This window comes from Mya arenaria, chromosome 12 (genome assembly GCF_026914265.1).
Source record: "Mya arenaria isolate MELC-2E11 chromosome 12, ASM2691426v1".
In the NCBI taxonomy this organism is placed as follows: domain Eukaryota; kingdom Metazoa; phylum Mollusca; class Bivalvia; order Myida; family Myidae; genus Mya; species Mya arenaria.
In genome coordinates this window covers 32,958,086-33,102,264 of record NC_069133.1, presented here as the reverse complement: position 1 = coordinate 33,102,264, position 144,179 = coordinate 32,958,086, and the positions used below count along the sequence as shown (strand labels likewise).

The window sequence follows — 144,179 nt, the reverse complement described above, 5'->3', positions numbered from 1 at the left end:
GGTCCACTGCACAACATGGCAGCCAGAGCTATTAAAGTAAAAAAATTTTTTAAATAACTTCTCCTCAAAAATTGATGATTGTATTTCTATGAAACTTGACGAAAATGTTCGTTAGGTGGTCTTTGCTTGAACCTTTTGGCCAGTGGAGCACAGGCACTGATGTGCCTCTTGTTTTATTTATAAAAGGAAATTTCAATCAAAATAGTCATCCTCCTACTCAGTCATCAGCACATGGCAGATCAAAAGCCTTACTGAATAGCTTCAAGCAGTCATTGTAACAGAAAATTGGGTCTTAAAGAAGAATTTCAACACAGTCAAAAATAATCATATCCGAAATATGTGTAGATCTTGCAATCACATTTTTAAAGCCATAATTACGCCGTTTTTGAGTTGCCATAAATAGAACTGATTATTCATATTACCTACCTAGAGACAAAGAACGATTCAAGTTTTCTTTGTTTACCGTCGTCTTTTGGCAGTGTTGGAAATTTGTGGTAGCCCGATATTTCAGCTGGGGCTGCCGATTATCCCCAGAAACTAGCCCGACCGGAATACTGTTTTTTCCTGATGCGATTTAAAAAAAAACCATGCCAATAAAACGTGTAAATCGTCGTGTTTTTATATGCTTATTATTCAAGAATGCGTCCTACCTTGTGAATTGATCAATTAGTCGCCTTGGCAACGGGGAAAGATCAAAGCGATTCGCCGTAATTTACGATGGTCAAAAAGATTATTGCTCTGCGATTCAGAACTGCAAGCCATGTGCTGAACGGTTGCTAATTCATTTAATGTATATAAACACATGCCAAAAGTAATTAACGCCCGAAGTGACAAGTGATTATCCATCGTATCCATTTGTCTTTTAGCAGCAGTCAAACTCAATGATGTCAATAGCTCCGCCCATTATGTAAATTAATTTACTGATAACCTCGGCAGTTTTCGCTTACTTAATACTTACAATGGCTGTGAAAAACAACAATGCTAAAATATCAATATCAAAATTGATATTTTATTTATTTGATCTTTATTGTATTTGATTTATTAGCTTAATTTAAAAGAAGTTTTTAATGCATAAACAGAAAATCAACATTTTACATCGTCTTAAATGCGTGAGAAACAGGTGCCCGTTTACTTACTGACATATTTAATCAAAGTGGAAGGAGAATTGTTGGATATAGAGTAAAACTGCGGTCGTTCGAACAAGCGGTCGTTCGAACAAGCGGTCGTTCGAGAACCGGCGTTCCCTCGAGGTCGGAGCTTGGTCCCGAACTTTTTTCCTTCTATTTTCATATAAAATATACCTACGCTGCATCGAAACCTAATTATGTCGAGGAGTCGAGCAATATTCTCGGTCCCAAGTACACAAATCATGCACAAAATCTTATGGCTCCCTCGAGGTCATAATTTCACACTTTTTCCCGAACGCGTGTTCCAAAATAAACAAACAACTGCTAAGTATCAAAATTTTCGCCAGTTGTCAAAATTGCAATGACAGTTGAAAGGCAACATGACCGATATTAGTTGATATGGGCATTTTAGAAGATAATTAATAGAAGTAAATGACGAGAAGTTAATTGTGAGAAATGTAAATGGGTAATAAAAAAATGAATAAACACTACCATATCGATCCAACATCGGAATCTCTGAAAAGAATTCCTTTTTGTCACTTTGCTTTGCAATATGGCCATTTTGTAAAAAAACAATCGATTTATTGATATTTCTTTTACATTTTATATTTAGTGTGCATATAGTAAATGACAGCCTTTGAACATTTGAGGGACACATAATTGCTGTCTTAGTAAACATACTACTTCATACTTGAAATACACTGAAATATATTTCATAACAGACTGGAGAATTGAAAATCGGGTCGTTCGAAACATCGGTTCCCTCAAGGTTTAGGCTCAGTCCCCTGCGACCTCGAGCGATCGCAGTTTTACTGTAATTAAATCATTGTCAGTTTACAGCACAGTAAGGTTTTATTACCTTTGAATTGCTTTGCCATTTATTTTAAAGAACAATTATAGGAATATTGGCAATGAAAAATCAGGTAGTTTTGTTCATACATCCGAAACTTGAAAGTGAAACTGAAAGAAGAAAGAGAAAAATCACTAAAGGTGATTGCACCATCACAGTTGAACGTATCAAAAATCAAACTGATCGTATTTTTTCATTTCAATTTAAAACATATTGAACATATTTTTTGTATGATAAGGGACATTTTAACAACAAAATCATGAAATCCTAATTTAGAAGGCAGCTGTAAACCTGAGAATAGTGGCGGGTCATATGGCCATAATTGCCAGGGGATATCCCCGGCCCCGGGTCTTATTGAGAGCCCTGATGGCAGACTCGAGATGTCCACCATCCCAGCACAAAGTAGCGAATGGTCCTTGTGCAGGGAATCCTTGCGGCCACAATTTTGAAATTATCTCTGTTACAAATTAAAATTTCTAAGAAATAGTACTGCCTACAATTAAACACATATTTATTTATGTCATTATGCCATAAAACATGTTCAAATATAATAAAACAATAGCATGTGGCGATTGTTTACCAAGTATCCGGATATCTGTCAATCTGGGACGAATATGACAGGTTGTGTACATGTATAAAACGGTATTTGTGACCAAGAATATATTTAAATAAAATAACAACTCTGTTGACAAATAAAATCCAGCTTAGATCACTTTCAGGTATATATTGAACAATTTTGTCATTATTGTTTAACATTGATGCATAATATTACCATATATTCTTTCGCCCAGTGGTAATTGATAGAGAGTTGTAGCGTTACAGGGATACATAAGAAATGTCAAAATAATAAAAAAGTATCCCTGATCGCTCATTGTTGTAGCTACCCTTCATGTATATATTGTTATGTTTTGACAGTTTGAAATGAAAAAAACACATCAAACTCATAATAATTTGTTGGATATTTAATTTTTTGTGTACAGAACTATAAATATAAAATAACATAATCTGGTAATATTTCTTGTTTTTATGATATTTTATAAATATGCTTTAACCGGGAATCCTTATCGGAATAACTACCCACTTTTGGTAAAAAACAATTAGCATGTGAAGGATTTGCCATATCAAAAATCATAAAAAAAATCTGTCAAAGTACAATTGTTTGGAGGATATAGGAATGCCAAATCTATGAAAAAAACATTTTATCAAAAATTATTTTATAGTATTCCTACTATGACATTCAGACACGCATTTCATTTAATGATCTATACCAGGGGGCAAGAATCTTAAGGGACTGGTAGATGTTCACCAGTAAGGTTCTAGCTGTGTTTATGGCTTCTACATGCTATGGTGGGTTAACCAGAAACCATGACTTCATCACAATCCAATTCCACCACATTTTTAATAAAGTATTATTGTTTTGTAAGATTTTGTGTATAATGCCTAAAGAATACATTTGGTTTTGGGTTACTCGACACTACATTCAAAATAAGATCTTTTTAACCTTTTTTATAGTCTGCTGGTATAAAAGATAACTGTGTTTCAAGCTTTATACAGAAGATTACTTTAACAACATTCTCCAATGACGACGAAAAGGTTATTAGATAAAGCTTAATAAAAAAATAATAATAATAATAATGAAAAGTCTACCTTTCCTGTTTTTGAACAGGATGTAACCCTAACCAAGCCATTCATTTCTTTGAACAATTTTGAAAAAGCACCTATGAACTTTGATTGTTTAAAATCTGAAATGTCTATCATCTTCATTTTCAGACAACCATAGGAGAGAAGGAGACAATGAAGATCTTTGGAAGATTTTCTATACCAAGGGAGTATGTTGAGAGCATTGTTAGCGTGATCCTGAGGGTGCCAGCACTTTTCATCCTTGAGGCATGGTACAAATCTGACCCTGACACAGCAGTGCAAAACACTCCAGAGGATGTCAGGTTCCTTGCCCAGGCTGCATATTACAGTAGTATGTATCTGTTCACAACTACACACATCCTTAGTTCTAATGCATCCATTTCTAAATAGGATTTTTTTTTCATTTATTTAATTTAAAATTATGACAATTCTGATATCTTGTCACATTATTCTTTCAAAAATGGTTCCGAATTTTTAAACTGATGATTAAATGCAGCCATGCGGTAAAAATGTTCTATTCTTGACTTGCTGCCTTTATTCAGTCCTATTAATCTTTCTAATGATTTTTTTTACATGTCATAAGTTTTGAGTACAAAAGGCTCAAATCTGAAGCGGCTTAGGAAATTGAAGATTATTTTTTTCTGTTGAAAAATGAAGCTGAAATTGAATTTGCTTTAGAACTAAAATAGATTGCTTCTGGGAGAATACTTAATGATAATGAAATAAAAAAAATTGTGAGCTTGTTACACAAGATTTCCACATAATTCCAAGAGGACGTTTTATATTTAATAGACTTAATCACAATCTTCAGAAGTTGTATAACAAGACTATCTACAAGAATTGGAGACATGTATGACTAGAACAACGTGAATAAAGGGGGTGGGGGGGAGGGGGGGGGGGAGAGGTCACACCATAATCCAACACAAAAGTTTATTGTAAAAATATTACTGTTAAATAAATACAATATGGACATAATATTCTGTTAAATTTCAGATTCATGTAAACTAGTGTTTTTTCCATTTTGGTTGATACATGTAACTCAGGATAGCTGATATCTTTCCTAAAAAAATTTTATAGTCAACAATATTTTCTTTTTTTTTCAAAGTATTAAGTTGATATCTTTCATTAATAAAAAGAATAAAAAGGGCAACCCCTCACGCATCTTTGGGCATTCAATTAAATCTTAGTGATGCATTAGATCTTGGGTTAAGTGTATTTTATCAGTCTTGCTTATAAAATTCTGTAGTACTACACTGGTCACATCATGTGTTATGGTAAAAAATATAAGAATTCAGTTTTCAACATTTTTCTATTGTCTGCCATAATTATGTTACTACTGTTAACAAGCAATATCAAGACCAGGAATTGCTGAACCATGCCTTAAAAAAATATTTCATAATTAAGAAATTAAGTTATAAATGACAAAAGTGATTTGAAACTATTTATGTTGACTTGGCTAATTTCATTGTATTGAATGCTCTATAGTGTTTGTGTTATGTATTTCAGTTCTGGTCGTTGTTGCTGTTTTGGCCACCATTCCCCTGGTGAAGCTGGTTACACTGTATATGTACATGATCAGTGTAGGCCTCGTGTCGGGTGCCTACCATCTCTCCAATCTATACACAATTGTCGAGGAAGAATCGGGAAAAGACGTTGATAACTCCTTACTCGCTGTCTTTAAGGATTATGAAATTACAAAGAGACTGTTTTTATACCTTCTTGCACAGTGCCTTATTGGAACGTTGGCAGCATATTTGCTGGACATGAAAGACTGGACAAAATATTCTCTTCTGGTTTTTACAACTCCTATAATGGCTCGGTTATCAGGTTTGCCAGTCAGGGATTTGTCAGCTGTACACAACTTTGCTACACTGTTTATCCTACTGATGGTGCTATTTTATACATTCAACAAACTAACACATGGAATAGGAGTTCTGAAGGATGGTTTGCAACAAATCAGAGAAGCGGTGACAGAGTTTGGCTACATTCCTGTGATAATAACATACTGGCATGCAATGATGATGCCTGTGCAACTCCTTATTTTCTGGACGAGCTTATTTCTGTCCCAGCTGTTTGTATTTTATCAATCAAAGGGCATACCAGCAGATGGTCAATTGTTAGTTCTTTTAGCTGGAATGGGAGAATGCTGTGCGACTCCTATAAGTCTGTTTGCCTTATGCATTGCGATTTCCTACTTTTCATACTACATTTTGACTCTGACAAAAGTCTTCCTGCTGGGATGGGAAGGGCTTTATCACGATAATGACCTGCTCCGCGGATGGACTGAAGGATTAACTATGATGCTTGTGGCGTTACAGACTGGCCTTTTGGATTTAAAACCACTTGAACGAGCATTTCTAATGAGCATCTTATTGTTTATCGTTGTTTCATCATTGGTGCAATCAATGTATGAAATCACAGACCCAATTTTGCTAGTGCTCAGTGCCTCTCATAGTAGAAGTTTAAGTAAGCATTTAAGAGTGCTGGCCCTTTGCACAGTGCTATGGGTTTTGCCGCTGTACATGACTCATCAAATATGTCAATATTTTGACCTTGACTTTTGGCTAATGATCATTATCTCAAGTTGTATTTTGACCTCTGTGCAAGTCATAGGGTCTTTACTCGTGTACTGGCTGTTTTTATATGATACATTCAGAACGGAAACCTGGGAAAGATTAGATGATGTCGTGTATTACATCAGGTCATCTGTGAGAATTCTGGAATTTATAGTGGCAGTGTTTGTTGTATGTTTCGGAATTAAAGAATCTCTGTTTTCCGAATGGAGTTGGATAAACTCTGGAATATTAATCATTCATTGTTACTTCAATGTGTGGCAACGTTTACAGACTGGTTGGAAGACATTTTTGTTGAGACGAGAGGCAGTGCATAAGATTGAGTCGCTCCCTGAAGCAACTAGCGATCAACTTGAAGCTCATAACGATGTTTGTGCAATTTGTTTCCAAGCTTTGAACTCTGCAAGAATAACTATGTGTGGACATTTCTTTCATGGTTGCTGTCTGAGAAAATGGTTGTATGTGAAAGACACTTGTCCATTGTGTCATCAACAAATTAATGCTAATATGCCAGTTGACACCAACTCAAGACACTTGAACAATTTGCTGAATGTTGATAATGTCAATGATCTTGTAGAAGGCGATATGGAAGATTATGTTTCTGACAGTGATTCAAGTGACGAGGAGGATTCAGAAGAATGTTCTGATGATGAAGAAGTTCTTATTGCAAACTGAAATGAAAATCAAACAGATTAATGTTTAACTTCCAGCTTAATGGATAGTGATAACTTATATGCTTCGAATGAAATAGTCAAACCAACATTACCCATCATATAATTATTATTAAATTCATAAGATTATTTTTGGTGTAAGAACACTTTGATTGTGGCTACTTTCATCTTTAGATTCCAGACTTTCGACACTCATTTATTGTACTGAAATTCTCCCGCATCACTTGAATGTTGTAATGAGAACTTCAGAAGTATGGCCCAAGTGCATAATCATAGTTGGGTTTCGCTGAATGTGATACTGTTGTTTTTTTGGAATCGGCTATATGAATGTTTAGTTTTTGTCCTGATTAAAACAAAATCTAGTCATGTACAAAAGTCATTTTGTTCTTTGAAGTAACAGGTTATATGACAAGTTATTCATGCTTTTACGGATACACTACTTGGAAACAGTCTATCATTAATTTGTCAAGAAATTGTGTTCTTGAATTATGGAGATTTTCTTAAAAAATACATAAAAACACTGTCATCGAGAATGCAATCGTCTGTATTCACTATTTTTTGCATTTAAAAAAATATAATTGCATATATTGATTTTCAAAGCCATCAAAGTACTGTTCTACCCTTTTTCTGTAAGTTTGGCATTTCTATGTAATACATTGGAGTTATTCCCAGACCAAATACTATATTTTCAAATTTTATTAAAATGCACTGTATATGTTGTGTACTATCTGGGGTTTAGCCAGGTTTTCAAATGGGCAGGTGACAGGGTGCTAAGGGTGAAAAAAGCTTTAATATTAGATTAAGCTGGGAATTACTCAAATATTATAAATTTGACCAAGAATATTTGAAATGTGTTTAATTGTCAGATATATTAAGTTTGTATGTGTTTACAATCCTGAATAGCTTTTAAAACATATCTGATCTAAAACATTCAATTCTTAAAAGGCAGAAGGCTGCATATGCTGGTCTACATGAGGGCAGATGGGTGATACCCCAAAACGGAAAGGTGCAGCCCCCCTCCTTTAACTCTAGCTGAACCCTAATACTATGATACATCTTTTATTGATTCATGTAAACTTATTTCATTTCCATTCTTCTCATGATTTCAATCCAAATCAAGCGAGGAAACTGCTATGCTGATGTAAAAGTTGTTGACAATAGCCAACTCTGTACATACATTTTTTTTTGTAAAGATGTGATAACATATGAATTTCACCCAGACCCTGTACGATGAAAAATTATGATTTGTTATAAATAAATTGGTGAATTGCATATTGTAATTTTTAATGTCCTTCATTTTTTTTAGCTCTACTGGCCAAAGGCCAGAAGAGCTTATGTGATGCAGTGTTCGTCGTCTGTTTGTACAAGCAGTAACTTGTTGATATCTATGAGAGCTCAGTTTTTTTACGAAAACCAGCCAGATCTGCACATGCATGACTGGATTATGGCCTTTGAATTACAAAAAAATGCTCTTTTTAGAGAAGGAATACAAAAGTTTTGAAAACAAATATGAAGCTTAGATATTTGGTGTGTAGCATTGTCTAATAGTTTTCTACCAATTTTTTTCCAAATCAGGACCCTGGGTTCAAAATTGGCCCCACCCTGAGTTACATAAATATATAAAGGAAAAATGTCATATAAGATAACTCACAATAGGACAGTTTACAATTGTTTGGTAAACTGCGGAAAAATTCATTTAGTTACACTTTTAGTCTGAAACATCAATTTTCAAATGCAAATATGAAAACTGCAATCTGCGATTTTGCAGACTAATATCATTGGTTTTCAGACATTTATGCAAAAATTGGCCCATTTCAAGACAAAAAAATAAATAAAAAAAAGTTGTCAAAACAATCAATCTGTGAGAGTGCAGCTTTAAACCCATTCACTCATGGTTTGTAAATGCACTTTTTAAGAAAAAAAATGTATTAAGAAATCAAGTGTGGCAAAACATAAGGATTGTTAAAACTAAGATACTGACAGTTGGAACCCTTCAACTATTGTTGATATTTGTTCAAATATTGTTTTTGAAGACCACAAATTTAGATGTTGTTACTAACAGGATTGACACTATCACCTGATGTAATCATTGTATTCTTTAAAGGTCCATGAACTGTTGTGTATGTCCTTGTGGCCTAGTGGTTTAGGTGTCGGTTACAATTTTTTCCTGACCTTACTGGCAAGGGTAAGCAGCCCACTAAATCCAAAGTATCTTTTTTCTGCAACTGTGGTATCATAGAATAAAATAATGATAAACTAAGTGTTTTCAGATGCATTACCAGGAAAACTTACTTTAAGTCTTAAAACATTAACGAGTCCCTTTTAAACACATGTATGTACCTGCTTTGGATATGAACTACTGTCACTTGCACATATATCAAAAATTCATCCAACTGATCTGCTTACTACAATTTCTGTCCTCACATGTTTAACACCCATCGTTTTCAACAAAACGAAACACGAAACTATCCAAGTGAACTATAAGAATGTTGCCTTTACCCATATACATATATACTCTGGATTGAAAGTGAAAAAGAGCCATGCCTGAAGACCTAGGTCCTTATGGGCCTCTTGTTGTTTTAAATGAAGGTCGATTATATGATACCAATTTATACCAAAACCACATTTAAAAAATACCCTCAATAACTTTTGGTAACAATTTCAATTATGTTGAAAATAAAATAGTATGCCAGTTAAGCCGATAACTTGGTCAAGCGGTATAAATGTCGGCCTGCCCTCTGACCATTTTTTTTTTCAAAGGAATAAAATAGGTTCTTGTTGGGGATACCAGCAAATCCTGATGCACACAAGTGCAGTCCTTGTTTTGATAAACTCTGCTTACTCAAAAACGGATTTTAAGTTAAAAGTCATAAAAATATAAACAAAATGGTTTAAAGATGCTGTGACCATCTCATGCTTTATTGATATCAGTATTACTTTGAAGGGACATTCTGAATCAGATTATCTTCATCTCGCTCCGAATCAGATTTGGTACTTCAAAGATATGCAAATAAACTCAATAAATTTTAATAGAAAACAAGAATTTGTTTTATGATAATACGCCAATATAAAAGATGTTCAAAACTTATACTGTCTTGGAAGTTTTGGTGAGAGTTAGTGGTGTGTAACCCTCAGTACAGCTTGATTTTGGTATAGTGTTATGTAACCTATTTTGCAGTTTTTACAACGGAAACTATCACTCCACTGTCAGAATGTCATCCAAAACATTGAGGGTGAATTTACTTTTTGTCGCTGTATTTGTTCACGATTCGTTGTCAGTTATCGAAAAACATATTCTATTCTCCAATAAGTGTCGCTCTTAAGTTTTTTCTTACTCTCTTCGCGTAGATATAAATTTTAATCATATTTCAATGAGATAATTTTGTTTACATAACAGTGTTAAATGATACATATATATGTTTTTTTGGCTGCATTAATGGTCTAAGATAACGTTTTTTCAGTCACTATGGCGCAGCAGAAGCTTTTTGAGGTCAGCTCTAAATAATAGACATGTCCGAACTGCAAATATTCGATGTCTTGGCTCAGCTGCGGCAGATCTACACATCGGCCACCCTCAGTTGTTACAGCCTCCAGTTGACTTATTGTCAGAGGATGAACAGATGATGAAAGACTCTGGTAGGGATGTGCTTTTACTCCCTTAGAGTCATGGGTTTAATAACCAGCCATGAAACGGAAGATGTGATAAATGGTACCTTATCTCCCTAGTCCAAATAATTGTACATTGACGGATTTTTTTTAGATTTTTGATATGGCAAATCTTTCATGTACATAAAAACAAGAAATATTACCAGATAATGTTATTTTATATTAGTTCTGTACACAAGAAATAAATATCCAACTTATAATTATGAGTTTGACGGCTTTTCTTCATTTCATTCTGTCAAAACATAACGATATATACATGAAGGGCACCTGCAAGGCTTCAGGGCACGGTTTTAAAAGCGCTCGGAACATTTCGGCCATGGCCGAGTTGTTACAATTGTATAACGAGTTCTATCTCGAAGCTTTGTCGGAGGAGGCCGAGTTATTACGATTGTATCGAGTTGTTCCCCTTCGCATAATTGTTTTCTGTGTCAGTCAACTTTCGTTTTATTGGAAAGGTAAACAACTTGTTTTAATGCATTTAATGCAAAATATCATTTCACTTACATGGTAAAATATGAATATAACTCTTTATGATCAATTTCAACCATAAAATAGTTCACTTAAAACAATTTCAATATTTTTAAAACACCCCCGTTTTTTGCACATTCCCGTTTAGACGTTAGGGATTGGAAGAATCCCGTATAACACGTCTAATATTTTAGACTACTTATCTCCCATGCGACATTTGATGGTGGTACTAAGCATAGTTAAAACCCAGAATATTTTTTCCTGGGCTGTGTATCATGCTTTACACCAGTCTGAGTCAGTTAAAAGAACCAAGGGGCTCCAAGTGTTGAATAAAGATATGCCTATATTTCTACTTTTTGTTTCTCTATTACAATGTTTAATTGAAAGAAGGTTCAGTTGGAGTTCTCTTCAGGTTGGATAAGCTAAGGGAGAAGGGGTTATTGGGCTTAAAGCATAAAGATCCATAGGAGACTCATTCAAACAACATGGAGAGTGTCTTTTCCATTTAATTCACCAAAATCTTTGTCATGTAATAAGGTATTGAAACTACCATATATGTATTTGTGGGTGATGAAATGTACATCTTTTTAATGCATTACACAAGATCTGAAAATGGACGTTGCATGTTCTCATTATGCAGACTATCCAATTTGTTAAAAACTATTTTTATGCAGGATTCAGATATAATTTATTCATTAAATTAAAGAAGTATGCAGTATGCAAAGGGAGTGGAGGCTAGCTCTGACATATATATTTACATGTATATACATATAAATTGTTATGATGATCTTAACTCTTTCATACTACATGTATTTCAGTGGCAAAACTGGCTGTCGAGAAGATTCTTCCCCTTGTTAGACAGATGGACGCAGAGAGCAAAATGGATCAGTCTGTTATTGATGTGTTGTTTGAAAATGGGGTACAGTAATTTGTCTGAGCACATTCAGGGCTCAGCCCTTTACATGCCGCTTAGCAATACTAAGATCAGGGCCTTTTAACCAGTAATGGGGAAGACACCCAAGCCCTATTATGTGGTAAATTAACATGTATTTTTTTTATTTTTTTGGGGGGGGGGAATCCAAAATTTACTTTTTCAAACTTTTTTTGGTATGAATCCTGGGATTCTGGGATTTTTCTGAGATTTCCTTAGAAAATGGGAAAAAACAGGGTCTTACCCGTGGGAAAGAAGCCAGTTATTGGCTACAGCAAAAAAGGGTAAAAAGGCCCTGAAAATAGTAACTGTAATATATTTTCTGCTGATTTATTGAATTTCAATTTTATGATTTCTTCTCTTGAATGATGTTAAATAAATCAATCAAGTGTTTTGGGCAAAGCTGACGTTACTCTATTACAAAAAGGATAATTATAATACAAATATTAAATAAATAATAATATATTAATAAATATTAATAATAATAATGATGATAATAATTCTAACTATATTTATTGAGCTGTGTAATGTAACTTTTTTACAATATGGTCTTCATTAAAAAAACACAATAGCAATCCAAACAAGCAGACATAATTACAAAACACAGATGCACACACAAACACGCTGGCTCACAAAAATCAGAAAAAGATCTGTCTGTTTCAGTACTGAGCACTCATTTTTTAGCCATTGTAACAAATTGACGGTCCGCAGTACTACTCCTGTTAAAGAAATCAATGCTATTCATAAAATCGGAATGGTACAAAATGCTTTATTATATTAAAATGAGCTTAATTGCTTTCCATTTTGAGACATTTGTAATTTTTCTATTTCAGCTTTTTGGAATTGAGATTGAATCAGAATACGGAGGGTCGAATTCCACTTTCTTTGTTGCAAACTTGGTTATAGAAGAGCTGGCGAAAGTAGATCCTTCAGTGAGCGTGATGATTGATGTACACAATACACTGCTTGTTACTCTGATGAGGAAATTGGGAACACAGGAACAGAAAAATAAATATCTGCCACGGATGGCTACGGATATGGTTTGTAATAGAATTGACATAACATTGAACCATCCTGATATAAGTATTCATATTGGTTAAACCAATGGAGAGGATTGCAAGTCACATGATAACCCAATACAAACAAATGCACATGGACTTGGATTCAATATATTCTTTTCTGAACAACCTAGGTAATGAGAAGGTGGTTTTACTCCAATTCATGGTTTGTAATAGAATTTAATTTTTAGCTCGACTATTCGAAGAATAAGGAGAGCTATCCTACTCACCCGAGCGTCGGCGTAGGTGTAACCACTTATGTTAAAGTTTGTGTACCACCTCAAATATATTCAAAGTCCATTGACCTATGGCTTTGAAACTTTTCACACTTGTTCACCATCATGCTCCCACCCTATACAGAGGAGGAGGTAACTCTATCAAGCATTTTGACAAAATTATATCCCTTTTTCGACTTAGAATTTACGTTAAAGTTTGCGTACCACCTCAAATATTTTCAAAGTCCATTGACATCTGGCTTTGAAACTTTGCACGCTTGTTCACCAATATGCCCCCAACCTGTACACAGGAGGAGGTAACTCTATCAAGCATTTTGACAAAATTATGCCCCTTTTTCTACTTACAATTTATGTTAAAGTTTGCATACCACCTCAAATATTTTCAAAGTTCATTGACATCTGGCTTTGAAACATTTGCACACTTGTTCACCATCATGCCCCCACCCTATACAGAGGAGGAGGTAACTCTATCAAGCATTTTGACAAAATTATACCCCTTTTTCGACTTAGAATTTACGTTAAAGTTTGCATACCACCTCAAATATTTTCAAAGTCCATTGACATCTGGCTTTGAAACTTTGCACACTTGTTCACCAACATGCCCCCAACCTGTACACAGGAGGAGGTAACTCTATCAAGCATTTTGACAAAATTATGTCCCTTTTTCTACTTACAATTTATGTTAAAGTTTGCATACCACCTCAAATATTTTCAAAGTTCATTGACATCTGGCTTTGAAACTTTGCACACTTGTTCACCATCATTCCCCCACCCTATACAGAGGAGGAGGTAACTCTATCAAGCATTTTGACCAAATTATACCCCTTTTTCGACTTAGAATTTACGTTAAAGTTTGCGTACCACCTCAACTATATTCAAAGTCCATTGACATCTGGCTTTGACACTTTGCACGCTTGTTCACCATCATGCCCCCAACCTGTGCACAGTGTGCACTGAAGGAGGTAACTCTGTCAATCATTTTGACAAAACTATGCCCCTTTTTAACTTACAATTAATCTTAAAAGTTTGCATACCACCTCAAATACTCCCAAAGTTCATTGACATCTGGCTTTGAAACTTTGCACACTTGTTCACCATCATACCCCCAGCCTGTACACAGGAGGAGGTAACTCTATCAAGCATTTTGACAAAATTATGCCCCTTTTTCTACTCAGAATTTACGTTAAAGTTTGCAAACCACCTCCAATATTTTCGAAGTCCAATGGCATCTGGCTTTGAAACATTTGCACGCTTGTCCATCATTATGCCCCCAACCTGTGCACAGGAGGAGGTAACTATATCAAGCATTTTGACAAAACTATGCCCCTTTTTCAACTTACAATTTATGTTAAAGTTTGCGTACCACCTCAAATACTTTCAAAGTCCATTGACATCTGGCTTTGAAACTTTGCACACTTGTTCACCATCATGCCCCCAGTCTGTACACAGGAGGAGGTAACTCTATCAAGCATTTTGACAAAATTATGCCCCTGTTTCTACTCAGAATTTACATTATAGTTTGCAAACCACCTCAAATATTTTGAAGTCCATTGACATCTGGCTTTGAAACATTTGCACGCTTGTCCACCAATATGCCCCCAACCTGTACACAGGAGGAGGTAACTCTGTCAAGCATTTTGACAAAATTATGCCCGTTTTTCGACTTAGAATTTATGTTAAAGTTTGCGTACCACCTCTAATATTTTCCATTCAATTTATGTAAATATCTCAGCACATCATGTATTGTATTGAAATCTAATCTAACAGTGATCCATGCATGTTTCGCCAAAACTTTTCAATCCATACACTGAAAAGCGGCGGAATAGTCGAGCGCGCTGTCTCTGTACATCTGTACAATAAAGCCCATAACTGTTTTTGTGATAATTACAGAGTGCTGCCCCTATTTTGACCACAAAAAAATTGAGTTTGTTTTCCCTCCTTGCCGTTCTTGTTTCATAAGTGGTAACCACATTGGGTCACTCTTATCAACAAAATGATGCATGATATATTTCATGTACCCACGTTTTGGCCTGCAAGCAGGAAACAAATAATTCTGCAAGCTGATGTTTAAGTAATGCTAAGATTAACTGAATATCCTACATTGTTGTTTATGCACGCTGTGTCTCTTGCTGAAGGGTCAACAAAAAGATAACTTTGTTTAAAAGCATATTTGCTTAACCCGTAAAGTATTAATATTTGAATGTTGACACTTTTCGCTGCAATGTTGTCAAATTTGAATAAGATCAAGAAATGTGTTTGAAGTGAACCATAACGGTTGTTATATATTGTTGCCTCTGTGGTCCAGCAGTTAAGACCTCATTTTGCAATGAAATCATCTGAGATCGAACCCTAATGCCAATTTTACCTCCTTCTTTAATTTATTTTTAGGAACTATTGGTAAATAACTTTGAAATTGTGAAAACATTTGATTACTACAATAATGCAGCTAATGTGGTTTTATTTGGGGAAGTTTGATAAAAGTACAGGTATGTAGTCGAAATGACAATTGAAAATTGATTTCAGTTTCTACAGTTTGTCTTTGAAGTATACATCAATATTTCCAGATGACCAGTTTCTGCCTGTCTGAGGCAGATTCAGGTACAGATGCCTTTGCCATGAAGACATCAGCTGTCAAACAGGGCGACCACTATATCCTGAATGGCACGAAACTCTGGATCACAAACGCTGAACACGCCGGGGCATTCTTTGTGTTTGCAAATGCCCAGCCTACTGCAGTAAGTAAGGAAGTGATGCAGAAAATTATAAAATATGAAATCAGTTTTATTTAGAAAACATTTTAATTTTTTATTTCATTAAAACCAAGCTTAAATTGATCTAAAACTTCTAACAGTATCTAAATTTGTATCAATCATGTCTTTCATTACAAAGTTTGTGATATGGTATTATTGAGGTGAGATCAAATTATTTAGTAAGTCAATTTCGAAAAAATGTGTTTTTTCCATCAATAGTATCAGCTGCAGGTTTTAAAACAACAAAGCAGATTTGATGCATATGTATAATTCTAAACTGTGCTTCTTCAATGAGACTTTTGGCCAATAATCTTCTTGAGTCTATGAATTTAATCATTATTTATTACTGGTCAATTGTATAAAACTGAATTTGTCAATTTGTAACACAAATTTTATGTTTTGTCAAGCTTTGATTGGTTAATTTTAATTATGGGATAAGTATTGACCACTCAACAAACATGCTGGATAAGTTTGACCAGACCAAACCTAAGAGTTGACCAGTTCTGAACAATTGGCTGCTCATGCCAATTAAATTTTTGATGCAAGCAGATAATGGATATTTAAAAATTGCTGTATCGGGTACATACCCAATTTTACCAATTCAATTCAAATTCAAGTCATTTATTTGACAAAGGCCACCGGCCAAAAAGAACCATTATGGACAAACATATAGAAATAAGACAATTACAGGTAATTATACCACAGTTAAATGCTCGGATAGATATTCTGTTGAATAAAGTAAAAAAATCAGGTAAAATCTCTTAATATACTGTGTTTAGTATACAGGGAAAGAAATGATACAGATACATGTACAAATAACTGAAATTAATAAGTATGCAGGCAATCAATTTATGGAAAATAGCTGTTGTAAAAATCTTTGCAGGGCTACAAGGGTATCACTTGTTTCATTGTTGACCGTGACACAGAGGGCCTTACAGTTGGGAAAAAAGAGGATAAACTCGGTATACGGGCCTCAAGCACATGTCCCATTCACCTCGAGAATGTGCGGGTACCAGAAACAAACATCCTCGGAGAGTTTGGCAAGGGATATAAATACTGTATTGAAGTGCTGAACGAGGGCAGGATCGGCATTGGTGCACAGGTATTGTGCACAACTGTATTAATTTCAATAAAGTTTGATCATATGAATGAGAATGCTTTCACCAATTTTTTACTTAACTGAGTACTCTATTTCAAGAGACTCGCTTATGTTTTTGGACCAAAAATTGGTTTTCCTGATAAAGCATCTGGAAGTACTAATTTTATCATGACTTAACTCTATTGTGTCGAAATTGAAGAAAAAATACAATTATAGTATAAAGAAGTATGTTGGTTTTAGTGGGGAGCGAACCCACCTAATATTAATTTTAAAACAAACTACACGGGGTCTTCCACCATAAACATAATTTTTTTCAAACATAAACTGTCATTAATTTTTGACAGGACAAGTTTCAATAGCATCGGCAATATATGAATGACATTTGCAAGAAATAGCGCTTTTTGCAAGATAATGATTGACATCAGGTATATTCGATTTTTTTTATAAATCCATATCTACCCAACATAGTCATTTTGGGGATGTTACCCTGAACTACCATTTTTTAGGCCTTGTTTATAATAGCGTCATTAACATGCAATACAACAGTTGAGTCAATTATCTTTTCTTTTTTATGTATATCTATATCAATATTTATGAGAGGAATATGATTCTAACAGAGTAAAAACATTTCATGTTTTGAACCATGCTGGGGCTGTAAAGTGGTAAAATGAGTTGTGTTAGTTATTGAGTAATTGCTTAGGTATTTTCACAAAACTGGGGCTAGATCATCATTCCACTATAAGGTACATGTAGCAAGCAATATTGTGCCATTTTCTAGCTTGAACAAAACAAGTATATTGTGTATCATGTTTATAAACAGTTTGAAGTCTCAAGTCAGACTCAAGTGGAAATTTAACTGCATAATTTCATTTTAATTTCATTTTATTATTACTTTCTTTCTGGATTTGATTTAATGATGAAATGTTATTGTGTAATTGTAAAATTATTCATATTTATTTTTGTACAACAAATGGAATAAAGATGATTCTTAATTTAATAAAAGTGCTTTTCTGAATCTGACTCTATAGACTTGGACTTGAGACTGTCAGTTATCATGGCTTCTGGTCCCATTCACCAGATGGTGATAAAAACACTGACTTTTAATTATTATTTGCAGATGCTTGGACTTGCAGAGGGTTGTTTCAATGCCACTGTTCCATACACGAGAGAGAGGAAACAGTTTGGGAAAAGAATTTGTGATTTCCAGGTATTGTTGAGCAGTAGTCTAAGTACTTATAGCTAAAGTCTGTAAGCCTTGCACTGGGCTTACTCAAATTCTTGATTTTATAAAGCAGGGCTTGTTGAAGAAGTTGATGCCAAGCCTTAGTGTTACAATAAAGCTTGTTCATCAAAAAAACTAGTTTTGATGACTGATTTTGTGTAAAAACTGATGTTTTTGAAATTAACCATCTATTTTTTAAGCATTTTAGGTTTAAAAACATATTTACACACATAGAAGATTTAAAAAAAATATGTAATCACTAGGGATGGAAACCGGATACCAAATCGGTATCCGGATATTCGTATCAAGTATTCGAATACTATCCGGATACTCGTATCATATTGTTTTCATAGTAAGTAAATTTCCTATTATATGTCACCCACCTTCTGTTATTTGACATAATTGTCCACTTAATTTATAATTCGTCATATGGCAATTTCACTTTTTCATTCATTCTTTCTCCGTCTTAATAATTTATAATGTTATAATCAACTCATTTTACGTCATAAAACTCATGATGAATACCACATAAACACCTCGCGAATTTGATAGTCACTTCGGCCGAGGTGGTTACTGCCACGTGCTTTTGATAGTCGGTTGTAATTTTATTTCATTACATTGTTTGATTTAATGCAATACCTACAATTTCTGCGGTGTTTTGTTATGAAGGATATATTTGCGGAAAAGATAAGACGACAAAAAAGTACACGCATGTAAATAAAGAAAAATCAGATCGTATCTGATTTTTCTTTATTTACATGCGTGTACTTTTTTAATTTATCAATAAACTAAACATGTTTACATATGGTATGAAAAATAAAATACATTACACAAAATAAAACGTGAATAAACACTTAATAGGAAATCAATCATTTATATGTTTGTTGATTTAATCAAACACTGTACACACACTACTTTCAAGTCCGAAATGTTCGAATACTTCACAACAGTTTTCATTCGATGTCGCACTTAATCGAACGCATGTTCTTGTTCAGAAACAATTCTTTAAATCCCTTATCTTGTGATTGGACGATCAATTCCTACGGATTAATATCAACGGTATCAATTAGTGTCAATTAGGCACATCTGAGATCATAAAACAACACTTGTCATTGTAAACAAGGTCATAGAACTTCACAGGGTGCTGCACAAGGACACAATATCACGCCTTGTGCAAACACCCAATTAGCAGACCATTTGTGACACATACCAGCTTTGCGACAGACACTGTTGATCACCTGAAATATTTCATCTGAAAAGTTTTATAACAATTGCTATGTCTCTGCTAAGCTATTTCATTGAAATTTTAATTCTTAACGAATATTCTAATACCCATTTTGGTATCCGAATACTTGCGTGATATCCGGATATCCGGATACTCCCTTCCATCCCTAGTAATCACTATTGTATTCACATTTTGGTTAACTTTGACCGATCATGACTAATTATGGTAACATTGCTGAAAAAAATGAACAGTAAAAGCTAATAGACCAATGAAGTGAATATTTTCAAAATGTTATATCATATGTATTTATATGGTATTTTTTATGTAATTTGATTCTCCGCAGACAATGTAATGTTAGATAGCATTACGTGACAACAAAGATTGAACCATCTAGAATGCTTGTGTTCATCACTTGGCCATATCACTCAGGGCCAATTATTTCAAGCACTCCATTTTGGTTATTGGTATACCTTACTGAGTCTATCAATATATTTGGCTGTGATGTCACTACTTATGATATACTCACCTCAGTTTTAACAATAAACTATAAGCTGATCATTTGTTCACATATTACAAATTAAATAAACTATCACTTCCTTGGAATTTTTTTATTAAATTTGAAATACATGAACTATTTTATATACCGTACACATAATACACTGTCTTAATTATATTAACGTTCAAACTTGTGTCATCTTATACTCGACCAGGTCCTTACCCAGGCCATTTTAGCCCCCCAGTACCAGAGCGCCTGTTTTTCAAAATCTGTCTCCAGAGCCCTTGAAAATTGTATTGCGTTAAGATCAAGCTCCCGGGGCCATGTTTTTTTTCGAACATGAAAAATTCTGCTGTGATCAGTCTCCAGGGGCACTTGCGTTTTACCTTTTGAATTATTGCCTACTACTGCTTTCATGCCCTGTAATTTGTTTTATTTAATGAAACGAGCATAATTTTGTTGAAAAAGGTGATTATGAAATACAAAAATTGCAAATGTTTATTGATTGGTAAATATTTATTTAATAGAAACTACTTGTCAATCAAATCATTTTATTGAGTCATTTGGCCAAAAGTTTACCTGTGGACAACTTAAAAAGTCATATACAATTGGCTGCATAATGCTTATTTTCTCGACCAGATCGAAGCAGATAGAAAATGGGAGCCTGTTTAAATTATTAACATTAATGTTATCTTTAACATTACAGTCCATGCAACATCAGATCGCATATGTTGCCACCCAGATTGAAGCCGCTAGACTGCTTGTGTACAACGCAGCTCGGAAAAAGGAGGCTGGCCTGTCAGTAATCAAGGAAGGATCGATGGCTAAATATTTTGCTTCTGAGGTTCGAATATGGCTGTCTTAACATCTAAAATGTCAAAATTATCAAATCCTTGTGCAAATATATTCCAGTATATTTAAGTGTAAACAGTAAATGGGTTTATCTTTGGAGACATATCATGAATTGTTTATTTGCAATATTAAAGTATCATTTATAATATTAGTCATATATCATAAAGGTCAGGTACATGTATTATCCTATAGTGCAAATGGGCTAAATTGTCACTTTTTTGAGGACTTTTTAAAAAGTGTTATAAGCAAATTTTTGTCACATAATCATTTCTCAACGAAGCACAAGTCTTATTTATTATATTCATTTAAAGCTTAACATGAATTTAATGTGTAAACATTATCCACAGGTTGCTGCGCTAACTACCACTAAATGCATCGAATGGATGGGCGGAGTAGGTTTTACTAAGGATTACCCAATTGAAAAATTCTACAGGGACTGTAAAATTGGTAAATAATACTTTAATAAACATCAGATACATATTAAACTGTTAAGTGTCAAACTAGTTCAAGGAATGGAAAATGCATGGAAAATGCATGGAAAAGCACTTTTTTTCTCACTTAAAAACAAGCTGTTAAAGTATGCTTTACTTGTTTACCAATATTATTGACAGAGCAAAACAGCCATGTCTTTTCAGTTTTATATATTCAAAACTTAAAATGTACAATCTTATGTCATATTTTATTGATCTTTTAAACATATTTGATACTTGTGTCTGCTTATCACAAAACAAGATGAGGCCACAAATGCTTTAGGTCTCCATCTTAGTTTATACCAATTCCTTTTAGCTTGATTGTGACAAAAGCTGATAGCTTATAGAATCACTCTAGAGTCTGTTTTCTGAGTGGAAATCATTACTGGTGTCCATTTCGAAATTCAGTGAGAAAGTACCCCAAGTGGGGATCGAACCCACAACCTCTTGGGCGAGAGGCAAACACCCATATCACTAGACCTTTCTCACACTATGGTCTCAAATGATCAAATCAAATAAGTCATTTTTATGAACCATTTGTTTGATTTCAGGAGCAATTTACGAAGGAACTTCCAACATTCAAATGAGCACCATATTTAAATGCCTGGAGCAAGAGGCCCACAGGTCCTGAGCTGGGGTTTCTTGGGAGATGTTCTGGGCCCAAAGGTCTTGAGCTGGAGTTCTTCAGGAGATATTCTGACACATACTCATTGTTAACTAGTCTGTTTTTTAAGTAAAAAAGATGAAGTTTTTATCATAGATTTAATGTCATCATTGTAGTGCAAAATCTTTGACTTTGGCCATAACAACTTTTTTTTACAGATGTTGAAATGAAACTTGGAACACAAGTTGCCACAGACAATACACATGTATATAGCACCCGTAGTGCTCTTGATTTATTGTAATGTAAGAGGGGGTAATTTCTGCTTGTCAATTAACTTATTAGTTTTGGATTAACATCTAGCAGGGGGCTGCATGAATAAACTAAATTGCAATGAAAATGGTGTCAGAATAATGCATAAAGATACTTTTTTTACCAGTAAATATCATGTGTTTGCAGTGTTTTGCCTTCATTTAATGACTGGCAATAAGTTCAAGGATTTTTAAAAGAAAACCCAGATATACAAAACAAAAATGTTATTTTTTAAGAGTAGAAATATATTCTAATCATGTGTTGAAATAAGCAACTTGTATACTTCAAAGTAGAACTTTTTGTTTTGCTGTAGTTCATTCATATGTGGAAACTGACATAACTATTGAAGTGAAAGTTATTGTCTCATAATTTAAATTTAATTTAAATTGTTTTGCGTTGATTCATTCAAAAGTTAGTTCCTTTATTATTGAAATCATGATTGTTTTGTAATCTTCTCTTTTTATTTTCATTATTACCAGAGTATGGAATTTAGTTTTAAATAATGTACTGTATTTCAATTTGCTCGAGTAAAACTGGTCACATGTGTTTTCCATTTGAGAAAATCATAACAAATAAAGGGCATTGTTGTTGATGAGACAATGTTTACGGCATTTAATTAACTATTTATATTTTAAATAATTTTATGAAATGACACATGTGAATCTCTTACATGTTTTTACTTTTACCAATGTGTTGTTACATAAAACATGAACAAATAAAATCATATAAAGTACTTCATGACGTTTATTTGCGAAACATCTCATAAACAAAGATATAAGTATACATGTGATAAGCAGTAAGAGAAACACCAAATAAAAACGATTAATCCCATTTGGATGTTTTCACCCTTCTTGTCATTGAACCATCATCATTCATGGTTGTATAAGTAGGCACACCTCTAAACTCGTCTGTCAGTCTTTCATACGCGATATATCCGCAGCAAAACAAGAAGACGGCAGTTCCAAGCCCCATAACTCTCTTGTTCTGAAATATTAAAAGGATACAATACTTTTAGCTTGTGTTTTTGAAGAAACAGAGATGTCACTGGAATGTGACAAATGCCTCCAGTTAGGCCTTGTTGTATAGATAGCCATTTAGGTATAGGTAAATGTATATGTATCAACATTTTCGCAAAAAGTTCAATAGAAATCATATCATAACTAAGCTTCAGCTGAAACACAAGTTTATCTAGAAAATATTGTGTTAGGTCAGATGTGCAGAGAGATTTGAGGCAATGTGTTCTAATATGGATTTGCATAAAATACATGTGAGATAGGATGATAATGATATGCACCAGTCAATTGTAACCAGTCGGCCCCCCAGGTCTGGGGATAGCTGGGGAAATGGGCCATGATTTTACCTTCCAGGTGACCCTGCAGAGCCAGGTGAATGAGGTGGTTTTGTCTTCACAAAAATATAGCGGGGAATGGGCCTAACCTAAAGTCCCTGGGGTGCGGGGGGATTTTACCATCTGGCTGGACCGAAAGTCAAAGCTTGCTATTCCCCGGACCTGGGGGGCCGTGGTTACAATTGACTGGTGCAATCGTTTGCTGGAATCACCCTTTTAGAAAAGTGGACATACATGTGTACAAAAGCCTTCATCCAGGCAGTAGGGATAGTTAGTGGTTAGTGGCTTGAAAGAGGACTGAAAGAACATCAGAGATCTCATTTCTCAACTCTGATTATTCCCAAACTGCATGAGCATGAAAAATATTTTACTGAGTAACTGTCAAAAAAATCAAACATAACATGAAGTTATTGAAATTTCAAATTCGTTACAAGCGCTTCTATTTATTAACTTATTAAAAGATGTGATCAATACTTCAAATTTCTTACTGGTTTTGCAAATAATTCAAAGTTAACTATCTTGAAGGCATTTGAGGTTTTAAGACTTCGTAATCCCGTATCTTTTGGCTCGGGAACCGTTTTGGGCTTTTCAGATGGTTCTTTATCAGTCATACTCGTGTGATTTATGCAATAATAGTGACGAAATCATTGAAAGTATTAATGTGACAGTTTGACTCTCATGGGCGCAGCCATGTTTGATAATTTCTTGCTCGTGAATATCGCACATGTGACACACAATACTTTTAAAAGAAATGCCATTTGGCAAATCGTCACTTTTACAAGATATGTACAATTGTGTATAAAGTTAAATTAAAACTAAATGCTCACAATCTACAACAATCTCTTTGCTATTCTTTTACTATACATTTGGTTTGACATCGATGACACATCGGTCATATATAATTAAAGTTATGTATAGAAAGAACCCATGTTTAATAGAGCCGATCCTACTAAAGATCACAGTAATTAATGAAAATAATTTAACACGCACTGAGTCAGGGTCAAACCACTCCAGCAGTCCGAAACATACCATTTTTGGTTAATGGCACAAGGATCAAAGTAAAACAAGAAACGAACGAATACGTCAAGTACACGTGTATATAGCATGGATTTTAATAACAATAAAAGTTTGTGGTACTACGTCACCCAAACCAGAAAAGTTCAGGAAACATAAAACGAGCTCTACCTTTGTGTGCACTCACACTGCCGTACTTATACTTCAAAATTGTTGTCTGCTACCATTTAGCAAAATATCTCAAGACGGGAGGAAGCAAACAGAAAGTTGTTTCGTTTAATGCTAAAAACTGACAATGGCAACGCCCAAGAAAGTGGTTCTTTTAGCGTGCGGCTCATTTAATCCACCAACGAACATGCATCTGCGAATGTTTGGTAAGATTTTTCTTAATTTTCAGAAAATACAAATTAACATTTTATTTTTTTTGGCAATTTTGCAAGTGATTTTGAAATGAATTTGATTGGCAAATCGGTGTGTGTCATTACTACATGTTGTATATTAAAAACAAACAGAAATAAATAACAGATTTTGTTGTCAGTCACAATGTCTTATTAATTCAATACGTAATACATGTAACATGTACAATTTTCTGATTCAGTATCCGGATACACTTTCATTTCACAAGATTTTATTGAGTATGTTTGGAATGTGATTTTTTTACAAAAAGCGTACATTGATTATATCCTACTGAATTTAAGATCAGAGGCACTCGTATAGAGTACTTTTGCATCTTATTCAAGAAGAACCTCCATTTTGGGCAGAAAGGAGTTCTAGTCTAAAATAATAGACGTGTAATACGGGATTTTTTCATTCCCTAACATCTAAACGGGTTAGTGCAAAAACTGGGTGGGTTTGAAAAGTATTGAAATTGTATTTAGTGAAGTATTTTATGTTTGAAATGGATAGTAAAGGTTTATATTCATATTTTACCATGTAAGTACAAAGCCATTTTGCACAAACAAGCATTAAACACATGATCTACCTTTCCAATAAAACGAAACTTGACTGACACAGACAACAATTATGCCAAGCGGAACAACTCGACCCAATCGTAATAACTAGGCCACCTCTGACAAGCTTCGTGATAGACCTCGTAAATACAATCGTAACAACTCGGCCATGACCGAAGTGCTCTGATTGTTGTAAAACTGTGAACTGCAGCCTTGCGTTATGTTTTGACAGAATGAAACGAAGAAAACCCCATCAAACTCATAATTATTCGTTGGATATTTATTGTGTGTGTCTGGAACTAATATAAAATAACATTATCTAGTAATATTTCTTGTTTTTATGATATTTTATGGACGCAATATGCTTTAATCCGGAATCCTAATCATAACAACTACCCACTTTTGGTACAAAACAATTTGTACGTGAAGGATTTGCCATATCAAAAATCGTAAAAAAAAATCTGTCAACGTACAATTATTAAGACTAAAAGGGGTTCCTAACCAGAAGCTGCCATAATTACATATCATCATGATTTTACATATTTAAGCGCTAAAATCGACATGTTCCTGACTAGATTTTAACTAAGGTGCTGTATAACACATGTTTAAAAGAGTTTACAATATGATACTACATCAGATGCGCTCTCACATAGTGGTGACAATTAAAGGGTAAATCAAATGGATTTTTCTACTTTGAAAGGAGGAATTGAATCATTAATAATCCTATACAATGTTTTTAGTGGTTAAAATAAGCACAAGCCTAAAACCCCTGCACTGGTAAAACTCTCAACAGTAATTGTAGCAATAAAGTGACATTCTGAATATTACCATAAGGTTGTTGAATGAAAAGTTTAAAAACAAGTTGAACATTATACAAATCATTTTATTATCAAAAGACCCTGTCACCATTCCCTTAAAAGTGGAAAAAATACTGACATTTTTTAAATGTTTTGATGACAAGCTTTAGCATTACCATTAGGAAAGTAGATCTTAGATTTATTGTGTTTTGAAATTTAACAAGTGCCTGTTAAACTCAATCAGATATTCGTTTTGTTTCATTTGTTCAAAAAGAGTTTTACTTTTGGCTCCTTTTCTGACATTGTCTTGTATATGAAAAAAAACGAGAGATGTGAGACACTTAAAACTTAAAGATGCACTGTTACTCCTAAATAGATTTACCACAATTAATAATATTGTTATAATATTCAGAAAGGATGAATAAATGTCGAAAACAATGGTTCTTATGAAGGATACTGAGTTTAATTTGAAAGAAATGAGCATACAACAGGATATTTCTACCTTATGAGATGTATAGTAGATCACAGTTAATCTTTTAGCATTCACCAATCATTTAAGATGTTTGTGCTTTCTGATATTAAATACGCAGTTACAATCTTGTTATCAGTTATTAATATTTTCCATTAATGCATTATTTAGTACGTTGTAGTTAAAGGTTTATCAGTCAAAATTGATGCTTGTTATGCATGTGTATGTATTGATTTTGAATGAGAGTGTCATTTTAAAGTTAGACCATGGTTATAAAGGAGTTTCATGTTCTTGGGAACAATATTATGGCAATGGAAAGCTATAAATTAATTGTTTGAAATATTATAAAATGAAACAGAACAAATATATTAAATTACATCATTTTCAGAAAACTGCATGGAGCTACTACTGTCATATTAGAATTTATTCTCATTTTCACAGCTATTTTGAAAAATCAAAAAGTGAAGAAATGTTATTTAATTTTCACTTATTTTGTACTTTTATTCAACAAAGAGCAAATAATATACATGTTTTTCTTTGGATACTCTTCAATACATTTCTTATTTTTAACTTATTTTCCTCACACCATTTTCTAGGCATCTCATGAGTAAAATGATATCCTGACCCTTTCCCAATTTTTTGGGGCACAATTCCCTAAATTCATGCAGAATTCCAATATTGACCATAAACTCCTCTAATTTTCATTCCCAAATTGAATGATTTTATCGATAAATTTCACCAAATCTATAGGTGCAAGTTAGTACTTGTTATAGAATATGCAAATAATTCTTATAGTTTTGACTTTTACTAGAATAAGTGTATAACTAAATATTCTGAACCTAATCAAATGCAGTGACTTCAGTACAAAAAGAGGTCTAGAGAGCTGGCTTAACTTTAAATGTCATAAAAGAGTCTCTTAAAATCAATGAATTTATGCCCAAAGATACAAGTGATTATTGATCTTCCAAGAGACCGGTTAGTACCGATATACCGGGTCAAATTGAAAAAAAGCATGTGAGCAGCATTCTGTTTTATTTTGAGGAATTCACATAGTGTGAGCAGCATTCTGTTTTATTTTGAGGAATTCACATAGTGTGAGCAGCATTCTGTTTTATTTTGAGGAATACACATAGTGTGAGCAGCATTCTGTTTTATTTTGAGAAATTCACATAATCTATTTGTCCCAAAGCAAGGGGCGATTTTATAATGGGTCCTGCACTATCTTGAAACTCACCATAATAATAACTTCTGTTGAATAAAATCAGTTGAATTATGAGTGGTAAAATATTAGCAGTTTCAGTGGCACACCAATTGAAAACTCTAGCCCAGAGCAAAAAAAAATACATTTTGAAGTATGGAAGTGCCAACTTTCAAGTTCATAAGATTTCTTATTGTTAAATAAATCCTTTCAGTAAAATACTTATTTACAATTTCAGAGCTAGCCAAGGACCATCTACAGAGATCAGGGAAATACAGTGTGATTGCCGGCATCATGTCGCCTGTAGGGGATTGGTACGGAAAAAAGGTGAGGACCGTCAGTTTTTGTAATTGGCTGTCTTCAGTGTTTTTACCGTGGCAGGCGTTTTCCAGACAAACTATTTGTCAATTGAAGAACAATTGCCTACTGGAGTCTAGTCAAAATCAAGGAATCCTGCTCACAAAGAAAATTTCCTTGTCAAAGATAAAAGAGAAGTTCAACATGTATTTAGACTTGTTGAATGTTTTGAAGTTTTCAGAAGCTCACAGGAAAACTTATATAGCCAAAATAGCATTAATTGTTAATATCTCCTATTGCCTGAACTAGGAGTATGACGGAGTTCCAACCTCTTAAATCTAAAAATAGAACTCCCATTTTTTTTACAATGTACAATGTATGCCATATTAAAGCTAGGTTTGCTATAATCTTATAATGGTCTCTGCTGAAAAGAAATTTGTCAGTCTTTAATTTGTTCAATACAGACATCATGAATTTCAAAGATTTGGCTGAAGGTGATACAGCAATATTGATTGTGATGCAGACATATTTATAACAATATCAGATAGTAAACTGCACCTTAAACACTTTTATATATATCTATAGATTTGCCAGTCTAATCAGGAAGATTAGACTGTCAGTTACTCATATAACCAAATCCATAATTTCTTTATGAATATTTAGTTAAATTAACCTTGTCCATATTTTCCCCATGTAAAATTATAAAAACACTGCTAATCAATTGTACATATAGAAATTTGTTTTCATCAATATCATGAAATGGGCCTCACCCAGATGTGGGTATTAATGAACTTGCCTACACGCTAGTATTGCCACAATGAAAATCATCAGTCAAATTGTTGAACCTTTATTAAATGCAAAATCTGATTAATCTCAACAATTCAACGGATGATTGAGTAGGAAGTGGGAGGCGATGATTGCAGTAAAGGAATCCATGGGCTGTACAATATGGCTTTGGTTTATTCCACAAAAAGGATTAATATCATGCAAAAATAGCTTGACATCTTGACACTTAATTGTCTTATTACAAGAGCGCAGTCAGGAGCAATGACAATGCTCATTTGTATTTTTTTAATTCTAAACAAGGGGTATACAAATGTAACTTGTCATTGTTAAAGGCAGACTTACGGGACTAGCTATACATGTGCATATATAATATCTCTGAAAACATGTATTCAAAGTTTCATTCTAATATCTGGACATTTTGTTAGTTATGGCTAAGCTTGGCTAGACTTACAGATTTTGGAATCCAAAACCAAGGCAATGACAATATATTTGATAATCTCTATTTTGAGATATCCTATGACTTTAAATTTCAAAAGAATGTTGAAAGATAAACAAAATACAGATTATCACTGTAATTTCAGATTGCCTTTAATTGCCTTGTAATGTTTGAGTTACAATCTGGTAAAAACTTGCACCAGACAAGAACACAATTTATGAAATAAAAGGAGTTATTGGTCTAGTAAAAGCTGGATGTCTTTCCCGATGTGTGAAGTTGAAGAGAAAACATCAGTTTGTGGTTTGTTTGCTACTGAAAACAATGAGCTTTAATTTTATAACTTCCTTGAATAAATTGTATATAAATGCAGGAATACGTAATTACCTTTGATTATACATGTAAGTAAGATGGAGTGGGACTTTCTTTAAGAATCCTAGGAGCAACAACATACCTGGGTATATAAGGCTTACCCGGGTATCAAAACCAAATGTTTGTTTTTGGGTTCCCAACCACCTTATTTTATAATGCCATTTGCTTAAAAATTCTTACCCATATTTTTTCTCCTTTTGGTTACATCTTTTTGTAAGTTTCTTGATCAGAAATTTGACATACAAATGTTTTGATTTTATAGAGTGCTCTAAACGTAAATTCATATCATATTTCACAGTTTTGAATAAACCTGACCTAACTTGCAGTTTCATTTTCGGTCAGAGAATACGGAGAAAACAAACATGTTTTGGGGGCCTTTTTTACTGAGGGCTACGATTCTTAGTGAAACTGGTACCAGGTGTTTACATTGTATGAAATAGTGTTTACTAAAAATAAAATCAACGACAAGAAACTTTTTTTATGCAAAGAAAAATATTGTTTAACATTTTGAATTTTGTATTTAAAAAAAATATTTGTGGACCTGTTAAATCTTGTGTAACAAGCTTATTACATCTCAGTAATACAGGAATGGATGTTTACAGGCCATTATTTCACATAGCATGAAATTGATTTTTAACATTATTTCTCTCCTTTGGGATAATAAATGTGTCTTTGAACTTAATTATCTAGAAAACTTAGTTGCCTGAAATAGCTGTTTTGACATTTCTCGCCAGAGAAATCCTTGGAAATTCAGTCTAGTGACTGGCATTAACATTTTATTTGATAGATTGAGCTTGGTACAGCACTTAAAGTTATTATATTTTTCCGCTAAGCTTAGCAGGGGAAGACATTATGTTTTTAGTGTGGATGTCTTTCTGTCTGTCTGTCTGTGTTTCACACTTTTTGTGCTATGTCTCCTAAACCCCTTGATTTTCATGAAACTTGGGTACAATGTTAACCAGATTTCAACAACCAACGTTCCATATGCGCGGGCTCAAGACCAAGGTCACAGTTCAATGTTAAAGATTTGAGTCATAGATTTCAGCCTCAGGTGTGCTTAATATCTCCTAAATCCTTTAAAAGATTTTCATAAATTGTTTATCTCATTGACACAGTAATCACAATCGCCTCTGTATCTCCTAAATACCTGAAAGGATTTTCATGGAACTCAGGTCTAACGCTAACCAAATATAGAAGGCATACAGAACCCACATGACATGCGCGGTGGCTCAAGGTCAAGGTCAAAGTTCAAGGTCAAAGGATCGAGCATCTCAGCCATAGTTTTAATGCTGGCTCCATATCTCCCTAAGCTCTTGAAGGTATTTCATGAAACTTGGGTAAAATATATTTTTTCCAGAAACAATCCTCTTTTTTAGGCTTCTGTGAATTTCCTTTTGAAAATAAAACTCAAACTTTGTAAAAATCACTACTAAGTTAAATTTGACAAAGCTTATTAATATAGCAGCTGTTGATGTCCGTTTTTGGTAAAAGCGTAAAAGTTGTTTTTAATGATCTGACATATATAAAACTGCTTCATCAGCCTGGGAGAAATATTGAAGTGTTTACGGAATCGTTGCCAGTGATTATTCCATTATGGTATTTGTGATTAGAGGGTGGTATGTTATTATCTCAGACAGTGCTGAAGGCACCTCATGCTTTATAGTGGTCAGATATTGATATGAACGTGACGGGATTTATTGATTTGACGCCCATTTTAGACCCTGCTATCTAGTTGATTAGTAATTGGTTCATAAAACCTGTTTTTAAAGCCACTTGGCCTGTGAAACACTATTTATTTTGGGCAACCAATTGATACATGTGAAATGTACCATATGTGTAACTTTAATAAAAAGAAGATTGATATTCATTAGGCCTAAAAAAATACATTGGGTTCGGGTTATCCGATCTTACCTACGAAATAAGAACAGACCCTACCATTTTTGTAGTCAATCTTAAGTTGTTTTTAATGTGTGTTTCAATATGTAGTTTAAACATTTAAAGCTTTATACTGACAATAACTCCAAAGGTTACAATAACGGTGTAACATAAAGCCTAATAAAAAACAAACAACAACAAAAAACACGTGCCTACCTATATGTACCCTACAAATACCTGTTTTTGAAAAGGATGTTACCGTAACCAGACAATTAATTCTTTGGCTTTATCAAAGTGAATGAAATGTGAATATTGCTATTTTGTTCTGAATTTTACCAAATTGTAAATAAATGTAATTTGGGATTGAAGTTCTAAAATTGGAAAACTGGAAACACTAAAAAATGCCAATTTTGAGTAGCTTCCTTTGCTCGAAAAAGCTGGGACAATCCCGCACCTAAAATATGAAGAAGAGAAACTATCACATGTACAGTCAACAGCTGCGGTCACTTTCACTCATGGCTCTCTTCAAAGGGTATGAAATAAGAACAAGTAAGTTTCAGTTGTCTCGGAAATACAAATATTATATAGTGGACCTTATCCATTAAAGTTGTCGTATTCTGCTTCATTATGCTATAATCATTGATGTGACTCTGAACCGATTCACAGGTATTGAATAAAATGTTTTTATTTCCTCTCGGTGTAATGAATGATTTCCATTTCTATCAGCTTTTAATTTGCTTATGATACCTGGCAAAATATTTCCATATTGAATAATGGTTTTGACTTTCAGCATGATTTGTTGTCTTTATGACAAGTTTGATCGTTTCCATGAGAGGTTATGTTTTTGTCATGGAGATTCAATTTCATTAATTAGGAAAACAAAGGGGTTACATTAAATGTGATGTCTATGGGTCTTATATTTGATATTATTTGAATAGTTTTGATCTACATTGTGCTTTCAAATGTCAATGACAACTGAATACAAATTTACTATGTGTTGGTTGTAAATTCCCGCAGTTTTTACCGATAAGGATTATTAGTCTGCGTTCAAAGCAATGAAAATGCTGATCATCCTACATTAAGAACCATGCTTGATTTTAATGAATAACATTTACTGTAATAGATATAAGGTCATATTTTGACGTTCCACCCCTTCTTAAAAGATCTTGTACATCAGTTTAAACTTATTATGTAAGAACACTTATTAAGAACTTGGTGTTTGCTTTTTATGCTCCCGAAGGTGGGCATATTAAAATCGCATCGTACGTCCGTCCGTCCGTCCGTCCGTCCGTCCGTCCGTCCGTCCGTGTCCAGCTCAATAACTCCTGTCCGGGCTGTAACTTTCCCTTGTATGGACAGATTTTAAAATAACTTGCACATGTGTTCCACATACCAAGACGACGTGTCGCATGCAAGACCCATGTTCCTACCTCTAAGGTCAAGGTCACACTTAGTGTTTATTCACAATGGAGTGCTGCATATAAGAACATAAGAGTATAGGTTGTCGTGTCCAGGCTGTAACTTTCCCTTGTATGGACAGATTTTAAAATAACTTGCCACATGTGTTTCACATACCAAGACGACGTGTCGCGTGCAAGACCCGTCGTCCTACCTCTAAGGTCAAGGTCACACTTAGTGTTTATTCACAATGGAGTGCTGCATATAAAAACATAAGAGTATAGGTTGTCGTGTCCGGGCTGTATCTTTCCCTTGTATGGACAGATTTTGAAATAACTTGCCACATTTGTTCCACATACCAAGAAGACGTGTTGCGTGCAAGACCCCTGTCCCTACCTCTAAGGTCAAGGTCACACTTAGTGTTTATTCACATAGGAGTGCTGCATATAAGGACATAGAGCATAGGTTTTCGTGTCCGGGCTGTAACTTTCCCTTGTATGGACAGATTTTAATATAACTTGCCACATGTGTTCCACATACCAAGAAGACGTGTTGCGTGCAAGACCCCTGTCCCTACCTCTAAGGTCATGGTCACACTTAGTGTTTATTCACATAGGAGTGCTGCATATAAGGACATAGAGCATAGGTTTTCGGGTCCGGGCTGTAAATTTCCCTTGTATGGACAGATTTTAAAATAACTTGCCACATGAGTTCCACATACCAAGATGACGTGTCTCGTGCAAGACCCGTGTCCCTACCTCTAAGGTCAAGGTCACACTTAGTGTTTATACACAATGGAGTGCTACATATAAGGACATGGAGTATAGGTTGTCGTGTCCGGGCTGTAACTTACCCTTGTATGGACAGATTTTAAAATAACTTGCTACATGTGTTCCATATACCAAGATGACGTGTTGCATGCAAGACCTGTGTCCCTACCTCTAAGGTCAAGGTCACACTTAGGTGTTAATACACAATGGAGTGCTGCATATAGAGAAATAGAGTATAGGTTGTCGTGTCCGGGCTGTAACTTTCTCTTGTATGGACAGATTTTAATATAACTTGCCACATGTGGTTGACATACCAAGACGACGTGTCACGTGCAAGACCCGTGTCCCTACCCCTAAGGTCAAGGTCACAGCAGTCCAGCTCAGCCTGGGGCCGAGGTTTTATGTAGATCGCCAAAATTGGACTACAACATATACATAGGGCTCTCCCTTCTTCATCAGTAAAAGTTGTTATAATGTTCTCCTACTATTCCATTACAATGAAAGTTGATTCTTCCATAAGATGGCATTCCTGGCCAGTGGGTTTTCCAGGGAATTACAGAGGAATTACAATGTTACAGAGGCACAACACTATTAATCTATGTCCACTTCAATAATCCTGATTAAGAACCTATGGTTTCGATCAATATGTCTAGTTCTGTGAGTTACATTTTGTGTTTGATCATATCAGCATCAAACTATAAACTTCATGGAGGCATAATTCCTTAAAGCAAGTTATAAATTTTACCACTTGTAAAGATCTTCATTGACAGCAGAGGCCCAAATTCTGTATAATGAAGGTAACTGTGTCCATCAAAGTCTTTTATGAATCCTTTAAAGAATGATTTCTGCTTTTTGCTAAACATCCAGTATTTCCCCCAGGAATTTGAATTGGTCATTTATTACGCAAAGAAATTGCCTTGAATGGTCTGGATTAGTAAACATTCTGAGGAAAAAGAGTGGATTACTTCTTCCAATGATGTATGCAAAATTCATGAGCGCTGATAAACCGCATTAGAGAATGTATAGCATCCCCCATTATGCATTGATTATTTCAGTGCAGGAATGTCCAGTAAAATTGGCTATAAGAGGAAAAAAATGTCTTTAGGCTAATTAAATTAGGCCATAACAAATTGATTATTGGAATGTTTACATCAAGTTCCAATTGCAAAATCTACCTACCTGACTGCAAAGTTGACTAAAAAATCAAATTCTTTACTCGCAGATTTCACTTAGGAAAATCGTAAAAAAAAATCTTTTTACATTTGCAGGTCAAAACATCATGAAAATGAAACTAATCTTCCAGTATATAACATATTTCGTTACTCAAATCATTGTTATTTTTATTAGTACCAGTAAATAGTATTTCTTTGAAAATCTAACCTACTGATAATACTTACAGTAGCATACGGTCCTTCGAAACATCAGTTCCCTCGATGTTTCAGCTCGGAACCTGGCGTCCTCGAGCGGCCTCAGTTTTACTGTAGAATCAAATTGGCTAGGCCTTTTAGTTTAGCTCATACATCAAGGCTGCCAGTAGATTTCAGGATCCAGAAACAAGTTTAATGCTATTTGTTCAATTAGGTTTTGTCATGATAATTTTCTAGACACATTTGTGTCAATATTAAGTTGTCATTGAGGTAATATCATATTAAATTGTGATGTGGAGATGGTATCAGAGTGAATAAGACAACTTAGAAAGGTATTTAGATCGAAACCTGGTACATATGTTAAAAATAATAGTACATAATTGCTTTCCTAGAATTTGCAAGCTTGGGCTAGGTCCTATAATTTAGTTTAGGATTAAAGGGACTAGATACCAGATGTTACATCTGCAAGAAATATGAAAATTGTCAAAAACTCGAGCGGCCGGGCGGCGTCAAACTCACCTATGAAACTGAATAACTTTAGTAAGGGTTGACATAGCTTGACCAAACTTGGTCTATAGAAAGAGTTTATGGGTACCTTTCATGGGATTGCCTTTGGGGTCCCTAGGGTCAAGGTCAAGGTCACTGTTACTTAAAATAGAAAAACAGTTGAAACTGAATGACTTTGGTTAGGGATGACATATCTTGACTAAACTTGGTCTATAGGAAGAGTTTATGGATACCTTTCATGGGATTGCGTTTGGGGTCCCTAGGGTCAAGGTCAAGGTCACTGTTACTAAAAATAGAAAAACTGTTGAAACTGAATAACTTTGTTTAGGGATGACATATCTTGACTAAACTTGGTCAATAGGAAGAGTTTATGGAGACCTTTCATGGGATTGCATTTGGGGTCCCTAGGGTCAAGGTCACTGTTACTAAAAATAGAAAAACGATTGAAACTGAATAACTTTAGTTAAGGATGACATATCTTGACTTAGGTCAATAGGAAGAGTTTATGGAGACCTTTCATGGGATTGCGTTTGGGGTCCCTAGGTTCAAGGTCAAGGTCACTGTTACTAAAAATAGAAAAACGATTGAAACTGAATAACTTTAGTTAAGGATGACATATCTTAAATAAACTTGGTGTACAGGAAGGTTTTATGGGTACCTTTCATAGGATTGCGATTGGGGTCCCTAGGGTCAAGGTCAAGGTCACTGTTACTAAAAATAGAAAAACCGTTGAAACTGAATAACTTTAGTAAGGGTTGACATATCTTGGCAAAACTTGGTCTATAGGAAGAGTTTATGGAAACCTTTCATGGGATTGCATTTGGGGTCTCTAGGGTCAAGGTCACTGTTACTAAAAATAGAAAAATGGTTCAAACTGAATATCTTTAGTTAGGGTTGACATATCTTGACCAAACTTGGTCTATAGGAAGAGTTTATGGGTACCTTTCATGGGATTGTGTTTGGGGTCCCTAGATGCAAGGTCAAGGTCACTGTTACTAAAAATAGAAAAACAGTTGAAACTGAATAACTTTAGTCAGGGTCTACATATCTTGACCAAACCAGGTATAAAGGAAGAGTTTATAGATACCTTTCATGGGATTGCGTTTGGGGTCCCTAGATTCAAGGTCAAGATCACTGTTACTAAAAATAGAAAAATGGTTGAAACTGAATAACTGAAGTTAGGGTTGACATATCCTGACACAACTTCATATAAAAGAAGAGTTTATGGATACCTTTCAATGGATTGCATTTGGGGTCCCTAGGGTCAAGGTCGCTGTTACTAAAAATAGAAAAAGAGACACAGGCTGAAGTTCTTCTGTCAATCATTAAAAACTTGGTTTCGTCGCATTGCGGCGTTTCTTGTTATGTCTCCCCCTCTCTGGGGGAGACATATTGTTTTTGCCCTGTCCGTCAGTCCGGTAGTCCGTCAGTCCGTCAGTCCGTCCGTACGTCACACTTCGTTTCCGATCGATAACTGGAAAACCGCATGACCTAGGATCACCAAACTTGGTAGGGAGGTTGGTCGTGAGGTGTAGAGGATCCCTATTGTTTTTGGGGTCACTAGGTCAAAGGTCAAGGTCGCGGCGACCCCCAATATAAAAAACATTTCTGCTCAAAATCTTGAGAACGGTTTGACCTAGGTTCACCAAACTTGGTAGGGAGGTTGGTCATGAGGTGTAGAAGATCCCTATTGTTTTTGGGGTCACTAGGTCAAAGGTCAAGGTCGCGGCGACCCCCAATGTAAAAAACATTTCCGCTCAATATCTTGAGAATGGTTTGACCTAGGTTCACCAAACTTGGTAGGGAGGTTGATCATGAGGTTTAGAAAACTCCTATATTTTGGGGGGTCACAAGGTCAAAGGTCAACGTCGCTGTGACCTCTAATGTAAAAAAATATTTCCGTGCAATATCAGGAGAATGATTTGATCTAGGTTCACCAAACTTTGAAGTGAGGTTGGTCATGATGTCTAGATGATCCCAATTGTTTTGGGGGTAACAAGGTCAATAGTCAAGGTCGTGGTGACCTTCCATGTAAAAATCATTTGCGTGTAATATCTTTATGTCTCCCCCATTCATGGGGAGACATATTGTTTTTGCCCTGTCCGTCAGTCAGTCCATCAGTCTGTCAGTCAGTCAGTCAGTACGTCACACTTCGTTTCCGCTCAATAACTATAGGACTCTTAGACCCAGGAACTTCATACTTGGTATGCTAGTTGGTCATGACTAGTAGATGACCCCTATTGAATTTGGGGTCACTAGGTCAAAGATCAGGGTCAACGTGACCTTGAGGTGAAGAAACGGTTTCCACTCAATAACTAAAGATCCTTTGGGTCCAGGAACTTCATACTTGGTATGCTAGTTGTTCATGACTATTAGATGACTCCTATTGATTTTGAGATCAAAAGGTCAAAGGTCAAGGTTACCTTCAGGTAAAAAATGTTATGTTGGCAGTGACCTTAAGCTTAAAAATGGTTTCTGCTCAATAACTAAAGAAAGCTTGTACCCAGGAACTTCATAGTTGTTCATGACTAGTAGATGACTCCTATTGATTTTGAGATCAGTAGGTCAATGGTCAAGGTCACCGTGACCTTGAGGTGAAGAAACTGTTTCCGCTCAATAACTAGAGAACGCTTGCAACCAGGAATTTCATACTTGGTAAGCTAGTTGTTCATGACTAGAAGATGACCCCTATTGATTTTCAGATCAAAAGGTCAAAGGTCAAGGTTACCTTCAGGTAAAAAATGATACGTTGGCGGTGACCTTAAGCTTAAAAATGGTTTCTGCTCAATAACTTAAGAACGCTTGTACCCAGGAACTTCATTCTTGGTACGCTAGTCGGTCATGACTAGTAGATGACTCCTATTGATTTTGAGATCAGTAGGTCAAAGGTCAAGGTTGCCATGACCTTGAGTTGAAGAAATGGTTACCGCTCAGTAACTAAAGAACACTTGCACCCAAGAACTTAATACTTGGTATGCAAGTTGGTTATGTAGATGATCCCTATTGATGTTGTGATCAGTAGGTAAAAGGTCATGGTCACGATGACTGTGAGCTGAAAAATGGTTTCCGATCAATAATTGAATAACGCTTGCGCCCAGGAACTTCATACAATGCAAACTTCGTTTACATTTTCCATGATTAATCAACAACACTTTCTTCTCTTCACTATTTAATATAATCGAATAAACCAAACTTCACTGTTGGTTTGTCTCCAGTCCAAAGTTACAAATTTCATGTCCATCATTTATTTTTTCTCAGCTACGACCACACAATAGGGGAGACAAGCGCTTTTTCAAAAAAGCAATCTCTAGTTATCATGTAAAATGATGTATTGACAGCCTTAATCTAGCATATATATGGACAATTTCAGTATTTTTTTGAGGAAAAACTATATTCACCAAATTTATAACCATCTGGTGTCTAGTCCCTTTAATGCTGAAGTCAGGATTGAGAGCTTTTAACCTCAGACTATTGTACCTTTTTAAGCATTAAAATAAACATGCGCTTGTTTTGAATTGTGACCCTTGCATGTTAGCATTCTCTTTGGATGCTATTGTGAAACATTATATTTTCTATGGTGTATTTTATTTCCTCAAAAATTGTGCTTTTCAGGATCTCGAGAAATCAAAATACCGATGTGAGATGGTTAGACGAGCCCTTAAGTCTAACAAATGGATCAGGTGAGTGAAAAACACACTTGATTTGGCTACCAACTTGGTGTAGTTTACATAAGTATGCATAATTATATACAGGGCCAGGTCCAGGATTTGATGTTAAAGGTGGCGTAACTTGAGAGTGTAAGCTTTTGACTTGTGCCCCTCCCTCAGAACTGAAATTTATTTGGTTTAAAGTATTGAATGGGAGGGTTGGGGAAAATTTTAACAATTTCTAGCACAAAATAGCGCATTTTGGGCGTATCTGTTTCTTTTTCTCCGATATTGAAATAAAAAGTAAACTAGGTTCATCTTGGGGGTGGGGTGGGGGGGGTGGGGCACCAGGTGCAAAGCCCCTAAATCTGTTAGTGATATAATATATACACCCTTTTAAGAAAATGAATGTCTAAGCTTTCAGATTGCAAAATGGAAACACTCTTTTTCAACCATAATCATATACGAAGAGCGAACAACCACACTGCTGCAGAGAAAACTGGCGTAGGATCACCGAAATGAGATGTTTACCAACCAGACCATTGCCAGTGTGAAATAAAACCATACACCACACAACTTATGTGATGTGTACATGAGAGAACTTACTTTATGTTTGTCATTTAAGGCTTGACACATGGGAATGTGAACAACCAAACTGGTTGAGAACAAAGCTGGTGTTGGACCACCACAAGGAGATGCTATCAAACCAGGCCAATATCAGTGTGAAATGTACACCCAACAAGAAGAGAAGAAAGGATCGAAGGAATGAAGGTGATTTATTTGTTGTCTTGAAAAAGTCTGAGTATTGTGAGCCTTAGCGCCTTAGAGTCGTTTGTCGTTGGTGCCATTTTGCAAAAGATAAAACCTTAGTCATTATTCACTGCCCATCCAAGACTTTCACAACTTGTTACACAATCATGTTCCCATAGACAAAGCACACTAGATCAACAAGGCCAATAACTATTATAATTATTGAGTTATTCCCCTTTTGGGATGAAAAATGACAACAGGCAAGCGTTGGTATGTGCTGCACTCCTGTTTAAATGCAAAGGGGTCTTCTACCACAATAGTGATGGGATGTCTGGAAAATGAGATCATTAAGTAGGGTCATGTGACCAAGATGAAAAACACAGCGTTGTAAAACAGCAACATTGTTTAGTATTTTATATGAATAGTTTTCTGTTAAATTTAGTAAATCATTGGTAGAAATCAAAGTTGTTAATGTTGTGATTAAATTCAAGGCTTTTGATGTTTTTGGCTGTTATCTTAAAAAGACTGTTAAAAAGTACACAGTTGAATTCAGATCTTTCAGAAATTGTTAGTGATGGCTTCATTTTGTTTGATTTAGCCATTTTGATACCATTTCAAAGTTGATGGGCTTGTTATGATTAGGCATGTAGCAAGCTTTGTTAAATTGATAGTTGAAGTCACAATAGTATTAATGAAACTTCCAAAGAACATAAAAGATGTCTTGATAGTGGTCCAACAACCTACAACTGGATATCAATAACACATGTTGAAGCTTCAGGAGTTTCAGTTGAAAATAATGTCAATATCACAATGCATTTGCAAAGTCAAAAAAGCCCTGTCTAAATTTCTAATGACAGCATTTAAGATATTTGTTCTGAACAAAATGTCATTAATACTCAGGAATGAATATCAATTTAAGAAATTGATGCTACGATAAAATTGTTGATACATTAGACAAGATCAACTCTTGTAGAAGTAAGCTATGTATTTCATTCTTGGGATAAACCATTGAATCATATTGAATTTATTGTAAGTCATATACAGCACATCAAAACAAGTATGTCACCAGTGATTTGAACTGAAGCTTCCTTGCTTCCTTGGAGATCTATTAATATATCTAGGTGTTTGCTGTGCTAGCTATTATTCAGTGTTACAGTCTTCAACATAAGTCTTAAATTCTAATTACCCCCCCTCCCCCCCCCCCCCCCCGAATTTTCTTAAATCACTCACCAGACAAGAAAAATGATGCCTGAGTGACAGTGGGGAAAGTGTTTGTGAAATGGATATGTCTGAAGACCCTGTTTTTTCATTGTTTAAACTTTATGTTTATGGAGTACAAAAGAGATAAAAAAAAATATGAGTGAAACAGTTAATTTGTCCAATATGATATAGTTACACAAATAGTGATGTTTTTTTGCCGTAAAAAGTAAACTTGGTTCAGGCTAGTGAAACTTGGTTCAGGCTAGTAAAACTTGGTTCAGGCTGGTAACACTTTGTTCAGGCTGGTAACACTTGGTTCAGGCTGGTAACACTTGGTTCAGGCTAGTAAACCTTGGTTCAGGCTAGTAAAACTTGGTTCAGGCTAGTGAAACTTGGTTCAGGCTGGTAACACTTGGTTCAGGCTGGTAACACTTGGTTCAGGCTGGTAACACTTGGTTCAGGCTGGTAACACATAGTTCAGGCTGGTAACACTTGGTTCAGGCTAGTAAAACTTGGTTCAGACTAGTAAAACTTGGTTCAGACTAGTAAAACTTGGTTCAGGCTAGTGAAACTTGGTTCAGGCTGGTAACACTTGGTTCAGGCTGGTAACACTTGGTTCAGGCTGGTAACACTTGGTTCAGGCTGGTAACACTTGGTTCAGGCTGGTAACACTTGGTTCAGGCTGGTAACACTTGGTTCAGGCTGGTAACACTTGGTTCAGGCTAGTAAAACTTGGTTCAGGCTGGTAACACTTGGTTCAGGCTGGTAACACTTGGTTCAGGCTGGTAACACTTGGTTCAGGCTGGTAACACTTGGTTCAGGTGGTTATTGCAGACTTGACTTAAGTGCTAAAAATCAATGTGAAAACTTTATATGTCTTTAACTACATGAACACTTTAAACTATTTATTACAGATGTAATAGGGGACACAAACTCCCCCATGCACTGTAATCAGACTTGTTTCACATTGTATTATAACAGAGGGCCGAATTTGTTATTGTAAGGAGTCAACTTTTGAACCATTTTGTCTTTGTAATTATGTTATACTTTACATATGTAATAGAGGGCACATATTTCCCCAGCGCACCAGGACAACAATTTGAGTGTTGTTGATTGAAGGTTTAATGTAGTGGAGATCTAAACATATTTATTGATCAAGTGAAACGTTTTGAACAACTTTCTGTACCATACATATCAGATGAAATAGGGGGCACAGATTCCCCCCTGCACCTGATTGAGGCATCTGGTGGTGGAGATCTTGAAGTTTTTATTGATCAATTTAAAACTTTTGAACAACTTTCTGAAACCATACATTTCGGATGTGATAGGAGGCACAGATTCCCCCGCTTAGGACATAAAAGGCTTAGTGATATTTAGTTGAAGCTTCCATGCGGTGGAGATTTTGACGTTTTTATTAATATAGTGAAACCTTTTGAACAACTTCTATAGCATACATTACAGATGTGATAGGAGGCACAGACTCTCCAGTGCACCAGGACAACAAGTATTTGAGTGATGTTGAGTTATTTCAGATCTCATAGGGGACACATATTCCCCAGCTTAGGACATAAAAGGCTTTATTGATATTAAGTTGAAGTGTCCATGTGGTGGAGATCTTGATGTTAAACTTTTTGAATAACTTCTATACCATACATTACAGATGTGATAGGAAGCACAGATTCCTCAGCGCTCCAGGATAACAAAGATTTGAGTGATGTTGAGTTGAAGCTGCTGTGTGGTGGAGATCTTCTCGAGTCATTTGCTGTACCAAACTTATGGGCTGATGAGGATGTACGTAATGCTGAAGATAGTTTTTGTATTATAAGGGTTTATTTTAGCGATTTTCACGAAACAATCATGTCATGAATTTAAAACTTAGGAAAATATTCCAGTTGATTAATTAATAGTATCACTAATTTTAAACCTTGGGAAATTGATGTAAAAAAATTAAAAAAAACAACAACACAAAATTAAAACATTCTCCAGTAGACCAATCATCATTGTCAACCTCAAAAATTGTGTTTAAAAGATAAAAAGTACAAACTTAAAAGTGAAGTAGTCTTGGTTGGATGAACCTGTCTAATTCATTCATATAAAAACCGAAGACAAAACCAGTTTGAATATAATGAGGACAAAGATAAGATTATTTTTTTAGGGTTTAGAGGAAACCCCATACTAAATGGAAGGAGTTTGTCTATCTTGCACTAAGACCCATTAATATTTTGGCACTGGCTGTCGAATCAACAAACGTATCATATGTTACATTTTCAGATTGTTTATTCTTGGTCTGAATGAGATCAATCTTAAAACAAGAAGTAAGGCTGGAAATGTTAGACCAGGTTAATTTGAAATAGCAAGTTAAAATTTAAATTTGTTTTTTGACACGCGCTAAGTATTCAAAGGAATTTCCTGATCTTATAATATTTTGTTATACGCACGTTGCCAAGATGACGCGATTGCAAATGAGGTATCTGATAATTCTAGCGTGTATGTGATGTTCTTGATTGTAACGCGGTATTAAAACTATCGTGACATGATATGATATCAGCATTGTACTACTGAAAGCCATTTAGTGCTAATAACCAACAAATTGCCATATCATAATAAAAATTGAATGCATCTCGTGTTCAAAGTCATTTAATGAAAAATTGATGAAACTAAATAAAACTAGTAAAATTTATCTACTTCAGAACATGAGATCAAATGTAGAAAGCTTGTGTCATAATTTCATTCAATGACCACAAACGACTAAATTAATATCTGATAGTTATGATGACATTTGCAACTTCAGCATAATTAGGTTTAAAAACTGTAAGTGGGGCTATAAATGCAAACCTTTATGAATTTTCATATGTTCCTCCCAAGTTATATGTGGAAACTTCGTGTTTTAGTGCATCCATTTAAGTAATAAAGGTATTGTTCGATGCATGATTGACTGTCATTTTTAGATTGATGATATTATCTAGGGCCGATTGTTCACAACTTTGTAAAAGTTAACATCATCGTTAATGGCATCGTTGTTAACTTTTAAAGGTGAAATATATTATGATGTGCTCATATATTTAAATAAAAAAGTACTGCTGATAACAGGAGAGTGAAATGTCTAGTGTAGTATAGATTTGAAGTTAAATAAAGGGTCCATAGTTGGGAAATTCTGACTCGTGTGTATTATACTAAAAACCCTAGAAAATTAATTTAAGAGCTTATGTGCTTTTTGTTTATTTAGTTCAAATATCTCCTCTTATTTTTTACTTTACCTGTGCTTCGCAAAGGGAAGTTTGAGCTGTATAGGAATCTTGCGTGTCTTCATGTCAGACTTTTTGTCCCATCTGCCCCATCCATCTGTCTCGTTTGTACCGTTTTCGTACCCCACTCATAACTTTGTCATTTATGATGGAAATTTGGAAATTGTCAGAAGTGACAACCATAAGATAATGAAGTGTTGTGCCAAAGACCTGGTAGCTGTCTTCAAGGTCCTTACTAATGATAGTGGTTCATATCTGGTCTGTAACTTTGTCATTCATGGGTGACCACCATAAGATAATGACATGTTGCACCCAAAACCTGGGTTCCTAATTTCAAAGTCAAGGTGATTGTGGGCCTCAAAATGATGTCAGTATTAATATTTTATGATGATAGGGGTGATTTGTGGTGGGATTTCGAATTACAGATTCGATTTCATGCAAAATTCTGTTGCATAAAATCAATTATATTTTATCCAAGCTGTCCAAAATTAACAAAAAGTCAGAAAAAACGGCATTGTTAAATGTCTGAAATCATTTCCTTGCCTTCGACTACCATATTTTCACGCCAATTTTGCCCATGCTCCTTTATAAGACGCGATCGGTTTTTAGAACAAATTGAGCACTTCAATTTCTATAAAACTATGATGATGTTCTAGCGAAACAGTCATTTATCTACTAAAAATGTTAATATGCTTGAGAAATATCGCCGATTTTCTTGTCAACTGTTTAAGCTCTCTTATGTGGAGGTAGGTTAATATTAGAACAAGTAAAAGCTGATATTTATTTTACGTATCTTATTTTATTTATTTATAATTTATCATTATTCTCGTAACCATCAAAGTTTCATTCATATTCGTAGTGAATTCAAACATTTCGGTCATTTCGATCGTATGGTATTTTCTTACCAGCCTAGACGAAATCCTGGCAATCAAATGGTATCATACGGTATCCTACCGACCGTTTTAAATACAAACCGCATAACCTTTGATCTTAATATTACCGCTCGTGCTCTGACGTCACAAATTGTACCGTTTGATCTGCAGCCGACACATTCCTATACATGTGTTGTTATAACTTTCGCAGGTTTTTGTTTGGATTTCAGTTGATGGGACTTAAATTATGTGAAATAAATAAACATTGATAACTGCGGATAAATTAATGTTTTAAACGATTAATGAAATGTGAACCTCGCAGTTAAGCCTGCATGAATTCGCAAAGCCTAATCGTAAGAAGCCTGCATGATATACGCAAAGCCTAATTTAAAAAGTAAGTTCTATTCTGGACGTGTGTAAATAACAACGTGAACTATATCCTAAATATTTTCATTATAAAGACAGCAAAATGTGTCTCCTGTGATCAACCACGTGTTTGGACCATAAACATGCGTTTGCCAATTAGAAGATATCGGACATTTTGTTTCCCTGTTTACAAAGCGTCTCGGTAATACATAATCGGGAATGAAAGTTTATTATCAGGGAACAGAGACAGACAAACAACGAAAATAAGGACGATATATTTAATTTTTGTTTGTTTTTTTACTTTTATGCCTAAAAAAAGATTAGGGTCGACGAGGAAAAAATAGGGTCGAACAGGTATTTTTTTTTTTGGCCTTAGTACAGGTAACCATCATAACATTGTTAAGTCTCACACGCAAGTCCCGGGTCCGTAAGTTCTTTCCTGTGTTTAAGACATGAGCCATTCAATGATTTTATGAATATTTGTGTGCAAGTTAAGCCCTTGATTAGTTTTGGTTTGACAATCTTGTCATTTTCAGATTGAAGACATTGTTGGTAACTATGGACTTGTGTGTATTACAAGAAATGGTTCGGACCCGAGAAAATTCATCTACGAGTCAGATGTGCTTACAAAACACCAGGTTTGTCTTTCCATTGTCTTTAAAAGGAATGAAAGTAAGAAATGACATGACTGTATTCAAACTCCTGTATTTGAAATTAGATTATTATGTTATAGTTTATCTGTTTGAAAAAGTGACATATTAAAAGAAAGTGTTTTTATCTCGTCAGTTTTTAGCCCACCTGATCACGAAGTGCTCAAGGTGAGCTATTGTGATCGCCCTGTGTCTGTCGTCTTCTGTCGTCGTCGTCCGTCATCAACAATTTGACTGTTAACACTCTAGAGGTCACAATTTGGGCACTATCTTAATGAAACTTGGTCAGAATGTTACCCTCAATAAAATCTTGGATGAGTTCGATATTGGGTCATCTGGGGTTAAAAACTAGGTCACCAGGTCAAATTAAAGGAAAAGCTTGTTAACACTATAGAGGTCACATTTATGACTGTATAATCAGGAAACTTGGTCAGAATGTTAATATTAATACTCTCTAGGTCAAGTTTGATTCTGGGTCATGTGCAGTCAAAAACTTGGTCACCAGGTCAAATTGAAGGAAAATCTTGTTAACACTCTAGAGGTCTCATTTATGACTGTATCTTCATGAAAGTTGGTCAGAATGTTTATATTAATAATCTTTAAGTCAAGTTTAAATCTGGGTCATGTGCGGTCAAAAACTAGGTCACCAGGTCAAATCATAGGAAAAGCTTGTTAGCACTCTAGAGGTCACATTTATGACTCTTATGTTCATGAAACTTAGTCAGAATGTTTATATTAATTAGCTCTAGGCCAAGTTCGAATCTGGGTCATGTGCGGTCAAAAACAAGGTCACCAGGTCAAATTAAAGGAAAAGCTTGTTAACACTCTAGAGGTCACATTTATAAAGGTTTCTTCATGAAAGTTGGTCAGAATGTTTTCATTAATTATCTCTAAGTAAAATTTAAAACTGGGTCATGTGCCGTCAAAAACTAGGTCATAAGGTCAAATCATAGGAAAAGCTTGTTAGCACTATAGAGGTGACATTTATGACTGTGGTCAGAATGTTTATATTGATAACCTCTAGGCCAAGTTCGAATCTGGGTCATGTGCAGTCAAAAACTAGGTCACCAGGTCAAATTTAAGAAAAAGCTTGTTAACACTCTAGAGGTCAAATTTATAACTGTATCATAATGACAGTTGGTCAGAATGTTTATATTAGTAATCTCTAAGTCAAGTTTAAATCTAGGTCAATTGTGGTAAAAAACTAGGTCATTAGGTCAAAGCATTGGAAAAGCTTGTAAGCACTCTAGAGATGACTGTATGTTCATGAAACTTTGTCAAAATGTTTATGTTGATTAGCCAAGTTCGAATCTGGATCATATGCGGTCTAAAACTAGGTCACCAGGTCTAATTTAAGGAAAAGCTTGTTAAAACTCTAGAGGTCACATTTATAAATTTTGCTTTATGAAAGTTGGTCAGAATGTTTATATTAATAATCTCTAAGTCAAGTGTAAATCTGGGTCATGTGCTGTCAAAATCTAGGTCATTAGGTCAAATCATAGGAAAAGCTTGTTAGCACTCTAGAGGTCAAATTTATGACTGTATGTCCATGAAACTTAGTCAGAATGTTTATATTGATTAGCTCTAGGCCAAGTTGGAATTTGGGCCATGTGTAGTCAAAAACAAGGTCACCAGGTCAAATAATAGGAACAGTATTTTAACACTCTATAGGCCACATTAATGACCATATAATCATGGAACTTGATCAGAATGTTATTGTTGATGATTTTTATTGGATCAGGTGAGCGATTAAGGGCCTTCACGGCCCTCTTGTTTTAAGAAAGAATCGAGGTATTGTCATAGCCCTAGTGTCATCATTGATGTTATAATACTGCAAACTTTTAGCCTTGGCCTTAACTCAGAACCCTTTCAAGATGTTCAAATGAAAATTAGTACACATGTTGCCAGAGACAATAATGACATGCATAGCAAGACCTATAAGTCGAGCTTTAATAATGGTTGAGTTCTGTCCCTTTTTCAACAGACGACCATTGGCCTTCACTCATTTTACCATTGGGTTTCTTTATTTGTTCAATCATTGCTATACAATGTATTATGATCATATTAAGAAAGACAACCATACTGTTACAGTCAGTAAACTATCATTTTATTTCATTTTATGTAGATGATCTCAGGTGTACAATTACTTTTACATTGTCATGTTTTGGAGCCATTAGTGATAATGTTGAATTTTGATGCCTGTTTACCCATGTAATTTTGGTATGTTTTTAATTAGCATTGCTCATTGCAGATAACTGCTATGTAATTGAAATAACTAAAAATACATCGAGTTTAGTTATTGCTTTTATATTTTTAATCCCCCGCCACGGAGTGGGGAGGGGATTATAGGAATGCACTTCGTCCGTATGTCAGTCTGTCCGTCTGTCTGTCCGTAACATTTTGTGTCGCTTTAACTTACTTATGCATTGATTGATTACCATATTATTTGGTACAAATGTTGATTTCATTGAGATGATGTGCAGTAACCTTGACCCGGGTCCATACATCAAAGGTCAAGGTCACACGAGACATTTAATAGTCAGAGTACACATGCTCGTGTCCGTGCTATAACTTACTTATGCATTGATGGATTACTTGGTACAAATGTTGTCCTCATTGAGACGATGTTCAGTGACCTTGACCCAGATCCATACCTCAAAGGTCAAGGTTACACGAGACATTTAAACGTCAGAGTACACATGCTCGTGTAAGCTCTATAACTTACTTATGCATTGATGGATTACCATATTACTTGGTACAAATGTTGTTCTCATTGAGACAATGTGCAGTGACCTTGACCCGGGTCCATACCTCAAAGGTCAAGGACACACGAGACATTTAAAGGTCAAAGTACACATGCTCGTGTCCGTGCTAAAACTTACTCAACCAGTCAGGTTGCGAGAAAAACAAAATATACTTAAAAACAACGGCGGGGGATATAGCCGTCCTTTGGACTGCCTTGTTTTCATTATTTTAATTGAAATTGGATGTAAAAGGACGTATTTTTGTTATTTTTACATATGGTATCCTTTTTCTACACATAAATCCTAAAAAAAATATCAATAGTTTTATTTAAACTCAATAATCTCAAACATGTTCTAGGACAACATTCATGTAGTCACAGATTGGGTACCACATGATGTTAGCTCTACGAGAATCAGGTTTGGTAGATTCAACCCTTCGATCTCATGTTTACGCACCCCCTCATTAATATCAATCTACTTTCCTCTTTAAGGATTAGAGTGTATGAGTAGTGATGTATCTGACTCTCACCCTGGAAGTCATGGGTTAAAGACCCAGCAGGTTAACATTATCCCGGCCTTTCAAAATGGACACCAGCAGCAAATTGTATAAAACTGGGTAATTCTGGTCAAAATCAGCCAGATAGTTTATTGATTGATCAATATTTATGAGATGAGTTATATGAACCAATAAAATCATTTAAATGTGCAAGATACTGTAATCAAAAGATAACCTGTGGACAAATTATCAATGTTTTATTCAATTGGCTGCAGCACAGGTGTCTATCCAGGAAGTTGATGTGAGGGTTTTTCCTATCAGCTTATAGCTGTCTGCTCAATAGAGCTAAAGAAAATTAGTTTAACCTAACCTTTTTTCCTCTTATCCCTATTTACAGGACAATATTCAGATAGTTACAGAGTGGATTACAAACGATGTCAGTTCCACAAAAATCAGGTTTGGTTAAATTTAATCAAATAGGTCAGAGAAAAGCCATTTTTAGATTCTCGTGATCCCTGCTCACCTCTGTTGGAATCCCCCTATCCAACCATTGTCTATTTGCGTGTCTCTTTTTTTCGAATAATAAAATAGAGATATTTTCATAACCTTGATGACATGAGTCACATGGTAAGGCAAAAGTTTCAACCCTGGCAAAAACTCATAAAATGTCTGTCATATTCAAATGAAACTGAGTACACATGTTGCCAGAGACAATACACAGATCCATAACTTTGGTTTTAATAATTGACTTTTTGTGCCCATTTTTCACAGAAAAACTGAAGAAAAAAATAGGCGAGCATTGGGCTTTTCTCGGCTGTGCTTGACACAAATTTGGCATGGAAAAGAAGTGGTCAAATTTCAAGAAATAATCGCTGCAATTAGATATCAGTATATAAATCTAACAACATGTTCTGACCTCATTGAAAGTTTTTCATGAAGAACCTAATGATACGTTCTCTGACCTTATTGAAAGTTTTTCATGAGAATGCTGATTGTTTGAATAAAACATGACCATCCAGCATACTAGGGCCATTTTATCAAGAATTCTAAATGTAATTTCATTCCTAGGTCAGATTTTCATTAGAAGTACTGCACTGTTGTAAATCTTGACAGAGCAGCTCCCTATTTTATTGGCATAGAAGATTGTGGTACGTTACATGCTAACCGGACAATGTAGCATTTAATATTGTCCCAACTCATCTGAGCACATAATGGACATTATAATATAGCCCATTTTTTTACCATTTATTATCTTAAACCCTATATTCATAAGCACTTACATTCATACCATTTAAAAAAAAATATGATATGGCTTTGTAAGCTTTATTCATTTTTACAATTTTGCTGAAAAAAAGTGATTTTGGAAATTCTAATCAACAGTGTAATATAGAAGAAAATAATTTCAGAACAAAGGACTACAATGTTTTCTTTTGTCTCTTAATTCAGAATTGAGTGATAATAAGTGTGTGAAATCAAAATTCTAGTAATGATACCGTCTTTTACCCGTTATTTATTAATCTTAAGTATTTCTTTCCATGCCACTGTATTTGCAGACGAGCCTTGCGACGAAGCGAAAGTGTGAAATACCTACTACAGGATACGGTGATAGACTATGTCCGAGAACATGGACTTTATGGCGCTGTGTGTGATAAGTAAGCTCAAATCTCATTGGCTGTGTTCATTGAGTAAGCTTAATTCCCATTAGATGTTGCCACAGATTTTTGCTCAAGCAAATGGCAGGATTTCCAAATAAATCTATCTTATGTAGAATGACATGTGGAAAAGTTATCTTGTTCTAAAAAAAGGTTACAAAATGCAAAATCATGGTCTTGGACAGCATCTAAATCAGTTAGAACACACATAGACATCTTCTCCTGAGTACAATTTCTATATGTGTTCTTAACTATATATTTGATTATTGCATGTCATTTTGTGTTGTTATGTGACTGTTGTAATCGTGATAAATTTCATTATGTTGTCATTATATTTTTAGAAGTTTTGTTATTCCTATGCCATAGACATTGTTTATTGCATTTTTTCTCTCTATATATATGGTATTGTATTTCTTAAGTATTGTAAGGCAGAATACATGTCAAATTTGAAACAAGCACAATTGTTAATATTGAGCAATTATAACACACATTATATATTTACTTAAATGCACAAAACAAACACCTTCCTTGGGATTAATTTTAAATTTAATATGAAGGAAACATAATATTTTGTGCCTTATTGTTCCATTGTGTGGAATATACAATGGAAACACGGAGCTTTTACGGGCTATGATTAAAGGACTGTTCCAATATAAGAAAACGGATTATTCCAAGCATTCTTACGCCAGATCATGATAAAGTTATAGTATCATTGACCTAAAAAATGATATAATTACATTCTTCCATTTTTGTAAATTTGAATATCAAAGAAAACATGAAATAATCTTCCAATATAAATATGTCTGATTGTGCAATTTTAGTGTGTGTGTTTTTTTGTAAAGTCCCTTGTCATACAAGTCAGCAGTGTCATTTATTCTGTCTTAATTTTTATTATAATTTCATTATGTTTAATTTTCTTTCTTTGTTTAATGATTACCATAGATCCAAGTTGTAAATCACCAGTACTGTTCAGATATTATCAGGAAAAAGTAAGGCATATTGGCTTTGTCTTAGCAACCGAAAATATCGTTAAGATCAAGATTTACAGTTTAATCATACCTATTCGTTACAAACCCAATCGGAATTGTAAATTCCAAAATCAAATAAATTTTGTCAGAACTTGATATTATTATTGTTATTACTCAGTGTCTCAGAAAAAGATGATTGTACGATAAGATTCGTTGTAAGGATGGTGCCATTATCTTGAATAAACCATATTTATTACCCGTGTTTAAGGGGCGTATCTAAGGCAATCTCGAGTAGCCTGGGCCTATAAAATCATTTTGTTTTACCCTGATATTGCATGTGCTTAAATCTCAAAATAAAAAAAATAAAAAATTGAGGGCTAATGGTGTATATTACATGCAATGATTCATGGGTAAGAGGTTTTTATTTCAATTTTTACTGAATGCTGGCGTTCAAAATGCTTAAGAAGTTTTCTTTAGCAATTCTGTATTCTTTATCATTTTCCCACGGTAGTAAACCCCCCCCCCCCCCCCCCCCCACTCCTACCCCATATAATATGTTCGGACAAACAACTTGAAACATGTCTACTGCTCGCTCGAAAATGCAGGAGTACAATTTTAAATGCTTCAGGTACGCCCCAGCATGTATAAATGACACAATCTAATTGCCCGAATGCGTTCCATACCATTAACTTACATAATACACTTGTAGATTATAGCCTATTCTGATGGTTTGTAAAAATATGATACAATACGTGGGTACAATAATGATGTCAGTGCTCAAAGTTATCAAAGGATCATCTAGTCGTTATGGTTGACATAATTATACATTATTATGCACCCCTTCGAAGAAGAGGGATGCCCCACTTCGAAGAAGAGGGATATATTGCTTTGCACATGTTGGTGGGTCCGTCGGTAGACCAAAGCTTGTCCGAGTGATAACTCAACAATTCCTGGACATATGGTCATCAAACTTGACATGAAGGTTGGGCCTGACCAGTAGATGACCCCTATTGATTTTAGGGGTCAAAGGTCAAGGTCACAGTGACCTTTTATGATAAAATAATTTTAAAGCTTGTCCGAGTGCTAACTCAACAATGCCTAGACCTATGGTCATCAAACATGATATGGAAGTTGGGCCTGACCAGTAGATGACCCCTATTGTGTTTGGGGGTCATCAGGCCAAAGGTCAGGGTCACAGTGACCTTGATTTGTTAAAGGTTGTCTGAGTGATATCTCGACAATGCCTGCACCCATGGCCCTCAAACTTGATATCGAAGATGGGCCTGACCAGTAGATGACCCCTATTGATTTTAGGGGTCAAAGGGCAAGGTTACAGTGACCTTGAATGCGAAAATTTGTTCATGTGATAACTCAACAATGCCTGCACCCATGGCCCTCAAACTTGACTTGGGGTTGTGTCTGACCTGTAGATGACCCCTTATGATTTTAGGAGTCATTGGGTCAATGGCCCTCAAACTTGATATCGAAGTTGGGCCTGACCAGTAGATGACCCCTATTGATTTTAGGGGTCAAAGGGCAAGGTTACAGTGACCTTGAATGCGAAAATTTGTTCATGTGATAACTCAACAATGCCTGCACCCATGGCCCTCAAACTTGACTTGGGGTTGTGTCTGACCTGTAGATGACCCCTTATGATTTTAGGAGTCATTGGGTCAAAGGTCAAGGTGACAGTGACCGTGAACGAAAAAAGCTTGTCTGTGTGATAACTTGACAATGCCTGCACTCATGGCCCTCAAACTTGACATTCAGGTTTTTGGTGACCAGCTGATGACTCCTATGGATTTTGAGGTCATAGCGTCAAAGGTCATGGTCATAACCCACTCTATCCTCACACTTTGAATGGTCATAATCTTAAAACTGCCTCAACGGCATCCAATGTCAGTGACAAATCAGCTGTCATTTCGGTCCATGCATATTTCATTCAATTGTCCATATAATCCTGACAACATGGCGCTCAGAGGGGGCATAATGTTTGACAAACATCTCTTGTTAACACTCATATTTAGGTTCGTTAGATGAACACATTTCCTTTCATTTGTCTTCATAATTGGACGAAACATCTGCAAAATACCTGTATGGTACAAAACGGCACTTGTCATTTGTCAAATGACGTCATATTGCAGTTCGATGTACGTGGCATCAATGAAAAAAGTGTCGTCATTGATGCTACATCTGTTTGAACAGCCAAATTAATACTGTGTCAAATTGTCCAGGAATAACTATTTTTAGCAATTGAGTGAAATTTTTCAAATAATGTTATGAATATTTATGAATTGTGGTTGATCTATGTATAAAAGCATTCTGTCATGGTGAAATTTAAAAATGTTGTTTAAGGTAATTCACTCATGAAGTAGCTGAAGTCATGAACGTTAATTTTGCGTGATTTGATGCAATTATTTTTCACAGGAAAGCATTTTTATTTTGCATTTAGTTATGTTCAAATATGCATTTAATTTGGGTGGATTTTTTTCTCCAAAATTAAATGGTTAAAAATAAGATTTTTCTGTTAAAAAAATGCAATTATCAAAATAAGTGCAGCAATTCCGTTGAACGAAACATCAATTTCATGTAGTAGAACTGTACCTTTAATCTTTGAGATTTTGAGCATTGTACATTTTGTCTGTTTAATACAAAAGTGTTTATTGTTTTAAAATCAAAATTCTATTGTACTTTATAAGTACCTGTATGAGTGTTTGTTCCTGTATTTTATTGTCAGTATTTTTTTACTTTATACCTTCTTACTTAAAAATAAAACTGCTTTATATATATCTGTGTTTGGATTTCTTCCACCATTAATAACTTTTAGGTAGATTTGCATGATACTCATTGTTTTTCAACTAAAGCACACTTTTCATGGCTTTTATAAATTTGTGGCATTATTTTTATTAAGTACTTATTTGAATATTCAAGGGCTACGTATGACTTAACCTTGTAAAATATGATTGGTTTCCATCTCAAACACATTTATAATAGATTTAAAAATATATACCAATTTCATTGACAGAGCCTGGCAGACACACAGGATCACTTTGTCCACCATCATCATCATCATCATCATCATCATCATCATCATCATCATCATCATATCACGGCCATCGATTTTACGATTAGTTGGTCTAGGTCGCATTGATTATTTAATGAAAAACTGTTTCCAATCAGTAACTTTGTATACCAATTGGTCATGGTCAGTATATTGATTTTGAGGTCAAAGGGTGAGGTGTTAATGACCAATAAAAAGACCAATTCTGCTAAATATAACCAATGCTCTTCATAATAGGATTATTGATATGCATGTAGATTAATGTTGTTGAATTTGAGGTCATTAGGTCAAATGTTAAGTCGTAGTTACCTTTACAGCAAAAAAGAAATGGTTTCTGTTTAATCTATTCAGAACACTTGATCCTCCTCAAACGTAGTAGGAATATTGATCGTTAACGATATATATATTATATATTGAGGTCAGTAGATTAAAAGTAAAGGTTATAGTGACCCCTTTTACACTAAAAATGGTTTAAATTGGGTTTGTCATTATGATGGACACCCCTGACAGGAATTTTTAAGTTTTCAATAAGCAATATTAAATGGCTGCAGCATTTTGCAGATTTCGCCATTTACGCATGCTTTTTATTTTGCGATTCTCTAAATATGGTTTTGATACATGTATTTGCATAATGACTTATTGCTCATGGTAAGAAAATATAGTGTTGCACTTTTGAATTGTATAACTGACAATTTCAGCAGCTCCTATGTAAAACCATTAAAATTAAACACACATAATTATTATCTTTATCAATATAAACATTAAATTGTTTAAAGTTACTTAAAATTAACAACTTTGCAAAAATGGTCTGTATTCAAATGTATTTGTTTCAGTAAATGCTTAAAGAAAACCACATAATGTATACATTGTAACAATAAGTAATTGTTTAAATATTCTTCATACTCATAGTTCAATAAGTTGTTCTTTTTTCCATGATTAAACTGTCCTTATTTTCCTTGCTCTACTTGGAATTCAGTAAGTATATGGAGACAAAGTCCATCTCCCCGGCCTCTTCTGACATCATGGATTATCTTGATGAGCCTCAAACACAGAATGAGGTCATCACCATAGTTACAAAGGAAAGCGCATCCAAATCTCCAAGGAGATCATGTGAAAAGCTTGATTCTGTGAGCTTTCCTGGGTCACCCAGACGCTTTGGAAGTCCAAGCAAGCTTCAAAAAGGTGTGTCTCCATCTGCATCACCAAGACGCTTGACGACAGATGAGGATGATCTAGATCCGGAGAGTTCTGGATCTCCTAAATCTCCATTGAATCAGCCATGTTTGACAGATATCGGGACGATCGTTCGGAGAGTAAGGAACGTACGTGTTAGTTTTACGCCTGAGACACGTGTGTTTGCTTATGCTGCCACAGAAACTTGTGTTTAGCTCAGTGTTCGCTTTTGTGTGCTCAGATTTCTTACTTAAGTTTAAAAGGGACTCATTAGCATAAAATAATTTACTACGTAAGCTTTTTGGCAGAATTGTGCGTTTTCTGTTGCATTATTTTTAACAATTGTAAACAATATAGCTTTTTTTTGTTTGATCATTCATTGAACCAAGCATTTTCTCACATTTTTCGGGAAATTATTTTTTCTGATGTCTGACCCCATAAAAACATGTTGGAGTCCCTTTCAATGGGTTTATACATTGATTGGTTTATAGTTGACGCAAGTGAAACATTAGTTTTGTTATGATAATAAAAAAACTAGATTTGTAAAAAAAACTATATTTAAACGCATATCAATCATGAATTATTTTTATGAGTAAAAAAAACGTGCAATATATAAAGTACTTTTAATAATATGGTGCAACAATTTCAAAAGACCAAAGATAATTTATTGTCAAATGGTGCTTAGTATTAATTAATGATATGTACCGGTACTATTTCCCTAAATTATACATATAATTTAGAAGACAAATGTGTCAGTAGAATGCCTTAGATGTTGTCATTTGTTAGGTGCAATATTTTTTTTGAATCTCGGTTTAACCTTCTTTGCAAAGTTTCTTTGGGGAAAAAGACTTTCAAAAACAATTTGGGTTCATTTTAACAATGGATATTTTCTACTGTCACTTTTTCAAACCATTTCTGAGTAGCTATAATATCTTATAAATGATTATCAATAAATTCTATTATAAAATGTATCAGTTATTTGATTTTGCAAGAAGAGCTTTCAGATTAATATGTGACATACACATTATATTTTAATATTCAATTGAAGTAATTGATTCAACAATATTTTGACATACGCTGGTTGATCAGAGCCTAAATGAATACAATATCTATGTAAAAGTGCACCAGTAACAATATTCTGTTTTGTACTATTTCAGCAATATTTGCTTAACAATGTTGTAACTTGTTATTATAATATTTTGTCATGTGATTATAGCTCATTATTGTAGTATCTACATGTGACTTCAGCTAGCCATGCCAAAGACATATACATGTTTGTATCTTTCATATTTTAATATTTATTTATTCATTGTTGTACTTTTTAATCATGAACCTGCATTGGGAGATCCAGTTCTATACATATATAAATAGTCTTAGGCAACAGTTTTTTATTTTGCGTTACTCGGAACTGCTGACTCGATCTTATGCTAATATAAATATATCAATCCCCACTTTTTTGCGAAGCAACGCTGAAAATCAGTCTGATAATGATATCTTCCATTTGATCGTCTGTATTTGCTAGGCTCTTTTGGTATATTTTTAATAACATTTCAACATTGGAGGAACCAGACATTAGTTTGACAAAATCAAATTGAAAAATGATAATAAAAAATACAAAGTTTTCCACTGATGTTAATATATATATACATAAAACACTTTTGCTTTCAACTGGAAGGCATTGAACGTTAACTGGTCATATTGATATAGTATTTTATTTATTTTTCCCTTGAGCGGATTGTCCTTTTGCAACTGTTTGATGATTCACTAAAGACAAAAATAATGGGATGTAGCATTATGACATAATACTCATCAAAATATACTAAGTAATGCATCATGTAATTTGCAAATAAATTTAACTTGTCTTGCATTGCAAGTTTTGAAATTGCATGGAATTTTGCACACTATGACTTGAAATTTCAAAAAGTTGTCGTTTGAAAATGTTGCCGTAAGGTATGTACAGGCTTCTGGTATTTTTTCTTCCATCGTAATCTACCTCAGTCATATCTTGCTGATTTATGAAAACTGTTGAGCTTAATTGTTATTTTATGTATAGTTTAAGCGTTTATTAATTTGCAGACATTGTTTTTTGCTAAATATTTATTGATATGAATATATGTTACGGTAACTTGTTTGTATGTTGCTGACATTTTAAAAATGACATTACTAAAGAGGTTAAGTAGGAAGATAAATATAGATTTTACATAAGCTGTAGGAATGTGATAGTACTGTGTTAGTCAGGGGACAAAGAGATAATGTAAGGAAACAAGATACTAAAAAGGGGGAACAGGATAGTAAGAAAATACATGAGTGGGAGCTGGATTCTAATAATGGGGACAATGGTAAAATAAAAGTATCAATCACGTGTTTTCATTACGGATTGAAAAAACTGACCCGAGGGCACGCATTTAAGCCAGTTACAAGGCTTGCCGAGTTACCGGCCATGCAGTGTGTCCAAGGGTAGGATTTTAATGATCCAGACCGGAAAAACATGATTGATATTTTTTCTTGCATATTTAAAATCATCAATTTTTGAAAAAAATTACGTAGAAAATGCATGTAAGTACATAAGTTCACCAAAATGCGCATGCGACATAGTTTACTGGGCCATGAAGCGAAGTAATTTTAAACACTATTGACTTCAAATAGTACCTCTTAAAATCACATTTTTACAATTATGTTTTCATTTTTAATTTAAAGTCTTGCATACTTATATATTTAATTGCACTTTACTGAAATGGCATAACATACTTTTAATAAACCATACCATAAAAGAAATAAGGAGTGGCGGTGCAACACCCCGACCCATCTCAGGGGGATGTAAAACGGGTTTTTCCAGCACTGGTCACATGACACACGTCTAGTATGCAAGAAAACTTAGTCAGAGGGACAATATAGTGACATTGGACACGGGGAACAAGCTAGTAAGTAAGATACTAAATGGGGTGGGTGGGGGGGGGGGGGGGGTCAAGATACAGAGTAGGGGGAACATGAACATGGTAGGGGAGCAAGATTTAAGGGGAAGTAGATACTAAATCAGGGGAACAAGAAACTAGGTAGGTAATAAGGTAGTAGGTAGGGGAACAATATATTAAGGACATGAAGGTACTAAGTCGGGAACAATGTTCAAGGTCTTTGCCATGATTTGAAATAAAAGTTCTCCTAATTTCACCTATTTGCCAGTGTTAATACACTAGTCTGTGAATGTTTATTTGATATGGTTTTAATTTCATGCTAATGCAAATGCCTTTAAACCATTTAAGGTCTAAAATAGCAGAATATTTCTCATTTGCCAAATAAATATTGGTAATAACTATATGGCTTTTAATTTTCATCATGATCATGTATGCATGCTTTTTATGTAAGCATGATGAGTGTAAGATATAGACCACCATAGGCACCATAACGATCAAGTTTCTGGAGTATATCATGATGTACATGGAGTTTGCGCTTGGCTGTGTCTCTTTGGTTCTAGATCACTCATTTGCTTTGCTGGAGTAAACCTGTTGTAAACACATAGAATGATTCACACTTTTTTTTACTATAAATATGAATGTATAGAAAATTTATTGAGCACAATTCAGAAAATATACTACTAAATATAAAGAACAGAACTAGAAAGTAGAAAAAAGCTATTAATAGTGAATGGTCAAGTAATGGTTTAAATAAAAACAATTCCAATTTAGTGTAAATCAGTCAGAACAATAGTTAAAATTGTTTCTCTTTCTCTTAGAAATCTCTTTGCTGTAAGAAACTGCAAAAGTTCATAATGTGTCTGATGGGGTAGATAGTTATTAGTTGAAAGAAAAAGACAATGATCTTCTTTAACTTTTCTTTGCACTTACTCACATGGCACTGTTGTATTTTACAGTACAATCTGCCGGGGATCTTCCAACCAAAGAAGATTCAGCCAAAGTAAACATAAGCGCCAGAAAGTTATGAAATAAAAAAACTTGGTTGTTCACTGCTAGACTTCATATTATAATGATAAAGCATATGTTATATATGTTGTGTAATTTTTACTTGAGGTATTATGTCATACAGTGTTAGTACACAATATGTTAACAAAGGACATGTACAGTGCATAAAAACATGAGAAAGTTACGTAATTAAGAAATCGAATGTTGTGCACTTTTCTTGTACATCCACTGTTCATATGTTGTATAAAAATATTTGTTATTCCATATAACTGTTCACATGAATGTGGCAATAAAAAAATGATTTTATACATGCACAATAATCTGCATAATTTTTCGTAAGGACCTACAAAAAAATGTACAACTTCTACAAGATTGTGAACATAAAGCTGGCCTATTATGACATAAAAAATAAATTACAAAATGTACTCTTCATGCATTGTATAGAATGTTGTTCAATTTCACTTAAGGTATTATACAACAGTATTGTGCATTTTGACCCGGACTTTCCTCTTCTCTTTGTATTATTTAAAAAAAAACTAAATGAGAAAAGTTACCGAATTAAACAGAGATTTTAAACATTATTCATGAGTACTAAAACTCTGCATAACTAAATACATGAACGTCATCAACCAATGACTATATGATAATTCCATGTTTGGAAAAAAAGGGGAAGAAAGTTCATCAAACTTTAATGTCTGTAAAATTGTTGCATAAAAAAAGTCACAAAACGGCATCTGTTAAACTTTCATAATTATGTATCATATTATGTTTAAGTTTGGCTTAAATATAAAAAAAATGTGCATTACACATTTATACAGTGTGTATTCATCAAAAGTTTTATAACTCTTGATGCACTAAATTGATAAATTAAATACCATTATAAAATGTAATATCACACATGTTTTGTTTTTAACTTTAATCCTTTTTTTAATATAAAATTATATCAGTACTTTATGAGTTAATTTCTGTATTTGTAAATCAAAAATCTGTGTGAATGTACATTTAAATGTATTTTATAATGCTTTTGGTAACTTGGTAAAATCTATTGCTATTAAATGCTTGTTGTTGTTGAAAGTTATATTGTTCTCGTTAAATTATCTTGTATACTTGGTATTTTATTCATTTTCATGGATATTTTCTGCACTCATTCTCGTTGTATGATCATTCATGTATGTGATATTGGTAAATAGAGTGTTCTGTATCTTAAATAACATATATAGTTTAAAGATTATGATATTAAATCACTTCTGTTTATTTTATCACAATATTAGTCTGAAATACAAAATGAATACAAATTCATAAACTGTGTGATTCAGAAAAAACTGTTTCATTTATATCGTAAGTATTCCTTTTATACTTGGATGAATCTGTTTATTTAAAATTATAACCTCAAAAAGATCACTGAGTTCTTAAAATTGTCTCATGCTCTGTGGAAATACCTCTCTTAATAACTGTAACAATTCCTTTATGATTGCAGTAATTGAGGTTAATGACAAGTACTCTTTGAAACGACTTGAAATAAATTCAGACAAATTTGTATTTTGCACAGTATTTTCGTTGGTATATCAAACAACAAACAATTAAGCTTCAATTCATGTCCATTATTGTATAAAAATCACCTGTACAAGTGTTTTATCACATTTTAGGATTCACAGATTTATAACCCTCACTCTCTGTGACTTCACTGTAAACTTTGATGTTATATTTTTGATTATACCCGGTAAATATTATTATCTAAGTAAGAAAATAATGACAGAAAAAAAAAGTACCAGTATAAATTGTATCCTTAATTTTCTTTTGCTTAGCTACTTGTATCATATGTTGACTATTAAAGTTTGTACTTCCAATTTTTGCTTTTACGTTAATAATGAAAAGTTAACAATTATACCAAGATTACTGTTTATCTAGAAAACAAACATTCTACACAATACAATATGTATGTATATCATTTATAGATGTTGCTTGTTATTTTAGTCGTTAATAAAACCATGCTTCTCATTTGTTTTTACTTTAACTATTTATTTTCTTGAAATTCAATGTATAGTCTATAAATATACATGTTATACTATAGTCCATGTATTACCATACAAATTAAATGACCTTAACTCTAAAAATAACATGGAACTTGGTACATATGTTGACAATAAAACGGTAATGGACACAATTATGACTTGCAAGTCTGATAACTGTGGCTAAAATATTTATTACGTTATGCCCCTTGAGGACAAACGACTGGTGTGTAATTGGCCCCTGCTTCCAGTGATTTTGGTTCTTTTGGCTGGCCTGGGGCAGTATTCACAAAACTACTTCAGTCATTTCTTAACACAAGTCAATTACCTCAACTTTTCATAGTCCACTAACAACAGAAGTTGTTTTTAACATAAAAATAAGATTTTTTTATATTAAATCGTTGAACATGATGTATTTCAGATATTAGCTATTATACATGTATCATATGATAAGAGAGATAATTAGAAAAAAATAATCAAGTAAGGAAATGACTGAGGATGTTTTATGAATACCGGTACTGACCCTGGCAACCAGAGTTTTGCATGGAATATGCAACTACATGAGAACTCAAAAAGCTCCCCTCAAATTATCATTGCTTTTGACTGAACACAGTGACGACAGACACAGGTTGTTCTTTTAACACTTTATTTTAACATAAGCAACAGTAACATTTCATATAATTTGAAATCAAAACAAAACAGAGAACTACATAAAATTAATACATACATGTATATACTCGAGCAACTTTTTTGGTATTTTAAAATGATAAATTTTCACAAAAAGTACCCTTGAACATATATTATACAAAGTGAATTTTCATAATATATGTAAATAATGCATAATGTATGTACTAATAATGGGCATTTTAAGAATATTTATCATTTTAAATTTATAATGATTGGTCAATAGCAAAACATAATAAATATACAAATGACCCAATTGCCTCAAATAAATGGAGACCGGTAGGCTACAAACATGAAAACAAACACCTGTATTTGTCTCTTATAATTGGTGAATATTAACATACTTGTTGGCGATACGTTTGTGTTTCTATGAAGATTTATGATGCAATAAGACAACATGACAAATACACTAAATTAATATCACAGTTAACTTATGATTTAGTACCGTGCAAACCTCTTAAAGGATAGTTAAAAGTCAAAAAATGGTAAATGTTTAAACATCTTCTCCATAAAAGTTTTTTAACTGTTTAAGGCATCACATCAAATAAATGTTAAAATAAAAAGAATCAAGTACCAGTACCTTAAATGACCATGGACATTAAAAATAGGTCACAACAATGGGCTCTCTATTCTATTTTAATCACAGGAAACTATGTATTATGCGCTTCAAAATAGGTCACAGCAAGGGCTATTCCATTAGTATGGGCCTTAAATAGGTAACATTATGGGCTCGCCAGTCTATTTTAGTCACAAAAAACTATGTACCATGAATCCTAAAAAGGTCACACCATGGGCTTTCCAACCTATTTTTAGTCACAGGAAACTATGTACCATGAATCTTCAAATAGTCACACCATGGGCTTTCCAGTCTACTTTTAGTCACAGAAGACTATGTACCATGAATCTTAAAAAAGTCACACCATGGGCTATCCAGTCTATTTTTAGTCACAGAAAACTATATACCATGAATCTTAAAATAGTCACACCATGGGCTTTCCAACCTATTTTTAGTCACAGGAAACTATGTACCATGAATCTGAAAATAGTCACACCATGGGCTTTCCAACCTATTTTTAGTCACAGGAAACTATGTACCATGAATCTGAAAATAGTCACACCATGGACTTTCCATCCTATTTTAAGTCACCCGAAACTGTATACCATGAATCTTAAAATTGGTACACTAGGGACGTTCCAGTCTATTTTTAGTCACAGGAAACTATATACCATGAATCTTAAAATAGGTAATACTGTGGGCTTTCCATTCTATTTTTAGTCACAGGAAACTTTGTACCCTGAATCTTAAAATAGGTCACACCATGGGCTTTCCAAAATATCCTGTCAAATTTATTATAATTACCTATTTTTGGTGCTTTTTGTATATATGTTGTCACCTTCACTTATGAATTAAAGTATTGTGTTAAAGTATTGTGCCAAAAACAAAGATGTTTGATTCGTTCCTAACAGCATGGGTGACTCAAGCATTGACTGGTCTGGTAACACTTTAGTAAATGAATTATCATCCTCGATTCTTAAGATCATGGTCATTGTTTATAAGTTTGGTAAGGAAGCATTAAGATTCACTCAAGAAATGGATAGTAATGGTTTATTTAAAGTGCTATTTCAAGTTTCAATATCCTCGCTCTACTGAAGCATATAAGATGTACTAAAGGGACATGATAAAAAAATGGTAACATCAGTAATGGCAGGGACTGAGGCATTGACTTTGAAGTCAATTAATGGCAGTATCATGTAAATGTTTCATCATCCTCACTACTGAAGCACACAAGATTGTGGTCAATACCAAGATGGTTGATAAGTTCCGTTAGGGAGGGGCGGGGCTCAGGCATGGACTGGTGCAGATCCTGTAACGCTTGTTGGGAGACTCCACGCCACTTGGTTATCAGAACTTCAAGCTCAGAGAGGTTGTTCTGAAAAATTTGTAAATGAAAACAGGTATGGTACATATAAATAATTTTGGTTTAATTAATCTTTGAATTTATAATGACTATAATTGTGGTACAGTTATTAGTAGCAAGCATGCTTGGTTTATACTTATTAATTTTAGAACTATTGTGAAGACAACTGAAAGCTGATAAGTATCACTCTGAAATGTTTGTTGCCAGGCAAGAAAATGAGTACTGTGTCCTTTTTGAGGAGTCTAGTGAATGTTCCACTGGTGGGACTTGGAACCTACCACCTCTTGGGTGAGAGCAAAACAACTATACAACTTAACCACTGTCACCACTATCACCACTATTAAAATAGAAAAACAGCTGGAAACAACCTCTCTTACTTGAAGAGCCTTTAGCATGTAATTTCAATAACTATGGGTGGTGTGTGAAGACTATAGTTTAAACAATATACATCATTTACATCGTATCAACATTTTGATATAGAATTTTACTTCTATAAATCTATAATAAATTGAATTACCTTTTCTCTGTACATTTTCACCATCTTCAGTTTTCTGAGCAACTCTTTTCTAGAGGTCAGCTCATTTTCTAAACCATGAACCGAGCAATGCATTTCTTCATTAAAATGTTGATCTACCTCAACATCAGCCACATCTGCCTCAGCTGAATAAGTCAAATGTTCAGTTGATTTACAATGTTCATCTATGTTGTTTCTAAAACTGAGTGTTTTTCTTTTTACAACTTGGTCTCTGTTTTTAATTGGGGTAACAAAAGTTGTATTTCTGGATAATAAATCTGTGTCAGAGTGAGAAAGTCTTGTGCCACCTTCATGGCCACAGCATAAAGATTCAAGCTTATCCTTAACCCTTTCAGATGTATAATCATTTGTGACAGCTTTTAGGGATAAACTATCATCACTACACATGCTGGCATTATCATAAATGTTAGCTTCCTTCCTCAACTCGGAACTTTCATCTGCAATTTGACCATCTTTATTTGCCAATTCACTTTTTTCTTCAGAATTGTTTACACGATGGACACTAAAATTTCCAATTTTTGGGATCGCTGTTCCTTTCTTTAGTGAGATGTTCTGGTTTTGTTTCGCAGGACCAGGTGGTTGGTACGGAGATGAATGGTATCGACCACATCTCTTGAGTCTTTCTTTCAGACTGCTACTGAACTGAAAATATTTTTTATCATCAATTCATACATGTATATACACTTGGATGTATGAAAAAGACAGCCCTAATATATATATAAAAAAAACGAGCATTAAAACCAAGGGTTACGGTTCATCAGCTTTTCACTGTTGATCAAGAGGTACAACTTGACAATTATTTAAGCATCTATATCTAAAGAGCATCAATCATAGAATCGACGAAAGCCTAATGAGGGGCGAAGGGACCAAGAAGCTTGGACCTGAGTCTACAACACAACATAAATGATGTGATATACATTACCCGGTAAAACACTAAATAAATGGGATAGAACAAAACAGAATATATGAAATCACATGCTATTATTGAGAAACCACTTAATTGTTCCTTTATAAATCAGCTGATTGTTTTTTCAGCTATTTAACTTTAAGATTTAGTAAATATTTACCATTTAATTATGAAATGCAATTGAAAACAAAAATATTGTAAGCTATCCATACTTATAACATTGAGCTGTTTAAGCTGTTTAAGTTTTTCTCACCGTACACTTTGAAGAATTAGGAGTACTTGTCATGAGTACACACTTCCAATTTGGTGTCCCTACAAAAAAGACATTGTTTCTATGAAAGAGCCACCAGACCCCTTTACTATAAATACTCACGTTTAAAACAGAAAACAACCACAACAGAGAAATAAAATATTAACCTTTCCAAATGCTTTTGTTTTGATTAATAGTTACTTAATTAGCCACAAATTTTCGAGTTAAAAAATCCCCAAAATATCGCTATTATATGTGCGCCTTTAAAACTTTATGATGTCAGTAATCAAGTGGGAATTAGCAAGAAACTGTATAAACTACTTCTGGATATATGTAAATGTATATATTCATTTTGCAACAGAGTTGTCGATGTATGAAATTCTTTGCCTGACAAAGTTATAAATTCAAGGACATTTATTTGACTCAATATTTTTCAAAATAGGCTGGACAAGTTATCAGGACATTGTTACATTCAGTACAGTGAACTTAGTGGTTGAAATAAGCACAAGGCTGAAAGCCCTGCACTGGTATTATGCTTTAAGGGCGTTCTGATATTGTGGGTTTTAAACAGCACGGCTTATTCAAAAACCTAATGCCAAGCAGTATTATTTCGTCTTGTTCATCAAAAAAAACTAATTTCGATAACTTAGACGTCTTAGTTCAACTTAGAAGTGTAATTTGACACCAACAAATACCAAGAAAAGATTATAAAGAGCCCTCTACTAGAATTCGTAACTTAAGCCTAAGGTTATAAGGAAACAACGAATCATCCTAAACGCTAAAACGCCAACCGACAGTGGTGGTGCGAATCAAATGAGTACAAACTTGCTTCACTTTGGAACAGATTGATTGACAGCACCTAATGTATAAGATTAAGACATTGAAAGATTTCTTGACAAATTGTAAAATAGTTTCTATAAATTCCATACTAAAAACGGATCAGAAGTTCACAGGAAAACATAAAAAAAAATGTGTTTTGCATTTAAAGTAAGCATTGATCTGATTTCAGACAAAACGTCCATTGCACGGATGAAAATGGCCGTGGAAATCCGAATGATTACACGGTCGAAATGTTAATATGCATCGATAATCATACTGTTCTATAAATAGATCATTCTCATTAGTAAACGTATTTATAAATATAAGTATAGTGCATATCGATTTATACCTTGGCTAGATTTTCAATCAGGTAGGGTTTTTTTTTTATTTCAAAATATTAAAGACAGTATTACTGTCTTTAAGTAAGTAAAAATGTAGGCCTACTCTAATTCACAAGATCTTCAACACACACTGAGTGATATGTGTTTACAAGCTGATCATGCCTATGTTCGTTTATGTTTACATAGTTTCCATACATGAATAAATCTCTACATTCATGCAAGATAATTTCATGGTGTAGAAATACATGATATCATATCATTTATGCTTCAATTGAGTATATTTGTTCAGTCTGTAAATAATAGGTTTATGTACATTGTAAAGCCTAGTTCATAATAAATAGTTAGAGCACACTTGTGTTTCTTTTTAATTACTGAGATCACACTTGTGAACTTGAACACTCGAACAGGCATAAGAAAACAAAACAGTTATATTACAATCGAAATAAGGAGCGCCATGTGATGTTAATGTATACACAATAAAAAGAGCTAGATGACTGTTTCATCACATGTCTAATAACTTTTCATCCAATAAATTAAACTTTTCATCCAATAAATCAAACCTTTTCATTTTAATAAGGAGTAATGAAGTTATACAAAAAGTCACATACCTTCGTTTGCCTTAAAGAGCTTTCGAGATACCGAAAACTATAAAGAAATGTTTAAGCATACATTTTAGTTTGTCAAAATGTAGTACAGCCAATCAACGATCGAGGTAGAAGGATGTTTAGATTTGTACCAATCTACTTGCCAATTAAATAATAAATACAGACGTATATTTGCTTGATGATATACATGTACAAAAATAATCTAGGTAGTAATACAGACGTACATTTGCTTGATGATATACAAGAAAAAAATCTAGGTAGTTCGGTATTTCGAATTTTAAGCAAGGGCCACAATAAAGATTGGTGCATTTTTTATTTATTCTAATGCATTATTATGTTTAAATCATTTGACTTTAATGGTAAAAATAATAAAAAAAAGTACGTATGATTTGTGTACAGATAAAAACATACAAGCGATATTTTGGCTCTTTTAAAACCTGGGAATTTATGGCCACTTAGCTACCAATTGATAAAAACCATACATAAAGGCTACTATTTTTTATTTGTACACAAATCATATACCTTTTTATGTTTTGAACAGGATAAAAGTCAAATGAGTTAAACATAATAATGCATCAAATTAAAAAATAATAGTTGCACCAACCTATATTGTGCTCATTTAAGTTGTTCGAATTTGGTTGAAAATGTGTTTACATTCTGATTTTAGAGTTTCTTGTAATCTCCCTGTTGCTATTCTTAAAAAAATGACTTCTGGTTTTGGGCTTCGCTTGGATCTTACAGTCAAATGAAAAAGGTGTAAATACGACTTTTAAAATAACTTAATGATGATGATTATTCCTATTATTATTTTGATGATTTTAGTGGTACTAACAATGGAATATCCACTAGTTGTGTACACGTCTGCCCTTAGGGATGATATTGGTATCAGTCGGAAACATATTTCATCCCTTGGCGCCGATCGAAAATGGGACAGCCTATTGGAAAAGATCAGGTCTGACAGTTCCCTTGTTAACACATGCAGGCTTCCTGAAAATAAAGACTCACCCGTAGACTTAAATACACCACTTCATTGGGCAGCTATAGGCAGTGCTCCTTCGGATGTGTTTGAAAATCTGATAGCACTGAACAGCGCAAGGTCACTGAAGAACGCTGACGGCAAAACACCGTATGATATTGCTAAAGAGAACGGACTCGGTGATAGCATAGAAGATATGTTAGAACTACCACAGAAGGTGAAAGAGAATACGAAATATATGGATAAGATGGAAAAGGGTTTGAAAAAAGCTATCGAAGGTCGAGTCGCAGATCTTATCGAGAAGAATGGACAACAACTGCCACAGTTAGCATTTCTGTATGAGTTTGGTGAATTGTGGTACGCAGTTCCGGGCATGTACGGGGGATTCTCCGTGGAAGAGCATGCAAAAGGCGTGCAAGCGTCTAGCTGGTGTCGCGTGGCTGGTGGGAGTGGCCAACGACACGTGATTGACAGGGATGGAAATGTGGAGCTTGTTGAAGAGGGTTTCGTGTAATGGGAACTCATTTCTGCTTTTGTGGAATATGCGTGACTACACATAAAAAATCGTGTATAATAGGCATGGCTTTTCATATGTATTTTATGTAATGTTAGCATGAGTTTTCGACAATGCATTTTGTGTAATAGCCTTAGGCATGATATTTTGCTAAGCATTTCGTGTTATATAGATATAAATGTTCGCCATGCATTTTATGGAATTAACACGGAAATTCGCTATGCTTTCTTTATGCTGTAATTTTACCTGTTACTATCCTTTCGTGTATCTACCTTTAATATTAAAGCACAGTTTACTAATTCGGTATTATACAAGCCTCTACTTTCATTTATCCCCGATGTCACGAGTTTAACATTATCTTGACTTGTCTATTTATTATGTGTCGCTGTCCACACCATCCAGTGATACGCACAACACTTTCACACACCCTCTATCGTGATGTCTGAAAATAACGTAGTCATCAGTTAAACAAACATTCTCACATATCAGACATGTACAACTTGTGGCAGGCAACGCGATCGTTTGACCGAAGTATATTTCGTATCTCTTCTTATTCTTACTGCTGTCCAACAGTGTGATTTCTTTTCTTTGCTCCAACACATTTTTGACAGCTTAATAATGTGTTCGATTTGCTGACGGATGCCAATGCAATAGCCAGATTCACCCTCAGCCTTTGCAAGGGCATTGCTGGCTTACATTCTACGCTCCCTCCATTCAACTGCATAATGCAGATGTATGTACAAAGTTGGTAGGACGTCTGTTGCCAGCCTCAAATGATGATTTAACTCACCAAAATAATAATGTTAAATATCAGTTTTCTCGGAGAAAGATCCAAAGCGTCTGCATCACCCTGGATCTGCTGGACCTGCATACAGGCTTCCTGTTGCACATCATAGTGAAATAAATGTTTATTTGCATAAATATATATACTAGTAATTATATACTCTATACACTATTCGGTTGGTTCATTGTCATGCAAACGCCGATTGACGCGGTATAAGCGCATTATTGCGCAATGATAGCCCCATTCAAATTGATATTCGGTAACGTCTGATTGTGATTGTGAATTAACTTACAAATCCATGGAGTTAATTTGAACTGTTACAGTTTGCTCAAGACCACATCATTACATGTATAACTCACGTTGGCACGATTTAACAGTTATCTGTCCACAAATCTGGATGTAACTTCACTAAATAGTGCACATGTTTGGGTAATTATTTCTGACTATTTTGACTGAATTAAATGCTCCATATGTAGCATTTTCTGGTGGAAAGGGTCTGGACAAATATAAAAGATAGATTATTAAATCCAATTTCATTTCTCATGGAATGTGGACACAGCATTTTGACAATTTACCGCCAAATTTTAACAAGTGCAAGTTTTTTGTATTTTTGTTTTGTAATGAAATGGAAAGTCAAGGGTGCACCTCATCACTGTGTTTTGGTATATTTTTCCCTCAAAGCCATTTATCAGAAAATTTATCTTATTTTTTTTATCGTAACTGTATTAATACTTTTTATGGAAGTAGATGTCCATATGAAACATACAGTAAAGGAACTGTAGACACGTTTAAACCAGCATATTCATATATACTAGTAGTCATCATGCAGCGATAGATTTAAGTATTAACCAAAGTTTTCAATATTCAATTCAAATGAATTGCTACAAATAGTCAGAAATAAATTGTCACCACATAGCTACCTATATCATATCTATAAATAGTCCATTTGATGAAAGTATGTTAAGCTAGGTTACACTTTGTAGCACAAATGTCGTTAAAATAAAACATTAACACGCGTGTAAAAACTTAGTTCGGATCTTAAGACTGAAGGTAATTTTTTAACTCAATATATCGTGACGTTTTCTTTTATTGATATGTAACCGAAGTGGGATGATTATATAGCACCTATTCAAATGCAGTGTAAAAGTATCAAAGTGAAGTAGTATATTGTTATTATAATGACAATAATGTAAAGAAAATTAATAAACGTGCAGGTATACCTGCGTAGAGACATGATCAAAATGTAATCAGCGGATTTAGAGGGGGGGGGGGGGGGGTATCATTACGGGAGAGAAAAAAGTAATAACATGCTCGAAATGCACCATTTTGACTAAAAATTGTTACAATTGTCTTGAGGAAGTTGCCCCAAACCAGATTTCAATATAAAATCAATCTGTGAAACATACCTGGAATAACTTTTGTTTTACAAAATAGGTTCATGTAAGAGTATGTTATATTGTGCGTATATAAGCAGTAAAACACACGTATAAAACACGGATATGAAAGGAAGAACTGCTATAAACTCCTTGCAGTTCTGGGTTTGACCTCATTGGAACTACAGATTGCATAATAATTATATAAATAATATACTACAGGGGAGATAATTCAGATATGCAATGCATAATTAATCTATTGCGGTTTTCTCCCATCTGTTTGCACTGCTCTAGCAGTGAAATTAGTTAAATGGTCGAAACATATCCAGTAGCATGTATATTAGATGGAAAAACATATATTCTTCATCATTATCCATTAATATAATTATACCTCAGATTTTGCAAACATTTATTGGCGTTCATACTTCAATTCCTTGGTAAGCTGGGTTATTTTCCTTTGTGTTGCTTTGTATTTGAGTACGAATTAAATAAAATCATCTCTTGCGTATGAACATTCTAATGATTCTTATTTCCATATAGTACTATAACTAAATAATTTGCTCTCTTTGTTTAAGCAATGATCGGAATTGAACGAGTATTGTATATACTACAATTGTGCTCACATTCCCTTCAAATTGAAGTTGATAGGCATAACAGAATAACACACTAGTATAAAAGTTGAGTTAAATCTGAATACCACTTTTTGCTATAATGTATGTTTTATTCTGCTGGTCATGGAATACACCGACTCAATATGGTGGGTGGGTTGGGTGGTGAGTGAGTGGGTTTTTGAGTGGTGAGTGAGTGTGTTTTGGGTGGTGAGTGGGTTTTGAGTGGTGAGTGAGTGTGTGGGCGGGTGGGTTTGATTGTGAGTGGGTTTTGAGTGGTGAGTGAGTGAGTGGGCGGGCGGGTTTGATTGTGAGTGGGTTTTAAGTGGTGAGTGAGTGAGTGGGCGGGCGGGTTTGATTGTGAGTGGGTTTTAAGTGGTGAGTGAGTGAGTGGGCGGGCGGGTGTGTCGGTAGGTAAGTGTGTGGACAGGCAGGCGTGAGAGCGAGTGAGCGAGTGCCATGTTATCAATCATATGATCTTTTTTTGAATATCACATAGAAGAAATCATTGCTGAAGCCATTCAGCACTATCAGTGCTTTGATTCGTATTATGGAGTGGTAACCAGCAATATCGCTCATGTGTGATTTGTGATATCCCAGGTTTAGGTAAGATGCATGTATATATATCTTATGGGGTTGGACTAGCCCGCAATAATTAATAATAAGTATATAATTGCCAGCTCGATCTGTTTGGGCCAGATTGCCGTCAGATTGTACGGATATATGCCTGTAAAGTAACAGAAACAAGAGAGAAACATATAACACATGGGTGACCCGTCCTGTTAATTGCTTCTTGTAAATCACATTAAGGAAAACGAAAGAAACGACTTTTCAACAACAAATGTTTGCATCAACTATGACGAATCGCAGAAAGGATGGTAACTCGATCGCGTAAAATTTTGATGATGGGCTCTGAATAATATACATTTAGTCGTCCGTCATTCGTCTTCTCACGTGTTGTAAAACTGAATAGTGTTGTAGTGTTGGGGAGAGAGATGCCGAATATGCTAGCTCCGATGATGCGTGAAGTATGAGGGTAATGACTCATTAATGTTACAATCGCCTCCTCCATCCGCCCGCGTCTTGCCGTTTCAAAGGCGTTCCAACATGATAAAGCTCATATCACACATAGCCGCGTTGTCACTGCAATTGCACGGCGTTGTTAAATTTCCAAGAGCACATTGAGATCCGGCTGGAAAAAAATAACATTTTTCATGAAGATGGCAATGTCACGGTGTCCCGAACGCGACCTTGGCGTTTCTACGGAGTTCCATGGCGTTCTACTGCGTTCCTACGGAGTTCTAGTTGGCGATTTTCTGCGCTCTCATGGCGATTTCACAGCGCTTCCACTGTTTACATCGATCGAATAGCCATGCTTGCTATTGCACATCAGTCATGGTGAAATGAATGTTTATTTGCATACTCTATACACTATTTTAGGTTGGTTCATTGCCAATTGACGCGGTAGAAGCGCATTGGTAGCGCAACGATCGCCGTAGCGGCTCCGTACACTCATTGTAAGTGCCGTACACGCACCGTAGACGCGCCAAATAAGCGCGATAGGGACGCAGTGGCATCTCAGATAACGTCGTACGATCGCCGGGCAAGCGCCACCGATAACCATTGCGTTCGCACTGCAACCTCTGTGCGCGCCCGCGGCGATCCTGTGGTGTTGTAGGAGACCCCATTACGCTGCTACGGCGACCTCACGGCTATCCAACTGCGCTCGTATCAGAACGCCAAGCGACATTTTGTTTTGGGCATGCTCAAAGTGCGCGCCGTCGCTCGGCGTTCTACGCGATCCCACCGCGTTAAATGGCGATGCCACTGCGTTGCCATGGCGATGTTTGTGATTCCAATGCGCGCAGATCAGCGTTCTTGATTTTTCTTGATCGCCATAGTGTGACAGGGGTTTTAAGTAACGAAATGTTATTGTTTATATACTCTGTTCTGTGGCATTGTGATTCTCGTTGAATTTTGTAGGTCTTGATCAGAGTGCCTTTTAAAATCGAGATCTTGGTTTTAAATTTCATGTTACTGTGCCAGCCCTGTAGAAAATATTTTAATTTAATTGTGTTGCTTTTATTCTGAATTTTTCAAGTTTCACGTGCATTGTTTATACGATATGGAGCACATGCCTAATGGTACACCCTCCAATCAAACGACGGGCAATATGCATTAATGGATATGAGCAGAAAGTGGAACACTTACATGATTCTAAGATTTAATTAAAGCCATATCATAAATTCAAGATTATATGGACTCCCATTTTGTTCGTGTTGACCGAATATTATATTTATCTTCACGCACATATCCAGATTTAGCCATTTCTAGGTTTCCCTGTTATTAAACATCTCTTATCATGATATCAAATTCAATCATCATAGGGAACCTAATAAATGAATGAGATAGCAAATACCAAAATAGCAAGTGATCAATAAGTAAATAAAAGCCGGTGTGTATATCTAATATAGGATATTTGGTTTCAGCGTAAGATAGGGCTACCTCTGAGCAAAAGAAGATCGTTATTATCTCTGTAGTATATGCTCGTTTTGGCCACAATTTCTGTAAGAGGAGTTGAGTTTAATTATCAAGTGGAATCACAGGTACGAACCCGTCAGCAAACAGCAACATGCCCTGCATTCAGTTAAGGCTAACAGCGCGTTTACGATGGTTATTATTTTGCGAATTGGTTCCCCTCTCGAAGTTTACGTGGGATACAAAACAAAAAGGTTCGCTCACATGAGCGACTTTCTGACAGAGCCACATCCTATAAAAGTATGTTGCATGTTTCCTTCAAACATTTATTTATTTATAAAAGCCATGTGATTCTACATCCGTACTTTGTTTACACATACAAAACCAGATGACTCGTTAGAAGCTCCAGCCATTATTTTCAATGTTCTTCCTTCATGTAAACCTTACAGAGTTAATATGTACATTTTACAAGTATTTGTCATTATATCTCCGATGGACAAATGTATACACATGTAGGCGACCTGTAGAAAATATATGGGAAAATAATCAGTTCTGAGAAATATTTAAAAAACCCCACATCAAACACATCGGCATTTGAAAAAGCAAGAGGCCAATCCTACGCCATTGTCTCCTTTTATAACCCAGTTAGGTATGGAACTGAACTCAGGGTAGCTGTCAGTGAGTTATGTTATTGCATATTAAGAAATAACTTTTAAAGAAAACTATTTTGTGTGTGTTGGAGTCAGAGTTATATTATTATCTGACATTAGTGTGTAGTTTTATCAAGTACTGAAATTTAAAGGCAGTTTATTGATTGTATTGGATGGTGCACTGCCCTTCGTTCATGTGTATGTACTTTACACAAATGCTTTTGGACATAACAGTATGCCCCTATGGTCAAAACTGGCCACGTCCCGAGGTTTTTTTGTTGAGTTCTTGAAAATCTTATTGTCTGAAACCGCTAGGCTCAGACTTAAATAATTTGTAACTAGCATCATATAGTGGTTCTCTTCCAAGACTATGCAAATTGTGCACTAGGGTCTAAGCCGGTCCCAACACTTTCGACCTACTTTCCTATTTTAAGGTACATTAATGAAATTTGTACCATGCGTAGAGTTTTGAAAACAAATAGCAATGTTCTCCTTCGATGACAATGACTGTGACCTTTTGACCTACTTTCTTTTTTTTGATCCGCAGTAATGACATTTGAACCATGAGTATAGTTTTGAAAACAAAAATTAAAGCTGTGCTTGGATTACCTTTATTGTGACTTTTGACCTACTTTCTTACTTTTGAAGCTACTGTAATGAATATTCGAGCATGTGTATAGTTTTGAAAACAAAATAAATATCAATATTGACATTGTCATGTGACCTTTTGATGTACTTTTTTAATTTAGAAGCTACAGTTTTGACATTTGGACCATGTGTACGGCTTTGAGAACAAATATTAAGCTATAGTGATAACAAAGGTCAAACACTTTTACTCAGGTGAGCGATTTAGGGACATCATGACCCTCTTATCTAAATTAGGCACAGCTTAAACATGTTTTTCGGAAGAAGAAAAAAGGAATTCTAACAAATTTAAACACATTCTTTTCAAAAAGTCCATGATATTTTGTCTTTGCTAAGATATTATCAAGTGCCTAAACTTTTATGATCATTGATGAATAAATTCGAATTATATTAATTTTAAGTGACCAGTGAAGCTATCAGAGAGCACATGGCGGTCATTTTTTTAGAAACACGACACCAATCCATTTCATAAGATGCTTTATGCTTGTAAGTAATTATATGTAAAGTGGAAACCCATTTCAAGATATTGACTATTCCAGTTTCCATTATTGTTTGAAAAAAAAACCATATCATATTCTTGCTAGGTTCCCAAAAAATAAAGGGCTGCACACTATTCCAGTCTTTTATTAGGTCCTGGAAATTCCTGTATGCTTCTAATTTTAGATTGACAAAATATTTCATATTCTTCATATATCACCACGTGTGTGCTAGGTTCCCAAAGTATAGAGGGCTGAACACAACTTCAGTCTTTTATTTAGTCCTGGGATTTCCTCTATGCTTCTAATTTTAGTATGAAAAAACATTTCATATTTTTATATGTAACCATCACGTTTAAGCTAGGTTCCCAAAATTAAAGACTTGTCTTTAAGCGTGTATACATGTACAAAATACAAAACAGCATAGTTCGCAATAAATGCAATCATTTTATCACTGTTTATTTCCAAAACATTAATGTACAGCAGTATTACAACGGTTTAATGAAAGCCCTATGGTCTATGAATGCCCAATAAGGAATAGGAACATATTTGTTATTTTAAATTGCATTTACTTTATATAAAATTAATCACAGACAGTTATAACATATATATTCCTTAACTACTGAGCTATTGCTACAGTACCAAAGTCAGGAGGTATGGAACATTTACATGGAATCATAACGTACATTTAAGTGAGCAAGTATATACAAAATATTAATAACAGCTACATTTTAACAGATTACAATAACAAACAAAACATACAATGGGAGCTAACGAAAACTCAATGCGTTATATTTGGAAACGGGACTTGTTCATTAAGAGCATTTTCAGTTCGTTTAACGTCATCTTCTGTATCTTGAGCAACACCGTTTCTGTTGGCGACTAAAGGGATATTAGGATCTCTTCGTCTGAACTCCTCGTTCAATGCAGATTGAACTAACCCTGTTGTTTGGGCAGGGTGACTTGTCCCATTAGTATCTATGCGTGGTACAGGGCACATGCTTTGTGGTATTAAGTCCATGCTTTGGTTTAAGCCATGCTGGTTCTCCTCGGTCTTTGTCTCAAGAATCAATGTTGCTTCGTCTTTGGTTGCGTTGGCAGTTTGTTCAAGTTGTCCGTTGTCCGCGACCACTTTTGCTCGGCCCTGGTTGCACATTTGTTCACTAGGTAAAGGTTCACTAGGCAGAGGTTTGGTACACCCTAACTTCATATCCTGGAAATATTATCGTTATCATGATTAAATTTAAATCATTTACACAAGTATAATTATTTCAAAACAGGGGGGGATTACATGCACACTCTACTATTGTGCAATAAACGACGCAAGACAATCATGCTGTATCAATTTCTTAATTTAATAAACAAATGGGCTGAATCAATCACCTTTTTTCTGCGTATCATTTGGTTGTTGACGCTTCTTTTTTCATTTGCAGCTAACCCGTCTTCTTGTGACTGAACCAGTAAAGCCACGGCTTCATCATTTGGCTGTGTGTTACCGTCTTCTGCCAGGGTGCTGGCGTGTGTAACGGGACGTTTTAGATCGGTTGAAAAGTGATCGTCTACAAAATAAATATACATGTACAACAGCTGTATAAATCTAGCAGGAAGTTTAAATATACTGCAAAATAGTTTAGTGATAGTATGTGGTAGGCCTAGTTATTTCCCAAGGAACATACAATCTAACCGTTGACAGGAATATGCTAGTAATTTTTTGAACCAGTTATGACATTTAATTCATACATTTTTTTTAATATATTATTCTAGCAAACAGTTCACTATTCATTTCTTTTCAATAAATACACACATGGACGCTGTGGACTTACTGGTGAAACCAACTGATGGCCTGTCTGAAGTATGACCATCTCGGAAATCTCGTCTGTCGTCCGTCTCGTGGCTATCATTCGGAAGTAAGAGTTCATTGGCGGTGGGATTTGATTCAAAGGCGCCGCCGGAAGGTATCGCCGCTGGCTCGGGCTGCCCACGACTGAAACGAGCAGTCTCGTTTTGCAAATTCAACACACAGGTGTCCCCATGAAGGTGTAGCCCAGTTTGCTCGTCTATGGTGGCTGGAATACCTCGTCTGGGTGGAAATATCACCATGTACAACTTCGAATTTTTGATGAAGCGGACGATTCGTGGGCGTTTTAACATACAACCCAACAGAACGAAGGCGCCAATAAAGACTACAGCTAGGACTGTGCCAAGAATGACGAAATCTTTGTTTATATAAGTGGATATGGAGTCATATTCGATGGATGTTGTAGAAAGTGCGGATACAGTCGTACTTGGCGTACTGGGTGCATAATCTGAAATATAAATTGGGATACATATACATGTACATTGGGATCCCAAGTAGGTTTCCCAGATTTAAATTTATCTGTTTTCCAAATATTGGTGTATTTTACTATTTATACATTGAGCCAAATATAGTTTGGTAATAAATTATTTTTTTTTCTCGTTAATAGAAGACTCAATAACAATATCATAATTATCATCACATTGGGATTATTCTAATTTGGGGTTTATAAACAATCGGAAATGAAAGTAATATAACCTAGATTATTTCGAAATAATAATAAAATAAAATAAAAATTAACATACCTGGACAGTAATATCTACAAGCTTTAACATTCGTAGTTGGTTGATCACATATATCCGAGCAGTTCCTCACTTGTCCTTTGCTATTGTCATAGAAAACGTCCTTTCCAACCTCGCCCATATCTGGTAACTCAGCGGTTTTGTCAGTACGTACTACAAATATTTCGCTGATTATATTATAAATTCCCTAAATATTTCAGTCAGTATATAAATGATTAACAAATGAAACTGTGATCTTTAAGTCCAACTTAATTTGTTTAAACTGTCAGTAGAGTTCCACCGCTACATACGGAATGAACTGCGGTCGAAGGAATGTTAGTATATACCTATATCCGAAAACACATGTTTACCTTTTCTCTGTGACGTAGTGGGATCCCAGCGATGACATGTTATCTAACAATGTGTTTGGCCTATCCTCTACCACAACAAAAACAATTAAATAGTTGTGTTCACCTGCAGCGCAAAATGCATTCATGGACAATGATTTTTTTTTTTAATTATTGTTTTATCGAATGTCCTATTAATTTCTGTAGACAGTTGCCACTAGCGGTTCAGGGGAAGGGGCGTTCCCGGAACTCGCCCCCCCCCCAAAAAAAAAACCCACACACAAAAAACAACAACAACAAATAAACACGTCAAACAAACACATAAACGTCCAAGTTTAATTTTATGTTAATAGCGTAGAAAACGAAAAATATGCTCAGAAGTTTTCATTTCGGATTAAAATTGTCGTGGGGGAGTTCTACCCCCCCCCCCCCCCCCCCGCATATCAACCCTAATTAAAGGTCAAATAAAACTCGGCTCAGAAGGACGGGCGCAAGTAAAAAGATAACGCCCCTAAGTTATGCCCCCTCAAACGTCAAATCCTGGATTCGCCATATGACAAAAGGTACCTTTATACCCTAAAACCTTTCATTATTCAACAAACATATTGTTCAGTGCTAAAAGGTGCAATATATCATATTTTACCTTTTTCCACAAATACTTTAATGGTTTATCACTTTGTACTTTTTTGTTTATAATAATTCAGGTATAATTTATAGGTATATATTTTATGTCACATGTAGATATAATGAAACAGTATTGAAATATGCCAAAAAGTCATAATTTTGGGCAAAAAATTATTTGGCACCTTTCTGCACTTAGGTGGCGATATAAAACTATTGTTTTCTTGTTTGATGATGGAGCACAAAACTTAATACATTTTATACCATGTTAATTTCAGTTTCGAGGGTGGGGCGTATGTCAAAATGGTACGTCCCTTAATTACACCCCCTCTAACCTAAATTCCTGGATCCGCTCCTGAGTGCCAAGTTTGTGCAAACTCGGAAATAGAAACAATAACACATATAAAAAACAATGCCGAAATCATTGTTTTATTTTATTTAACACGCCCACTGAATTTACACAAAAGTAAAAATATCGGCTGTATTTGTGTTGATATGTAGAAAATATCGGTATTTGATGGCACAGAGTTATGTACCTTGTCTATTCAGTAGACGATAAAACAAACAGAAACAGTAAAATAAATGTTGGAGCTAAGACGTTTACAGATTTTATGTTGTCAAATATTACTTTACAGCCCACCTTGGCCGTAGCCTGAGGGTGATCGATCTCTTAGGTTCGATGAATGTCCGTCGTCTGTCGTCCGTCCACACTTAGTTTGTTAACACTCTTGCCGGGTCACTTTTTTGCCTCAACTATCACGAAACTTGGTCAGGATTTTTGTCCCAGTAATTACTCGGACGAGTTCGAATATGTGTCATCTAGGATGAAAGAATAACCCGTGACATGACACAAAATAGAAAAAAAAATTCAGTCCAAATATCCTGGAAAATTGCCAGAAAGGTTGTTTCGTTGATTTCTAGCTCAAGTCAGCGGCGAATAAGGGTCAAAACTAGGCCACAGAGCCCAAATATGGAAAAACCTTTCTAACACTCTAGCGGTAATGTTTTCAGTCCAAATATCCTGGAAATTTGTCAGAAAGGTTGTTTTGATGATTTCTAGCTCTATTCGAATATGGGTCACAGTCATCTGGGGTAAATAAAATAGGTCGCAGTGCTAAAATATGGTAAGACCTTGTTAAGACTTTAGAAGTAACATTTTCAGCCCAATATGCTGAAAATTTGTCAGAAATGTTGTTTCGTTGATTTCTAGTTCCAGTTCGAATATGGGTCATCTAGGGTCAAAAACTAGGTCACAGAGCCGAAATAAAGAAAAACCTTGTTAAAGCTGCACTCTCACAGATTGAACATTTTGTCAATTTTTTTTTTTTTTAATTTTTTTGTGTTGGAACGAGCCAATTTTTGCGAAGATCCATGTAATATAAGACCGCTGACAAAAAAATCAGCAGATTTTTACATTTAATTTCAAAAAATGATGGTTTATGCACTTTCTTAAACCGTTAGTAACGGTTTAAGTCACAAAACATTATTTTTCGAACGGAAATATGAAAATCTACGATCCGGTTTTTTTCCAGCAATCTTATATAGTTGGTTCGCAGATATTTACGCAAAAATTTGCTCTTTCCAAAACAAAAACAAAAGTTGTTAAAATGGAACGGAAATCTACGATCTGATTTTTTGTCACCAATCTTTTATCATTGGTTTGCAGATATTTACGCAAAATTTTGTTCTTTCCAAGACGAAAAATGTAAAAGTTGTTGAAATGGCCAATCTGTGAGAGTGCAGCTTTAACCACTTTAGAGGTAACATTTTCAGCCCAAATATCCTGGAAATTTGTCAGAAAGGTTGTTTTGATAATATATGGAAAAAACCTTGTTAAAGCTGCACTCTCACAGAGTGGCCAATCTGTGAGAGTGCAGCTTTAACACTCTAGAGGTAATCACATGTTCAGGCCAAGATGTCAAAAACTGCTAATAATACACTGCCAGGCTACTGACAAACTTGGAAGGGGCTTACAGGTCTGCTTATAGTAGACTTCTATAAAGTTGTCTTCAAATCCTTACCTTTGTGTCAATGTTATCCCTGCCCAACAGTTTAGACCGTTTTACAGGTGATCGATCTAGGGTCATCATGACCGTCTTGTTTTCTTTCATAATGTATTCATATTCTAAATATGTTTACAAAGCAGTGTTTTCTCTCTCACACACTCAACATTTCTAATAAATAGACTTGATTTGGGGATTCCAATTTTGTTTAAAAATGTACAATATACGTTCAACAAAAGACGGAAATAAATGTGATCACATTTTTAAGATACATCAACTCTTCAATACCAATACGGTTTGTGGTCCATTTTATACTATTATAAAACAACTTTCGGCATCACATTGGTTTTAACAACCACATGCAATCTGATTTAATTGCCATTGACGTTTGTCAATATCAATGGAAGTACGAGTTGACAAAGACATTAACGACTGGACGAAACGTCCTGTTCTCAGAACATTTTTTTTCAATGAACTGACAGCGAGTCTTGCTCATCATTTAAAATCGATACCATTCTTACTATGTTAATGATTTTTAACACACATGTTGTAATTTAGAAATTGGATAGTACAAGTTACGACTAAAGAAATAAAAACATATCCAATTGGCTGCTACGTGACTCGTAAAGTTTTATTTTCTGCAGTATTTGGTTATATAAATTTCAATTTCACGCCATTATCGTGATCATTGTATATTTTTGTCAAGTACTCACGCGTGTTTACACACGTATATAAATAACTAAATTTCATCTCACGTGAATTTCAATATCGCCGTCTTGTCTATTTAACTACAATACGGTACATTATTTGGGAGCGAGACAAATCGGCCCCTTACTAAATCGGCCCCTAAGACGTTTCGGCACTGCTATTTTGTCCCCTTAATTAAATTGACTCGAGACGTTTCGGCCCCTTAATGATTTTCATCAGAGATATTTCGGCCCCTTAATATCATTTTATTTTTTTATTTTGAATATAAAAAAAAAACATAATTTGTCAAATTTATTTCAAAAGAAGTTGTAAATGAGATCTGTAAACTCTATAGACAAATATTCATGAAATACATTGCTAAGATTGATAAACAAAAATAATTCAAATCTGAATTTAAATTTAAACCCTTATTTTTAATATTAAATGTTAAAAAATGTTAGAACGTATTTTATTATATAACTGTTAAATATCGGCGGACGATAGGTGCTTGAAACAGTTTGAGATAGTGGACTTGATATAAAACACATACTGTATCATTATACCTCTTGTAAATATTAGCAACATGCTTATAAATGTATATTATTTCAAGATTTGTTTGAAGTACAAAGATTTATGTTATAATTCAATTTATTTTCATAAAAAAACAATCTCATGAATAAATGTCTATGTTCACATGTATATTTGTGTTTAAGTATAAATATTTTTTCCACTAGGGGCCGATTTGGTGAGGGTACGATTTGTCTGGTAGCCAATTATTTCAGCCGTTGATCTCGCGAGATATTCCGATAACAAAGGCGGGCTCTTTGAAAATGAAAAACATTCCCGTTTAAAGTTCGAATCAGATTCTTTTTGAATACTAATAAAAGTTGTAGTTTAGAAATTCGGTAAGTACATTTGTAGCGATATTGTTTTAAACGCAACTTTAGATTCGAGTTGTAGAATATGAGAACAAATCATGTTAAATGAGAGCGGGTGGGGTAATGTTTACTAACAGTCCAGAGATTGATACTGTATTTGTTGAACTATTTTGTCAACTATCGCAAACGTTTTTACATGACAGCACATATGATTTGTGTTGATCTGTCTAGTGGTTGAAATTTGATAATCAATAACAAAAGGTGAATTGTTAGTAAACTTATTTTCAAAACACTCCCAATGGAGAGTGTAAAGGGGAGGTAATTCCAGTGGTTATGAATTTTAAAACTTAGCTTAGGTAGAAAAATGCATGAAAGGATAGAATTTAAAAAGTATGGTATATCATGTGTTCTGTATTTGACTTGTTCATCAATTACTCTACAACATATCATTATGACACTTATTTTTTAATGTTTTTGAATAACAAATTATAATACAACGTGCGTAACAAGGTTTACCTTATTGGTCATGGACATAAACCACAAATTGAGAACTTAATTTTACATGCTAAAGACAAGAGCAGGGCGAGTCAATCAGATATTATATCTTCATGATAAAATTTTATCTGGCAGAAATACCTGATATTCTTGCCCAGGGCTCATCCTACCAGGCGACTTAGGCGATTAAGTCGCCCTGCCCGCGGCAACTTCGCTATTTTCTAAGATCAAAGCGAAGTCAACTTCGCCCAAAGATCAAAAAGTCAATATCGCTAAGAACTAACGCTTGTCAAAACAGAGTGACTCCGCCTCCCGCCTGTCAGCTCGATTGACAAACAGCCAATCGTGTTAAACCTAGTAAATATGCTCCATTGACTTCGGCCAATGAGAACGCTTGTTTTATTCAATCGAGGCACGTGTTTCCACCATTGACTTTGTGTACATGCGCTACGTCATGGATGTAATAAAATTGTAAGGGATTAATATTTACACTTGCCGATGTTTGTAAATGTCAATTAGTTCCAATGAGGATTTATACTTTATGACAATAGCGGTTTAAATGATGTGCACTGATGACAAATGAACTTAATTGGGTGTGATAACTGCGAATATAGCGAGAAGGGCAAGTGCGAATCACAGTTCCAGGTTTGTTGTTTTTTATTCAGAAATGCTTCCATTATTAATTTTTCTTCGAACGGTTCACATCAATATTCTATATACGAGATATTTTGCATTCTGTTTAATAGTAATCATGCTTTCTACGTGGCCCAGGCCTAAAACGTAAAGCTGACACTGTTGATAGTGATGACATGATCGACAGTTCAAATAGTCAAATTATCAAAATAATTTCAGTTGGTACAAACAAGATGCAGATAAAAAATGGCACTGCGAAGTTTGTAGAGGTGCTAAGTTGGACAACGCCTACGCCCGTGGACATGACCAACCAGCAAAAACAACCAATCATCAGAGACATGGCTTGTGTAAGTATTTATTAAAACAATAGAAGCATTGCTTAGTCCGCAGATAAATCAATTCAAAGTGGTATTAATTTTAAGGTGTCTGGGTTTATATATCTTAAAACATGTTGTAATATATGCCCAAATTATTTTAAATGACAGCTGAAAATTATGAGATACTGTGAAATATTTTTAAAGAAATATTTTGTGTATTTTCAGCACAAGGCCGCCTTGGGGAAGACAGTTCTGCGTTCCAAAGAACCCATGAAGAAAAACGTACTGGCCAAACTGTCAAAGGATGACGAGCTTGATGTCAAGCTCCTTAAGACTGCCTACCACCTGGCCAAGCGGGAGCTCCCCAAGGAGGAATTTCAGTACCACCTCCAGCTTGCCGGGGCCATAGGTGCTGATCTTGGCCATCTCATGAATGGGCCCTCACCCTCTTACACATCAAACAAGAGTGTAACTGAGTTACATGATGCCATCATGTGTCATGTATTTAAATTCTGATATGTGTGTATGTGTGCATGATAGGTTTGCATGTAATAAAATGTTTGAAACTTGGCTTTTTTTAAAGGTATATACAACAAATTAATTCTAATTAAAAACAACCAATATGACTATTTTAAAAACAATTTAAACACCTATTTTTAGAAATGTATAGAAAAGTTGTCCAGGACACACCAGAACCCACCATTTGACATTTAAAATCTCAAAATTTTCCGACCTACACGAGGGGGAATCCCCCTCCCGCACCCTCCCCCGTTTTCACTTCTCCCTAAAATTTCTGTCTAGGATGAGCCCTGTTGCCCAACATGAATTACGGACATATAAAACGGACCATGCACATTACGGAACAGACCAAAGAGACCAATTTTGGGGGCATTATGGACCATATTTGGGGACATTACGTACCATCTCAAGAATCATAATGGACCATGATCTATAATGTTTTCAACATATTTTTCAATAAATATTATTATTTCAAGTATTCCCAAAAGGATGAATAAATGTCAAAATTAAAGGATATCGAGTCTAATTTGAAAGAAATGAGCATTGAACACAGTATTTTCAGTCTTTGAAATTAGACTTTTGGATGAACAAGCCCGAATTGGTATACTGTTGCTTGGCATCAAATTTTAAAACAAGCCCTGCTATATAAAATTCCAAATTTGAGCAAGCTCAGAAGACATTTTACCAGTGCAGGGCTTGCGGGCTTGTGTTAATTTCAACCACTGTATTTCTACCTAGTGAGACTATAGTACACCAGAGTAAATCTTCAAGCATTCACCAATCATTTAATATTTTTGCGCTAAGTGCTATTAAATACATGTCACATGCTTTAACCTATAAAAACATAATAATATTCACATTCACAAATATACAAAAGTTGCATGTAAAATTATAATTCATTATCTGTGATGTCGTCAAATGTGGTATGTTAATAATATCATAAAGTTAAAACAAACTGTGAGTAAAATTATAATTCATGGTCCGTAATGTCTCGAAATGTGGTATGTTATAAGTAAAAAAACCTGTGAGATAGATTATAAATCATTGTCCGCAAATATGATGTTATAAAGTTAAAACAAACTGCAAGTAAAATTATATATCATGGTCAGTAATGTCCTCAAATATGGTCCGTTATGTCTGGTTCGTAACTTACCATGTAAGTGGTAAACATGCCCATGCTAATTATCAGCAGAGCTGACAGAGATTGTCAATTATCTCTGATGGAAGAACTGGCAGAAGTTTTGTCAACTTATTGTTTAACCAATTTTTGACTTATTCCATTCCATGACTTATATAAAAAAAAATATTTGTTTTAATTATGCTGTCATTATATGACTGAGAATATTTTTGTATCTTTAAAAAATCAGTGTGCTGTGTATTGATGGTTCGATAATAAATCATTGAAGAATTACCATTTTGATATGAATTTATTTCAGTGGGTCATGTCAGCCATGAGACAACGAGAGGTGCTGTCACCCATCGTAACCACACCAAATATACCTCATCGCCAGAATTCACAGTCATCTGTTCATTCCCCCTCAATAGCTAAATTTTCAAGTAAGTCTGAAAAGTAAATGTGTCACGAATGATAACATTTTAATTTGAATTTCATATTTTTGATTAAATCTTAAAGCTGCACTCTCACAGATTGACTATTTTAAGGACTTTTTTTTATTTTTTGTCCTGTGTAAATATCTGCAAACCAATGATTGCTGACAAAAAATCAGATCGTAGATTTTCATATTTCCGTTTTATGGCTTAAACTGTTACTAACGGTTGAAGAAAAATGCATAAAATATCAATTTTAAACTTAAATATAAAAATCTGCGATCTGATTTTTTGTCAGCAGTCTTTTATAACTGGTTTCCATCGATTTTTGCAAAAAATGGCTCGTTCCAAGACAAAAAATAAAAAGTTGTCAAAACGTTAAATCTGCACCTTTAATATTGTTTGTTTTTTTTAAATTGTAAGCCCTAAAACAGGATTGTATCTGGTTACATGCCCTTAAAGATATCGTTAATTATTTTTAATTACCTACGCATGATAAATAACTGTTAAACAGCATTTTTCGTTTTTATATGGAACAAAGTAAAAATGCTCTGCTGGTACTAAAAGAAGTATTTTTTTGTAATGTTCAAAAGTTCAGATTTTTTGGCATTTAATTTTGGTCACATGCAAATAAATATGCTCATCCGGAGTACGAAAAATAAACCTTTTTATGCTTAGGTGTGGACTTGGCGAAGAAGGATCTGACCTATTAACAACTATTTTTATCAATCACATTTCTTGCCAACTTCATTATTAGCATTTACCAGTTCCTTAGTGAACGATTACTGAAATTACAATTTTCCATAAATATTCTGTTGAGCAGGTGTAAGCAGTCCATCCACATTACTAATGGAGCAGCAAGATGACGAGCAGGAGAGGAAAGCCCGGCGTAGGTCCCGTGTTATGGACCTACAGAGAAAGAATATGGGCTCTCCTAGCTCTCCTGCGGACAGGTCAGTAAATACAGAGAATGCCAAATTGTAGTTAGTACAACACTTCCAGTGGATGATTTATTTTCTAATATGACCACATTGTGTTAAAAATATCGAAATTTTGATAACAGCACATTTTTGTATTTTTTATGCCCCCTTTTGAAAAAAGTGGGGTATATTGTTTTGCACATGTCGGTCGGTCGGTCGGTCTGTCTGTCGGTCGGTCGGAATACCAAATGGTTTCCGATCAATAACTTGAGAACGCTTTGACCGAGGGACCTCATACTTGGTATGTGTATTGGTCATCACCAGCAGATGAACCCTATTGATTTTGAGGTCAGTGGGTCAAAGGTCAAGGTCAGTGTGACCTTTACATGAAAAACGGTTTCCGATCAATAACTTGAGAACGCTTTGACCCAGGGACCTCATACTTGGTAGGTGTATTGGTCATGACCAGCAGATGAACCCTATTGATTTTGAGGTCAGTGGGTCAAAGGTCAAGGTCAGTGTGACCTTAACCTTTGACCCAGGGACCTCATACTTGGTAGGTGTATTGGTCATGACCAGCAGATGAACCCTATTGATTTTGAGGTCAGTGGGTCAAAGGTCAAGGTCAGTGTGACCTTAACATGAAAAACGGTTTCCGATCAATAACTTGAGAACGCTTTGACCCAGGGACCTCATACTAGTTTTATTATTTTTTATGCCCCCTTTTGAAAAAAGTGGGGTATATTGTTTTGCACATGTCGGTCGGTCGGTCTGTCTGTCTGTCGGTCGGTCGGAATACCAAATGGTTTCCGATCAATAACTTGAGAACGCTTTGACCGAGGGACCTCATACTTGGTATGTGTATTGGTCATCACCAGCAGATGAACCCTATTGATTTTGAGGTCAGTGGGTCAAAGGTCAAGGTCAGTGTGACCTTTACATGAAAAACGGTTTCCGATCAATAACTTGAGAACGCTTTGACCCAGGAACCTCATACTTGGTAGGTGTATTGGTCATGACCAGCAGATGAACCCTATTGATTTTGAGGTCAGTGGGTCAAAGGTCAAGGTCAGTGTGACCTTAACATGAAAAACGGTTTCCGATCAATAACTTGAGAACGCTTTGACCCAGGGACCTCATACTAGGTAGGCGTATTGGTCATGACCAGCAGATGAACCCTATTGATTTTGAGGTCAGTGGGTCAAAGGTCAAGGTCAGTGTGACTGTAAGCTGAAAAAAGGTTTTCTGATTGTCCATATTTTATTTAAGTGTCCAAATCCTACTAACAATTTGGCTCCCAAGGGGGCATAAATGTTTCACTAACATCTCTTGTCTTAATTATATTTATTTTTATCATACACATTGGCCATTTGTAGACCTCCTCCCAATTGCCAAAATAGCCAAATAATTGCAACCTGCTCTTTGAATTTCCAGAGTTATTATTCTTTTAGTTAAATAACATAAACATTGTTAGAATGTTGTGTTTTTGTAGCAAATACTCCTTTATCATGATTTTTATCTTACTCAATGAGAGTTTGTGAGAACCTTGGCCTTGTTCAATATACAAACAAATAATGACCTATTAAATATATAAAAACCACACAAACATGACATTTTGTGTGATTATATTTCAGGAGAAAATCATTGCCTCTTCAAAACTTTACAACTGCTCAACTCACAGAACACTACACAAGCTGTATAAAGCTGTCGGCAGAAAATGTAAGTGTTTTTTATAACTTTTGTTTCTTTATTGCATAAAAAGAAGTCAAATTTCATGGAAAAACTGCATACAAATTGCCTTATATTAACTTTTTGTGAATTCAATTGAGAAGGGTCATTTGGAAATGTCACAGAGTTTTAACATTTTAATAACACATTTTATTGAAACTGTTTGTAAATGGAGTCAGGTAAACATAGGCGTGTTGTTGGAAACCAAAAATCTAAATGTTGTGTAAGATTACTTGTAACTATCCTTATTTTGTTCTCCTAGCAATAAAGTTTGTATTAAACTTCATTCTTGCAACTTGACTAATGTTTTCAACAGAGACTGACACTGTTCAAGACAGTCAAGCGCAAGTGCTTCTATAGATCCTATAAAATACAGACTTGTGATACAATTCTTTTACTGTATAATATCTAACATGATGGCAAGCTGATTGTTTAGAACTTGGTTATATTTAAGAACTTCAATAACCAGATTGTTGTTAACGTTTAAATGTGAAACTTTTCATGATGTGCTTATATATTCAACTGAAACAAGTACAGTCGAAAGAATTGTCTCAAATCTTGCATATCACAAGTATATCCATTGAATTTCCATACACTTAAGATTTGAAAGTTAACAATGCTGTTAACATCATTGTTAACAAAGGTCTGAACAATTGGCCCGTAGTATCATACAGTACATCATGTTTAATAATTTGTTCTGAGTTGTTAAACAATTCAGGACAAATGGCCCAATGATTGCTTAAGTTTGAAAGAAAATTGCAAAATGAAGCAACAATACTGGAACACATTTCGACAAGTTAAAATCTTAACAGAATGCCCAGTTATATTTTTTGAATGGAAAACTGTGTTAATTGTTTACAGGAGTACCCCAATTTCTTCTTCTTGTATGGGTGGTAATTGGTTGCTTTAAAATAAGATTATTATTTTTTTAATTATACACTTTGTTTACTTCGATATCATTGTTGTAATTTTTTTTTTAAATTAACTTAGCTGTATGGACTGTCAAAACATGATGGATTTCTTCTCTATTTCAGAAAATCAATGCCAAGAATGCATTCGGCCTTCACTTGATTGACTACATGTCTGAGCTGCTGAAAAAGAAAGAGTTAGAAAACTTCCAAGTAAGACTTACCAAACATGATTATAAGCTCGACTTCTCGAAGAATAAGAAGAGCTATACTACTCACCCTAGCGTTGGCGTCGGCTTCACACCTTGGTTAAGGTTTTGCATGCAAGCACCTTTAAGTCAGTATCTCAGTAAATACATCATGTATTGCATTGAAACTTTAGTTATGTATTCCCAACTATCTAACCTACTTAATTAATGAAGTTATATAACACTTGAATGCAAATAATGGGCCTTTATTATTTGACTTAGAAATTCTGGTTACGGTTTTGGATGTAAGCACACATAGGTTTTTTACCTCAGCAACTACATGATGTATTGCATTGAGACTTTATACAATGGTACTCAACCATCCAATCTACTTAACTAACCAAGTAAGATAACTCTATTTTGCATTAAAGTCAAATTATTGCCCTTTTTTATTCGACTTAAAAGTTCAAATACATCATGTATTGCATTGAAACTTGAATAACACAGGCTCCCAACTATTCAACCTTCTTAATTAATCAGGAAAGATAACTCTATCTTGCATATTGTATCATTTTTGCCCCTTTATTATGCGACTTAGAAATTCTGGTTAATGTTTTGCATGTTAGCACATGGTACTTCATGTATTGCATTGATACTATATACAATGGTACTCAACCACCCAACCTACTTGAATAACCAAGTTAGGTGACTGTATTTTGCAAAAAATAATGGCCCTTTTTTAGGCTTTATTATTGGACTTCTGTTAAAATTTTGCATGTAACCACATTCATGTTAACATCTCAGCAATTACATCATGTATTGCATTGAAATCCAATCTAATTTTACAGTGATCAATGTTTTGCCAAAAATTTACAATCCTTACACTGAAAAGCGGCGTAATAGTCGAGCCAGCTGTCTCTGTGACAGCTCATGTTTTAATATGTTGCTTATCTTTATTCATGCAGAGGTACCTTAATTATATAGCCAAACTACGTTTTCTAAAATAAGTCCACTTTCATGAAATGGAATGCCTTACAGACTGAAGAACTTTTAAAAGAATATTTTGCAACAAAATAGTGTTTGAATAGAATTTTCATTAAAGCTAACTATCAGTGGTTGAGTTCATTTAAAAAAATTCTTAAGCAAAAATATAGAACTTAATATAACAATTTAATGCTCACTTTGGGGACATCTTCTTAACAATCTTATCAAACTGTCGCTCTTTTGAATCAATATTTATATATAAATTATATATTGAAGAATTTTTATTTTTAAAGAAAAAGCTGGAATTCATTAATGTCAGTTCAAACATAGTTCAATTCATATTGATAGCTTTATGTTTGATATAATTTTAACTCTTGACTTCTTGCATGTTATTGTTTCTGAATTTTTCCATCTTAAAATTTTTGGTTGTAAGCACATTGTTGTGGTGGCCTCCATGTGTACATTTTTGCTTCATCAAAAAGGTTGCAAGCACCACTCTTGATGCCAGTGCCAAAATCTACGCGGGAAGGGTGGACGCCATCCATGCAGAGACATTCAAGGTTCTCAGTGGTCTGGGGCGAACAGACAAGAAAAAACAGACTGAAGGTAGGGAAAATACATGTAAATACAGGTATTTTTGTACAACAGTGTATAGAATGTAAACTCTACAATTTGAAGATTTCACAATAAACTTGATTATTGAAAATCTTGAAAAAATGTTTTACAAATATAAACAATTGAAGATTTCTACTTTGCCAAATACTTTGTATTAAATGATAATCAGACAAAACCAATACAAAGCATATGAGTTGCCTTTATACCTAGTTCATTAAAATTTATATAAAAATGTGTTTGACTATGATGAGTGCATTACACAGGCGACATTCCAATTCCATGTTATTCTGGTTTTTATCACTGCTCCGTTACAGATGGTGAGGAGATGGATGAGGGTGGAGAAGATGTCCCAGGGGAGGACAGGGGAGAGGAGAAACAGAAAAAGAAGAAAAAGGTATAGAATCTAGGGACCAGTTAGAATGTTTTGTGCAGTTCATACATGTGTTATGCTCTAAACTTAATTTTTTTAGCAAGTGTGCAATGAATAGCACACATGATAGTTAACTTATCCCTAGAAAAAAACATTGGTATATATAGACCTTATAGTAATATTTTTGCCTAAATAATTGAAAACTTTATGAAAACATTATCATTAATGTGTTTTAAAGGTGTTTTATGTTGTAATGTTTGGTTTCAGACAAGAAAGAGTAAAACCGTGGAGACCAATATTAAGAATTTGAATGTGAAAAAGTTTGATCTGGAATTTGAGGTAGGTGATTTAACCTTATATAAATAAGGCAAGTTGGTTCTTAAAGAACTGGAAATATAGCAACTTTTCAAATTGTTTAATTCTGAAAAATGTTAAGTGGAGGTATCCCTTTTTTCAGAGTGAAATTGATCTGTTAAATAGTTGAGGATTTGATCTACAAGTAAATGGCATTCTAAAGGAATTTTAAACACAATTTGTCAAATTCACATTATTTTTTTTCTGCTAAAATATCTAACATAATAAGTACCAAATTATTTGTCATGATCAGTATTATAATTATAATTATTGTAACACATACCATACATAAATGTCTTTAAACCACTGTTGTGCATGAGATAAGTTAGAAAACAAGTTTACAAAAATTTCTATACTCTGTCAGGTTGACCCACTGTTCCAAGTGATGTCCGCTGCTTTCGATGAGGGTGGCAGTAGTGGCTTGTTGCTCTCCAATCTCCGCACATTCGACAACACCCTGCGCCTTGTGCTGGACTCGAACACCCTGGTTGCTCCAACAGACGACCTTGACACTTCAAGGATAGAGGAACGGCGGGAAAATGTGGATGTGTCTGATTTTCCGGGTTTGTGCAGAGGTTTAAGGATTGAATTTGACATGCAACAGTGCAACACTATCTAAAAAAGACATTGCATATTGTCAGTGCGTTTTTCTGACAAATTTATAGTTTTAGCCCAGTACTATTGCTCAAACGTATACCTTATTCCCAAATGTGAAAACAAAATTCCAATTTATGTTGTTGTTAAAGAGGTTTTCACAAAGTGAAACTTGGTAGTAGGAAAGGTTTATGGAGACCTTTTGCATAACAAACACACAACGGCCGACAAATCAGCTTACATATAATTCTCACAACACAAGCTGAAGTCAATCATTGAAAACATGGTTTCCCTGCATTTCTGCATTTCATGTTTAATTTATTATTTTTTATTGTTTCATAATTTTTAGCTCGACTATTTGAAGAATAGGTTGGCTAAACTTCTCGCGTCGGACTCCGGTTAAAGTTTTAGGGCAAGTTGGGATTTTCACTTATTAGTCCAATACCCTTCATTCAATTGACTTAATACTTCACACAGTTGTTCAGGGCTATCACATGATGAGGTTAGATAACTCCATATTCTTCTTTACACAGATTATGGCCCATGATTGACTATGGAACTTAGGTTAAAGTTTTAGGGCAGGTTGGGATATTTATTAATAACTTCTATACCCTTTGTTCAATTGACTTAATACTTCACACAATTGTTCAGGACCATAACACAATGAGGTTACATAACCCCATAGTATCCTTAATACAATTTATGGCTCCTGATTGACTTAGGTTAAAGTTTTAGGGCAGGTTTAAGTTTTAGGGCAAGTTGGGATTTTCACTTAAAACTCCAATACCATTCATTCAATTGACTTAATACTTCACACAGATGTTCAGAGCCATCAGATAATGAGGTTAGATAACTCCATATTATTTTTTATTCAAATTATGACCCCTGATTGACTATGGAACTTAGGTTAAAGTTTTAGGACAGGTTGGGATATTTATTAATTACTTCTATACCCTTTATTCAATTGACTTTATACTTCACACAATTGTTCAGGACCATTACCCAATGAGGTTACAGAACTCCATGTCCTTAACACAAGTTATGGCCCCTGATTGTCTTAGGTTAAAGTTTTAGGCAAGTAAAAGTAAGGGCAAGTTGGGATGATAATAAAAAAAACTTCTAAACCGTTCATTCAATGCACTTAATAAAATTCAAAATTATGTACGACCATCTTACAACAAGAAACATAACTCCGTTTTACCCTAAATACAAATAATGGCCCTTGAATTTTTTAATTTTTTTTTATTTCTTTTGAAAGGCATATTTGTATATTCTTAACCACATTTTCATAATGGGAAATCAAATTATTTAAATGACTTGCGTCATTATTCGGGCGGGGCAGCATCATAGTCACCTTATGTATCGAATAATTTTAGTTAGGTTTGACATAAAGAGACCAAACTTGGTAATATTACATCGTTATTGTATTCACTTCTAAGTCAAAGGGGCGTAGTCGAGCGCGCTGTCTTACGACGGCTCTTGTTTTTATTACCGTATACTTCATAAACAAATTGGACCATTAAACTGTTATTGTATGGACGAGTTGGTGTATGCTTAAAGAAACAAACTTAATCACATTTCTTTAGCCTTTCTGTCTATTTATTGAAAAGGAAACAGTGCTTACTGCCCAGGAAAATGACTTATTCATTTAGTATAAACATACTCTTGAATTTCTTGCAGGTTTACATCATAATGAGCAGATGTCTCCACTCCAAGTGTGTCCTGCCTTTTCCACATACAGATTTACTAACTGGGACTCCTCAGATCAGGTAAAATAAACTTGTAGGTTACAGTCTGTAAGAAATGACTTCTTTTTGTTTCTTTAATTTGTAGTAATTTATGTTATTACGGTTATACTGTAAATGCTTAAGTAAGAATATCCCTTTAGTGCTATACTATGTCATGTTACACTAGAGTTTACTACGAGGAAAATTTATGCAATCACATATGGGTGACCTTGATTCTACATGAAAGATTGATTTTCTGACAATACTTGATCATCATTTTATCCCTTCTTTAATGTTATGTCCTGTTGATAGAGTTCATTACCGGGCCTGTCTTCGTCACAAGAGGAACACAGATTCGATATGGACGCAGAGCCTGAGCCAATCCCTGAAGGAGATGATGACAATATGTCGATATTTGGTGGCGGTGATGGCATTATGGATGATGTTGAAGGTAATTATGGCTTGTGTCATGAATGTAATAGGTTGTCTGTCAACCATGACAGTTAAACAATGAATGGTAAACATTTTCGTCATGGATGTAGCATCTTTCTCAGTCAGGGACAGCACAATGAATTTATTTAAATATTCAGCTATGCTTCAGGATAATGGATAATTTTGAAGGTAATTATTATGTCAATATATAAGTATAGGACAGGATTATGTATGATATTGAAGGTAATTTTATGTCAATATTTAAGTAAAGGACAGGATTATGTTTGATGTTGAAGGCAATGATGGCTCGACTTTTTCTGGGATTTATCACTAGCTGGTATGTTTTGAAAAGACAGGCTCTAATATAGTAATATTTTCCATTTAGGTAACATCCGGACCAAAATCATGCACATTTTATGATTTTAGGTATAATTGAGGTCGGTCATACATGTATTCTTATTTATTGTGATATCAATTGTTTTAATGCATCTATTTCAGATGTAGCAGACACAAATCTTGATGAAGATATGGGTACAGACAACTGTATAGGTGATGGGAAGGCTGCCAAACTGGTTCAGTCAGTACTACAAGACATGACGTGAGTAAAACACATACAGCTTGAATTCTTCTTTGTAAAACACTTGACTATTTTTGCGACAGCTTTTTTTGCATACTTGCAAAATGACTAAACACACTTTTCAGTGCTCTACTGCCTTTTATTACACCTGGATCAGGGCTTCCATTAAGAATTTGAAACTGGAAGTATGAGCTTCCTGTCCATCAAGCTTTCAATGAAATGTGGTAGTTTAAGTCTCCCTTATGCAATATCTATTTCCACTATTTTTCAACTAGTATGTTACAAATCATGTTATTTGCAAATTTAACATGCCAAATTCAAAAACTTATATAATAATAGTTAATTTTTCTAAGACTGATTGAAATTGTAACCTAAAAGTAATATTGACACAAGGTTTTGATATTTTGAACGTCCATGCTTTCTAGTTTGGAAGTTTTCTTCAAAATTATGAATGTTTTTGTACTCCATCGAATTAATTTTGGAAGTTTTAACTCATTTCTTGGGAGTAATATAACTTCCAAACTACCTTTAATGGAAGCCCTGCTGGATGTGCCCATTTGATTAACTGAGTCAATTTTTAGAAATAAAAATAAAACGAATTAGTATACATAATTTTGACATCTTATTCATAACAAATTATTAGTATTAAAAGTAGTTACAATACATACACAATAAGAATTGAACTTTAGTCCTTGCAAATGCCCCATTAAGGCTAATTCACTGTGCATCAAAAGTGAACTACCTGACCCTGCCCTTTTCAAATTCTGGCTGGAGCACAGAACTTAACTTGTAGTATTACAATGATAACATATATTTAATTTTAGGCATGGTACAACAGGAACCCTGATGCAGGTTCTCTCAACAGAGCCCTCAGACTACTCGTATTTTAACAAGGCTCTTCTACGCTCCTGGGCCGGGCCTGCACATTGGAAAGCTGGGCACCTGTCCAAAGGTACTGGGTTGGATTATACGCGTCCAAGAAAAGGCCAATTTGTTGTGGCACCATTTCTTACTGCAGATAATGTTTCTGGGTAGATAGAAAGGCTCCCATGTTAACACGTGTAAACTATGTCATGTCGTTTCTCAGCCGTAACGTTTACATAATCGCAGACCGTTAAATCACAAGATTAAAAAGCATGCGAAAATGTTCCCAGTAATCTCTGTGTAGTGTTTTGTTAGTGATGGTGGATTCGTCAAGCAAATAGTCTGAAGTGTGGCAACACGGTTGTGATGATCTCTTCAACAAGAAACCATAGTATTTGTTAATATAAACAGTCACTAATAATTCCGTCTTATAACATGTTGATTTACAAAAATTTGCTCTTTTCCTGAAGTTAAATAGTTAACACGAATTTCTAAATAAATATTTTTGCTATTCTTTAACATTAATCTGCTTGAGTGGACGCCATGATAAAAATAGAAAATCTGACATGTGTTTAAACAGCGTAAAAATTAACGATAGGGGAAAAAAACAAACAGATTAATTTCCGCAAGGATTGTAAAGAGAAAGTTTGATTTGGACTATTAATACATGTGGACTAGAATACTAGCGGACGTTTTTCATCCGTATAACTTTTACAATGAATCAATGAAACATGTAGATATCTACTGTATATGTGCGCACAGGCAGTATTTATTTACAACAACGTTGAATAAGCAGCAGCGTTTTCGTTCGTCCTGGTACAAGTTCACAAAAAACTGTAAACGTGGGAGACTTAGTAGATATAACTAACTATCTTGAACTTTTAACTTTGCAAAAGTTCATCTGATTTTACCATACTTGATCATAAAGCTTATGAATATAACATCTACGGTAAGTTTGATTACCAGTCTGATCACTTCAGTACCGGAGTTATGGCCTTATAATTGTTAAAAATTGACGCAATTGTCTTCATCATCACTCTTACTACCAATTTTCATATGATCCTTATCATAATATTCTGTAAAAGTTTGACTCCATTTCTTTGAAATGTCTGTAATTGATCACCATTCACTGATGGTTCATATATTGCTCCACCTCGCACCTCTCTTGTAAATGATTTAAACATTATTCTTGCAGAATCTTGGAAATCAACAGTTTTATCAAAAAAGGACAAGACAAAAGGAAAGAAGACTGTGTTTAGAATAGACTTTGACGAAGAAATAGATTTTGATTCAAAGTTTAAACTGTCAAAAGGAACAGCATTAACCAAAAATACATTGAATAAATACAGCAAAGATCAGACTACGCTACCTAAGGATCACCATTATGATGCGGACAAGCTGTTTAGATTGTTCTTGTTACGAAAGAAAATGGTATGTACTTAGATGTTTGTTGGACAAATTTATTAGCAAATTTATGAACTGAAACAAAAATATGTTTGCTACTGTACAATGCTAAATATTTAATAAGGATACTTCTAGAATTTCAAGCTTTTGTATTCTGACATGGGTCTTTTAGAGATTGTTTTTAATTTACGCTAACAAAAATCAGTTTATAAGTAGCTTGTTTGTGTTTGTGTTCCAATTAAAGTTGTTGAATTGTTTTTTAAGGTGTTCAGCATTTTACCAAAAAAATGGGCTTCAAGCTAAAACTTGAATGTATTTTATCATGTTTATGAAGAGAGCTTTGCAAAAACTTACAATATAAAAAAATTCTTGCAGATACGTCGACAGAAATCCAGTGCAGATGTTGACGATGCCATTGAAAATTATGATTATGAAAACATTAACGACAGGGAGAATTACTGTCCTAATGATGAGGTATGTTGTCTTATTTGGTACACATGTTTAAAACTTTGTCTGTAACAAAGTTACTAGCTATGAACCTGCATGATAAGCTTATGAAGACACAGTGGCAGTTTCTGCTTTCTTTATAGACTAAATGGTAAATTATAGACATAATACCTCAACAGCTTTAGATAAACAATATCATTTCACTCTTTACTCAGGTGTAACAGCCCTTTAACTTTGAAAATGACCAAATTCACTGTTAATCCTATCTTTACATACATTGATAGCAATGTTTAAAGACATCATACATCCTACTAGTATGATTCCTGTCAGAATGTACCGTAATACTTAGTTTTGGGCTTGAATTTTTGAATTTGTCTGTTTTTTGATAAATGCATGATATTATAGCAAAGTGCTAAACATACTATGTTTTACATGATTAAAGATTTCCTGCTTTTGGCCACTAAGAATGTCCTTCAATACAAAATCTTCTACTATAAACATCTTTTTTTGTGTGTTTAGAATGTAGATGATGACAATGACAGTGGCGATGTAGACTTTGGAAACTTTGTTGCGGCAGGAACAGACTTTAATTCTGAATCAAGCTCATCCCAGGATCCGTTTTCTCAGAGCCAGGACACATTTACACAGGCTAACCCTGGCGACGGCACTCTTCTTACAGGGAATACACTACTTGCTCAGCCTTATAAGGTAATTGTCAGTTTGAATTTTTGATAGCTAAATCTGGAGACAGCACTTGTTTATTTACTTGCTCAACCCTGTAAGGTTTATACCCTGGCAGTGAGTAACTTCCAAATTTCAGGCCCCATTTTGCTCAGACAACCTTAGTCCCTAATAACAGGATCAACCTTAGCTCACAGTTTTAGTTTTGGTTTAAATTGTGAAATTTTATCTTTTTTAAAGTGTTTTGAGACTTTTTAAACTGCTTCATATAAGATATCTCGAGAATTTGGAGCTAGGTTGTTAAGATTGACTTAGACTATTCAAAGAGTGCTAAGAAACTGTTTGTGGTTTCAAACCTTTAATGTTTCTTATTGATGTATATATAATATAAATCCATGTGCATTTACTAAATTTTGTAGTATTTCAATTTGCACAGGTGGCCAAGATAGACATAGACTATGCAAAGACGGCCAAGAAACTAGATGTGAAGCGACTCAAGTCATCCATGTGGCATTTGCTCAAGGCCTCTCCAAAAACAAGCGATCAGGTACATGGAATACATTTTCTGATTTGATCTTTTTGGATTATTTTTAAACTTAGCCTGTTAGTTTTATAGTTTTTGTGTCTGTGGTAATTGTGCATGAACTAAAATGCTGGACATAATACTATGGAAACAATGGAGGCAAGCCAAGCATCCTAAAATTAGCAGCATCAACTTGATAAAAATGACATACTGAAATGAGATATATAGAATAAGATAAATTATGAACATACATTATTAGAGAAAAAGTATATCAAAGTATGAATTGACTTCAAATGTTTTGGAAAAGTCAGAAAAATATGTAAAGTACTCATAAGTACTGACCATTTTGCTTCGAGTACTCCAGTAAGTATTAGTACTTATGAGAAGTTGTATCATAATTTAAGACAAGTACTGTCAGAGTACCAAGAGCTTGAAATTGGTACATGAGTAAGTATGAGTACGAGAAGACCATCCCAGATGTGTACACATGAATCTTGGAAAGGGGTTGGCACTATAGATGTGCAAAATGTGTGGCAATGCAATATGTATTTATTTACAGATTTCAGAGTACAAAATATCATAATTAAACTTCGGTAAATTTATTATCACTTGCAGCCACAAGGAACAGAAGAAGGGAACGAAAACAACTCTGCGAGTGTGGAACCGAGCCCTGGGCCTAGCAGTGAGAATAAAGAGATGCAGGGGCAAACAACCTTCCAGAAATTGCTTGATGATCTGCCGGAAAAAGTCTCTGGACAGACGGCAAAAAATCTTAGCGTCCCCATTGCGTTTGTGTGTCTACTGCATCTTGCGAATGAAAAGGTGGGTTGGGTAGTTGTAGGATTCAGTTACAGTATGGGTTTGGTTTTCCATGTTACCAGATGTGATGATGTTTGTTTTGTTTGCCTCAGTTGTAAGTTTTTGTGTTCTGAAAATCTGAAAAGAAACAGAAACAACTGAGGTATTTTGATAACCTAGGTGTCCTCTTTGGCATGCAGAAATGTTATCCTAAGCCATCACTTAAAAAAAAATTATATTAAGATGCTGAAATGAAACTCGGTTCACATTTTGCCAAAGATAGTACGCACATGTACAGCAACTGCCAAGGCACATTCCATCTCGCTTTAATAATTGTTGAGTTATACCTCTTTTATATACCTCGACTGAAAAAAGAACTGAATTGACATTCACTCCACAGTTTTCCTAATATTACACAGCATAGCTTGATTGAAGATGTCAATGACTTAATGTAGTTACAATGATAAAATTTGGTCTTACTCATCTTAAGTCTACTTATATCCCCATAAAACAAAAAAATGGACGGATATAGGAGTGAGCTTGTCGGTCTGTTTTGTTTTGTCCCACATGTTTAACACCATGAATTACAAGTTGATTTTGTCATTGTAAGATAATTTCTACTTTATAGTTGTCAAGATGGTCATTCTTGTTTTCCTGTGCTTTCAGACATTAAAGATTGAGACAATGAACATGGAGGACCTACTGATTACCCAGGGACTCTGAGGATCACATCAATGTCACAGGGGTGATAATGTTCAGGATTAATCCAAAATTCAGGATTTACAACATTCAGACTATCGTACAGTTGTTAACTAAATTTATTGCTGGCGTATACATTGAAATAGTAAGAAGTACCTTGAAATGGATATAAATGGCTTTGGAAACAATTTCAACAGGGGTGTTAGTCCCTAAACCCTGATTGGACTATGACTCCCTCATACTCAAACTAAATTTTCAGGGTTGGGATATTTGGTCTGTTATTATCCCTGATATGAATACTGACAGGATTTGAAATATGCTGCATAAAACCAGGTGAAAAGGATAATCTTCATTGATGGCAACCAAGAGAATTTATACTGAAAATATCTGATAGAAAATTAAGCCCAATTTGATACCAGGTGATAACCTAACAAGACTAAGTGAACGTCTGTTTTTACTGTTCAAATTATATGGCGCAGGCTATATCTAGAGACCTAAGCACACCTAGAAATAGGACTTCAACCAATACATGTATAGTGTTATTAGTGTAAAGTTGACATTCAAGTTATTGTTTGAAATAAACATCTTATTAATGTTTTTAACAACCAATGGTGCCATGGTTCTGAAAGGAAAATGAGTTTCTGTATGTAGAAATAAGTAATGAACTTGAAAATATACATGTAGTGTGTCCAAAGGCCTACATGTTTGGAATAAAAGTTTAAATTGTGCTATTAAACAACATAAGAATGATCCAATTCAGCTGAAAATAAATTTGTATGAAACAATGTGTGACATCCAAGCTGTAAATGAAAAATTGGAGGCGAATTTTACAGCTGTTTGCAATAGTGACTATGAACAGTTTAAAAACTAGTGATTGAAAAGCAATGATTTGAAAAAGTACAAAACATGGAGGAAGTTGTTTACTTTTCAGTGCTAAAATATTAAAGTTTGTACAAATGTAAACATGAAATTATGTTTTTTAAACACCTATGGCAGATTTCAGAAGTGTTTGCATAAATGCAATTAAAACCTGAAGAAAGGAGCGAGACTTTTGAAACAGGAGTGTGTTGCGTATAACATTTGTGCCTTCAACCCAAAGGTCAATGTCAGTGGAGCCCAAGAGGGATTTCAGAGTAATAAATTGTGTAACTACTGTATTTTGATTCTATGACTGAAAAAAGTTAGTGAGACTTCTCCCAAGTCTCCGGTGACTGATGAAAACAATTTATAGATACCACTAATTGTGTTCAACATGTGTAACGGAATTCAGGGAGGCATTGGCTTAATATTCTCATCTGTCATTACTTCGTTACTTAATTATTTTTCATGACCATTCATTGCTGTATATTGATTATTCTAGTAAAAAAAGGTGTTTCATTGTAAATCTGTATTGTACACTTTTCAAAGATCTTTCGAGGCCTTGGTGTCCTTCATGGCAAAGGCAGTGTTGTCGTTCGCAAACATTGGCCATAACTCTAAAACTATTCAAGATATCAAATAAACCTTGAAACATATGTTGCAGGAGGCAATACATACATGTACAGAAAAGCCCATAAAACTGGCTTTAATAATAGAAAACTGATGTCCCTTGTTCGACTGAGAATACAACCACACCCAATAATACAAGCATTGGCTTTGCCATGCCCTGATTGTTATGTTTCAATACATTGCATCACATTTATTTATAGACTGGTAGATACCCTTTTTATATATATTAATAATTCATTTTATGTTAGGGTTGCGATGAATTTTGTTTCTATGATGATTATCATCATTATTGTGTATTTTTATCTGTTTTAATTAATTTATTTGTCACATGCCCTTAATTAATGATCATGGTCATCATCTGCCATTAATAAATGTTCATGGTCATCATATTTTTATGCCATTTATTAATTAATGTTCATGGTCAGCATTGTAAATATATCATATATATGTACATTGTTTTAACTAATATATATATATACAATAAGGATCATTGTAATATTTTCTGTATTTATATAAAGGATTACACAAACAAATTGTCCTAAAACAAATATTTTACCTTGAAATTCTAACAGCTGTTGCATCAGGATTCCTATGAATGAATTTGTACATAGGAGAGATTTGAAACAGTGCAGTACTGGGACAAAATGCTCCTAGGATTCTTGATAAAACACTATCTATATCTTACACTTTTTCTTATGTGACTAAGAAAGAAAACAAAATGCATACTATTTTTGTCATTATAGGGGTTTAAAAAGACATTGAATTCTGTAGTTTATAATTTATTTGAACTCAATGTTCATAATCAACATGACTATTGACATGGCATGTTGTATCTCAATAAATGTGTATTTGACTATTGGCTAACAGCAACAAGCAGTGATAGTTGTAACTAAATTTAAGCAACAGGTAATTTGTCAGTGTTTCACATCATTTAAAAGAAAGCAAACTATGTTTTATGTAGCCATAGCCTTCAAACCATGCCATGGTGCCTGGATTTGTACTCACATGAAACATTGGCGTCATATTTTCCACTTATGTCATTTTTAGCTTGTCTGTTCTTCAATGATAATTTTTTAGACTTTATGCAAAATCTGTGGCAAAAACCAAAAATAACATTCAAATGAAACTTGGTTTACATAATACTGTAGACGGTATGCTCATGTATAGCAAGGTGCATAAATATTTCTTTAATTATTATTGAGTTATGCCCTTGTTCAACTGGAAATCCCTCCAAAATAAACTGACAAGTGTTGTATTTCATTCCGAGGCTCTCTTGTTACTCGAAGACATGTTACTGCTTGTTGCTGTTATCAACTGTTTGTATCAATGTATGTATGAGTCTTTTTGTTTCTCTGACATGCTTTGAAATTGTTGACTTTGTTAGCGATTATCTCGTCCTGTTTCTTCATTTGTCTATCCTACACATTACATATTACCAACACTTCATAAGAATATATATTTTAAATATACATATGGTACATTACCAAACATTTCTCCATCATAATGCTATTATTATGTTATTTTCCTTCTCAAGTACCAAGTGTTGATTTTGAAAGTAATTGCAAATGGAATAAATGTCAAAAACGACTTGTTTTTTGTCGAGCCGGCTTGCGGTGAGCGAGATATGGTTGTTACTATGGTGGTTCCGTGTATGTGCGTGTATCCGTCCGGAATGAATGAATTTGTCCGAGCTGTATTTTGACCATGCCTCATAGGATTTCAAAAATAAACTTGCCATGAACGTTCACCATGATGAGGCGTGTATCATGCAAAAGACTGATGTGTACCTCAATGGTCAAGGTCACACTAAGAGATGAATGGTCAAGGTTAGCATTATGTTTGTCATAGGCTCTTTCAACAGGCGCTTCATGCCACCATTTAGCTTCTAGTTCATTTCAGTTATAGCCAAAAAGGAATGTGTCATCTGGCAATGGGCATTGAAGTTTAAGCATATCACCATTGAAGCGTTTTTCAAACCAAAAAGTAAATATTCTCAATGTGATCTAAATGCTAAACTATCTGACGTTGCACTATTTTCAAAGTGTACGAAAATACATGTATTTTTACGTTTTCAAGAATCTTTTTATCAATGTACATTAAAAGTTATGACCAGAAAAACCAATACATATTTTTGGACTGGGACTTTTTGGGTGTGGGCATTTTTGAGTCGCATTCGCTGAAAATTGTGCACTTAAAAGTTGTGGAGCTGTTTTTACATCTGTGGCGAACATTCAAGTATTGAAGTGTGATGATCGTAATACAGGTGTGATGTATGTGGCGAATCATTGCACAACTGTGGCAACTCGACACACAGCTGTGGATAATCGTTCATGAAGTGTGTTGAATCTTTTTTACACAGCTTTGTTAACATGTTACTGAGGTGTAAGCCTGTGAATATTTTTACTTTTTTGGTAATTGATAAGAGGGGGCGTGGCCATAGGTGTGGCATAACATCTTACCCTACCCCTCTGCTCTCATGGACAAAGAATGGACAATTTAAAAAAAAATTAACACATTCCAACCAAGGACAGCAACTCTACTCGACCTTTGCAGCATTGCTGCTCTATTTATCTTTCTTATTCACATATGTATACATGTTTATTTGTTTTCAAGTTATGTGAGGCGAAACCAGAAACCAGGTAGTACAATTTGAGTGAGTGTCCATTTTTACTGTTTTCTCAAAAAATGGGTGATTTTACCTACATATTACTTGGAATTGTTTGATACTAATGCTAACATGGATGGTGAACGAGCTCGCGTAGCCGCTTACATAGCCCGCTACGCCCGTCGGATGCTAGTTTCCGCCATTTTGTTGGTACCCGGCGCACTTCTCATCGTGGCAGCGACGGCCTCTCCCGGCTGGACGGTTCTGGAGACGGGACACTCCTCCCTCCATCTGGGCATATGGTACCTGGTCACGTGTGAGGCAACCGTTGGCTGCGACATGTCAGTGTACCAAAAACTGTTCCGTGCTTCCGGTAAGCCATTTTTAGCTCGTCCAGTTTCAGGCTGCTTTATTCAAGAACTATTCACCAAGAAGACAGAAGAACGCATGTGTAGGAAGTAGTTCTTGAGGTATGCCCCTTGATCAAGACCGTTGGGCATTAACACGCGCACAACCGTTACCATCGTACCGTTTTTCAAAGAAATGCCTGAAATTTTAATTAAAATGAGTCGAAGCTGACCACCTACCGTGGCTTTCCTGGTAAAAATATCCGTTGACAGTACCGTCACTGGAACTTTGCAGAACAATTTTCTCGCTTCACCAGCGGTAACGGTTGTGCGCGATTCCCCGTCGTGATTAACTGCATGGTACATAATTTTACATACTACTATTACACTCTGACTGTCCATTCGGAAACACTGGACGCTGCAATAACTCAAAGAGTATGCAAGCTATGTCAGTGAAAGTAGGTATGTAAATAGTGGGCAATTAGAAGATTATGCACGTAACGTAGTGCTATATTTTTTTTGTAAGTCAATAATAAAATGAAAATAACTACTTATGTCTAGACCTTGGCATTAATCAAAAAGTATAAAAGCTACATTTATGAAACTTGGTATGTGGAGATTGTGTATGCATTTTTTAATGGTATGAATATATTTCCGTCCATTCGGAAGAAAAGATCGTGTGATATCTCAAGAAGTATGCATCTCGGAATATGGCAACAAAACCGGAAGGGGGCTATTTTGTAGCTATTAATTCTCATGCAGTGACTTGTTACTAATACAAATCTCCATTTACCCTTGGTGGTAATATTTTATTTTGTTAGCTGGGTCTACTAAAATTCTAAATAACTACGCATGTGTAGTCAAGTCCGACGACATGAAGTCAAACACCGTTTATAACTAACTACGCATGTGTAGTCAAGTCCGACGACATGAAGTCAAACACCGTTTATAACTTTATATCACGATGTAGCAAATCCAACTATTATGGCCAACATGTCCCCTTATCCTGAGAGAAAAAAATCGAAAAACTTACAAAATGCTTTATATTGAACCTATCTTGTGCAGTGATTAAGATTTCCATACATACTGTTTTTCGGTGGAAATGTATAATTATGTAAGCTGGTTCTTATTATGTATCGGATGGTTTCTAGCAATTCCCACTGTCATGGTCAAACTATTTCTTCACCTTTGTCCCTTTACCAAGCAAGGAAAAACTCCTTGCACCGTAGTGTTCAGGAAAAGGGAGAAATTTCCCAATTTGGGGAACAATTTTATCCCATGTTTTAACTATACAAAACTGACAATTGTCTTATCATGATTGATCGCGATTCAGTTTTCATAAAAGTTAGAAATTTAACAATTGGCAACAAGTTGGTCACCGTGATTTTTTCAACTGATGAAAAAGAGAACTTTTGTAGTGGATGTCTCACCATTTTTATTGATCATGATTGATGAATGCCTGCATGGTATAACAGGTTACAACGGAGACCATTCATTAAAGTACTTGTAGATTGATATTTAATCAACATTTGTTTTCTAAATTTTACTTGATTTCAGTCCGTGATTTAAAGGTTTATTTTATCAGATCGTAAATAAATACTTAAAACGATTACACAGTGACATGGTCTTTAAAAAAAGTAACTGTCTCTGTCAAAAGCATGCAGGTCTTGGATATAACCTAATTATTGCCATATTTTAGCAGCCATAAATATAATACACATTTAAAGCATGAAGTTCATTTGTGTTGTAATGGCAAAAAAAGTTCTTAATTTCCACCTACATCTCCCCAAATATAGGGTCGGTAGGTAGGCATATATTTTTTTGAGAGCCTGCATTTTGTATCAATCCGACCTATATCAGGGTATATCACTATTATGGAATATTTAAAATAGTCATATTTTAGCATGTACACTAAAAAAGGCACATGTGTTAGGAAATTACGGAAAAAATCCATACTACGGCAAAAGAAGTGTAGGGTAGGGAGGAAAAAGATTTATAAAAATTATATTAAACAAAATAGTGAGCTTAGCTTTTAAATCCTGTTAAAAGGGACTAAAGATGTTTCGAGAAACTGCGGCCTGTAGAACTGCTCCACGTGGAAATATATATCCAACGCATGAATTATAAATTGATGCGAAACATGTCAACATATTTTAGGTAAATTAAACAGAGCTGACTTTCAAAGCTATCGTCATTACTAGTATATGAAATGATCATGGTGCTTTATTCAATCTGTTACATGAATATATCCAGAATGTCGCCAAAGAAGTCCGGAACGTGTTACTAAAAGTTATGGAAGGCGGTAACATATACGCAATTAAGATCACGACGTTTGCTACGTTTGAGTTTCAGTTGTAGCCACCCGATCAAAAGGGAAAAAATAGTGCGGCCGGCATCACGGTATTTGAATCAAACGTTTGCCATTAAAACATTAATTAGAATTTTTTTTGTTGTTATCATATTTTTGTTTACATTTCAGATATCAGATCATTGCGAATCATGGCGTGTACTGCTAGTATGACGGCGATCATTTCTCCCATCCTTTTCGTTATTGCAAGACGTAGAATTATCCACCACAAAGGCATAATGGAGATTGGCTTCTGTGCTCTATGCTCAACTCTTTGTGCAGGTATTTCTATTGCCATTCGAATCGTTTGCACTTTGTCCAGAGTGTTACCTTGAACCATAATGGCTTTCTGGTGTTACACACGTTTACACTGCTTTCTTGCAACACTCCATTCGTAAACATGTATCCAACCCTTTCTACATTAAACTTTAAGATGTTATATGGTTGAACCTATGTTAAGCAGCCACCTAAGGGAAACGACCACATTGGTTACTTAAGGCAGGTAACAATTTAATGCAGATGTGGGTTCTGTAGTAAGGATTAATAATAAACCACTTATTAAGACAATTGAAGGTAATGGAACAAACTACAAAGTAAAACACACTGTTTTAATTAGTTCTTCTCTTGGAGGGGACTATAAGTTTACACTCCGTCCGTGAGACTGACTGACTGTCTGTCTGTCCCTTTGTTCATCCACAAAAAAAAAACTGGACGATGCAACAATCGAGATTTGTTCAAGCAAGATTAATGAATCTTGATATGTGGATACAGGGCTAAAGTGAGATCTTTTGGTCTTTTTCTTTGTACAAAAGGTATGGTTGCTATGGCAACGAACACTTCATATTTTTTGACAGGATCCTGCAAAAACTCAACGAACATAGTGAAAATACAACTTCTTGACTGGATCCTGCAAACGGTATAATATCTAGGTCAAGGAAACTTGGTATGTGGACGGAGGGCCTATGGAGATAATGTACTTTTTTGTTTTTTGTCAGACATAATAATTATGTGGTTGTTATATCAAACATAAACAGTGAAAACACCACTCTTGGTCTTGATCTTGGCATAATTCAAACACAGCGCTTTGAGCGTTGAAAGGCTTTCGGCCTGCTACCTTTTTGAGTATAGTCATGTTATTGTAAAACACATTAACGAAATTATCCAATTATAGAATATGCATGCTCACGAATTCCTCTGCAAATACTTTGATTTTAATGCTGACACTCAATTAATTCAAAACCATGAAGTATCAGTCACTAAAATACTCATTTAATATTTGAAATACCCAAATAATTACTAAAGTATGGAGTAATACTCAGTTACATTTAAACCTTATCTGGAACTTTGGTTTCATAAAAAATGCACTACAACGGATAAAGCGTTTATGCATTTAGTAAAATCTACACTACACTTCAAACTTGACTGAGTCGTATTTAATTTACTATCAGGGTATGATCGCTGAAACAAATACATGCAACATGCTCCTGAGTTTTATGTTTAAGGTTTCTTTCTACAATGACAGGATTCCTCTGTATCGAATCATCCACATACTATTTATTCCCTGTATTGTTGATGTGTCTTATTATTGCCCTCAATCTATGTCATTCGTTGACAAAATCAACAGATTTATATCAGTGGCTTATAAATATGCATATGCAACATGCTCAAGACTCTGGGCTGAAATAACTGAGACAAACCGAGAAATCTTCACACACGTTCCGTTTCATTCGGCATTTCACGCTTTAAGCGCTTTGATTTTAAATGTAAAAGTGCGTAGTGTGCATTTAATAAAGGTAAAAGGTCGTAAGTATGTACTTACACTGTAAGTAAATGGTTTGATGCGACACAGTCGCATAAACATTATCAATTTTGATAAAAAAACCTGTCAAGTCAGAGCCGATTTAGGCCTAATTGAATTGTATTGTTTATATACATATATACTGCCTGTCTTGGGGAACAACAACTGGTGAAGACTGTTGTATATATAGCTACTCATTCTCTATTATTTTCACATATTTAAAAAAAAATGTAAATGTTTTGTTTTGATTTTAAAAAATGTCATTATCCGGGTCTAGACTAAGGCTTAAAACTGGTCAGAAACATGTGCCCCGGTCATAGTGTTTCTTGGGTCTACCAAGGAAACGGACTAGAGTGTGTCACTGTGATTTTATAAATGTTGAGATGCCGCCACAGTCGAGCTTAGAGTGACACTCCTATTCAATATCAATACATTCACATGTACAAATGCTTTACAAACATTTTGAGTGATAAACCTTTTACTACATACTAAATAATGCATTTATGAAATATATTTTTATCGGATAACAAGATCATGAAGATTATAACCGTGTATTTAATAGCTGAACACGCAAAAGTATTAAATGGTTGGTGAGTGCCAGAAAATTTACTGTGAACTACTATCGTCTCATTAGGTAGAAATACCGTGCTTACCGCAACTTTCTTTCAAAATAAAATCGGTATCCTTCATAAGAACCATTGTTTTCGCTATTTATTCATCCGTTTTAGAATATTAAACCAATTGTATTAATTGTGGTAAATCTTATTTGGGAGTAAGAGTGCATCTTTTATTTCATCAGTAAAACTAACCAATCCATTTCTTATCTTTCCTCACTCCAGGTGTTTTAGGTTTCGTTCTGACTGGTATAACCGCCCACGACCTTGCGTCCATAGATGACGCTGAAGTGCTGTCGGAACTACGGGGACCGTACTCCATCATCATGATGGCGATCGGAAGTGCAGTGGAGGTTGGCGTCTGTGTGCTTCTCGCGTGGACGATGGTTGAAAAATACATGTAAGGCATAGACAAGTTTAATGATCTTGTAACTTGACCCCCTCTCCGAAATGTACAGCGTGTATTTACAAACATAATTTTCGTCTTTTTCCATCTTTAATACAGAATTTCTATAAAAAAAATTGAACATTTTTATTCCAGAGAGGACCGCACACACGAACAAGGGGATACCTGGCTCGCATTGTCCCGAGGGTGATGACGGGTGATTTTAAGGTGCATTTTGACAAATCGATAGCGGGGAGGTGAAAATAGATATTCCAAAATTGATATATAATAATTTGAAATCCGAGACGGCATATTTGACGTATGTAAATGCGGAACGGTGATTATATTGGGTGTATATATGCGGAACGATGTTATTATTGGCGTATGTGATATGCGGAATACATACTGCAGTCTGACATTAAGATCAAGATCAAAAGGTCGTAGATGCACCACTATAGCTTAAATGAAAATGTGAATTGAGCAATATTAGACCCATTGAAAGGTTCAAGAAATGTCGTCTGGGTCGGAAATTAGGATCATACCGACTTGATAGTTACGAACTTGTTTGGTGGTTAGGAAAGGACGTTTAAAAATATGTAGAAAAACGCTGCGATTGACAAATAATTAGACACCTGAAGGGATGTGCATGTTCATGTTTTCAAAAAGCCGGTTTGTGACTATGACTTGAAAGTACAACACTCTGTCTCCAGTGGAATATCTGTGTATACATGCATATAATTCATATACCGTATTTAAACTGTTTAACACATTTGTTAGGAATTCCAGCTACATTTAAGGCCATTCCATTGTATATAAATATATTTCAATGTAAAGCGTTGTTTTACATTTACTTAGATATATAGTGCTGGAAGTGATGTTGGGATATCTGACACATATCCTGGCGATGTCAGCAATACATCAATATAACCAGTAATGACCATGCATTTTATGGAATTGTAGTTGTAGAACAAGTTTGTGAAAGCTGTGGTACAACACTGCTTTCCAAGATGGCGTCCAAGATGGCCGCCGAACAATTATGAGAGATATTATTTTTTTTATGTATAGTACTGCATTTAAACAAACCGTATTTTCTGGGCATGCTCACACATTTATACTTTCTATCATTCATATTTTTCTTACTTGTTAACTACATTGTATTTTGATATCGTTGCATTGAAATTAATTGAATCGAATGTGTTCTATATTATTGCATGTAATTGTTAAATAATAAAAATCGCTTTGTTTTCTTATTCCATTCATTTATTTCGAGGGAAATTAAGAAATACAAAGTATAAACTATTCCATTCCTAATTGAAAAGCTACGTACGAATGTCAGAAGAGTTGAATAGCTAAAAAAGTACTTTATTTAAATCATTTTGCACTTTTTTTAGACTATCTGCGCATGAGCGCAGGTAGTCTTAAGACCACAAACTCCAAAGAACTACTTCTATTCATGTCGTTTTAACCCATTTTTTTTTGTCTCAATGCGCTCTATGTTTAGCAGAATGACGTCGAAACCATACAAATGGATTGGTCGTGTTGCAGTCCGAGTATGAGTTTTTGCTTGTTCGGCTATTTCCGCGCTGTAATTATGTATCCCGGCGTTTTATTTTTAGCAGAATATAACTATTTTTAGATCGTTATATTTATCAGATTAATGAGGGTCAAGGTAATGGAGGCTCTGGTAGGAAGATAACATACAGTATTGATATTCACTCTAGTTTAGCCCATGATGTTTCAGAAATGATTACCGACCGCAAGTGTCCCATCGCCTGCAGGATTTGTTATTTAAACCTCACGTGACCCTGAAGCACGCTTATTTGTAATGGTGATTTTTTATTTGACTTTTATGAGATAAGAAACAAATATGATTATTGTCTTAGTGTTAAAATAGTTGTATCTCAGATTAGCATTGCTAATGCTTCAAATACTATACATTGTAATTTACCTGCTACACAATAACTAGATACTATTCATTCTATGATTTTAGGCGTTTATATTTCTAATGAGATGTTTTCATTTTTGCATAAAAGCTTCGTTCCGGTGTGTTCTTGGAATAGTTTTAGACATTAGGCTTTCAATTTATATAAGCACACATGCCCTGATACGACAGTGAGTCATGCATACGTTTGGTGAAGCAAAGTAGTTCGGATTAAACCTGTTTAACATCCAAAGAGTACGAAGCATTCATAACAGCACTAGTACTGTTTCTACACAGGTACTTATATTAAACATAAATACCATTAAATTTATCAATAAACTTTAAAAAGCACAATCATATTCTCATTCATAAAAACAGACTAGTTCCGATAATCTAAAAATAGTTTCAACTTCATTAACTGACCTATATTCTAAACATAGTTTCTACATACATTAACTGAACACATGTTTGTCCTCATCGCGGGAAAACGATCATCAGATAAGCTCTGCATTTTAAAAGGTGTTATTCCTAAAGTTGCTCGTAAAAATAAAATCATTTTCCTTAAAGGATTAAAACGTGTAAGTTCATAAAATTTGTCTAACGTATGCTATCTAATCAAAGCACCGAAAAACCTTTAGACGCGATTGAAAAGAGCATTTACTGTAACTTCAAATACATGGGGATACGTCGACTGAATTGTATAAAGGTTAAGCTGTGCATTTTGAATGGAATTATTGCTGAAATTGTTTGTAAAAAAATGATATATATATATATACATTTTCCTATCGTATGATATCTAATCAGAACAACGAAAAACCTTTAGAAACGATTGAAATGGGGCATGCATTGTAACACTAAATACATGAGGATGGGGGATTACGACGATTGAAATGACATTTACAAAAACAAAATGACACAAGACGCCATAAAGATATAGATATGTTAATTTCTTCGCCCAGGGTGGGCAAAAGCGCTGTCGGCACATTTTTCACTTTTATTTATGTGCTTTTCACCCATTCCCATAGTTAAATAAAATTTGCAACTCTCACATATTTGCCCGCAGATAGTCTTTCAGCGCCTCGCGCTTTGATTTAAACCGAGACTCGAGTGTTTGCAGGGTTACATACACAAGAAGAACAACTCGTCAAAACCGCGATGCAGAACATATTCAGGTTGTCTTTCACAAATATCGTCGTCCATTCATCTCATTACCTCGATAGAAGAGGATATGTTTTGCAAATGCACTGATGTCACTAGTACTAGCTGATGCTTAACCAAGTGTAAACGTGGGAACACCTGTGTGTTAGGATTAGAAGTTTTTGACCTGAGTGTTGGTGTTCAGGCCGAGATGGAAAACGAACGTGAAAGAATAGCAGATGACATAGCTCGGTATGCTCGCCGGATGTTAATAGCGGCCATTATATTGGTGCCCGGCGTCTTCTTCGTGTGTGCGGCGCCGGCCACCCCCGGATGGATGGTTTACGGGACCGGGAACACCAGCATCCACGCTGGTATATGGTTTCTGGTATCATGTACACCGGAGTGTGAAACGATATTCTTCAGCCATATCGGCTTCCCGGGTGAGTTATAATCGATAATCAGTTTCATGACTTTAAAAGTTTAATCAGTAAAGCAATTAATTAGGATTCGCAACTGTTGGCTGTGACATGTTTTTTAAATGCTTCAATATTCATACTAACCAGGCGCGTAGCTGGACCGAAAGCGATGTTCAAGCAAGGATTAGGCGAATACGCTAGGGGGTCCGGGGGCATGCCCACCCACACACCTAATTTTTTGGAAAACCCTAGAATGAAAATAGTGACTTCTGATGCCATTTTGGGCTGTGTTTAAGATCAATTTCTATGTTTACATCCCGATACACATGCATCAGCGGTAGTCCTGTCAGGCAGGGTCCTGTTCGCCTGGTTGCCCTCAGGAAGTGTTTCACCCTGAGCTCCGTTCAGCAGTAGCGGTTGATGCCGGCATAGTCAGAGGAATGGTAAGTACGGTAGAAATTCTCACAGGTGTCCGGCGCGTTGTTTTGACCACCGACCCCATATACTACCCCACCCCCTACTACCCCTTACAGCCCACAAAAAATATCCAAAATATCTAAAAAAATATCCAGATTTTTGTATATCATCATAAAATGACTTTACATCAAATTTCTAAACATTTCCCATCTGTGACAAAGTGTATTATTAAAAGGTAGATATGAAAGCCTGCTGAAAAGCCCACATACTTGCTGTTAACGCCATCGCTTTGTCAAAAGTTGGGCAATCCTGACAAAAAAAATATTCTTTTCTTGTGAAGGACCCCACTATAAGAATAACCATATAAATACCATCGCTCTTCAAATGTAAAACAGCTAAAGCTCAAATACTTTCAAAATGGCCTAGTGATGGTGGAATGTGGAATTGTAATTCACCAATAATTTGAAATTGTATGACAAACTAATAAACCTACCAACAACTATATATGTGTATGTAATCCGTGTTTTTTTTTTTTAACAAGAGGGCCCTGAAGGCCTTGTATTGCTCACCTGATCCAATTGAAGTGTGCAATAAGTGTTTTCAGGGCGAGGCCAATTGTGACAGGGGGAGGGAATAAGTGTTTTACAAGGCGATGGAAAGTGCAATGAGAGGGGACTTAATTAAAACAAATTTAGGACTAGTTGTCAACGCTACATGTTAAATATTAAAGTTGAGGGTATTACAGTTTTAGAGAATTTGAAATGTCAGTCTGGTGGTCTGCTACCTTAGAAAGGATGCATACTTGTCTTTGTTTGTACATTTTTATTTTCTGATCTTGTTATGGTTGGAGTATAAACATGAAACTTGTTTCATTTAATTCAGAATGTATTTTATCAGTGAGTGTGATTAAAACACTTGTTCTACATGAAAATGCACGAACATTGAATACTTGTTATACATACTTTTGACTACATCATGGAAGGACTTTTTATGCCCCCGAAGGTGGGCATATTAAAATCGCACCGTCCTTCCGTCCGTCCGTCCGTCCGGCTCTGTAACTTTCCCTTGTATGGACAGATTTTAAAATAACTTGTTTGTAATAAATTACAGATTATATTTTCAATAAATCTGCATATAATCATGAAGTATGGAATCAAAACATTTATACCTGCTGGAATTAAAAAATATATTACTTAGATCCTTCCTAGTGACCAAGTTTTTTTTTAATATCACGGATGATTTTTTTAATATCACGGATGACCCAGTTGCAAACCTTACCTTGCTGTAATAAGTACATTCCAAAACGGTTTCATATAGATAAAGTAGAAAATATGGCATCAACAGTGTTTTAACAATGTTTTCTATGATTTGACTTCGTGACCTAGTTTTTGAACTCAGGATACCCGGTTTCAAACTTGACATAGACTTCATATACACAAATATTCTGACATAGTTTCATGGTGATCAAAGAGAGAATGTAACCTCTACAGTGTTAACAAAGTTTTTCTATGATTTAACCTTGTGGCCTGGTTTTTGACCTCTAATTACCCAGTTTCAAACTCTACCTAAAGATCATCAAGAATAACATTCTGATCAAGTTCCATGAACATATGGTCATAAATGTGGCCTCTAGAGTGTTAACATGCTTTTCCTATTATTTGACCTGGTGACCTAGTTTTTGACCGCACATGACCCAGATTCAAACTTGACTTAGACATTATTAATATAAACATTCTGACCGACATTAGGATCTTTTTCATTAAGATACACTTATAAATGTGACCTCTAGAGTGTTAACAAGCGTTTCCTTAAATTTGACCTGGTGACCTAGTTTTTGAGCGCACATAACCCAGATTAGAACTTGGCCTAGAGCTAATCAATATAAACTTTCTGACTAAGTTTCATGAACATACAATTATAAATGTGACCTCTAGAGTGCTAACAAGCGTTTCCTATGATTTGACCTAATGACCTAGTTTTTGACCGCACATGACCCAGATTTAAACTTGACTTAGAGATTATTAATATAAACATTCTGACCAACTTTCATGAAGAAACATTTATAAATGTGACCTCTAGATTGTTAACAAGCGTTTCCTTAAATTTGACCTGGTGACTTAGTTTTTGACCTCACATGACCAAGATTCGAACTTGGCCTAGAGCTAATCAATATATACATTCTGACTAAGTTTCATGAACAAAGAGTCATATATGTGACCTCTAGAGTGCTAACAAACGTTTCCTATGATTTGAACTGGTGACCTAGTTTTTGACCGCACATGACCCAGATTTAAACTTGACTTAAAGATTATTAATATAAACATACTGACCAACTTTCATGAAGATACAGTCATAAATGTGACCTCTAGAGTGTTAACAAGCTTTTCCTTCAATTTGACCTGGTGACCTAGTTTTTGACCGTACATGACCCAGATTCGAACTTGACCTAGATATCATTATTATCAACATTCTGACCATGTTTCCTGAAGATACAGCCATAAATGTGACCTCTAAAGTGTTAACAAGTTTTTCCTTTAATTTGACCTGGTGACCTAGTTTTTAACCCCAGATGACCCAATATCGAACTCGTCCAAGATTTGATTGAGGGTAACATTCTGACCAAGTTTCATTATAATTGTGCCAAAATTGTGACCTCTAGAGTGTTAACAGTCAAATTGTTGACAACGGACGACTGACACAGGGCGATCACAATAGCTCACCTTGAGCTAAAAACACACACGATAAAATGGTGTTGTTGTTTTTCTTTCAAACTAAATTCAGTCAACGTTGCCCAGGTGCTTAATTCGCGCAGATTCAAGGTGAGGAATCATGGGACTTAAATGGGTCACCAAGCGACGTTAATTACTAGTACTAAGTAACTTTTTTGACAGATAACATGCAAATATTTCTTAGCCTATAAAATACTTTGCCATTTTCTGCTTCTACACGTGTGAATTTTTTAGATGTGCTTGTATTTTGATAATGCAATCCTTGGCTAAAATAACAGCGTTGCATCGACCCATGTGAGAACCTCTTTGAGTCACGTGATTACACACCGAGTCAGCAAGCGCCTTGGCGACGTTTAAAGTTAAGGCGTTTACATGTGTGTATTTTAAGCAGGCATGATGTCATGTCTACCTTGTACTCGTATACCTTGTCACAGATGGGAATTTGTCAAAAGTTGGATGTAATGTCAAATTATGATGTTTAAACAATATCTGGATATGTTTGAGAGATTTTGGATATTTTTTGGTGGGGTTAAGGGTGGGGGGGGGGTAGTAGAGGGGTGGGGGTCAAAACAAAGCACCGGATACTTGTTGAAATTCCCGGGTTAATATCAGGATTCATGGATGCAACAGTTTCACTCATTTTCTTGGTTTATCACTTGAATCCAACTGCCATCTAACCTTCCATCGCCTAACTTCCTTGTGGAAGGACTGGTTTCCTTGCGGTAGGTCCACTTGTTAACTCTGCAACCATGAGATCTACCATGTCTTCTGTTCAAGGGTCCAGGAAAAGGTATAAAGTATAAAAAAATATAACTAGCTGCCAATACTGTTGTGGGTCATTGGCCGGTGGATTTGCCCGGTTTCGTTGGCATTGAGCCAGACGGGGGACATCTCAAATCTGCTTCAATTTCTTTGGCGCATTCAAACAATGCTTCCCAAACATTAAGCTCTTCCCTTTTGTTTTGGAACTGGCGAATGACGGTCTGGCTTTCTCGTGTGGCCTCTTGTAAAACACAGTCGACTCCATAAACACAGTCGACTCCATGAAGGAGGTGAGACAGAGGGACTGGCACGTATTTTGCAGAACATGTTCTGCAACAACAAGTCTGATAATGATGCAAACATTATGATTGACCCCAAGTGTTGGCCGGCATTGTCATCGCCGTCCTCCTGTAGTTGCTCCAGGGTATGAACTACGACACTGTAGGCGGACTTGTGAGTGCATCGGCCCGGTTTCTCCACCTAGTCCCACATAGGGTTCTGAATTTGATGCGTTGGTTTTGCTTCTTTTGGGCGCCACGGTCAGCAGCAAGATCATCAGCAAAGGCGTTAAGTCTTTTTAAGTCGAAGGCAAACCCTACCAGCACGGGTCCTTACTGCATGACTACGATATTGAGGCACTGGGTTTTACAGTGTACATACATCGAAGACGGACTACGTGGACGAATACATGCCTGCACGCCACTCTGTTTCCCGGACATATATGCGGCACCGTCATAAACCTGAGACTGCATCTTATCGACTTGGATTCCTCGGTTATCAAGTAGGTCAAGAGCAGTTCGGCCAATGCCTCGCTAGTTATTCTACTTGCCTGAACACTTCCACGTTGAACAAATCGCAGACATACGGACACCTGCATTTTTGTTGACTTATTGGTCGACTCATCGACGATAAGAGCGAAACAACCTGCACCATTGCAATTTCGTTATGTATCTGCTCAGCACACAGGCCGTTTAATTTATATAACTTTTTCTTGTATACACAGAAAACATACATATGCACTTTAAATAATTAATTATTAATTTGAAGAAAAGTAAAATCGGGAAAATAATGTGCAAGCTCGGGCGTTTTGGAGTAAAGGCAGCTACGCGCCTGCTAACATTCGCTTGAGCACTTGAACTTCACGGTTGGAAATATACCATGCCCTGGCAATGTCCTTGGATAAATAATTTAACGTTTTACATGATTTGTATATAGGAGCACATTAAATGCATGTAGTTCATTGTATGTACGTCAGATTCATTTCTACCAACGTTTTCTCCTATATGTGTTTAAAGGGGCTGTCTCACGTATGATAAAATAGCGGAAAATTTTTTTTTGTCGAAAACTGACATAAACTTGGCATCGATGTGTACAATGCATTGAAACTTACTATCTGAAGTATCACATAGTTTACAATTTATTTAAGTTTAGCAGTTATTTTTCCATTAAAAAAGATTACTGGGTATGTCTACCAGGTAGAATTCATTCCTTATGCGTGATTGGCTAGTCGGTGTTATTACGTGATATTACCGAGGTATAGCTTAATTATGTCACACGAGTAGAACATGCCTTTGTAGCCCAGTGAGTAAGACGCTTTAATACAATTTTGGCGACGCGAGTTCAAACCCGGTCTCCGACACAATTTTTTTTTACATTTTGGTACTTTTTTTTACAATTATGATATCAAAGCGTAACACATTCTATTAGATAATTGTCCTGAGATTCGTTACAGAAAAAAACTTTTTGGTGCCAATCTGTGACACAGTCCCTTTAAGAACGTTTCAAAGCTCTGGATCAGAAGAATTAGTTAATGGATTACAATACATATTTATACCTGTATGAGCAGATCTTCTTTTGAAACACGTATTTGTTTAACCTAGATTCCAAAATTATTTATTATGAAATCTTGAAGCGAATTTGTTGCAGTCCTTGTATTAAATGCCAATTTACAGTATATAGTAACCCTGGTTCTGTCATAAAAATGAGGTCAAAACTGAGGTTAATGTAGGTCACTTATTATTCATGTGGTAGTAAGAAGACATGAAATAATATTTTAATGATGAAGAATTGGCGGAGGGAGCGTAGCGTACTATCGGATTTCAATATTCCGATAATCAGAAAAATATGGCTATGAGATGCTAGCTTTGTTTAACATAGCATGTTTGTACGTACATTTCGCGAACGCACAAGTTTGCTTTGCGTAGAGAAAATTAATCGCTCATCTAATCGGACAAGTCATGTATATGTGTTTGTACGTAGACATGTACTATGAATCCTCAACACCGATCAATGAAGCATGTCCTATCTTATTAAAAAAACCCTGCATATAGTAATTAATAATGGCGAGGATGATGGTGCTGCTGTTGATCAAGATGAAGAGGCCGCCGCGATGATGGTGTTCCTGTTGATCAAGATGAAGATGCCTAAGATTATGAAGCTGCTGTTGATCAAGGTGAAGATGGGAAGGATGGTGGTGCTGCTGTTGATCAAGATGAAGATGCCTAAGATTATGAAGCTGCTGTTGATCAAGGTGAAGATGGCAAGGATGGTGGTGCTGCTGTTGATGAAGACGAAGCGGCCGATAAGGATGGTGCTGCTGTTGATCAAGATGAAGAGGCCGAGAATGATAGTGCTGCTCATGATCAAGATGAAGAGGCTGAGGATGATGGTGCCGCTGTTGATCAAGATAAAGAGGCCGTGGATGATGGTGTTCCTGTTGATCAAGATGAAGATGCCGAAGATGATGGTGTTGCTGTTGATCAAGATGAAGAGGCCGAGGATGATAGTGCCGCTGTTAATCAAGATGAAGAGGCCGCGGATGATGGTGTTCCTGTTGATCAAGACGAAGATGCCGAAGATGATTGTGCTGCTGTTGATCAAGATGAAGATGCCGAAGATGATGGTGCTGTTGTTGATCAAGATGAAGATGCCGCGGATGATGATGCTGTTGTTGATCAAGATAAAGATGCCGAGGATGATGGTGCTGCTGTTGATCAAGATGAAGATGGCGAGGATGGCGGTGCTGCTGTTGTTGATCAAGATGAAGAGGCCGAGGATGATTGTGCTGCTGTTGATCAAGATGAAGGTGTCGAGGATGACGGTGCTGCTGTCGATCAAGATGAAAATGGCGAGGATGATGGTGCTGCTGTTGATCAAGATGAAGGTGTCGAGGATGACGGCACTGCTGTTGATCAAGATGAAGATGGCGAGGATGATGGTGCTGTTGTTGATCAAGATGAAGAGGCCGAGGATGATGGTGTTGCTGATCAAGATGAAGATGCCGAAGATGATTGTGCTGCTGTTGATCAAGATGAAGATTCCGAGGATGATGGTGCTGTTGATCAAAATGAAAATGAAAATGCCGAAGAAGATGGTGCTGTTCAGTGCTCTTGATCAATATGAAAATGCCAAGTATGATGGTGCTGTTGATGATCAAGATGAAGATGCCAAGGATGATGGCGAGGATGATGGTGCTGCTGGTGATCAAGAAGAAGATTTGAAGAATGATGGTGCTGCTGCTGATCAAGATAAAGATGCCGAGGATGATGGCGCCTTGTTGATCAAGATGAAGATGCCGAGGATGATGGTGCTGCTGTTTATCAAGATGAAGAGGCCGTGGATGATGGTGTTCCTGTTGATCGAAATGAAGATGCCGAAGATGATGGTGCTGCTGTTGATCAAGATGAAGATGCCGAGGATGATGGTGCTGCTGTTAATAAAGAGAAGATGCCGCGGATGGTGGTGCTGCTGTCAATCAATAAGAGATACCGAGGATGATGGTGCTGCTGTTAATAAAGAGAAGATCCGCGGATGGTGGTGCTGCTGCTGATCAAGATTAAGATGCCGAAGATGATGGTGCTTCTGTTGATCAAGATGAAGATGCCGAGGATGATTGTGCTGCTGTTAATTAAGCGTAGAGGCCGAGGATGGTGGTGCTGCTGTCGATCAAGATGAGATGCCGAAGATGGTGGTGCTACTCAGTGCTGTTGATCAAGATAAAGATGCCAAGGTTGATGGTGCTTCTGTTGATCTAAATGAAGATGTCGAGGATGATGATGCTGCTGTTGATCAATATGATGATGCCGAGGATGATGGTGCTGCTGTTGACCATGATGAAGATTTTACTCCTTTTTCCCCACAAAGCTAATACTCTAAGCCATATCGATCACAATTTTGCCACCGTTGTTTACACTAAACATTATAGCCATTGTCATTTGACGCCATTGGTTTCATTTTAAGGCCACACCAAATTGATTTCTAGGTTATCGGAAATTTTCTGAAAAAAAAATGAAGCGAGCGAGCGAAAAAAAAATTTTTTTTTTTTTTTAGTTTTCCTTCATAATTGGAGCGAGCGACAGGCGATCTGGTAAAAAAAATAAATTTGCACCTAAACATGGTACAAATGCCACATGAACATAAAAAAGAAATGTCTATACAATGCCATTACTTTATTCCTGAATAAAAACTGCCCCATGGCTTAAATGAAAGCAAAAATTCATGAAATGTATGTCAGAGACTTGACCAATACACCAAAGGTCCTTCCAAACGAGCTAATGCTTAGCTTGTATAGCTCATGTAAGTATTGATGTTCAACTATTAAAGCAAGTCAATGTACATTTTGTTTGATCAATTTTCTTTAATCGTTCCATCTTTATGATTGAATGCAGTATGATAAATGCTGACTTGCAAGTAACAAAATTGACATTCTAGAATAAAAACATTTTATTCAAACAATCTGATCATCAATTTATGCCAATTCTCCAAACATAGCCCAAATATGCGCACATTTTCTTTAAAAAGGTGAATGAAACTTGCCCAATCACCATACATGCTAAGCTTTTTAAAATGCATTTCAAGGAAATCTGCCTTTAAAAATCTAACCCCAATTTCTCGAAACAACTTAAGCTTAACAGGCTTAAGAAGCTTATTTTGTACAGCAATATTAATTATTGAATAAAAGTTTTTCCTAATTATCAGACATATAACTTCCATAAACTGTTTAAAAACTTTTAAAGACGTAAATATTACACGAAATAAAGACGAATGAAAATAGTCAGAATAGCTTAATCCTGTTATAACAGACTTATGTAGTTTCGAGAAAATGGCACCAGGAGATTAGTTAAACAATAAACACTCTTTGAAAGAAAATCATCTGAAATTCCAGTATTTTAGTCTAAAACCAAAAAGATTTAAATAAAATCACCAAAATTGGAATCATACAAATCGAGAGACTCCTGGAAAATATAGAACATTAATGACAAACTTTGAAAGAAAATCATCTTAAATTCCAGTATTTAAGTTTAAAATCCACAAAATGTAAATGAAATCACCAAAATTGAGATAATAAAAATCCAGACTCTCCTGGAAAAAATAGGACTTGAATGAGCTGCACATTTTTAAGTCACTAAAATGTTTTTAGCTAAACATATACATGTATCACTGATCTATTGTTTTAATACTTGACAAGTTTGTAAAATGTTTCACCTCTTAACACCAAACATTTATAAAACTAAGGGGACTAGATTTTCAATAAACCTAAACATAATAATCCTGTTCAACATCAAAACTTAATCATTGACTAGAGCCTCATTACTAGAACCATTATACTTAAAATGAATGCCACAGAGCATGATATGCTCACAAATGTAAAACATTGTATCAACAGATGACTAGAAACTAAGCAATGACAATTACAATACAATCTGTCAAAATTAAATTCAACTGTTGTACACAATCAAGAATGTGAAGTAATTGATTACACTGCAGTTAAATGTTTTTACATCCTTCTCTTCTTAATGAATTTCTTTCCCCAAGTTTTTGCAACACGGCCATTTCCATGGCATAATTTACATAGTGGACGCACTTTGGAGAATTTTGTGTACATATCCTGAATGTAGACATGATTGTCATCCAATAGTTCATCTTCAGTTCCACAATAACAACATACTGGTGGCACAACTTTGCTGAAACCTGAACTGTAAAACGCAATTTCAACATCTGACGTGCAGTTACTCGCCCTCAGTGTGACCAGACCTGAATCATCTGCCATGGGATCACCACAGACGTACAGATTCTCCTCTTTCATCCTTCGAAGTAGAGCATCCTGCATGAGAACAATAACAACTAAGAAAAAATACCTGGATCTAACAGAAACCAGCAGAATAATGTCACTTTATTGTCACCTGTCACAACCACAGACGCCTGGTAAATCTATGCTTACCATACAATTGTCAGACTTCAACCCCAAGACTTTTCAACCCCTTTGTCATTTGTGAAATCAAAGACTTTTCAACCCCTTTGTCATTTCAACCCCTAAAAGTGCTAAGACTTTTCAACCCCACCTTAAACAAAGACTTTTCAACCCCTAATAAACGAAGACTTTTCAACCCCTTAATTTCTCACCTTTTTAAGAAAATAACTACAACAGTAAACAATTTATTTTGAAATTTATTTTAAAAATCAAGAATACATTAAGAATAAAAATATAACAAAAAAAAATATGTAATACATACAAAATATACATACTTAAAACACATGATAATACAATAATTCATTACATGTTTACATTGAAATAAGTAAAAAAAATGCTCGACTGTCCATTTAGCTATTTACTGTCATTTAGCCATAAATCTTCCTTATCTCCCTGAGGAAATCCTCACACAATATATTATGTGCATGGTACTGCTCCATCAATTAATTGAAACAGCGTTTGTTTTTCTTTTAGTTTTTTAAACACTTTTTTTTAAAACATTTTGTCATCAATAAAAAAAGACAATAAAATGAGTTGAACTTTAAATAAAATTATTCATAATATTTCAAAATATCATGATTTAGCAGACAATGTTTAAGAAATACAAAAGTATACATTGAGTTCAAAGATGTTAAAAATGTATTATAGATTGAATTCCAAATGCTTTCAAATTACATAAGTGTAACATAAGATTTTATTAACGTTTTTTATTTCTCAGTTTAAAAAAATAAGGACATAAGGACATTTCTATTATAAAGTGGTATATATGTAAAAAAAAAATGCTATGAGCATTGTATTGTCTTTTCATATAAGCAATTAAAGAATGGAATGAAGGTCGCACATTCATTAATGGGCAACATGTGTGACATGGTCATAAATTCCTAAGGGATTAAGGGGCTTCATAACACCTTTAATTGAGGTTATAGTAACTTGAAAGTGACAGTTAATTAAGGTTCTAATATCATGGCCATCATTCCAAACTATGGCCAGCTTGATACATTTTGTGTATAACGTTCAGAATATAAAATCAAACAAAAAATATATTTTATTTATTTATACCCGCAAACTCTGAATTATTAGATAATGCATTATCAAGAATTAAAATCAAACTGTACTGAAATAGCAATATGGTACTACAAAAAAACTTACCACTGTTGACCTTTTTTAAAAGCAATGAAAGTTTTATAAATGTTCAAGTTCAGGTTTTTATTGGCATTCTACAGGCACAAAAAGGAGAATGTTCCGTAAATTCTTCTTTGCATTCATTTTCTTTTGCAATTATTCAAATTTGTTATTTAAAGAACACAATTATGGTAATAACATTGTACATAATATATGTGAATTCGTTGAGATATGTAATATCCTTCAGAATAATACAACAATTGCATGTTCAGAGTAACCAGGCACCCAAATCTTACTTTACCGTACCATTGTTAATGTTTGGAATATTATTTTGAAAAAACCTAACCATCAAGTGCTTAGTAAATCAAGGCAAAACCTTTGTAAATTTCATCCAATACTTTGGAGAAAAGTGTAACAAATAAGCCAAACAAATCTCTAATTGTATTTCAATAACAATTGGTTAAGTTTCTTGCAAAAACAATGAAAAAGACAACACCTGGCTGACAAAAATGATAGGGGTTGAAAAGTCTTTGATATAGGGGTTGAAAAGTCTTCAATATGGCTATAAAAATATTTCAACTAGGGGTTGAAAAGTCTTTGATTTAGGGGTTGAAAAGTCCAAATAGGTAGGGGTTGAAAAGTCTTTAAAATAGGGGTTGAAAAGTCTAAGGGTTGAAAAGTCTTGGGGTTGAAAAGTCCTGCTCCCCCTGTTCTCTGTCTGTTTTACTTGGACTGTACACAACACTGGGTTTACGGCATTCGGCACACCTGACCACATCACGAGCCTTAGGAGCCTGGACATCAATATTAACACATGTAAATGACTAGTTTTCCGCAAGCCGCCTGCTCCCCACTTCTCCGGGATTTATGCACGCGATAACAAGTTTCATGGAGGCTGCCATCTTTCTTCTGGGTATATTCGATTGACCGATGTACGGCTAATCGATTATAGGTTACAAAGCACTAAAATGTGAAAAACGTCGGCGATTTGTGTTCGATACGACGGAAAAATGCCCGCTCCAAAAAATACATTTTGACATATTTTTAATGATGTGGGCGGAAGGCAAATTGAAAAAAAAATAGTCCGATGACCTAGAAATCAATTTGGTGTGGCCTAAGCCATTTTTATAATCAATGTGAACATTTTACACCATATTACAATGTTCATTTCTAGGTAATATCGTTCGCCATTTCAGTTTTTCTACCGATCGCTTTCGATCAATGATGTTTACATTCTAACCTATATCGATCAACTATTTTGCCCCCACTGTTTAAATTAAACGCCATTTTGATCTCCATTTTGTCTGAAAATATCGATTGCCATTTTTTTCAATTTTAACACTGAATCGCTATTTTCCTAGCATTGTTTACATTTAATTTTGGATAGAGTAGAGGAAGGTCGGTTCGTCGGTGAACCGGTGTAGCTAAGACTTTGTAGGCTGTGTGACAATGGGGCAATTTGAAGACGAAACACATTTTCTGTTCGAGTGAAACTTTCTCATTTATAAATGTCTTATTATTCGCAATAACGTTATTGATTAGAAAAAAGTGTAATGTATAAACTATAAATAGGTTCAAAAATATTATGTATGTTCTATAACCTTTTCCATATCAATGTCTTGCGTTTAATTAACAGTCTTATATCTCATTACAACATTAACAATTGTTATAATTTGCGAATTTCAAAATTTATGTCAATATACATATATATATATATATATAAGCTGAATTATTGTAAACTCCTATTGGTGACTAGGGTCGGTTGTTGTCTGTTCTATACTTAATATTTTGAGATTTTCTGTTCTGTATATACACATATCATTATAATAAACATTTACTTACTTACTTGAACGCCATATCGATTGCCATTGTGCAACTATAATGTACACTTAACGCCTATTTGAACGCCATTTTCCCGTCACTGTTGCCATTTCGCCAATTTTATTTAAATTTAACGCCACATGTATTACTAATGACATCTAACACCAAATCGATTGTCACTTGAATTGCACATAACACTAGTTTAAAGTATTGTTTTAGTAAAGCAAATACATAGTTATGTATATGTACTTGAATCACTATTTTCTCCGGAGTAAAAAAAACAGAGTATTTTTGACAGATGATTGTATTTGCGCGGCCAAGCGAACATTCCCCTGATTTGGGTCGAATTTACGACCTGTTTGGCTTGAGGGTGATACCATACCAAAAGACCACTCTCGCAAACTATTTTTTGTCACATTATTTGTTTAATAACATACTGTTTAGACTGTTTATATTTCAGACCTGAAGACTGTACGGATCATGTCTTGTATAGCCGCTGTGTTTGCCATCTTCGCTCCAATCGTAGGCTTTATTTCGAGACACAGGATCTTCAACCAGAAAGACATCATAGAACACGGCTTATTTGGGGTGATCAGTACACTCGGCGCAGGTAAATTAAGGCCATGCACAGTTCGTCTTTGTTTTGTTCACCTTTTCGCCAACCCAAACGCTGCCAACATAGAACAAAACTTAATTTCAAGTCATACGGTGTTCTAAAATCACTTTGGAAAATATTTCAAGTTCTTTTTAGTATTTTGCGCATATGTGTTATATCACAGGGGCAGGGTGCGTTGCTTTGATACAACCCTTTGACCACGCCCTGCCCCAATTAAAAAAAAATCCAGGCTTATAAATAATGATTGGGGAACTGTTATTAAGTTTAACTAACATTTGTTTTTGATTTTTATTCTATTATCGTTGTAAAGGGTGATGACTTGCCCCTGTATTTCCCCATATTTGCTGAGATGACCATGTTAAAGAGGTCATAACTCTGTCAAATCTCAACCAAACTCTACAATTTTGGGCTTTCATTATATAGTAAATACCAATCTTGAAGAAAATGTACAATTTTACTGAAAACAAATGCCAGTTCCAAAAATGCAAAAAACATGCTATCCGACGAACCAACTACCCGATAATTTCACAAGTTTACAAAGATAATAGAATAAAAATTCATTTTTTTGTAAGTTATCATTATTAACAGTATCCCCATCATTAAATATATATGCCTGGGATTATTTTTTTGGGAAAAAATGGGGGGGGGGAGGCGTGATCAAAGGGTTGTGTCAAAACAACGCACCCTGCCTCTGTGGGTTACATCTTAAGGCACATTTTCTCTTCAAAAAAGTAACAATCTCATGAGAATTCTTGTGCATTTTTCAACAAATTAGAAATATTATTGGACTAATGTTTTCTTTTCCGACACAACATTCAACTGGACAATACCGGTAAAAGATAATGATAAAAATTAGGGACTTTTTCTGGCATTCCGAACATAATTTAGCGGTGTTTCTTTAGTCCCATTGGGTTTTACTACATTTGTAAATCTTTTCCAACAAGCATATTATTCTTAGACCTCGTAACCCTTTATAGAATTAGAATAATTCGAAAGCATTTTATGATCAAAGAACTGAAGGGGGCGGTTAATAAGATGACATTGTACTTCGTCATGTTGCCTTGGCTGCCGTTATCGTATGAAGGGAGAAGATTGTCAGAGCTTATGAAAAGTTCCGGTATATAAACTGATGCATTTGTAATATAGAAAAAGGTCCAAAGTTAATATCCGAGTTGCTAGGAAATGCCTTAATTTCCCATTTGGTACGAAATGTCTAAACACACTTGGTATCATGGATTGGTTCGAAACGTCCGCGTACGAATACTTCATGGTACGAAACTTCCAAGTATCGCGTACGAAGTCATTTTACTTGTAAAACTCATTGTATTGACAGTTTACCATTTTGTTCATTTTCATTTTATTTGTATAAATTTGCTATGTGCATTATTTATTGTCCGCTGGGTGAAACTTCCAATGTGTGACCTTTTACATTCACTGCCAGACTGTGGTAAATACTCAACTAAATGATGACAGGTTCAGAACAGTATCACTCTGCACACTGAGAGCTACCTAATAATACATTTGTTACCTATATTGTTTTCAAACTTGATACTTTTGCCCTTCATAATGACAAAAATGGTCATTTCATTTGTTTACAATTTAAATAAATATAAAAACTAGATATTACAGAATCGTATGTTTTTTTACAGAATCGTATGTTTTTTTTACAGAATCGTATGTTTTTTATACCAGAATTTACCAAATTTCAAGATTCCTTATAAACAACCAAACCCCAATCCACAGCATTACACCATCTACTTATAGAATAAAACAGTCGCATAATTTTAGAAATTACTATAAAATTACAATGTAATTGGCTTTGGAATATCATCGAAATGTTGTGTCCTCAACGTTAACCAGTCAGGGTATTGTCATATTCTTGGTGGCGTAATGTTGTGTCCTCAACGTTAACCAGTCAGGGTATTGTCATATTCTTGGTGGCGTAATGTTGTGTCCTCAACGTTAACCAGTCAGGGTATTGTCATATTCTTGGTGGCGTAATGTTGTGTGATCAACGTTAACCAGTCAGGGTATTGTCATATTCTTGGTGGCGTAATGTTGTGTCCTCAACGTTAACCAGTCAGGGTATTGTCATATTCTTGGTGGCGTAATGTTGTGTCCTCAACGTTAACCAGTCAGGGTATTGTCATATTCTTGGTGGCGTCGGCGGCGGCGGCGGTTTCGTCACGTGTAAAAAATTAAAGCATATCTTTAACTCTGAAACTGTTTAAGATATTCAAATGAACCTTGGGTTAGATATTGCCTAAGACAATACACACATAAGTCTGGTTTTAATCATTGTCGAGTAAGGCCCCTTGTTCGACTTAAAACGAACGGACGGCCGTTATCGCTCGCTCCGCGGTGCTCCTGTCTTAAACTCTTATCTTACCACCCCAGGTGTTCTAGGGTTCGTCATGATCGGAATGACAGTCATTGACTACAAAGACATCGACGATAAAGGAGGCATGAAGACGCCGTACTCGCTAGTCATTTTGGGTATTGGCAGCGCTGTGGAGTTGGCGGGATTCGTACTTTACGCTTGGACCTTCATAGAGAAATGCAGGTATACACAATCAAAACTCCTTCGTTTCACATATACTATACTAATTTCTTTAGCTCGATTGTGATGAAAGCTCATCAAATCATGTTCATGTATCCGTTTCCTGGGTAAAGAACAGGGGCGGATCCAGATTTGGTTAAAAGTGTTGGGAGGGGGGGTTGGGGGTCCTCCCCGAAGAAAAGTTTAACAATTTCTAGTCCGAAATGGTGCATTTTGGGCGTATTTTATTACTTTTCTTCTCCTTTATTGGAATAAAAAAGTAAACTTGGACGATTTTAGGGGATGCGGGCGCGTGCCGGGTGCGCCCCCCCCCCCATGAATCCGCTTGTGCAGACCAGTCCTAGACAGTAGTCTATTTTGAGAGGCCATGAGAAAGTTTCCTTGGTGGAGCTCGAACCAACGCCAATTTGGCTGAGAGGCAAATACCTCGTCCGAGTTGTATCTCCATGTCCTGGCATATTGAAAACATATGTCTACATTTGGTCCATGGCTGATTTCGAGAATAATAAAAGTTCATCTTTGACAGTTAGGGAATTCATTTTTCGGCCATAAGGACACAATCTCGAGCCACTATGTTCTATTTGTCTGTTAAGCCCATCGCTAAACACGAGGTACATAATCGACGAACACTTCCAGCCCTGTGGGCAACCTTGTAACACGGGGAAATATTTTGACCTAAGTCCTTGTCTTTTTTATACATCTACGCGAGTTTAAAATAAGTTCTTCCATGGCAATTAACGAAGCATCATCAATGTTACATTGTTTCAGTTTAAATAATAGCTGAAGTAATCAGTTGATGAGTTTTCTTTGGCAGAATGTAGTCTTTCGCGCATGTCAAGCCATGTCACAATACATGCAGGTCCTTTTTGAAATCCGCCTTTTAACATATCAGTTAGATGCGAGCTTTCATCTCACTTCCGACCCCCCTTTTTGATAAATCGGTACGCTTCTTTTATTTACGCCCCCCCCCCTCCCGGCAACATTGGAGTTTACATCAAGGTTCACCGTATAAATTGAACGACCGGTATTTTTCTATGGCTATTTTAGAACTTGTATTCATCATTTCCTCGTAAAACAAAGCGAAGAGGCATAGTTTAACTCGCGGCTTAAATCCCCTTTTAACATATTTTCTTAAGATTAATAAACTGTTATCTTATAAAAAGTATATTTTGTTTCATGTATTTTGTATGTGTTTCATTATTTCAGAACTGATAAAGCCCACGAGCAGGGCGATACATGGGTGGCTCTCTCCCAGGGGAATTGACGTCATCTAGCGAATACAACCATTTTAAACTTGTGTGGTTACTAGTGTGTCTTAACTTCTTTTTAAAACTCATTCTATATGTTGATGTATTTTTTAGTATTAAACAATGTAGATACTACATATCTAAAAAAAAAAAACCGTAATCATTACAGCATTTCAAACGAAGTCGAGAATTCTCAAAATTATGTTTAAATACCTCTTAACAGAATACTTTAATTATTTTTTAAAGAAGCTGTGGGTTACTGCGGTCTTGGTTCTAAGGGAGGTTACGTATGATGACTACGAATATTTTAATTCAGTATGGTTGTTTCCCTTAGACAAATTCTTTTTTCTTTCAATTAGTGTCGGTCAACAAACGGATATTCTCAGCTGTTTATGAACTGTGCATTGTACCGTAATGTGATGAACAGAAGTGTGTAGTTCCAGTAATATAAGGTGCCTTCCACGGAGAAGGTTCTATGGTAATATTAGCATTGTTTATATCATGTTTTACGGCGCTGAACGATGAACATGAACGGGTTGATAATCATATACAGTTGTCCTCATTGTTTCAGTATACTACTTATGAAATAAGTCTTCACTGTATGTCTCTTACAAGTCATGTTGATATTATTGATAAAGTTTCGTGATAGTTTATTTATGTATTTTATGTTGTTAACCATGCTTATAGTCAGGTATTATCGTTTGAACAATGTTGTGTCTCGTATTTTTATATTGTTTTATTTCTTCAGTTTTACAGGAATGAGAGGTAATAAATGGTTACGAAAACATAAAAATGTTATTTTCTGTGAATATATAATCTAAATTTCCTTTTTATTCAATATTGTTTTCGATAAGACCCTTAAAGGAATTTTGATTACCCAATTTTACCGGTACCATAATTGTATAGGATCTGAATGATTTGTGATAATTTTAATCAAGAAATCATTAAAACTGACAAAAAATCTTGAAGATCCTTAAAAGTAAAAAAATAAAGAATAATATATATATATATAGTTGAACAGCACAGATCACATATTGGTACACAAACTAGTTCGCACTATTCTACAGTATACTATTTTAATATTTAGTTTAAAGGAATCGTATTCAACCTGTTTTAAATGTGTTCTTACACATAACCACATTCTACGAATTTTAGAAATAATAAAATGAAATGCAAGTTATACTCACGTGTGTACAAATAATCAAAAGGAACAGCTGCTCCACGGAAGTGCCCACAGCTCATTTTCTTTGCACCATCGATTAGTAGTGGAGCTGAAGACTACTGATATAACATACTAATATCGTACAAAAACGGCTGTGTAACAACGGTCTGTAAAAAGTATTACCTTATACCCGAGGGGGGTGGGGAGGGGGGGGGCGGGGCGTTTTAATAAAGATCTTAGTCTATTATAGTCGTAAATTGAAATATCTTAGTGTTATAATTGCGTTACTTTGCTACATTTTTGAGTGGATTAAACCTTAGCCAGTATTAAAAATAAACACCAAATTCAGAAAAAAAATCAATTTGTTACTATTTGTGACGTTTATAAATACAGTCGAACCCCGTTGGCTCGAAATCGCTTGGCTCGAATTCATTGTTGGCTCGAACAAGATGTAAAGGACCATTTTCTTTATAATGAAGGTTAACAATCCCGCTTGGCTCGAATATTCCGAGGTTCGAGGTACTTTCCCCGGTCCCTTGGACTTCGCGGATGAGTCTTATGACACTGGTGAGGGTATCGTCAATGTTACTGATGAGAGACGCGAGCAGCTGAAAACAGCACCTTTACTAGCCTTAGTTTACAACATCTTGTTACATTTCTCTATGTTATGATCTTTTTCATTAGTCACAGTAATGAGAAAACATTCATGTTTTATCGGCGATAAGGCGGTCTTTCATTCGAAACTTTCCAGAAGATAAAATCTGATGGCTTTTCCAGGATGCAAAAAGATATCCAAATAACATTTTCATAGCACAAGAAATTAATATCATAGCCAGTGTTTAAATCTAATTTCTCGCAATTCGAATGAAACGTTATCCGGACTGGGCTGTATGTAAAAGTAATTATATTTCGGTAGCATTAGGGCTAGGGAAATCAAACTAGCCCAGCCGTGTAGCAATAAGCAAGGATTTGTAATCCCGAGGGTTCTGAAAAAAACTTATCAGATTGAGATATGTGTTTTTGGATGGTTTATGTATCAAGGTTTTATCTTTTATTTTATGGTTTGACTATCAAAGAATGCCATACATTTTACAATTGGTTCATTTACACGAGAAAATACTATGTTTTTTGTTCTTTACATTTGTGTATTTGTTTCTCCTATTTTTGTTGTACGTTTTTTACTGACATATGTCGAGTTTAACGAGTTTTGGAGATGGACGCATTCTAAGTATGTAGGAAAAAAATGATGAGAAAATAAGTCTGTTATTAGTTAAAATATGACACTATTTTCGTAGCCATATTAAAATGCCTTTTCGTGCTTGAGAAAAAAATGCTGTAAATTTAAAAGATTTGAACTAAACAACGACGCCCGTATATAAAAGAAATAAAATGGCGTACTCGATATCGTGTTATCCACTGCACATAAACCAATGCGACATCACCAACCCATTGGAGTGAAATACATTTTACGTATCAATTGAAAGGTTATTGATGTATTGACATATCTGCAAGTATGGGCATATTGTGACAATCCCCACAGCCTCTCATACAGTACAGCAATTAATCTGCGATTGAAATATCTCGTTCGTTTATACCTTACCAAACACAACTATCAGCCAGTAACATCACATCTGTTAATGAGCTTAGATAAACATCTTATAATGCAATTAAGAAAACATCTCTATAAATGCAACACTTTCCAAGAATTTCTACAGAAAACATATTTGTCGTTCGGTAAGTCTCAGATCGCGTCACGCACCACTAAAAATCGTGTTTTTCGTGATCAGAAAGACACACGAGTAGCGGATCTGATCCTTTCCAAAGCGGTTGCCACATAGCTATGTTTACGCTTCATAAATAATACCAAGAGTTTGCTCATTAAATAGAAATCCAGCACAGTTTTCTTTTTGGTTCATTTCAGGCGATTTTTCATAATCGTTCATCTTTAGTGCGGTAATGCGTTTAGCAGCCGACACATTTTCTAAAGCAATCTCCTACACAGTGATCTCCCTTGACGAGCGCAGAAAAGATTTCTGCCATAGCTGGATTTCAACTATACGAGTATAGAATATATATAATTCTGTATCACCCCTCGTACAGTATAATCTTTGTTTAAATACTATTTTAATCACGTGATTTTCTGAAAGGGATGTCACCGCTGTGTTTTTTCAAGGACAATAAACCAGATCAGAACCAAAAAAAGTTATTTTTCTGTAACGAATCTCAGGACAATTATTTAATAAAATGTTTTACTCTTTGATATCATCCTTCGGACTCCACACACATTGACCAACCCAATTGCGTTCATACCCCGATAATGACATCATCCCCGCAATTCATCCCTTAAATAACATGTGTGTGTTTTATAAGTTTTGATAAGTGTGGAATTTTCCTCGAAGGGCTGTGGGCAAAAGGTGCTCATGTTTCAGTGACGTCATCGAAATTTTGTGCACACAAATACACAAATTTACTTCCCAAATGTTAAGACTTACTTTGCCAAACAATAAGACTGCTGATACAATAATCAAAGCAGTTTTTGTTCCCAAATACAACAGCATGGAGCGATGGCGCTCTTAAAACAGCTCTGAAAGTCGCACGTAGTTTATTCTCTTCCTTTTTCGAAATTTGATGTTATTTGAACGTGCAAAATGGTAGATATTCATCGACTGAGTGTTATTTCGTACATATTATAAACTAGGATATGTAAACTAGCAAAAGTTGGAATTCAATATTTTTGAAAGCTCAAACTTTGTTGGTAGGAAGGAACGAAGGACTAAAAAGTTGTCTTTCTCATAACCAGTCTGCAAGTGCAGACGATAACTGTTGTTGTATGTGTGGCTCTCATATATAAATCTCACATATGGACATTTTCAACTCCCAAACTCTTCGCTAATATACGGATCTCTCAACGGGCCGCCTGCGTTTTCCGGCTCTTGAAACAATATTAGTTCCACCTTTCACCGCTCAAGTGAAATATCGCCTCTCGCGTTTTCATCAGTCGTTAAATTATCTGCTGGAAACTAAACGAGACCGGTGATCTTTATTCACTTTCCATCTCATTAGGCGATAGAAAAAACATCATTGAAAGTTGATTCTTGGTCTCTTTTTTACAAGTTACAAATACATTACTTAACAGTGTCACCGTAATTGTTACGAACAGTTGATTATCATTCCCATCTTTAAAACTGTACACACTGATAATAAAAATAAAGTTAATGTTTACAAAATCGACGCAGTTAAGAGATACACTCACAAAAACTGTTCATTTTCATTTGAAAAAGCATGCTTACTAGACCACCCATACAATAGTTTGAATGATTGAGACAGTCAGTAGATTTTCATAAAACGACATGTCATTTTTTAACTCCTCGGTCATTTTCCATCGAAACAACCTCGGATGTATGCCGGTATATCAGTAGAAGAAGTTAGTAAAATTTTAATTAACTGTAGTCTTTTAATGTGTAATTTGTATACATATGTTTAAAATGATTGCCATTGAAGTGAATTATTGCATTTACAATTAGATTTCCAAGAGTAAACGCAAAATGATTTACTGCTAAATTGAAATTAGTATGCGATCTACTGGCAGCATAGTTAAATGTTATGATTTCTTATATGTAAACCGCCCCAGATGATATACATCCGAGGTTGTTTTTGGTGGAAAATGGCCGAAGTGTTCCGAATTACGACATGTTAGAGATCAACGTTCAACATTATGACTATTGAAACTATGCTCTTTCTAGCCTATTAAATGTTAGAATATACCTCAGACCACAACCCAAGAATGTGCTTCTCCCTGCCTGATGTTGGAGAGTCAAGGCTGGGGGTCATACATTAATCAAACCCGTCGTTTCGCGGACCAGTGCCTGTTTCAGCGTTACGGACAGGACAGTACAGTTTTCATTCCCAGGAACCGTTCTCTGTCTTCGAGTCCGAATTGTTAACTTCTCCGGTTGCTGCGCATAGGTAACTGAAATAGTAGATAGGTACTTAGGAATACTCTCTTGTCGTATAAAATTAATATATACCAATTTCGAAATTACTTGCAAGAGTTGAGCTTTTTTTACAGTGCCTAAAAATTGTTCCATTTCACAGTAGTTATTTCACATACTTCAGGTACTTAAACACCATCAATTGATGGCGTGTGCAAAATGATAAAGTTTGAATTTGTTAGTATCATTGGCCAACATATGCATACACCAAGACAATAAATGTTTTGTACTCATCGTCAGATATACATCATAATGATATGGAACTCCAGAAAATGGGGTAAATCTTCGATTGCCATTGGCCCACAAATATGTGCTAGCAACAACAAAGGTTTAGTCACGTGCTATTGTGGCCCCATTTTTCAACGGCAAAACGGTTCATTATTTAGTGTCGGTTATGGAAATACATGTGCTTCTGCGACATATAAAAAGGGATGGCACCTGTAATGGTGAAAAGTTATGGGGAAATTATTTAAGTGCTTATTTTCACAACCATGGTGAAAACATTTATTACTTATATTTGTATTAAATAAGGACCACAGTACTGTGGGTGGCTTTGGAAACGTACTAGTTGCACGGACTATATTTTTTTTAAAGATATCGCGTTAACAGGAGATAATAATTAGGAGATACCCAGTCCTTATAAGGATTCATAATTAGGAGATCCTATTTCATAATAAGGAGTGACTGCATCCTAACTATGATATACTTAGTCCTTATTAGGAGATGATGAGTCCTAATCAGGAAATACTATCTCGTACTTAGAAGAAACGATCTCCTAATTATGTAATACTTAGTCCTAATTAAAAGATATAGTTCCGTGATTAGGATTCAGTATATGTATCTTAATTACAGAATAGTTTCCCGTTATTAGAAGATACTATCGTGATTAGGAATCTCTAAATAAGGACCAAGAATCTCTGAATTACGAGATATTTCACATTAAGACTGTGTCACTAGGACATTTCCATTGGTTGCAATATCATGCAGAGATGGATAAACATTTTAAATAGCTTAGAACCATAAAACTTTCAATATTCAAGTAATGAAAACGAAAAGTAACGACCACAGACTTTCGCATTCCTTGAAAAACTTGAAAAACGGTATTTGAGGCCTTGTTATAATGTATATATATACTATATGTGCAATGTGTATAAATTACCATCACTGGCTGACACTTCCACATGCGCAGTTCACTGACTCTGTCATTTGTTAGTAATTTGTACATCGGTAGTTGCCAAGACCACGGGCCCATTAGGTACTGTATAATTGAGTTGTTCGCAAAATGCACATACTTGCTTTTTTGTAGGAAATTCTCCCATTATCATTTCAGCTCGTTTATCTAAATACAATTTGTTCTGGTAAATAAACAAATAGCGACATATGTTAAGAAGATACGGAACTATGTTTTAAGCAATGACTGTAGACAATAAATCGTCGAAGATAATAAAAACAGTTCGCTAAGAGTTATTTATCGTTTGATTAGAAAACCATTACTGATGAAGGTTACCATATTACATTATTCTTTCAGGGAACTACAGTAACTCTCCTGGTTCATTGTTTAGAAATTTTAATGACTTCGTACAACACGCGGGACACTAGTTATGTTGTTAATGGTTTTATTTTTTAAATCAAAAACAGTTTACAACAATAAAAGTATTACATTAAGGTTTTGGGTAAAACAAAATGCTCATTCTTCTGTTCTCAAAGTGTCTCACTCGAAAGAAAACATTAACAACAAGCTAAACAAATCAAAATCGCACTGTCTCACTTTCATTTTTCAGAATACAACCTACATTTTCAGCCAATGGAAGTGCAGATATGCAATCATTAAGTGCTAGGCTTAATCATTAATAATTTCAACTTTCGCGGGTGTTTAAACGTCCGCCTACTGTCACTTATCCGGAACACACTCCCTGCGTCAGATTTTGCGTTGACAATGTGTCAGCCAATGAGGCAGCATTCGAAGACAGTAATATGAACTGATGTAATATGATAATTATTAAGAAAGTTCGTTCTCTACTCTCACTCCGCCAATTCTTTACCATTAAAATGTTACTTCATGTCATTTAAAGATAACACAACTGATATTCAATTTCTACTAGGCCTGAATTTACCTATTTTAAGTTTCGCGCAAAACATCATGGGAACTGTAGATCACATGATATTAACACAATACTGCTAATGTTATGTTTATATACCAATGATTAAATGTGAATGTTTGCATAATTATGTAGTAAACCTGAAACAATGTTATGCTCGGAGTTTCACTCGACATCGTTAGATTCAAGGTCCCGATATATTTCTTTAGGATCCTCAATTTAAACTTTTATATCGCGCTATCGTGTGTTTATGTTAACATTGCATTACACCCGGTGTACGAGTACCCACAATGCTGTGAAAATGTAAACAAAAAAGATGATCAAGTATAGATCCAACATGTTCCGCACTTTTTTTTTTAAATCACAAGCCATTTAAGGATTGATCGCATTTTTGTTTCTTGTGTTTATTCTGTACGAACGCAGTAGGGCACGCGAGCAAATTCCACGCAATAAAAAATACAATCAATTCTTTTAAATAATTAGTCATTACGATTAAAAATTAACAGTTTCTACTGTTATGGAGTATGAGATCTGAAAGAAAAGTAATCAACAGCACGTTTGAATAAAAGAATACAATATTAACGTCAAGTTTCATCTATACAAAGGACTAGGCGAATTTAAATATTTAGCTTTAAACCTAAAAATATGGAAAGAAGCCAGTGGTCTGGAATGGTATGACCATGCTTTGATTCTCTGTCAAGTGTTCGAAAAAAGAATAAATTTCTTTCGTTTATGCTTAGTTTTGGAGTTTTATTAGTATTTTAAATTATGTTTCTAAAAACACCTGTTTCCACGCCGCTACCAGTAGGACCCCCGTAAAGCAAAATTATTGCTTATGACGTATTATTGCACAAAATGTGTGTTTTCGGTCCGTTATCGTGGTGTATTAAAACGTAAGAACCCTGGCTTTATCGGTAAAAACGTGCATTATTCAGTAAATTCACGTACCGTTAATGACCGGCTTTTTGTTTTACATAAGCGGTATCAGGGCCAGCATTATAACAATGGACGCTGAGTGACCTGGTTTCTAACCGAAAGTGGGTCAACGATGCAAACTTACACAAGAAATATATATTTCAGCATATATAGCTGTATACAAATATTAAAGGAAACTAAATAAACCACATTTAACTTACATATTTTCTTCTGAGTTGTCTTTTCAAGGCAAGCTGATGTGCGTTTACTTTCTGCAGTTGTTTTGATTATTTGTTTGCTTTAAAAGCACTAAATTAAGTCTAAAACGTTTGACTCCTTCCAACTTGAGTTATATCTGTCGAATTTATTCAGAACAAACGACTTATATGAGCATGATTCCATTACGTCGTATGCAATGAAAAAAGAGTTTTGTATATTTTTTCTCTGATGCTAAAGATGCTGTACATTTTATCCATAGCATTTTAGCATTTTGTTCCGTTTTAAATTAGTTGTCAAAACATAAATGTTAAAGTAGGAATATATCGGTAATTAATCGAATTAATATAATGCTTAAAAGTAGCCAATGGTCTGAAATGGAATAACAATGTCAAGTGATTAGAAAAAGAATAAATTGGCATGTAGCACTGCCCAAGAAGTCACTTCCGAATTGGTGTAATTTGCCCTTTAAGATAACCCTTTATTTTTCATGAAGCCTCCTTAATTACATCTTATTATGTGTTTAAACAAAAGGGAAAAATAGTAGTCACTTCCGAATCGGTGTAATTTGCCCCATATTGATGCGACCCGCATCTGGACATAAGCCATATAAAACAATGTCATTTTACTTACCTCTCAAATGTTTAGGATTATGGCATCCTTTTCATGCTTTTGGTGCATTTGCACAACTTCATACATTTGACTACATTAGGTAAGCAGCCTTATGCATAATTCTGTGCATATTTTACGTAGAGATTCCTTCATTTGTAATGGCACAAGATATGAATCTGACAGGGATGCAGCGAATTTGTATTGCATGTTCATGTTTATGTCGTTTATTCCATGTACTTACGATTAACGATAAATTAATCCAGATGATAATGAAAACCAATTTAAGACCTGCATAACTGCTATGTAACTATTCTTGAGTTCGTGTATAACAATTGTACTCGCGTTATTTAGAGAACGAATTGTTGTACATCTTTTGAAGGATGTTTCACAGCTTCCGTCTTGCTTGATTGAACGTTGCTATGTCGCATCATTTAATCGATTAACTGTTTATGCGAATATTAGTGTCATGATTGAGAATTGTTTATATTTATATGTTAAATCTGTAAATGTGTTGTTTTTCATAGAAATCCAATATGGCTGCCGCTGTTTCTGCTACAGCGGGGTTGGCCGTTTTTTTGGCCGTTTATTGGCCGACGGCCAAGTGTCATGTCAAGAGTTGGCCTTTTCTTGGCCGAAAATGGGCCGCTCTGTTTTTACACCGGCCAGAAAACGACCCGGCCAATTTTCGGCCAGATTATGGCCAAATCCCTGGAAATTGCTGGGAGATGGCATTCTTGTTAAGGTTTTCGTTGAGACAAGCAGCAGTTTTAGTTTTCTTTGATTATTTTATAAACTTTGGGGAAAATGTTTGATAATTTTACATAGATTTAAAATGAATAACATTTATTCTGCGGCTGTCATTTTATTTTCTACGAAATTGGAACATTTTGGCATTTATTTAGATTTAGAAACTTGATGATTTGAGACTTTTTGAAATTGCTGACACTTTACCTAATTTGAGACACGCTACCAAATTACTTGAAGAAGTTGTAATTTTATTTCACTTAATAAAATAACTTGAATTGTTCGAGCCGCATTCTTTCTGCAACCTGACGAGACCCCCTAACAGCTGTGGCTTATATAGCTGCTCGTGTATTCGCAATGCCATTAGAGAGGCATTTCGCGCTAAACACTAAGTAAACTAGCGTTCATATTTCCTGTGCCCGTAAAAAATACTTAAAGTAAACACTAATCGTTTGAACTTCCCTCTTTTAAATCAAGGTCTTCTAAAAAAGATATATTATAGAAAACTTACGAAAACTAAACAGAATTTAAACGACGTTGACCCTTTTGTGTTTACTATCATCTGACCTCCAGAGTAGAGGTGAAATCTGATACAAGATATAGAATCCCTGGGAAATCATCATAGCGATCCATGTGAGGCTTGTCTCACATTGGTACATCCTTACACCGGCATACAAACAATCTGCCCCAAACATCATAAAACCTGGCGTAAAATTTGACTAAATTGCCGAATTAGTAAACCCGTGAAACGCAGTTAACATCACTAAATGTAATTGGTTTAAAATGCATATCGCTTAATTTCCGAGTATTTTATGTGAACCACAATTTAGATAATCGCTACGACTGCGAGTGACATCCTGTTAAAATGTTCATTAGATTGATAACAACTGATAAATAATGAATGTTGAATCTTCGCACCCATAGTTACATGACACCAACATCATTTCGTTCTCTCTGGCCCATTAACCGCGGCTGTTTGGGATGTTGTTTTTTATAACCTTTTATATTGTCATTTAATCACATACTTTTATGTTACCTTTTTCCCCAATTCTAAATAGCTTATCTTAAATTTATATTTTACTACCATATAAGAATTAAGTTGTAGCGAAATAAGAAAACATTTTCTCGGTTTAAGTTAGTGATTACAAAGCTGTTTAAAGTGGGTGGGGAACGAAATCATTATATTGCTCTCCTTACAACAACTTTGATCGTCTCCTTTTTTAATAAACCCTCATCCAAATATATCAATAAATATTTTATGACAAACGTTAAA

The 144,179-nt window shown here is 35.0% G+C and overlaps 9 protein-coding genes and 1 long non-coding RNA gene across 19 annotated transcripts in view; 7 read left to right on the top strand and 3 right to left on the bottom strand.

Moving 5' to 3' along the window:
- Positions 1-8,134, top strand: part of LOC128212379 (RING finger protein 145-like) — an 11,809-nt gene extending 3,675 nt beyond the window's left edge. Inside the window, exons 2-3 of the mRNA XM_052917815.1 lie at positions 3,748-3,949; positions 5,125-8,134. Of these exons, the coding sequence (XP_052773775.1) occupies positions 3,748-3,949; positions 5,125-6,866 (1,944 nt within the window). The 3' untranslated portion in view covers positions 6,867-8,134. The remainder of the gene's footprint in view (positions 1-3,747; positions 3,950-5,124) is intronic.
- A 1,901-nt stretch (positions 8,135-10,035) lies between these two features.
- LOC128212370 (short/branched chain specific acyl-CoA dehydrogenase, mitochondrial-like) lies at positions 10,036-22,981 on the top strand. The gene is made up of 10 exons (XM_052917801.1): positions 10,036-10,095; positions 10,324-10,498; positions 11,815-11,915; positions 12,761-12,967; positions 15,786-15,956; positions 16,855-17,073; positions 18,188-18,277; positions 20,720-20,857; positions 21,213-21,312; positions 21,887-22,981. Exons 1-10 carry the CDS (start codon positions 10,075-10,077, stop codon positions 21,964-21,966), a joined length of 1,302 nt encoding a protein of 433 aa, XP_052773761.1. The 5' UTR covers positions 10,036-10,074; the 3' UTR covers positions 21,967-22,981.
- Positions 22,982-24,824: 1,843 nt separating this feature from the next.
- LOC128211258 (nicotinamide/nicotinic acid mononucleotide adenylyltransferase 1-like) lies at positions 24,825-62,554 on the top strand. Of its 4 annotated transcripts, XM_052915836.1 has the most exons (10): positions 24,825-24,984; positions 28,263-28,351; positions 39,442-39,509; positions 40,102-40,247; positions 43,087-43,217; positions 46,446-46,547; positions 50,197-50,255; positions 51,353-51,451; positions 56,457-56,802; positions 60,522-62,554. In XM_052915836.1, the coding sequence occupies exons 1-10, from the start codon at positions 24,906-24,908 to the stop codon at positions 60,567-60,569; spliced, it is 1,167 nt and encodes a 388-aa protein (XP_052771796.1). In that variant the 5' UTR covers positions 24,825-24,905; the 3' UTR covers positions 60,570-62,554. The 4 variants fall into 4 exon arrangements, with proteins under 4 accessions (XP_052771796.1, XP_052771797.1, XP_052771795.1 ...); XM_052915837.1 differs by lacking the exon at positions 56,457-56,802; XM_052915835.1 differs by lacking the exon at positions 60,522-62,554 and having other exon boundaries at positions 56,457-59,605.
- Positions 62,555-63,217: 663 nt separating this feature from the next.
- Positions 63,218-68,832, bottom strand: LOC128212274 (swi5-dependent recombination DNA repair protein 1 homolog). Of its 3 annotated transcripts, none has more exons than XM_052917647.1 (4): positions 68,643-68,832; positions 66,878-66,936; positions 65,700-66,359; positions 63,218-65,194 (listed from the first exon to the last, which is right to left on the bottom strand). In XM_052917647.1, the coding sequence occupies exons 2-4, from the start codon at positions 66,908-66,910 to the stop codon at positions 65,012-65,014; spliced, it is 876 nt and encodes a 291-aa protein (XP_052773607.1). In that variant the 5' UTR covers positions 66,911-66,936; positions 68,643-68,832; the 3' UTR covers positions 63,218-65,011. The 3 variants fall into 3 exon arrangements, with proteins under 3 accessions (XP_052773607.1, XP_052773605.1, XP_052773606.1); XM_052917645.1 differs by lacking the exon at positions 68,643-68,832 and adding an exon at positions 67,804-67,894; XM_052917646.1 differs by lacking the exon at positions 68,643-68,832 and adding an exon at positions 67,700-67,887.
- Positions 65,087-71,440, top strand: LOC128212275 (uncharacterized). 2 transcript variants are annotated; one of them, XM_052917649.1, is made up of 2 exons: positions 65,087-65,219; positions 69,462-71,440. In XM_052917649.1, the coding sequence occupies exons 1-2, from the start codon at positions 65,210-65,212 to the stop codon at positions 70,127-70,129; spliced, it is 678 nt and encodes a 225-aa protein (XP_052773609.1). In that variant the 5' UTR covers positions 65,087-65,209; the 3' UTR covers positions 70,130-71,440. The 2 variants fall into 2 exon arrangements, with proteins under 2 accessions (XP_052773609.1, XP_052773610.1); XM_052917650.1 differs by lacking the exon at positions 65,087-65,219 and adding an exon at positions 67,956-68,063.
- Positions 71,441-77,585: 6,145 nt separating this feature from the next.
- LOC128211022 (uncharacterized) lies at positions 77,586-80,089 on the bottom strand. The gene is made up of 4 exons (XM_052915399.1): positions 79,745-80,089; positions 78,967-79,449; positions 78,527-78,702; positions 77,586-78,356 (listed from the first exon to the last, which is right to left on the bottom strand). Exons 1-4 carry the CDS (start codon positions 79,860-79,862, stop codon positions 77,925-77,927), a joined length of 1,209 nt encoding a protein of 402 aa, XP_052771359.1. The 5' UTR covers positions 79,863-80,089; the 3' UTR covers positions 77,586-77,924.
- A 4,082-nt stretch (positions 80,090-84,171) lies between these two features.
- Positions 84,172-105,656, top strand: LOC128211475 (condensin complex subunit 2-like). Of its 4 annotated transcripts, none has more exons than XM_052916298.1 (19): positions 84,172-84,283; positions 87,657-87,777; positions 88,592-88,721; positions 90,323-90,407; positions 91,451-91,537; positions 92,979-93,102; positions 93,426-93,505; positions 93,749-93,820; positions 94,200-94,410; positions 96,110-96,198; positions 96,469-96,607; positions 97,087-97,186; positions 97,990-98,117; positions 99,225-99,460; positions 99,809-99,907; positions 100,400-100,588; positions 100,998-101,108; positions 101,700-101,906; positions 102,549-105,656. In XM_052916298.1, the coding sequence occupies exons 2-19, from the start codon at positions 87,663-87,665 to the stop codon at positions 102,603-102,605; spliced, it is 2,259 nt and encodes a 752-aa protein (XP_052772258.1). In that variant the 5' UTR covers positions 84,172-84,283; positions 87,657-87,662; the 3' UTR covers positions 102,606-105,656. The 4 variants fall into 4 exon arrangements, with proteins under 4 accessions (XP_052772258.1, XP_052772260.1, XP_052772261.1 ...); XM_052916300.1 differs by lacking the exon at positions 84,172-84,283 and adding an exon at positions 84,574-84,646; XM_052916301.1 differs by lacking the exon at positions 84,172-84,283 and adding an exon at positions 84,590-84,651 and having other exon boundaries at positions 94,200-94,398.
- Positions 105,657-106,676: 1,020 nt separating this feature from the next.
- On the top strand, positions 106,677-113,409 carry LOC128211476 (uncharacterized). The gene is made up of 4 exons (XM_052916302.1): positions 106,677-107,047; positions 109,501-109,650; positions 112,006-112,180; positions 112,322-113,409. Exons 1-4 carry the CDS (start codon positions 106,807-106,809, stop codon positions 112,374-112,376), a joined length of 621 nt encoding a protein of 206 aa, XP_052772262.1. The 5' UTR covers positions 106,677-106,806; the 3' UTR covers positions 112,377-113,409.
- Positions 113,410-115,287: 1,878 nt separating this feature from the next.
- On the top strand, positions 115,288-133,953 carry LOC128210268 (uncharacterized). Its single transcript, XM_052914493.1, has 4 exons — positions 115,288-115,666; positions 129,204-129,353; positions 131,757-131,922; positions 133,126-133,953. Exons 1-4 carry the CDS (start codon positions 115,435-115,437, stop codon positions 133,181-133,183), a joined length of 606 nt encoding a protein of 201 aa, XP_052770453.1. The 5' UTR covers positions 115,288-115,434; the 3' UTR covers positions 133,184-133,953.
- Positions 123,982-128,019, bottom strand: LOC128210269 (uncharacterized). The gene is made up of 2 exons (XR_008257132.1): positions 127,650-128,019; positions 123,982-125,653 (listed from the first exon to the last, which is right to left on the bottom strand). It is a non-coding gene; the product is annotated as an uncharacterized LOC128210269 (long non-coding RNA).
- Positions 133,954-144,179: the final 10,226 nt, after the last annotated feature.

Excerpts from the sequence above, each read along its gene's own strand:
- LOC128211476 (XM_052916302.1), top strand. The coding sequence starts at position 106,807 with ATGGATGGTGAACGAGCTCGCGTAGCCGCTTACATAGCCCGCTACGCC. Across the intron at positions 107,048-109,500 it reads AAAACTGTTCCGTGCTTCCG|ATATCAGATCATTGCGAATC; the intron begins GTAAGCCATTTT and ends TTTACATTTCAG. Across the intron at positions 109,651-112,005 it reads ATGCTCAACTCTTTGTGCAG|GTGTTTTAGGTTTCGTTCTG; the intron begins GTATTTCTATTG and ends TCCTCACTCCAG.
- LOC128211258 (XM_052915835.1), top strand. The coding sequence starts at position 24,906 with ATGGCAACGCCCAAGAAAGTGGTTCTTTTAGCGTGCGGCTCATTTAAT. Across the intron at positions 24,985-28,262 it reads CATGCATCTGCGAATGTTTG|AGCTAGCCAAGGACCATCTA; the intron begins GTAAGATTTTTC and ends TTACAATTTCAG. Across the intron at positions 39,510-40,101 it reads AAGTCTAACAAATGGATCAG|GCTTGACACATGGGAATGTG; the intron begins GTGAGTGAAAAA and ends TTGTCATTTAAG.
- LOC128212274 (XM_052917647.1), bottom strand. The coding sequence starts at position 66,910 with ATGACAAGTACTCCTAATTCTTCAAAGTGTACG. Across the intron at positions 66,360-66,877 it reads CTAATTCTTCAAAGTGTACG|TTCAGTAGCAGTCTGAAAGA; the intron begins GTGAGAAAAACT and ends AAATATTTTCAG. Across the intron at positions 65,195-65,699 it reads TGAAAATGTACAGAGAAAAG|AACAACCTCTCTGAGCTTGA; the intron begins GTAATTCAATTT and ends CAAATTTTTCAG.
- LOC128212370 (XM_052917801.1), top strand. The coding sequence starts at position 10,075 with ATGTCATCCAAAACATTGAGG. Across the intron at positions 12,968-15,785 it reads CACGGATGGCTACGGATATG|ATGACCAGTTTCTGCCTGTC; the intron begins GTTTGTAATAGA and ends CAATATTTCCAG. Across the intron at positions 20,858-21,212 it reads CTAAATATTTTGCTTCTGAG|GTTGCTGCGCTAACTACCAC; the intron begins GTTCGAATATGG and ends CATTATCCACAG.
- LOC128211022 (XM_052915399.1), bottom strand. The coding sequence starts at position 79,862 with ATGGGCGAGGTTGGAAAGGACGTTTTCTATGACAATAGCAAAGGACAA. Across the intron at positions 79,450-79,744 it reads TTGTAGATATTACTGTCCAG|ATTATGCACCCAGTACGCCA; the intron begins GTATGTTAATTT and ends TTTATATTTCAG. Across the intron at positions 78,703-78,966 it reads GCCATCAGTTGGTTTCACCA|ACGATCACTTTTCAACCGAT; the intron begins GTAAGTCCACAG and ends TTTATTTTGTAG.
- LOC128211475 (XM_052916297.1), top strand. Across the intron at positions 87,778-88,591 it reads CTCAATAGCTAAATTTTCAA|GTGTAAGCAGTCCATCCACA; the intron begins GTAAGTCTGAAA and ends TCTGTTGAGCAG. Across the intron at positions 93,103-93,425 it reads CAAGAAAAAACAGACTGAAG|ATGGTGAGGAGATGGATGAG; the intron begins GTAGGGAAAATA and ends GCTCCGTTACAG.
- LOC128210268 (XM_052914493.1), top strand. The coding sequence starts at position 115,435 with ATGGAAAACGAACGTGAAAGAATAGCAGATGACATAGCTCGGTATGCT. Across the intron at positions 115,667-129,203 it reads CAGCCATATCGGCTTCCCGG|ACCTGAAGACTGTACGGATC; the intron begins GTGAGTTATAAT and ends TTTATATTTCAG. Across the intron at positions 129,354-131,756 it reads GATCAGTACACTCGGCGCAG|GTGTTCTAGGGTTCGTCATG; the intron begins GTAAATTAAGGC and ends TTACCACCCCAG.